We start from the raw sequence: 121,896 nt of genomic DNA, 5'->3' as shown, positions 1-121,896 counted from the left end.
GTCCTGTAGTACAGAGTGTCCTAGGGTACATTCACCACGCAGTGTTCTGTAGTACAGTGTCCTAGGGTACATTCACCATGCAGTGTCCTTTAGTACAGAGTGTCCAAGGGTACATTCACCACGCAGTTTCCTGTAGTACAGAGTGCCCTAGTATACATTCACCACGCAGTTTCCTGTAGTACAGAGTGTTCTAGGATACGTTCACCACGCAGTGTCTTGTAGTACAGAGTGTCCTAGGGTACATTCATCATGCAGTGTCCTTTAGTACAGTGTCCTAGGGTACATTCACCACGCAGTGTCCTGTAGTACAGAGTGTTCTAGGATACATTCACCACGTAGTATCCTGTAGTTCAGAGTGTTCTAGGATACATTCACCACGCAGTTTCCTGTAGTACAGAGTGTCCTAGGATACATTCACCACGTAGTATCCTGTAGTTCAGAGTGTCCTAGGATACATTCACCACGCAGTGTCCTGTAGTTCAGTGTGTCCTAGGATACATTCACCACGCAGTGTCCTGTAGTACAGAGTGTCCTAGGATACATTCACCACGCAGTGTCCTGTAGTACAGTGTCCTAGGGTACATTCACCATGCAGTGTCCTGTAGTTCAGAGTGTCCTAGGATACATTCACCACGCAGTGTCCTGTAGTTCAGTGTGTCCTAGGATACATTCACCACGCAGTGTCCTGTAGTACAGTGTCCTAGGGTACATTCACCACGCAGTGTCCTGTAGTACAGTGTCCTAGGGTACATTCACCATGCAGTGTCCTGTAGTACAGAGTGTTCTAGGGTACATTCACCACGCAGTGTCCTGTAGTACAGATTGTTCTAGGATACATTCACCGAGCAGTGCCCTGTAGTACAGAATGTCCTAAGATACATTCACCATGCAGTGTCCTGTAGTACAGTGTCCTAGGGTACATTCACCACGCAGTGTCCTGTAGTACAGATTGTTCTAGGATACATTCACCACGCAGTGTCCTGTAGTACAGAATGTCCTAGGATACATTCACCACGCAGTGTCCTGTAGTACAGAGTGTCCTAGGGTACACTCACCACGCAGTGAAGGCCTCAATGTTTAATTTATACCTAGTAGCCATATGGCTATAAGCATTTTATTCCAGGTAGCCACTGGTAAAATCAGTGTAAGTGTACTTATGGTAACTTCATGGCTGAAACAGGCGTCGTCGTATAGCATGAAGGTAAAAATAAATACAAAAGATATACAGGTTTATTTCATTTATATGCAAGTACGCATAAAGTAAACATTAAGAGCAAATTGGGTTTAAAATAAAATCACATTATGTACAATTGATCTCTTTTCTTGTATAAAAGTCTTATGAAAGTATGTGGACATTTCCATCTCGACACACATCTACAACTCCCCCTCCTCCTCTTCCTCCTCCTCCTCAATCACATCGACTCCCCAAACAGTGACACGTGACCATTTGGTCAGAAACTGGGTTTGGTGCATTCGGTTGCAGCATTTGAGTGTCCATAATATCAGGAATGTCTACACATCCAAACTCAGCGTCCACGGACCGAGAGAGGCGACGGTTGCTTCTCCGCCATGCACGGTTGTGTGTTTTGCCGAACGTCTTCCACAGGTAGTAGACACTGGCCAATACAGCTGAAATAGAAACATGGGGTGACTACAGCTGAACTAAAACAATATGTCTTTGAGGAAAACAGATTGATAAGCTGTCAACATCAGATATATATTTCAGATAAATGTAACAATCTGTGGTTATTTCTATTCATCATATGATTTCATATAAGACGTTTTATGATAAAGCATACATACAGAACTATTTTTGATATGGAGAGTGGGTAAGAGGATGGTTATATTTATGAAATATAATACGTAAGACGGGAAGATTAAACAAAATCAGCCTACCGATTGCTGCCATTATTGTGAGAGCGACAACATAGATCTTGCCAGGGCAAAACCACGAGATATCTGCAAAATAAAAGTGACCTATTACTTCAGTAGTCCTACAATGGCGCACTGGTTCATCGTAGATGATGGTTAACAGTAATTTTAGTCATATTTGATTTCGATATTTGACATAGACATATATCAAATAGCTTTAGACTAACATCAGTTGTTTGCTTGTGGTATATAAAGAGGATATACTCACCACGGAAAGAAACATAGGAGGTGACACCAGCTGACGAGGCTGTTGTGCTGAAACTGAGGACGGATTTTCATGAAAAAGGTCAAGTTGATTGTTGAGTATGTATATTGTTATAAGAATGTCAATTAACATTTTAGGTGCAAATGATTAGTCATGACAAGCTGTTGTGTTGACATTATTGGAACAAAAGATGTCGATTTGATTCTGTCACAACAAATTTACAACATCGTCTCCCTTCTCACAAAGCTGTGACGTTTAGTTGTGACTAAGAGTCAAGAGACAATTAAAGGTTCCTAATGATAATTTGCATACATTGTTCGATTCCATGTAAAGATAAGGTTATCTCACCTGGGATGCCCTGGTACAGTCCAGATGGGAGACATGTTGATGGACAAAATGACGGAGAAAACGAAGAGCGTGAAAATTTAGCACCAAGTGATAGAAAGTGATTGTCATGATTATGACGTCATTGAACTTAGTTACCATTGTGACGTAAAATACAACAAAAGTGACGTCATATGTTTATGTGTCTATGACGTGACTGATAATTGCCATTTTTGAGAGAGTTCCTTGTGGTCAGTGATACAGCAGACGCCATCCTATCTGCCTTAGCGATAAGATTGTCGTATTTCAAAGGTGTCGCGGCGCAAAATCTAGACTTAGTCCCCAAAATACAGTTATCTCATTTAAGAACATATATCCACAAACTACAAAGTAATATTCAAATAGAGCCCAGAAAAATGGTACATTTCAGGAGCTGATGCATGCAAGATTTGCCTTATCTTTCTGGACTGAGTTGGATTCCATATTTAATATATTCTCTCTGGGTTATCTTAGTTCACCACAAACATTAAAACAGTCGGACCTTATATCTCTGTGTTCAGGTCGTAGAGTGTTTACAATTCACGTCTACTTCACTGCCTCGGGTATTTTCCATCAGAGAAAAAAATATAGTGGTTGGTATTTGATATAAAAATAATCTTATATGGTTCTTCTTATTCTGTCCTTGGCGGAGAAAGATTTATATATTTTTTTCACCAGGCAGATATGGACCAGACAATCTAGGGATTAATATCATGAGCATCGATTCACGCAATTTGGATCGATGACATGCATCAACCAAGTCAGCGAGCCTGACCACCCGATCCCGTTAGTTGCCTCTTACGACATGCATAGTCGCCTTTTACGGTGAGCATGGGTTGCTGAAGACCTATTCTACCCCGGATCTTCACGGGTCGTCTTGATAGGTGTGGTATATAGACCATGGTTCGGGTATGATCCTTCACAAGCACAGCCAGGCTATGGCTAGGTATAATGCTACACAACGGCAGCCAGGCTATGGTTCGGGTATGATGCAATACCAGTACAGCCAGGCTGTGGTTCGGGTAGGATGCTACACCAGGGCAGCCAGACCAGTTTATTCTACGTCAGGTAAAGAAAAGGCACAATTCCGGAACATAACGTAAACATGTGCAAACATACCAGTAAATGTGCTGAAAGTACCTTTTGTTATTTATAGGTTTCTTAAAGATTACTTTTTGCGTTTCCAAGGCATTAGGTTGGACACCAAGGCTGGGTTGATTTCGAGTCAAAGTTAATTTTAAAACTTTGCCTAAAAAAACAGACAAACTATGCTATTCGCATGTTTAATTGATCGTGTGTGAACACATGTTAAAGTCTTAGTTTTCACTTCTTTTCGACCTCTCACAGTTGTACAAATGCCGTTGAATCCTACGTGAGTTTGGTTGAACGCCGCTCTGAACAGTATGTCTGTTAAGTCACGGTGTGTCAGCTTGATGTGGGAGGAAAATGCATGTCTTTGACGTTTACCGGGCCACTTTGGTAAAACCCACGAGCTCTCGCATTGTGCTGACAAACGTGGAACCATGGATTTCAAACTATGATCACAGGACTCTGCGACGCCTAAAGAATTGCACAGCGGATCGCTGCCCCTCAGACAGCTGGGCCGGCGATGCCCCCGGACGCCGTGGCAATAACAGCTGCATGGAAGAGTCGGAACAGGGCACAGACATCAGCAACGACTACCTCATTTTGTTTGTTTGTTGTCCAAGACTGCACTCAGCAATACTCCATCTATATGACAGCGGTCTGTAAATAATCGAATCTGGGACAGACAATCCGGTGATTGACATCATGCACCCATGTCCTATTATAGTGTAATATTATACTGCTCAACAGTAGTTAAGTACCACTCTATTCTTTCATATCCGTGCTGTATGCGGTCGAGCGTTGTCCTGCTGAAATACACCGTTGCCGTTGGCTGCAATTGGGAGGACGTGTGGTAGGAGAATTTTGTTGATGTATCGCTGAACCGTAAGATGAGAGATTGCCATGATGAGAGATAGCCGCCCACATCATCGCTACCCCAACCAAACCTGTCAACTTCCTCTACGCAATTTCTGGCTTAACGTTCTTCCCGACGTCCGTAGACCCGTGCTCTTCCATCCCCTCGATTCGTCGCTGAACCAGACATCTCTCAATCGCAGTTGAGGCCATACCCAGTGTTGATGACACCAATGTAGTCGTTGTTGACGATGTTCTCGACTCAATATGACGCGTCGAACAGGACGCTCGTAGACCTGCTTTTCTTAAACGGTTTCGTACGGTCTGGTCGGAGATTATGCGCAGTCCGGGTATTTGGGATGCGGTTGAGGTGGCTGTGACCATCCTTGACGCAGGTGGCGCAGTCGGATGTAGCGATCTTGAGCGGGGGGGTCGGTTACTCTTTGTCGTCCCGACCTTGGCCGATCACGTGTTGACCCATGCTGTTGAAACCGATCCCATAGTCTTGTGATGGTGCTGGGCGCTAAATTGAAAATCCTGGCTACAGCTGATCGGGATTCCCCTGCCTGCAAGCGGCGTTGTTTCTTTGCACTTCTGATAATCTTGGCATGTGTTGAACTGTCACTGATCGATTGACGCATATGCCACGCAATCAAAAACCCTGCACTTTAATACCGTGCATAGTGCTGCTGCACGTGCAGTACGTGCAGCTCCATGGCCCTTTTGTTAATGCACTGGGTGCGTTTTTACGAATCGTACGTTTTTCCCGACTAATGGTTTGCATGTCCTTGTTGTGATCACTTTGATCCCGGAAATTTGTCACTGACACTGTAGCACATTAAACCTCTTCATTTTGCACATCTTGGTCCGCTAATTTTGCTTTTATGGCCAAGAGAATCCGTATTGCATTTCTTTTTTGAAGATTATATTTCTATAGATTGTGTCATATTACTGTAGTTGGTCTAACTGTAGTAATATGAAAGAATTATTACATTATACATGCAAAACTAAATCCCTTGTTATATTCAACCTTGTGTCTTACTTTCAAGCACTATATGTTTCAGCTGGGCCTTCTGAAATAGCATATACTTTGCATAAAAAGAAACGCAAATGTAGTAAAATCGTAAATATCTGACAGTGTTGCTGACATCCATACAAAATTTATACCAAAAATGAATTGGTCATTTCTGCATGGATTGGGCTTAATTTGTGTTGAAAGAATGAAGTACTGCAGAAATTTGGTGAAAAGATGAAAAAATCTCAAAAACACAACCACGTGAGAACCTGGCGCCGAAACACCCCAACATGACATGCACATGTACCTTGGTGGGCTGTAAAAACATTGGATTTTCATTTGCATGCCATCACAATCTTACAGCAAGTAAACAGCAAAAATGTCAAGACTGACGGAAGCCAAACTCAACATCGGCCGACTGCAAACAGGAGATCCCCCTCCAGCTGTAGCCCAGGGTTTCCACGCAGCACCAACACCATTACAAGACTGTGGAACCGTTAGCAGTTATCAGACTCCCCAGATCTCTTTACCGTGTAATCACAACTAGAGAACAGAACAGATTCATACGGCTACGTCGCTTACATGATAGAACCACCACGGCCACCTCTACAACTACGGCAATACAAGGATTGCGTAGAATATCCGCCCAGGCAGTGAGGGTGCATTTACGTGCTGATGTTTTCTCGCTAGACGACCAGTTCAAGGTGTCATGTCCACAACTGCGATTGAGACAAGTTTGGTTTAGTTTGGTCCCGTTTCATGCTTCGCTGTGTGATGGTAGACGTCATGCACGAAACTGCATGCAGGCAGTGGACAGATTTGGTGGTGGCAATGTGATGATATGGGCAACTATCTCCTACACTGATAGAACAGACTTGGTGCAAGTTCTGGGGAATTTAACAGCACAATGTTACATGGATAGATTCTTCCGCCACGCGTCCTTCCCATTAAGCAACAAGTGAACATCATTTTCCAACAAGACAACGTCCGACCTCACATGGCAAGACTGACAACAGCATTTTTGAGGAATCACAACATCTTTGTCCTGCAATGCCATCTTTGTCCTGCCATTTATGGGATACACTCGATCAACGACTGCGAGCACGTCAGCAACATCCACAGAACCTCCGACCGTTGGCACAATCACTTCAGGCAGAGTGGGTGAACATTCCCCGGGCCACAATTCGTGACTTGATTGCTTCCACAGGACGACGATGCCAGTCAGTTTTGGGCTCTAATGGTGGCCATACAACATGTTGAGAACAGATGACCTTCATCTTGAAAATCTACTGTTCCATGTGTGCCATATGAGACTGGGTCAATGACAATGTGTGCCAATTTTGAACAATCGATTACCATCTGTTGACTATTTAAATAAAAAATAAATATACATCTAAAATCACTTTTGAGTATCTTTTTTAGCAGATTATATTTACACTTACAAGCAAAACCTTAGGTCTTCCGGCTTTCCTTGGTCTATGGCTTCATCCGTTCTGAAAATTTAGCTACAGACAAAACAGTACAACTACCTGGTCACAACTTGTCCCATCTACTTTGCTACTATATACACCAGAATTACACTCAATCAGTCTGTTGTACCGGTGCTATCTCACAAAACACACCACTTTTATATTTATCTTTTTGTAAACTGTAATGAGTTCTGTTTTTAGCCTACGTGCATACCCTTGCCTCAAACCTAACACAAAAGCAACATAGATTTTGAGGTACAACAGTGACAAGTAGGAGGTGAGGTTCTGAGACAACAGTGGACAGGTCAAACTGTCAGGCCTCTGTACAAGACCACTTTTCATGGAATCTCTCCGTCACTTTATCCTTCTGTTATGGTGGGACTAACATTCAGGACTCGGGACTTGCTTGTAAGACAAAATACTGATTTACCATGTCAATAGTGTTCCTTACTCTCACAGGCCATCCCACATTTTATACTAGTGAGTGAGTATGGATGTACGTCACTTTTAGCAATATTCCAGCAATAACACAGCAGGGGACACCAGAAATCGGCGTCAACCTAGCAAGTGACTTAGTTCAAATGAGCCTTTGTTCGTCCAGCAGAGAATGGGTACCCGAAATGTGAGATGGATGTGAAAACCCTCTAGCGCCCATAGGCAGCTTGCGTGAAATACTACCCAGGGAGTTGAAAATGATGACTGGAATGGATATGGATCCATGGGTTGGGTACAAATAAACCACATTTGAGCAGATAAGTGTATCTAGATAGTTTGGTTGGTTGGTTGTTTTTTGTTGTTGTTTAGTGCCGCACTCAGCAATATTCCAGCTTTATGACGGCGATCTGTAAATAATCAATTCTGGACCAGACAATCCAGTGATTGATATCATGAGCATCAAGCCATGCAATTGGGATACGATGACATGTTTCAATCAAGTCAGCAAGTCTGACCACCCGATTCCGCTAGTCGCCTCTTACGACAAGCATGGGTTGCTGAAGACCTATTCTACCCCAGTTCTTCATGGGTCGTATCTGGATAGGTGTGGTATATACATGTATAATATAATTCAACACTTCCGTGACCAATCAAGTACACTCTGCAGTCTTGCTTCAACTCTGGTTTATTACAGTACTTTATAATTACAATAAACATTTTAGACATTGTGACATATCTATTAAAAGACATGGTCTAATCATGGCCAGATTGGTCCAAAAATGTTATATTATTTAAGGCAGGTCCTCTGTATACATGTATACTGACCCAATAAAGTTTTGAACAGTTGTGTGACTGTTCCTTACTGTATGACGCCATTGTCTGCATGTCGAAGTCACGACTGTCCTCATATAGTCCTTGACACCAACAAATAAACACACACACACTCACAGCCACACACACTCTCACCTCTCCCATACCCACAATCAGTTTGCTAGTACCCCTGTGTGAGGACAAACACACTCACTCACACTCATTCTATGTATGCTGGTGTCTGGGTCCGATGCAAAGCATCTTTTTTCTGTGTGGAATATTGAGGTCATGTCCCAGCGTGTTGGTCATCATTACCTGTGAAGACAACATCAGGAAGAGTGATGAACTGATAAACCATAAGGCATGAACGCCTGAACTGACAAAAAACACAGACAAATATTGCACAAGAGCTGAGATTATTAACCAATTTGAGAAGCTATCAGCAAAGTGTAATTCAAAATTACTACGACAAGTATACTGTCTTGGTAAATCATGTTACATATCACCAAGTAAAACTATAGTGTTGTGATATGTTTACACTTCGCATACACAACCAGCAGTAAACAGCATGGGATTAGTCGGCTTCAAAGAATTTATGTATATGGCTGGTACATGTATATCGACGTGTATGATTGTCTTGTTTGTTGGTTTACTTGTTTAACGCCGCACTCGGCACTATTCCAGCTGTATGATGGCGGTCTGAAACATAATCGAGTCAGGACCAGACAATCCAGTGATCATGAGCATCTATCCACACAATTGGGATATGATGACATGCATCAACCAAGTCAGTGAGCCTGACCACCCGATCCCGTTAGTCGCCTCTTACGACAAGCATAGTCGCCTTTCAGCATGGGTTGCTGAAGACCTATTGTCCCACGGATCTTCTTGAGGTGTATGAATGATTCAATGATGTGTGTGGCTGTGGATGAAACAATGAGCATATTGTTGTATTCAGGAGTGAATGCCATATGCCTCATGTATGTTCCTGGATTAGATCTTCATCACCATGCACCTGACACGTACCACTGAAGATCATGTGCAGCTGATGTTTTGTCTGTAATGACTAGCTGTCAGACACTACTTACTGTATGAAGACACTTTCTGGGCACACTTGTTGAACTGGTCAAACTGAGGCCGGCAGTGCTCACTATGTATTGGGTTGGCCACCACACATGACTCATACTTCTCAAACTGAGAGGCACAGACTGTCTTGATCTTCTTAATGGTAGGCCTGTAACATAGTCACAGGTGTTAGCCTGTTATAGTCACAGGTGTTAGCCTGTAACATAGTCACAGGTGTTAGCCTGTAACATAGTCACAGGTGTTAGCCTGTAATAGTCACAGGTGTTAGCCTGTAACATAGTCACAGGTGTTAGCCTGTAATAGTCACAGGTGTTAGCCTGTAACATAGTCACAGGTGTTAGCCTGTAACATAGTCATAGGTGTTAGCCTGTAATAGTCACAGGTGTTAGCCTGTAACATAGTCACAGGTGTTAGCCTGTAATAGTCACAGGTGTTAGCCTTTAACATAGTCACAGGTGTTAGCCTGTAACATAGTCACAGGTGTTAGCCTGTAATAGTCACAGGTGTTAGCCTTTAACATAGTCACAGGTGTTAGCCTGTAACATAGTCACAGGTGTTAGCCTGTAATAGTCAGAGGTGTTATAGTCTGTAACAGTCACCGGAGTTATAGCCTGTAACACAGTCACAGGTGTTAGCCTGTAACAGTCACAGGTGTTAGTTTGTAACAGTCACAGGTGTTGGTCTGTATCACAGGCACAGGTGGTAGTCTTTAATAGTCATCGGTGTTAGTCTGTAACACAGGCACAGGTGTAAGTTAGTGTGCAAGACATTTTGTCCCTGATTACGAGTGACTGACTACAAAACCATAGTGCCAGTAGGGAAAATCCGGCTACACATTGTAACCATCTGATCCTCATTCAAATGGCTCTTAAGGCTAGCACTGGGAATCTGTTCTGCCATGCAATCCTGACAGAATCTGTCCTTTTTCACTTTTGTCCAAATGTAATCACATAGTTTTTAACCGAAGTGATGCAGGTCTCAGACGTTTACCACTTCGGTGAAACCCACAAGCACCGGTATGGTGCTGACAAAACTAGAAACATAATCGGGGCGAACCTGGGTTCGAACTCACAATCATAGGTTTCTGGCGTGCCCAAGGGACACAACTCTGCACAGCAAATCGCGGCGCCTTAGACGACTGGGCCACCCATGCCCCCAGCCCAATAATTGCCCTTAATCTGTGTGTGAATGTCACTTCTCCTTGGAAGTCAATACAAGAATAGCGCCGACAACGTACTCAGTCTCAGCACAGCTGGCTAGTTTCAGCTTTTGCTTGTTGCAGTCCAGGTGCCAGGTGTCGGGGAAGTTGCTGATGCAGGTGGCGTAGGTGTTGAGGTAGCGGCCACACTGGCGCTCCACCAGTTGCATGGAGGCATTCCTGGTCAAAACAGTATACAAACTTAGTAACATTCAAAGCCACTTTTCTATATTAAAGACAAATATATTTTTAATGAAGCGCTATCAACATAATCAACAATTCAGAGTCGTGTCACCCTGATCATGGTGACAGGCATCATTCTTGGTTCAGGCTCATTCCTTCTGCTGGTTTGGAGAAGCTGAAAGTATCAGACAGAGGATGACAGATGATGTACAACATGCCATGCCGTAACCTCACTTGGACAGTCAATCCTGATGAGCTAAATAGAATGGCTAAAGACCCTGCAAATCTACAGTTCAGCTCCCTATTCGGCCACACAATCTAGGTCCACAGTAATAACATGATACCTGTAAGCCGACCCTGTCACTGAGGATATGATACTACAAGTTGTCAACTGATCTTGAGTCATATATGGTGTGATGTACCCTGTGTGTGAGCCTATGTAACCTGTGTGTGAGCCCATGTACCCTGTGTGTGAGCCTAAGTACCCTGTGTGTGAGCCCATGTACCCTGTGTGTGAGCCTATGTACCCTGTGTGTGAGCCCATGTACCCTGTGTGAGCCCATGTACCCTGTGTGTGAGCCTATGTACCCTGTGTGTGAGCCTAAGTACCCTGTGTGTGAGCCCATGTACCCTGTGTGTGAGCCTAAGTACCCTGTGTGTGAGCCCATGTACCCTGTGTGTGAGCCCATGTACCCTGTGTGTGAGCCTATGTACCCTGTGTGTGAGCCCATGTACCGTGTGTGAGTGAGTGAGTGAGTGAGTGAGTGAGTGAGTGAGTATGGTTTTACGCCACTTTTAGCAATATTCCAGCAATATCACAGCGGGGGACACCAGAAATGGGCTTCACACATTGTACCCATGTCGGGAATCGAACCCTGGTCTTTGGCGTGACAAGCGAATGCTTTAACCACTAGGCTACCCGACCATCCCCCTGTGTGTGAGCCTATGTACCCTGTGTGTGAGCCTATGTACCCTGTGTGAGCCTATGTACCCTGTGTGTGAGCCCATGTACCCTGTGTGTGAGCCCATGTACCCTGTGTGTGAGCCTATGTACCCTGTGTGTGAGCCCATGTACCCTGTGTGTGAGACCATGTACCCTGTGTGAGCCTATGTATCATGCGTGAGCCTATGTACCCTGTGTGTGAGCCTATTTACCCTGTGTGTGAGCCTATGTACCGTGTGTGAGCCCATGTACCCTGTGTGTGAGCCCATGTACCCTGTGTGTGAGCCCATGTACCCTGTGTGTGAGCCTATGTACCCTGTGTGTGAGCCCATGTACCCTGTGTGTGAGCCTATGTACCCTGTGTGAGCCTGTGTACCCTGTGTGAGAGCCTATGTACCCTGTGTGAGCCTATGTACCCTGTGTGTGAGCCTATTTACCCTGTGTGTGAGCCTATTTACCCTGTGTGTGAGCCTATGTACCGTGTGTGAGCCCATGTACCCTGTGTATGAGCCTATGTACCCTGTGTGTGAGCCCATGTACCCTGTGTGAGCCTATGTACCCTGTGTGTGAGCCTATGTACCCTGTGTGAGTCCATGTACCCTGTGTGTGAGCCCATGTACCCTGTGTGTGAGCCCATGTACCCTGTGTGTGAGCCCATGTACCCTGTGTGTGAACCCATGTACCCTGTGTGTGAGCCCATGTACCCTGTGTATGAGACCATGTACCCTGTGTGTGAGCCTATGTACCCTGTGTATGAGCCTATGTACCCTGTGTGAGCCTGTGTACCCTGTGTGATAGCCTATGTACCCTGTGTGAGCCCATGTACCCTGTGTGAGCCTATTTACCCTGTGTGTGAGCCTATGTACCGTGTGTGAGCCCATGTACCCTGTGTATGAGCCTATGTACCCTGTGTGTGAGCCCATGTACCCTGTGTGAGCCTATGTACCCTGTGTGTGAGCCTATGTACCCTGTGTGAGTCCATGTACCCTGTGTGTGAGCCCATGTACCCTGTGTGTGAGCCCATGTACCCTGTGTGTGAGCCCATGTACCCTGTGTGTGAACCCATGTACCCTGTGTGTGAGCCCATGTACCCTGTGTATGAGACCATGTACCCTGTGTGTTAGACTATGTACCCTGTGTGTGAGCCTATGTACCCTGTGTGTGAGCCTATGTAGCCTGTGTGAGCCTATGTATCATGCGTGAGCCTATGTACCCTGTGTGTGAGCCCATGTACCCTGTGTGTGAGCCTATGTACCCTGTGTGTGAGCCTATGTTCCCTGTGTGGAACACAGGTACACTACACCTTATGCCCCTAGGGATAGGTTGACAACAAATTTATCTCACCAACATTTATTCCTACAGATCCGGAATATGTCCAAAGTTTCACTGAGTAAAACACTTTGAATCAGACATTTTGACACCTAGCAGACGAAGGAAACAAACTGAGTTACTTCCCTTAACCAATGCATTTGGATAAACATCAGTTTATTTCAGCTCAACGATACTTATGAGAGATAAGCAAGTTACCTAAGGTGCGTTATGATTGATTTCTCAGCGGGGTACATTGGGCTACATGAAAAATAATTACCCAAATAATTAACTAATCAGAAGCTAGTATTTAAATGTAAGGTGAGATAAATCCTGTTGTACATGAAACCAAACAAGAAATGATCACCATAATCACCTACATTTTGTCCAAGTCCAGTTCCTTCAGCTGAATACACGAGCTGTCACATTTCAACTCTGCATCCTTGTACCTGCATACATGGATTGAAAGATGATAATCAGCATAATGATGATACAGGTCAGAGACTTTCACAATATTTTGGTGAATCCAAAAATCAAGGGTCATCAGGGTGATAACCAGTGCAGGTCTCTGAATTGAACCCACAATCAGCTGATCCTGGCAGGACTAAGACATGTAACTTTCTTCATCATATTCCTGAGCCTTGAGTAAATAAAACTAACTAAAGTGCGGAATATGTTTTGTTTCTACCGACTTTCAAAAATACATGTATACTGCAACTGCAATAATAAAGTATGCGATTCTACACTGTCAAATATTCAAGACATGAATTTCAGAAATAATAAATTCTGTAAAAAATAATCAGCTTGGTCTTTTTATTATGCATCAAACTGGACAAAATGTGTAATGAATATTTGGGCTGGGAAGGGTAACTCGGGAACTCGGATCAGGTGGGTACCGAGCAGGACCCAGGTACCAACAGGACTACCCGGACATGTGGTTAATCACGTGATATATTGTTTAATGGCAAAAATTATCTAGAACTCTATGGTTACACTATAAGTGACTAATGTTTGCATTTCTTTCTGACTATGTGCCGCTCCTTTGGACTTTATATGTTTGAATAAAGATAAAACTTCTCTCAACTTCAGTTTATGCATGGCCAAATCGTTTTAAACGAGTATCTAAATATATTTTGCCAGGGCTACGGTCAAACTATCCCCAAAAGGACATTTGAACCTATCTCTGAGACCTACAGCGGGTACCCGGGTAGGGTCGGGTAAAAGGGTGGTGGGTACCCGGGTAGTAAATTTGGACTCGTCCAAGCCCTAATGAATATCACATCTAGTTCTCTATAATGCAGCATGTATCATATCATAATACATGTTGAAGAAGCTGCCTTTAGAAGCATGTCTCTGACGCTCAGCTTCATCTGTTCAAAGTAAACATAACTGATAACTGACGCTGCTGGCTGTTATGTAAAAGCATGCAATTGTGTAATGTCATCATCAACTGACCGCCGTGTTTTGCCTTACACTTTCTGAACTCAAGATTCCTTATCCACAACAGAAACACATGTTTTGCACGTCGGAGAAAATTACATGAAACAGCCGAGTTGTTGATCACTTCAATGATAAAAATATATAAATTAGAATAATAACATTTTACTAAATAGTCAATGATGCAATCATTCAAGTCCCAAATTAGACGTGATTTTGAATTCATTATCAACTTTCATGGAATTGTAACCGGGGAAAACATTTGCTGCGGAATATGAGACTTCAAGATGGCTGCGCCCTTAAATGACGAGATCCAATCTGTTTCCTACTATAATATTCGACATGTATCATTGCATGGCTATGTTGCGCCCTTTATTTTCATTTATATAGCTTGGTTTTATACGTGGGCTAATGTCTATGGAATTCAGGATTACTACGAGGGCGGTTTGATAGCTTTGGCAATTATCGGCTTGGTGCAGATTCTGACGGCGTTGTTTTGTTTGTGGTCGATTCATGTGAGATGTGCACTCACATGTTCTAAAGTAAGACATGATACTGATTTACAGTAATACTCGTTCAGTTTCTATCGGTATATTTTCTAACCTCAGAGATATATCAGATAGCTCAATTAATGTGACATTTAAAGATTTGATTTTGCACCTTCATGAAATTAATGGGATACCATATGGTGAGGGGTCGATCGTTAGTCATTGATTACCATTGGTTTTGGGTTGGTCCTCCTCAGGGTGACAATGTGTTCATTTTGAGTAATATCAAACTGAAATATTAAATCATGAAAATTTAAAATTCTTTCGAAATTAAAGTGTATGGCAAATATCCTAAGAAGTATGTTACTTGTGCCTTAGGGCAGTTTTCGAATCATTGGTTCCAAATTTGTCCCACACTTTCTTAAGAGGTGCAGTTTGAGGCTGGATATGTATGTCCAAGATTCAGTCACTGCTACTTGCTTGTTGCATTTTGTCAGTTATCAAGCATGTCAAACCTGTTAAATGGTCTTTCACCATGATCATTTTCATCATATGTTTCTGGCGGTAGTTTGACTGAAAGAAAATACAACTGACCTCCAATTGGAAATGATTAAACTTGTATGTACCTGTATGGAACATCCAGCCTCAGCATTTAACTGACCATTTCAATAATTAAACATCAGACCTCTTGTACTAACCTATTCTTACTCGTGTTAATGTACTTAATCAACGTGATCAATGTTTTGACAGGAAACCAGTCCGTTCAAGGCGTCCTGGGTGAAGGTTGTGCCAACACCAAACAATGGATCTACAGAACTTATTCGACTGCATCACCAAAAGGTAAAGAAGGATGATTTTACAAACAAAGTCTTTGAACTTAGTCAGATGTTGAATAATAAACTGGTATGTCATGTCTCTGTGTGGGTAGCTTTTGTACGTGATTGATGTGGAGCCATGGGCATGATGAACAATGATGAGTATTAAGTACTTGAACATGTTGAATGGAAATCTATCTGTTAAGATCATATTCACTTGAAGGTCTGATTTCAGCTTTCCTTATTCTTTCCGAGGAACTACACCATGCTACACTTTGAACACTTGTTGAAAGGATAAGGAAGTTGATATCTGAATGGCAACTCTGTCTTCATTGATACTAAAGCTTCTAAAGTGCCACTTAAATTAAAAGGCTAGTTCTCACCTGCGATTCTCATAGAGATTGATAATCGTTAACTAAATATCGATCAATTATCGATAAATATCGGACAATGAATGTGCAAAAAAATCCGAAAGAAATCAACATACTTCATGCTACTGGTGGGTGGTGACACATATATGCACGGATTACTTTGTGGACATTAAGCTATGACAAAAACAGTTGCTTTCTGTCTTTGTCAATTGACATGATTGACAATAACAAGTCTGTATTGGTAAATTTAAATTTTATTTCAACATATTTGTTTTTCTAAGATTTTATCGAAGACACAATTTTCATATCAATAATCGTTAATATTTATTCCCATCAGCAATAATTCTGATTATCAATCTTTTAAGCCAAACATGGCAAGTAAGTTGATTGATTGTCATTATGGACATTGTACTGTTATTGAATTGATTCCAAGCCCTTGATCAAGTCCTTGCTAAACATGCTAAATGTGTGTGAAAATGCATAAATATTCCAAGAAACCCCTTTTGATATTTTGAGCTGCATTGGACGTAATATTATCCCTCATGTTAAGATTGATGCTGTGCTGCAAGTATTCTGTCTCAGTATCCCTCATGTTAAGATTGATACTGTGCTGCAAGTATTCTGTCTCAGTATCCGTCATGTAAAGATTGATACTGTGCTGCAAGTATTCTGTCTCAGTATCCCTCATGTTAAGATTGATACTGTGCTGCAAGTATTCTGTCTCAGTATCCGTCATGTTAAGATTGATACTGTGCTGCAAGTATTCTGTCTCGGTATCCATCATGTTAAGATTGATTCTGTGCTGCCAGTATTCTGTCTCAGTATCCGTCATGTTAAGATTGATACTGTGCTGCAAGTATTCTGTCTCAGTATCCGTCATGTTAAGATTGATACTGTGCTGCCAGTATTCTGTCTCAGTATCCGTCATGTTAAGATTGATACTGTGCTGCCAGTATTCTGTCTCAGTATCCGTCATGTTAAGATTGATACTGTGCTGCCAGTATTCTGTCTCAGTATCCGTCATGTTAAGATTGATACTGTGCTGCCAGTATTCTGTCTCAGTATCCGTCATGTTAAGATTGATACTGTGCTGCCAGTATTCTGTCTCAGTATCCCTCATGTTAAGATTGATACTGTGCTGCCAGTATTCTGTCTCAGTATCCATCATGTTAAGATTGATACTGTGCTGCCAGTATTCTGTCTCAGTATCACTCATGTTAAGATTGATACTGTGCTGCAAGTATTCTGTCTCAGTATCCATCATGTTAAGATTGATACTGTGCTGCAAGTATTCTGTCTAGGTATCCATCATGTTAAGATTGATACTGTGCTGCAAGTATTCTGTCTCAGTATCCATCATGTTAAGATTGATACTGTGCTGCAAGTATTCTGTCTAGGTATCCATCATGTTAAGATTGATACTGTGCTGCAAGTATTCTGTCTCAGTATCCATCATGTTAAGATTGATACTGTGCTGCCAGTATTCTGTCTCAGTATCCGTCATGTTAAGATTGATACTGTGCTGCAAGTATTCTGTCTCAGTATCCGTCATGTTAAGATTGATACTGTGCTGCAAGTATTCTGTCTAGGTATCCATCATGTTAAGATTGATACTGTGCTGCAAGTATTCTGTCTCAGTATCCATCATGTTAAGATTGATACTGTGCTGCCAGTATTCTGTCTCAGTATCCCTCATGTTAAGATTGATACTGTGCTGCCAGTATTCTGTCTCAGTATCCCTCATGTTAAGATTGATACTGTGCTGCAAGTATTCTGTCTAGGTATCCATCATGCATGTCATTGCAAGTAGACAGGGTAGAGGTGTTCAGTAATACAGGTATACCACGATTTGAAAAAATCATGCAAAAGTCCATCTGCTTGGAAAAGTTTACATAAGTGACAACAATGGATTTAATGATTTGAAATGATGAAATTAGCAACTGTTTTCTCTTATCGAAAAAGTGTTTTGAGACCAGTTTCCTGTATAGAATCTGTCTATAACAGATCTGTTGTGACCATATCCACAATAACAAGATGCGAAGTTGTCAAAAATATGCAGGGAAGTTCATAAATTACAGATGGAAGAATGCATGCATACATTGTAGTACGTATCCCTGTACATGAATCATTATTGTAATAAATTGCAATAAGAAATTGTAAGTATTGACTAATTGTAAGTATTAAATAGAATCATGTTGCACTACACTTAATTTGCCTTCAAACAATGAACATGATGCAGCCGATTAAACGAGTAGTAAGTAATTTATTTTAGCAAGTGCCTTGTCCTGGATCAATATTGAAAAAAATATACTACTCAAAAGAAGTTAAGGAACACACAATTCTTACATGTGGCTATCGAGTTAATCTGTCATGGCATGAGAGATTAGCTGTAGCCATTTGAAAGAATTGGATGTTCCTTAACTTCTTTTGAGTAGTATATATCGACGCATGAAAACTCATGATGCACAGGTGCACCGATGTAGCGTTTCACCCTCTTTCTGCTAGGGACACTGTGGTTTGTGAATTGCTGGCAAAACTAAAACATGATTAGGGAAAATGCAGTTTTGACATGTATTATATATTATCATCCTAATGTAGAAATCATAGATCACATATTTCACAGTGGACTGATAGTAGCCTGCTGCTTTTATCACTCTCTCATCATTCTTAAGGACGAATCCCTACATGGGCACCCATTTCTTGTACCCTCCCATCATGATATTGCTAAAAGAGGTGTAAAACCATACTTCCTCGAAGAACGGTATGCATCCCTCCCACATCCATCCTGTCATACTTCAGTGAAAAAATGATTGCAGTCGGTATTTATATGGCCATACTGTCCACCACTACATTAAACCTTGCCTCCTGTATCATGTATACATGCCACCACTACATTAAACCTTGCCTCCTGTATCATGTATACATGTCACCACTACATTAAACCTTGCCTCTTGTATCATGTATACAAGCCACCACTACATTAAACCTTGCCTCCTGTATCATGTATACATGCCACCACTACATTAAACCTTGCCTCCTGTATCATGTATACATGCCACCACTACATTAAACCTTGCCTCCTGTATCATGTATACAAGCCACCACTACATTAAACCTTGCCTCCTGTATCATGTATACATGCCACCACTACATTAAACCTTGCCTCCTGTATCATGTATACATGCCACCACTACATTAAACCTTGCCTCCTGTATCATGTATACATGTCGGTTGTGCATGTTTCATGAATTCCATTGCTCTTGTTAACACATGGTTAAGCATGACAGCTTCATGATAGACTAAGCTTCTTGAGTTAGTTGGGGGCACGGGTGGCCCAGTCGTCTTAGGCGCCGCGATTCGCTGTTCAGAGTCGCGTCCCTTGGGCACGCCAGAAACCTATGATTGTGGGTTCGAATCCCGGTTTGCCCCGATTATGTTTCTAGGTTTGTCAGCACCATACCCGTGCTCGTGGGTTTCACCGAAGTGGTAAACCTCTGAGACCTGCATCACTTCGGGCTTTCCTCCCACATTAAGCTGACACGCCGCGATATAACTGGAATACTGTTAAAAGCAGCGTTAAACCCAACCCACTCACTCACTCACTGTTCAGACTGTGTTGCATGCTACAAGTTGTTACTACAAATCGCACCGTGAGAACGCACCTTAAGCTTCTTGAGTTAGTTGATGGCTTGATGCTGGTAACTGTCTCCATGATGAAGGTGTACAGTATCTTTAAGTGGCAAATTAGGAGCTGTGTTGAAGACATCTTGTTGATCTTGCTTCATAAACGATGCTGAGTGTTGCTGTGCCTAGATGTAAAGCAGGTGTGGCAGTATATTTCAGACATACTGACTGTAGTGAAAACTCTATGGACAACATGGCATGGTGCTACTTGATCATGTTTATCATGTACTGGAATGATTTCTCTTTGATGACAGTATACTTGGATCTACTGTATGTAGAACATTATGACGTTATCATAATGAGCAACCCATGCTTGTCGTAAAAGGCGACAATGCTTGTTGAAATAGGCGACTAACGGGATCAGGTGGTCAGACTCGCTGACTTGGTTGATGCATGTCATCATCTCAAGTGCGTGGATTGATGCTCATGATCTCAATCACTGGATTGTCTGGTCCAGACTTAATTATTTACTGACCGCCGTCATATAGCTGGAATATTGCTGAGTGTGGCGTTAAACAACAAACAAACAACAACCAAACAACAACATTATTATGATGGGGTAGTTCTTTATCCATACAATGTTAATTTTGTCTTTAGAAGGAGAAAGGGGAGGAGATATGGTTCAACTTCCAGAAGACCAAGTACCTGTATGATGCGGACGAGCGGAAACAGTTCTACACGTTGTCCTTCCCCGACAACCACAGCATCAAGTACTACATGGAGTGGAAGGGCTACCAGGATGAGGTGGAGATGAAGGCGGCAGAGTCCAAGTTCGGACTCAACAAGTAAGTGTTTCAATCAACCTATGCTTGCCGTGACTCATTGATAAGGTGTTGTCAGGGTGACTTGGTTGATGGCGTGTCAGCATACACTGACCCCATTATGTAATTGGTAGGTCTGTGATATGTGAGGGTGAGGGTCCACAGTGAATTTTGAAATTCTTAGATATAACATGGTATAATTAAGACTGTAATAATCATGATAATAAACTCTGTGTTTATTATCCCTTGCCACAAAGTGGAAGGGGGATATAGGAATGGGTGCTCTCCATCCGTCCTTCCTTCCTTCCTTCCTTCCTTCCTTCCTTCCTTCTGTCACGTTTCGTTTCTGGAGCAGAACTAAAAAACCATGAGAGATACCTGAACCAAACTTGGCACATAGGTACAGTGGTGAACTGGTGCCGTTTGATTGTTTGGGTTTTTTTGAAAATTTATTTTTTGAGTTTCCATCGCAACGACTTTGACTTAGACTGAAAATGGCGGTAGTGCTCCTTTCCGGAGTAGATCTTGAAAACCGTACAGTATTTCTTGCCTTGGGCACAACCAGACATGTCATATTGGCGGGGATATGAGTATTTCATACTTGTTAATTGGCTTGGAACTGGTGTGTCAGCATAGCCCGACCCCATTATCTTGTTTGTTAGTGATGGCATAGATATGTGAGGGTCGACAGTGAATTTTGAAATTCTTACATATGACGTAGTATAATTTAAACAGTAATATCAGTAATAATAATAATAATAATCATAATAATAAACTGTGTGTTTATTAAGAAACTGGAAGTTTTCAAACCACTGATCAAATATATGAATATCATTATAATGTTTGTGTGTTTATTGGGTCCCTCAACATGCTTAATATACAGTTTAAATATTTTCTGTGAGGAAACCATGCTCCAGTTTGTGACACCAACCGTGTTACTGCTCCATCTTTGTAGCATGACCATGGACATCCCCGCGTTCATGGAGCTGTTCAGTGAGAGGGCCACCGCACCATTCTTCGTGTTCCAAGTGTTCTGCGTGGGTCTGTGGTGCCTGGACGAGTACTGGTACTACAGTGTGTTTACACTGTTCATGTTGATAGCGTTCGAGGCCACGCTCGTACAACAGCAGCTTCGCAACATGTCGGAGATCAGGAAGATGGGGAATAAACCCTATGTGATGCAGGTGATGTAGTTGACAGACAGACAATTTAGTCATGAGACATTGTACTGATAGAAGTGTCCACAATGAAGTGTGAAAGGAGTCATTGTCCCAGCACTAAGGATAAAACTTAAATATATTGGGGTCCCTGGATTGAAGAATTATAGGAGCAACCCTGAAGGACCCCAGGTTCCCCTTATATTCAAACACTAGGTTAGGCAGACTAGTTGTTCATATTTCCAGGTTCAGTTTCCCACATGGGTACTTTGTGTAAAGAACATTCCCAGTGCCCCCTCATGTTATTGCTGGAATATTGCTAAAAGTAATGTGAAATCATATTTATGGTTTCACACAATAATTATCCTGATATTCATAAAGGAAAAAACTTCCCAAGCACATTGTTGTGATGGAGCTAACATAAAAAATATAATATATTTCGCAGGCAATGTCTTTGGAAAAATGGTGCAGCTGGCTAGTGTGATGAAATGTGTTACTTCTTCATCAGAATTGTCATACTTGTCTCAGAAATGTTTAAGCTTTGATGCAGAAGGATTTTGGTGAACTTACACGGATGATTAAGATCTAACCCAACCCAACTGCGTGTTAATTTCTTTGCCAAATTTCAATTATGTTTGTACTCTTGGTTTATTTGTATATGAACATGTAAAAAATGCCTCAAAAGAAATTAACAGTCATGTGATGATGTGATTACCATATTCGACGTAATAAGCGCCCAGGGTGCTCTCAAAATTAGAAATAGGGGGCTCTTATTAGAATATTATGTTGGTAAAAAAAATAGAGTTGAAAGTTAAATTTTGTGGTTTATGCTGACAGCCTGAAATGTTTATGAACGGCAGTTATATTTTTCCAGAATTTTATTGTCAATAATAAAGGGTGCATATAACACACGAGTGCGTATTATACGCGAAAAGGGGAAGGAAACGGTGCGTATTATATGGGGGTCGGAAGGGGTGCTAATTGAATTTGTTCACTAGCCAATGTATTAGCAAATCTCGACGTGGGCGCTTATTAGATCGGGGCGCTTATTACGTTGAATACGGTAAGTTCAATGCAGAGACAGGAGTTGGTCAACTCTTTCCATGTTTCAGGCCTATCGGAACCGGAAGTGGCTGCGAATTTTATCTGATGAAATAGTCCCAGGGGACATAATCTCAATAGGTGAGACGAAGGATATATCCATGTGTCTATGTTGTTCACACAGTTATGTCCCTTTGGTATGATTGTGGATTCAAATCCAAGATTCCCACTGGTCATGGTTCCAGGTTTGTCAGCACCATACCAGTGCTTGTGGGTTTCACCAAAGTGGAAAACATCGAGACAATCACAACTCCGGGCTTTCCTCCCACTTCAAGGATACATTATGCAGCGATAGAAATTGGCACTAGTCCTGTAGTCCTTGCCAAACTGCCCAATAGTTAAGGTATCATAAGGACTAGTAGAAATTTGTCATTTTTAAGGGATTTCCTAAATGTTATCATTATAAGGTATGTAGACTAAACTGTTAGTTTCTACCGCTGAGTCATTATATAACTAAAATTCTGTTCATAGTGGACCACCTGTGTGGCTGCGTCATACCTAAAGATGGTACTTGTTGTTTCCCTGCCTGGCATTAAGGGGCTAAAACAAGGACTGGTTGGTTGGGAGTCTGTATACTGTGTCTGAGTGGGGTATTCATGTTAAACTGCGGCATCATATCTCAGTGGGCTAGCACTATTAAATCGACATAGTCCGACTAGAAAATGTAGCCACACACAAACACACACACACATGCATGCATGTCGCTATATAAGTGAAATAATCTTGATCACGACATTGAACCCCATTTCACCTCACCTCTGTTCATAGCAGTGTTAAACCTGACTGTCTCCAATTGGGAATCTCTGATGCACCTGAAAATAATTGCCCCTGCTTCATGATACTGGAATATGGAAACTAGTAACATATCACAGAAGGTGGAGGTATTTTAATCAGTCGGGCGACAACATGATTTGTGGAGATTGGTTCCAAGAGGAATGACAATTAAATTTCGTTGTAAAAAATATTAGGTTGAGTTTCCCACATGATTCTTTTGCACCTTGCAGGGCGATCTCAGGACGACCGCCTCGTACCATGTGACATGCTGCTACTGAGGGGCCCCTGTATAGTAGATGAGTCCATGCTGACAGGGGAGTCGGTGCCCGTCATGAAGGTCCGTGGTGCACACAGACAACTGGTGGCAAACTGATAATGCAATCATGGTTATTTGACCATCCTCAGATACGAATGCTAAGAGAAACTAACTGTATAAACCTGTTGACATGACATTTAGGGGTGACTTTTTGCATAACTTGATTTTGAGTGGGAAATAAAATGAATTAGTAAACAAATTATTTTTTAGATAATTACCGCCTGAAGTTCCAATCTTTTTTACTCTGCCCTGATCATGCTAAAACATGTTTTAATTTTAGAAACCTGACTTATTAATCATTTATGGTTCCGTGGTCTGTGATGAGAAAAGGTGTAAATTGCTGGTGGACTGTTTGCATTTCAATTCTCCATTTTGCTGTCAATTGTTCGAGTCACTGACTGTTGCTATGTGCAGGAGCCGGTGGAGTGCCTGGATCTGGATCACATGTTCGACCTGGAGCATGACGGCAAGCTGCACGTGCTGTATGGTGGTACAAAGGTAGTGCAGCACTCGCCCCCCAGCAAGACCGGACCGGGACTCAAATGTGAGTATTTCGTCAGTCAACTCTTGTTATCTAACCTGACAAAAGGTCCAATGAGCTCATGTAGTGACTTCTTGATTGTCCGTCATAAGTCGTGTGTCTTCTCAAGAACCACTGGACCAGTGAAACTGAAACATCAATGTGCTTATTCCCAGCAACTATGACATCTCAGTTCATCCAAGTGGTTTGAATCTGATTCTCAACATGGCCCCACAAAAACCTATTGAAGGCCATTACAGTCATGCCCCGCTTATACGGACTTCAGATATCCTGAAACCTCGGTTCCCGGACGATTTTCATTCAAAACGAAATAATTACTATATAAATTTACCCGTATATCCGGAAATTCAGTTTCAGGAACCGGACGGTCATTTTCATACACAAAACACTGAAATGCACAAAAAATTGTCTCACTTATCTGGACACTTCCGCTGGTGGTAATCCTTTGATTCGTGAGAAGTCAATTAACCAAGTGACACTGAGTTACATTTGAGACGAGCTTGTTTATTGTACATGTAATCCCGTTCGATAAATATGGTGTCTGTGGAGGTCAGAGGTCAAAGTTACAGCACGCGAAAAAAGGGAAATTTGTCTGTTTAAAGAAAAACACCCGTCAGCAAGTTTAGAAACCATCAGTAAGCATTATGGCACTGAATTTGGACATACCATAGGAAAATCGTCAATTGGTGACAGTTCAAACTTACATGACAGACTTTTTGAAACGGTTATGAATAAAGATTGAGTGGATGTATCTGTTTGCTCTGTCATCTGTCATGAGTTGCATAATAGAAGGGAAGTAACTCTTCCAGTAAGAAGCTGGTTTCAGTTATACGGAAATTTGTTTATACGGACGAATTGTGAAATGACGCAAGTGTCCGTATAAACGAGGCACGACTGTACCATGATACTGTCATTTTTGTTAAAAATGTACTGAAGTTATATATATGTTTAGTTAGTAGTAGGATGCAACACATTAGTTCTGTTTTAGCATTTTATATTTTGAGATTGTCATGACTTTGTTTTGTACCTTGTCATGACCTATTCTTGACCTTGTTATGACCTTGTTATGACTTTGTGTTGAATCTGTAAACTACTTCTCTGAAGATATTTTAAGTCCTCAGTATTTATTCAGAAAATATGGGAATATCACTACTGCAGCACCTCTTGATAAGTGACTGTCTTTGTTGACAGTTTAAACTGTTGACTTCATACCGTGGTGAGCTGCTGATGATGTACAGTTTTGCCCTGACCTGCATCCCTGGCATCAAGCTAATCTGCTGTGATATAACTGAAATGCTGCTCAAAGCAGCACTAAACCAATCTCTGTAACTCACCTTTTAGATAGTCTCCTTATGACTAGAGATACTGGATGACCAGGTTATTGATAACAAGAGTCATAATCTCCCTCACCCTCTTTCAGCCAGTGACAATGGGTGTATAGCATTCGTATTGCGGCACAGTTTCAACACGTCTCAGGGCAAGCTGCTGCGCACCATCTTGTACGGTGTGAAGAGAGTGACGGCCAACAACCTCGAGACGTTCTGCTTCATCCTCTTTCTCCTCATCTTCGCCGTCACTGCGGCCAGCTATGTCTGGATAGAAGGTGCTTTGTTATGCAAAATTTATTTAAAGTCTAGCCTTATTATTCTATTACTAGTGCCCACTGGCCAAAGGCTGCTGTATTTTTCTGTGCCAAACTTTTGCCCTTTAGCTGATATATCTGATGATTGTTGGCTTGAACCCTAGATTTGTCCTGATTGTAACAACCCCAGACCTGTGGTGTTCAACATAGGCATCTTGACATTGGAATTTCCTTTCACATTTACCTGTGAAGATCCGGGTTAGAATTGATCTTCAGCAACCCATTCTTGTCATAAGAGGCAACTAACGGGATTAGGTGGTAAGACTTGCTTACTTGGTTTGATGCATGTCATTGTATCCCAATTGCGTGGATCTAAACTCCTGTGGTCAATCACTGGATTGTCTGGTCCAAACTCGATTATGGACAGACCGCCATCATATAGCTGGAATATAGCTGAGTGCAGCGTTAAACAACAAACAACAAATCCATTCACATTTAGCAGACACCTTGTGATATTACATAAATACTGGATTAAGAAGCATAGACTATTTGCATTGCAGGAAATATACCCTCAAGCTAAGGCATGAGACTAAAAAAAAGACACTACACAAGCAGATTTATTCAAATCATGAGCATGATTAAGCAGCTGCCAACTTTTACAAATAATTGAAAACGAGAAGGTTTAAATTTTCAATAGGGATGTCACTATAGATGTGCATTTCACCTCATTACGTTGGTGTATTTTCAGGCACCAAGAATCCTGACCGAAACCGCTACAAGCTGTTCTTGGAGTGTACTCTCATCCTGACTTCAGTGGTGCCACCGGAGCTGCCCATAGAACTGTCTCTGGCTGTCAACACATCGCTACTGGCTCTCACCAAGCTGTGTATGTAGACTCAGGGCAACACTTTTATCAGCAAGGCCACAAAATACCTGTTTCACTACCAAAAGTGTACATGTGTTTGTGGTAGATGATAGTTTGTTATTGGATCTACATGTGTGGTTGAGTTGGAATCTGCTACCCTGGAAATCAAAATGCTAACTATCAAAATCTTTGCAAGTCAAGATTGTAACATACATGTTAATTTTGCCATTCAGCTTTAATTTGCCTTCACGTGCATTACATTCATTTGTTGAATTTACCTTTAAAATATCTATGAATACTCGTTCATTCTTTCCATATTTGAATTTTGTTTTTTATCGAACTTGTTAAAAAGTGATTCAGGTTCAAACAGGAAATTAATTGTGTACAGCATGTTCTGTGCTGTTTGTTTGCAAGTGTCTAAAGGGAGATAATTGTTTTCGAAAGGGTTGTCTCCCTTTGATCATACTCGGATGAGAAGTGGTTCTTTCATGTCTACACGTCTCAGGTCCTAGGGGCTATTGACCTTTGTTTGATGTATGTTGTAGATGTGTACTGCACCGAGCCCTTCCGTATACCCTTTGCTGGTAAAGTAGACATCTGCTGTTTTGACAAGACAGGCACGCTCACAAGTGACAACCTGGTGGTGGAGGGTGTTGCTGGTCTCAAGTAAGTACTTATAGGATGCTGTTGAAGTACTTACGCCCTGCATGTCAGCAGTGGTTAACTAAGACTTGTTGTCATTGCATAGTGCTAGTGCAGTTTTCTTAATTAAACATGAAAGCCAAGAGGTCCTTGCCATTGCTCTTATGCTGAAAGATTTTGGGGTCCCAAGATCTCCACTATTACTTGTTTTCAGTTATTGCTAGTGGGGCTCACATGATCTCCGCTAACGCTTTTTCTTTGATTTCGCTAGTGGGTCCGAGATCATCTCAGCACAAGATGCCCCACTGGAGACGGCACAGGTGATGGCAACGTGTCACTCTTTGGTTCAGCTGGATGATGAGATGGTAGGCGACCCGCTGGAGAAAGCCACTCTCAATGCCGTGGAGTGGACACTCACTAAAGGTAGGAACTGTGACACTCACTGAAGGTAGGAACAGTGATTACTTAATCTGTTAGGAAAATACGCTCTCAAACCTGTAGAGGAGACTTTTGTCTAACTGACTTCCTCCTCCTCATCAGGTGAGGCTGTGGTTCCGCAGAAGAAGAAGACACATGGCATGAAGATCTTCCACAGATTCCACTTCTCCAGTGCCCTGAAGAGAATGTCCGTGATTGCTGGTCACACAATGCCTGGCTCCATGGAAACAGACTACATGGCCACAGTAAAGGGAGCACCAGAGACACTTAAACCCATGGTGAGCCACTAAAACCCTTGTTGAGACATTTAAACCCATGGTGAGCCACTAAAACCCTTGGTGAGACATTTAAAACCTTGGTGAGACATTTAAAACCCTTGGTGAGACATTTAAAACCTTGGTGAGACACTTAAACCCATGGTGAGACACTTAAACTCATGGTGAGACATTTAAACCCATGGTGAGACATTTAAACCCATGGTGAGACATTTAAAACCTTGGTGAGACACTTAAACTCACGGTGAGACACTTACACCCATAAGGAGACATTTAAACCCACAGTGAGACATTTAAACCCACAGTGAGACATTTAAACCCACAGTGAGACACTTACACCCATGGTGAGACATTTAAACCCATGGTGAGACACTTACACCCACATTGAGAAATTTATACCCACAGTGTGACACTTACACCCATGGTGAGACATTTAAACCCATGGTGAGACACTTTCACCCACGGTGAGACACTAACACCCACGGTGAGACAGTTAAACCCATGGTGAGACATTTAAACCCATGATGAGACACTTACACCTATGGTGAGACACTAAGATCCACAGTGTGACACTTACAACCATGGTGAGACACTTACAACCATGGTGAGACACTTAAACCCATGGTGAGACACTTACACCCATGGTGAGACACTTACATCTATGGTGAGACACTTACACCAATGGTGAGGCACTTAAACCCATGGTGAGACACTTACACCCACGGTGAGACACTTACACCCATGGTGAGACACTTACAACCATGGTGAGACACTTACACCCATGGTGAGGCACTTAAACCCATGGTGAGACACTTACACCCACGGTGAGACACTTACAACCATGGTGAGACACTTACATCCATGGTGAGACACTTACACCCACGGTGAGACACTTACACCCATGGTGAGACACTTACACCCACGGTGAGACACTTACACCCATGGTGAGACACTTACAACCATGGTGAGACACTTACACCCATGGTGAGGCACTTAAACCCATGGTGAGACACTTACACCCACGGTGAGACACTTACAACCATGGTGAGACACTTACATCCATGGTGAGACACTTACACCCACGGTGAGACACTTACACCCACGGTGAGACACTTACAACCATGGTGAGACACTTACACCCATGGTGAGACTTACAACCATGGTGAGACACTTACACCCATGGTGAGGCACTTACATCCATGGTGAGACACTTACACCAATGGTGAGACACTTAAACCCATGGTGAGACACTTAAACCCATGGTGAGACATTTAAACCCATGGTGAGACACTTACACCCATGGTAAGACACTTACACCCATGGTGAGACACTTACACCCATGGTGAGACACTTACACCCATGGTGAGACACTTACAACCATGGTGAGACACTTACACCCACGGTGAGACACTTAAACCCACGGTGAGACACTTTAACCCATGGTGAGACACTTACACCCATGGTGAGACACTTACAACCATGGTGAGACACTTACACCCACGGTGAGACACTTATACCCATGGTCAGACACTTACACTCACAGTGAGACACATGCACTGTGATATGCAGTAAGCATGGTGAGCATGTATTGTGGTATGTCTATTTACTCATGAAATATGATGCATCTTTCCCAGTTCAAGAACCCGCCAGCGGACTATGATGACGTGTACCTGACCATGGCCAGGAGAGGTGCTAGAGTGCTGGCCCTTGGATACAAACGCATGGGAAGCCTTTCACATCAAGAGGTCAGTAAGAGCAGGTGTCATGACATGCTCTTTTTGTTGCTAGCATATTTCTGTGTCACACTCTCCCAAAGGCACATCAAATGCAGTAACTAAGATGAAGATCAAATGGTCACAGTATGCGTTCTCACTATTGATCACTGGTTTGTCTGGACAAGACTTGATAGCTTCAATTCCCCAATCTACCAGGTCATGTGACATTGCCTACCCTCATCAATACCGGTGGAGATCCGGGGTAGAATAGATCTTCAGCAACCCACGCTTGCCGTAAGAGGCAACTATGCTTCATCGTAAGAGGCGACTAACGGGATCGGGTGGTCAGGCTCGCTGACTTGGTTGATGCTTGTCATTGTATCCCAATTGCATGGATCTAAGCTCATGATATCAATCACTGGATTGTCTGGTCCAAACTTGATTATGGACAGAGCGCTGTCATATAGCTGGAATATTGCTGAGTGCGGCATTAAACAACAAACCGCCATCAAGGACCACCACTAGTTTTGCCAGATCCCTGGTGTTCCCCCTGATTATTTACAGCCTGGAGAGTGTACTGTAAAACAACATTCCCTTCGCTGTGATATTATTGCTGGTGTTTACCAGGGTTGAGACTCGTCCACCAACAGGCATGTGCATGCTGTTGCAGGTGCGGGAGATGACGCGGGAGGAGGCGGAGTGTCAGCTGGAGTTTGCAGGCTTCATCATCATCTCTTGTCCCCTCAAGGCCGACTCCAAGGCCTCTGTCAAGGAAATCTACAACGCCTCCCATGTGGTAGGTACACAAACTCACGGTGTCATGTACAAGTATTGTTAAGCCATATCTTACTTTAGACTGTTCAATCTCTCATACCTGTGTGGAATCAGGTCCGAATGGGTCCCCAGTACTTCGTATTATACTAACATATAAATAACATGCCCTCTCTTGTAACTCTGTATGGAGTGCATTGTGTATTCATTATACTGTGTAGTTGATGGTGTTGTGTTTTTTATGTACACAGTGCAAGACCTCAATAAGCAATCTGTCTGTCTGACTAATTATTGGGATTTGGTGCTTAGACTTGCTGACTTCATCTTCCAAACTGACTAAAAAAATCCAGTTTCCACCTTTGACAAACTAGGCTGGAATTATGGACTTATATTGTGGCTAGGACTAATGAGTCTGTGCATAGTCCAATCAAAATCTTGTAATGAACTCAATATCCTGTTTGTAAAATGCCATGCAGATGTCAGTCGATTGTAGGATTTGCAAAGCATGTGTACTGTCAATTTAGCGTCAACTTATATATTCCAAATCTTTTCATGTTGTTAATCAAGGTTCTCATGTGATTTGATACACTTTGCGATGTAAGACCCGTTTTATTACAATAAAGATCTTGATTATCGATCAAATCGTCTTCACTTGGTGCTGCCATTTTGTTTGATGCAAATGCAAGCTATATGAGAGGTGGAATCTGATGGGTCAAGGGGAGGGACATAGAATGGACATAACTCTTAAGAGCCGCTTGTGGTGCTACATTTGAGCCCGGAAATTCCAGCCAAGTTCAGCAAGGGTGGAAACTGAACTTTTACAGTCAGTTAAATCCCTTGCCATGGGAAGATGGCTGACTGGTGTGTTGCACTTTACCCACGTGGCTATTGTGGGTTCGAGGCCCAGGTTCAGCCTGGTTATGTTCCTCTGTGTGTCGGCACCATACACACGTTCGGGCTTTGACCAAAGTGGTAAAGACCTATGTCATTTCTGGTTTTCCTCTTACGTCAAGATGATGCACTATAATATAACATGATATTCCAAACTCATTAACTCACTAATGGTGTGGGATATTGATCATTAACCAGATCTGTCTTTCAGAAATCTAAGGATTGGTGTTTTCATGGTTATTTGAGATTTTACAGCCACTGTTGACGACAACAAGTAGGAGCATGTAGGGTCTGGTCCGCACTGTTACATGTGATGATTCTTGAGATTATCTGCATGTTATATGAGATGAAGATGTGAATTAGTTGTTGTTCTTCAGGTTGCCATGATTACTGGAGACAACCCACTGACAGCCTGCCATGTTGCCAAGGAGCTGAGAATCACCCGGCGAGAGACTGTCATCCTGCAAGGGCCAAATGATAAAGGTGGGTACAAGGAGTACACTGGGTGTGATTGTCCACATGTCAGTAGCGTGATATAGTTACATTTCCACTTAAGGCTGGGTTGGTTTTGTGGTCAAGTGTTCACATCCTGCAGCAGATCCAGGGCCCACTTGCACAAAGCGGTCTTAGCACTAAGATAATCTAACTCCCATACTTTAACATAGGCTTACAATAGTCTTAGCTCTAAGATCGTTTTGTGCAAGTGGGCCCTGGTTTGAATCGCCAATGGAAACGATTTGTCCTGTCAGTTTTTGGTGCTCCCTGTCTACAACTTCATTCTGCATGCCTGCCAACAATTACAAATTAACAGACTTTAGTTTAAAGTAATAAATTAACTGCAGAGACAAGTGTGGATTTAATTTTGTTCAGACTGGGATACTTGGCTTTGACAAAACAATGATAAGTGATTGCACATTCACTCAAAGCTGATATCTACATTATGTTTAATATCATGTTGCCACTCTCTTCACGATAACCACCTATTATGATAATACCAATGATCATAGCAATAACCAGCATGTTCATGATAACCCTCAGTTAGTTATATCCACCTAGTACAGGATTGCTACTTCCAGTATGATAATTCCTCTGCGTGTGATAACACATGAGAAGTACCAAGTTCCTGGAAGCCGCCCAGTTCATGCTAACCAACTTGCCTCTTGTATTCCTGCAGCCCGAGGCTGGCACTGGCAGTCAATCGATGATCGTGTTGTCATCCCAGCCATACCAATGGACATGAAGAAAGAGCTTCTAGCTGCATACGACCTGTGTCTCACGGGAGAGGTATGATTTATCCTGTGTAGAATGTTGCCAGTCTCAGTTTCCTCGGGCCTGGGGAGGTAAGAGAGTAGACAAGGTGGCACAGTTTTCTTTGTAACAAAAAGGATAAGCCCATCAGAAGCTTGGATTTAATATATATTATGAAACATGGCAGGTTCCTACGTACCATGCTATATGTCAATTGATCTATTTAATTTACATATTGATCAAGTGAAAGGTGGGTTGTCAACATTTCTTTTTTTTTTAATATGAACATGATGAATGATTGTTTTTTATCATCCAAAACTGGCTCCCACAGGAGATATCGCTTGGATGAAATCAAGCGATATCTACATTGTAGATATCGCTGCAATGAAATTACATCACAATGCTTTGCTGACCATTATGACGTCACTGGTTACCACGACGTCACAATCATATGACATCACTAATGGCTCTGCTACTGAAGCTGTTAGCAGTACTTTTTACACTGAAGACACTGCTAATTACTGTCTACAAATTGAAAAAGCTGGAAGAATGATGTTGGATGATAAATAAAATCTCACCCTTGTGTCGTTGATAAAAGTGACAAAATCTTCGGCAAGCTACAGAATTTTTCCACTTTTATCATCTCGTGTTGATATATTTGATATCAAAAGACACTCGGATGAGATTCTCTATTTCTGCTACCAGCTGTTTGTGAGAATTGACTCATAGACTGAGACTAGACAAATGTACTCATCACTCCCTGCTTGTGGTTAGAACCGACTATTATCAGGAGTTTGTTGTGACCTGGCTGATTGTGTATTACACAACAGGGATTATACTTGGTTGTCATGGACCCATGAAGAACTGTGTTAGAATAGGTTTTCAGCAACTCATGCTTGCTGTAAGAGGCGACTATGCTTGTCGTAAGAGGCAACTATTGGGATCAGGTGGTCTTGCTCACTGACTTGGTTGATGCATGTCATCATATCCTGATTGCGGAGATCGATGCTCATGATGTCAGTCACTGGATTGTCTGGTCCAGACTTGATTATTTACTGACTGCCGTCATATAGCTGGAATATTGCTGAGTACGGCATTAAACAAACAAACTTGGTTGTCATGGAGTCGATATTTGACCACTGGCCTGCCTGGCCAAATTGCAGAGATGTGGCTAGAACATTGCGGATGAAAGCAACATTCACTCGTTCAATCACATACCAAGTGTCTAACAGCTCTGACCACTGATCTCTTCTCCTAGGCCCTCACTTGGCTGCAGACAGAACACTACAAGCTCCTGAGAATCGTGCTGCCAAATACTAAAGTCTTTGCCAGGGTAGCCCCAAAACAAAAGGTAGGTACATCTCACCAGTTTGATCACATCCTACATGGCTTCACAGGACTTAGGAATTCTTCATAGTTGACACAAATTTTTGCCTAAAAACAGTAACATTTATTCTGCAATGGTTTTGCTTTGTAAACAACAAATGACCTCATTCACTTACTGTAAACAATGAATGACCTCATCCACATGCTGTAAACAATGAAGGACCTCACACAAGCTCTAAACAATGAAGGACCTCATCCATACACTGTAAACAATGAATGACCTCATCCACATGCTGTAAACAATGAAGGACCTCACACAAGCTCTAAACAATGAAGGACCTCATCCATACACTGTAAACAATGAATGACCTCATCCATATGCTGTAAACAATGAACAACCTCATCCATACGCTGTAAACAATGAAGGACCTCATCCATATGCTGTAAACAATGAAGGACCTCATCCATACGCTGTAAACCTAATAGACTTCAATTGTCTGAAACATCCTGTAATTATAAGTTGATTGACTCATGTTGTGATTGACTCATGTTGTGATTGCTTCATGTTGTGATTGACACTGTATCATGTGTTATCTGCCTTGCAGGAGTTCATAGTTACAGCCCTGAAGGGCATGGGCTACACCATTCTCATGTGTGGAGATGGAACTAATGATGTTGGGGCTCTCAAACACGCTCATGTTGGTGAGGAGATTTGTCCCTTAAAAATATGCTGAACCCCAAAAAGTCGGGGATCATGAATATTTTTGGAGATATTGTTTGTAGTGAAGATTGAGCACACAATTTCATTAACCTATCCCCAAAAATATTGATGATCCTTAACATTTATGTGAATTGTACAATGTAACTATAATATACCAACTATCACCACTGATTAATTATTTGAAGTCCTTGGTTACCATCAGTGTTGCTGCAGGAATTACCAGTGACATAGACCTCAGGCTGCTACAGGCCTCCAGGGTGAACTATGTAATGAGTCTGTGAGACAAGGATTTGTTGTAAGTTTGAAGGTGTTACTGGGTATTTATGTCACACCAAAAGAGTTTAAAGCCCCATCTGCGGTAGTAACTACTGCACTCTAGTGGGCGGAGCTTATACAAATGATCTGACAGGTTAATATGACGTCATGATAACACATACATTTCATTGGTTAATGCGTAAACGGGTGACGTCATGTAAACACCCACCCACATGGGACGTTTGACAACAAGGACGTAAGTTTTAATGGAAATATAAATGTCTACCAAACGATTCCAAGACTTTTCGACAAACGCGTACATCTTTGGTTTCAAAATGTACCTTCAATGTCGTCTTCACATCTTCATTTATAGCGCAACCGTAAATAAGCTCCGCCCACTGTGATTGATGCAGACGCCAAACACGATCGATTCGATTTCTTTATGATAAAACTACAGAAGATTTATTGACTTATATCTAGATATGGAGCCATTTGTGGTATCCAGGGTTGGTCATTCAAGTTGATACGAAGTTTGACGGTCAATGGTGATCTTGTTCCCGTATGGTTTTCAAAAATCTTCTCCCGACACTCAGTTGTGTTTACATTGTCAGTCATTGTTCGAAACTGAAACACCACCACCTTGCGGGCTATTTATAGTCAGGGTGGGGCTTTAAGCATTAGCATTGCTAGCAAAGGTTTCGAATTTATGTGTAAATATTGCTGGGATCCCTTTCTGCTTATGTTGCAGTGTAGGTTGTGTTGTGTTTCAGGTGTTGCACTACTGGCCAACGCTCCAGAGAGGCTGCCCGACAAGAAGAGGAGAAGAGATGAGGTATGTAGACAAGTTGGCAGTGAGGGACTACTAATGCTGAGTCAGGTTATTCAGTTACTCGTAACTCTTGTTATGATTACAGATGCCTAATGATTCTAGCAAGAGGCCCACAGCTTATTATTAATGTGCACATTTTACAACATTGGGATAATTGATGTGAAATCGAGTTGTGAAAATTCTCAAGTGCAATTTCATGCAGCAATAACACCAAATTGTCAGACTGGGTGACAAGGCTCATTGTGTGCCACCATACCCTGATAGCATTACACATTACTCATGATATCAATCACTGGGTTGCCTGGCCCATACTGATATATTTACAATCTGCTTTTATGGCTGGAATAATTCTGTCTGTGGCTCTTTACTCGACAGTTTCATCCTTGTATAACCAACGTATTATATGTGGATTCTGTTTTGATGTATACACAGGATCCATTTGCCATCGTACCTTTGTATTGTTTGTTTGTTTATTTGTTGTTTAACACCACACTCAGCAATGTTCCAGCTATATGACGGCGGTCTGTAAATAATCAAATTAGGAGCAACTTTCTACACAATTGGGATACGATGACATGCATCAACCACGTCAGCGAGCCAGACCACCTGATCCCAATAGTTGCCTCTTACGACAAGCATGGGTTGCTGAAGACCTATTCTAACCTGGATCTTCAGATCTAACCTTTGTATTGAGTCTGGTTTTAATGTCCAAATGAAATATGTCTGATTTTGAAAGTAGATCCCTACTATACTCACGTTCTGAAGAGGTATTTTGACCATGGTGATTGGCTCTAGATTTCAAGCTCATAGTGATAAGAGAGCAGTAGATACTGATGCATGTATCAGGGTATTTCTCGGAATAGAACAGAGATATAAGAGCTGGATAATCAAACTCTGTTTTTCTTATGAGGTATCTCATACTTGACATGACGCCATACATTGCTGTAGTCCAACAGATTTCTGTGTTTGTGTTCAGAACAGCAGCAGTGTAGATGGCGAGACCCCCAATGACAAGCTGCAGATGATGAGTCAGCGCGGTGGGGGCAAGGTGTCAGGACGGGCTGCCAAGCAGAGAGCCATTGCAAGGGGAGATAACCTCGCTCCTGCACAGGTAGGTACCTTAGAAATGTCATGTACAATGTTACGTCAGTTAGAAGGTGTTCAAGGGCATTAGTACATTCACTGTGATTGATGGCTGGAAAAAGCATCACAAAATGTTAGTTTTGGGCTAAAATTGTATGATTCATTGATTAAATGCTGTGATTTATGGTTTAGTGTATATAATTTTGTATTACATATATTACAGACTATTTCTATTCAGTTGAAGGACTAAATATAAATATGACACAACAGAATCCTTTTACATACTGGTGGGCTAGATATTAAATAAATACTTCTGAGGGATTGTTGGGCTGGTTGCTTTTCGCTACAGCTTGAAGTGCCGCTCCTGATGTCATGTATAAGAAATTGTATAGGTACTCGACCATGGAACGTAACTCTGCATGATGTGACTAGTGATACAGGATTAATGCAGAGGGCGCTGAATCCAGACTATTCCAGCGCTGGTTACAATAGCGCAAGCATTGCATTGTGTTGTGTCAGGATAAGAATCAATTTACATGACGTTGGATATTAATTATATTAGTCTACTTATCCTGACACAAGTCTCAGGCCTGCCCTTCCTTTGCCCATCTGGATAACAAGCTGTGTGCTGATGGCTGATCAAGGACAGATAACTCTGATTGGTAACCAAAGGGCAAGGCAGGCCCTGGGGTTAGAAGAGGCATGTTTTATGTTCTGTGTGATATGATCGAAGTGGAAAAGGAAATTGCAGGGTGTCGTGTCAGGATAATAATATGCATAATGCATAATATATATGCAACATCGAGGCTTCACCCTATCTCATGTACTGGCATGAGCCAATCACACTCCTTCCTCTGAAGGGACTAGCGCCTTAACAGACATCACCCATGGCAATTTACAGGAGTTTAATATGCCATTTGTCGTTACAGAAAAAGCTTGCTGCCATGTTGAAAGAACTTGAAGAAGAGGAAAAATCACAGATTGTTAGACTTGGAGATGCCAGCATAGCATCCCCTTTCACATCCAAACTATCCACAGTGGCTAGTGGTGAGTGACTTTCTACCAGTATAGCATTAACCAAAGCAGTGTTAAGATAAGCACCACTGTATATATTCTGTTGTGTAAACTCCAGATGTATCAATGTATAACATGCCAATTTTCTCCTATTTCAGTGTGTCACATCATCAAACAAGGGCGATGTACTCTTGTGACAACCCTGCAGATGTTTAAGATCCTGGCCCTGAATGCCCTGATCCTGGCTTACAGCCAGAGCGTGCTGTACCTGGACGGCATCAAGTTCAGTGACGGCCAGGCCACCATGCAGGGTCTGCTGCTGGCTGGCTGCTTCCTGTTCATCTCTCGGTCCAAGGTAACACCATAGAGCTGCGTGTCACATCTGGCTCCCGGGCGGCCCATGTTGTAAGGTGCCGCTATTTGAGTTCATCTTTTACAGGTGCTAGAAACCTTTGATTGTTGGTTGATTGCCATAATCACCTTGATCATGTTTCTAGGTTGGCCAGCACCATACACATGCACATGGGTTTCACCTAAGTGATAAACGTCTGAGGGACTAACCATTTGATATTTGGGAGTGGCCTGGGATTTTGTATTGAGACCAGATATTTTTTCCAGCTAGAACTGCAAAACCAGACATTTAAAAAAAATTAAAACTCTGAGCCAAAATATTTTTTTCTAAGTTTTGTGGCAGAATATCAAATGAGTTGCAACACTGTGTGCTTTCCACCAACATCAAGCTGACACACCCTGCTTGAACTGAGATACTGTTCAAATAAGCGTGTAAGAAAACTCACTCACTGTTAATATAGACAGACACAGGTTCTTTATTTACCCTTGTATTCATCAGCTAACACAATACACCTGCTTCACTCAAACATGTCACCCAACTGCCAGCCTAGAGCAAATCAAGATGGCTGCCGTAAAGTCATTCCCAATACATAGAGGGCAGTTTCGTAATTTGGGGGAAAGTTTCGTATCCACATATTAACACTCACTCAATGTTGTATTATCCCAACAACAACATGATAATAATTACAGCAATAGCTAGTAATAGTAATAATAGTAAGAAAAAGAATTGAAGTTGTTTTCTCTGCTGTAACAAGTTGTTAAGCAAGTGGTTACACTTGCCTACAACCCATATCTGTTGTACTGCTACTCATTCAGTGCCTTAGTTTAGTCAATATCTTTCTGTCTAATACCCTTTGTATAAATCAGCTTATATAAAAGTGCCTGAAAATGACACTGAGGGCAATGTTCCAGTCAGCAGACACTGTAGTATTGTTCACAGCCTGATGTTTTGTCATCTTGTTTCAGCCACTGAAGACACTGTCGAAGGAGCGTCCACTGCCAAACATCTTCAACCTGTACACAATACTTACAGTGCTGTCTCAGTTTGCTGTACATTTTAGTAGTTTAGTCTATTTAGTCGGGGAGGCGCATCGACACGATGCAGCAAGGTAAGTCCCTCAATGTCTGTTAATATCCTCAACCGTGCGATGCATGGTGGGCCCTGAGAGTGTGTCCCTGAGTGTGTGTCCCTGGGTGTGTTTCCCTGGGTGTGTGGCCCTGAGAGTGTGTCCCTGAGTGTGTGGCCCTGAGTGTGTGGCCCTGAGAGTGTGTCCCTGAGTGTGTGTCCCTGGGTGTGTGTCCCTGGGTGTGTGTCCCTGAGTGTGAGGCCCTGAGTGTGAGGCCCTGAGTGTGTGTCCCAGAGTGTGTGTCCCTGGGTGTGTGTCCCTGAGAGTGTGTCCCTGAGTGTGTGTCCCTGAGTGTGTGTCCCTGAGAGTGTGTCCCTGAGTGTGTGTCCCTGGGTGTGTGTCCCTGAGAGTGTGTCCCTGAGTGTGTGTCCCTGGGTGTGTGTCCCTGGGTGTGTGTCCCTGGGTGTGTGGCCCTGAGTGTGAGGCCCTGAGTGTGTGTCCCAGAGTGTGTGTCCCTGGGTGTGTGTCCCTGGGTGTGTGTCTCTGGGTGTGTGTCCCTGGGTGTGTTTCCCTGAGAGTGTGTCCCTGAGTGTGTGTCCCAGAGTGTGTGTCCCTGGGTGTGTGTCCCTGGGTGTGTTTCCCTGGGTGTGTTTCCCTGAGAGTGTGTCCCTGAGTGTGTGTGTCCCTGAGTGTGTGTCCCTGAGTGTGAGGCTCTGAGTGTGTGTCCCTGAGTGTGTGTCCCTGAGTGTGTTTCCCTGAGTGTGCGGCCTTGAGTGTGCGTCCCTGAGTGTGCGTCCTTGAATGTGTGTCCTTGAATGTGTGTCCCTGAGTGTGTGTCCCTGAGTGTGAAGCCCAGAGTGTGCGGCCTTGAGTGTGCGTCCCAGAGTGTGCGTCCTTGAATGTGTGTCCTTGAATGTGTGTCCTTGAGTGTGTGTCCCTGAGTGTGTGTCCTTGAGTGTGTGTCCTTGAGTGTGTGTCCCTGAGTGTGTGCCCCAGGGTGTGTGTCCCAGAGCGTGTGTCCCTGAGTGTGTGCCCCTGGGTGTGAAGCCCAGGGTGTGTGTCACAGAGTGTGTGTCCCTGAGTGTGAGGCCCTGAGTGAGAGGCTCTGAGTGAGAGGCCCTGAGTGTGTGTCCCAGAGTGTGTGTCCCTGAGTGTGAGGCCCTGAGTGTGAGGCCCTGAGTGTGTGTCCCAGAGCGTGTGTCCCTGAGTGTGAGGCCCTGAGTGAGAGGCCCTGAGTGTGTGTCCCAGAGCGTGTGTCCCTGAGTGTGAGGCCCTGAGTGTGAGGCCCTGAGTGTGTGTCCCAGAGTGTGTGTCCTTCAATGTGTGGCTCTGAGTGTGTGTCCCAGAGTGTGAGGCCCTGAGTGTGTGGTGCATAGTATGAGAATCTGAGTGTGTGGCTCTGAGTATGTGGTGCTTAGTGTGTGGTTCTGAGTGTGTGGTGCTTAGTGTGTGTCCCTGGGTGTGTTATGCTTAGTGTGTGGTGCTTAGTGTGTGTCCCTGGGTGTGTGGTGCTTAGTGTGAGGCCCTTAGTGTGAGGCCCTGAGTTTGTGGTGCATATTATGAGGCTCTGAGTGTGTGGTGCTTAGTGTGTGGCTCTGAGTATGTGGTGCTTAGTGTGTGGTTCTGAGTGTGTGTGGCTCTGAGTGTGTGGTGCTTAGTGTGTGTCCCTGGGTGTGTGTGGCTCTGAGTGTGTGGTGCTTAGTGTGTGGCTCTGAGTGTGTGGTGCTTAGTGTGTGTCCCTCGGTGTGTGTGGCTCTGAGTGTGTGGTGCTTAGTGTGTGGCTCTGAGTGTGTGGTGCTTAGTGTGTGGCCCTGAGTGTGTGGTGCTTAGTGTGTGGCTCTGAGTGTGTGGTGCTTTGTAAGTTATATGTGACAAGAAGAAGAAAACTTTTGACCGTCACAAAAGTATCTAAATGTCAGTACCAGTATATCCAGTCAGCACGGTCAGACGAGTAAGAAACATAACAGCTTTTGCTTTTTTATCCAGAAAAGAAGAGTTTCCAGATTTAGAAGCAGAGTTCAAGCCAACCATCTTAAACACAACTGTATATATCATGTCCATGGCTTTACAAGTCTCAACATTTGCTGTCAACTATAGGGTGAGTCATGTCAACTATAGGGTGAGTCATGTCAACTGTAGGGTGAGTCATGTCAACTATAGGGTGAGACATGTTAACTGGAGGGTGAGTCATGTCAACTGGAGGGTGAGACATGTCAACTATAGGGTGAGTCATGTCAACTGGAGGGTGAGTCATGTCAACTGGAGGGTGAGTCATGTCAACTGGAGGGTGAGTCATGTCAACTGGAGGGTGAGACATGTAAACTGTAGGGTGAGACATGTAAACTGAAGGGTGAGTCATGTCAACTGGAGGATGAGTCATGTCAACTGGAGGGTGAGTCATGTCAACTGGAGGGTGAGACATGTCAACTGGAGGGTGAGAAATGTCAACTATAGGGTGAGACATGTCAACTGTAGGGTGAGTCATGTCAACTATAGGGTGAGACATGTCAACTGGAGCTGAGTCATGTCAACTGGAGCATGTTTGAGCATGTATTTCTGGTATTAATCATCCAGTCGAGGTGAGTTTCTCTGTTTGTGGTTCTTTGATTACGATATTGAACACAGTAAAGACTGCCTCCATAGTCTAGAAGATAGAGCGTGTGCCTAGGTATTAGAAGCTCTGTGTTTCAATCCCCAGCAGGTCATGCCAAAAGTCGTTAAAAGATGGTACTTGTTGTTACCCTGTCTGGTGCACTGCATTTAAGGGATAAAACAAGGACTGGTCAGCTTGGAGTCAGTACACTGTGCCTCAGTGGGGTATCCATGTTAGACTGTGGCGTGATATCTCAGTGGGCCAGCACTATAAAACCATCATAAATCTGGACTAGCACAAGCGGACACACTGACAGGTGCATACACATCACTATATAAGTGCAATATTCTTGAATGCAACATTAAACCCCTTTTCACCTCACTTATCTCAACAGTTAGGGTTGCTGTAACCACTGAAGATGACACATGTCTGAGTGGTTATCATAGTTAACTAGCTCAAAAGCCATCATTACAGACATATCATGAAGAGTTATTTTGTAACGTATATCTGTTACAGGGAGAACCATTTATGGAGAGTTTAAAGGACAATAAACCCCTCCTGTACAGTTTGATGTTCTCGGGCGGCGCCATCTTTGCACTGGCAAGTGGACTGCTTCCTGACCTTGCAGACCAGTTTCAACTGGTGGCCTTGCCAGATGAGGTAAGTATAGCAACAAGTCCAAATACCCCCTTGAATCCATGAGGTTGGAACAACATCCTCCAGTGTCTAATTATCAAAATGGGTGAACCAATTCTTTTTTAAAACTCTCACCTCATTTACTGCTGATCCAGCAGTGTGTTTTCTTCACAACCCTCTTGTGAGGTGCACCAAGCAGATAGTTACTCTCCAGACAAAGCTGATAACATGTCTATGCCTGATGTGATCGACCCAAAATGCAGCATGCTCATTGTGCTGTTGTGCTACTGTCCTACAATTCCTGATTTCTTTGTATCTAAATAATCTAATTGAAGATAGTTATATATATGTGCAAGTAGTTAAGTTTGCAAGGTTGATAGGGAAAAACATTTGTTCTTAAACAGAAGAGGTAATGTTAGGAAGGTGTTTGACCGGAACTGAAGAACGCGATTAAATCCCATCATTATGATATCTAGTAATAAAAAAAATTGTTCACTGTTTATCTGGACAAGAGTTTGCAATATATTTGATTAATATTATGCAATATTTCATTCAATAATTCTGATAATGTTTACAATAATTTTGCCGAAATCGTATGCGAAGTGATCGGTAGATCGCACAACTCACCGTTTTTACAGCAGCCACGGTCAGATTACCGCTATTGACGCCTTGAACTGAACTTTAGTTGCAAGAGAATGGATACACATATCATGTATGCAGTACCATGACTCGCTAAAAGTCATATTTGAGGCAGTATGACTATAAAATGTCAATATAACGTTTTCGAAATCGAAATACATGTAGCGTGGGAAGTCCCTACGGTGACTGGTCAAAATCGTGCCATCTGTACCAAAGTGCTACACTTATGGTTATTATGATTTTAAGTATATATGGTGGAAACTAAAATAAAACAATATTGGAATATATTATTCCTGATAAAATAATAATTTCAGATACAATTTCTTCCCACCATTGCATCAAAATTCTTTGAAGTTCTTTCATTGGGTACATTTTAACTGAATCATCGGTAGATTGGGAGGAAACGTGTGCACAGCTGATTGCTATTTCCGGCTTAGTTTATGAGAAAATACACACGGTAATCTTAATCTCTGCATATAAAACAATGCCTTTGAGAGCAGGAAATACATTTTAAATGGTAAAATCATCATGTCTAGTGATGTTTTATATCAAATTTCATACTTTTATTGACCAAGTTTGTTGTCAACTGAAGTCGTTGAAGGGATATGATAACGCTCATCAATTATTTGGACCCCGAAGGTCCCAATCGGACATGTCTGGCGCATATGACTGTTTCCGGACCCCTGTGTTTGACGGTCTTATATCTTCCACTGTTTGCTTACCCCCTTCTTTTTCTCTGTTTCAGTTTCGCAACACAGTTCTTGGTGTCATATCGGCCGACATTGTTTTAGCATTTGTAGTCGACAGAGTTATACGATTTTGCCTAGGAACGGGGAAGTTAAAATCTACATATTAATTTATTTTTATATAACATTGCCTTTCACATGCTTTTATTAACATGGCTGTGTCTCAAATACAGGATTTCCCCCTAGCCCCTTGAGGTACTGTTTCTCAGTCACACATCATTCCTACATTGACTTTCATCCTATGGTTTACAATGGGGCCAGTTGGTGTTGGAGGTGCACCCGCTCTTCAGATGCTAATGTGCTGTCATGTGGCGTCTCCATGTGTGTCTGGTGCACTGCACTAAGGAACATCACATGAAGCAGTATACATTAACTCAATCATGCCTCTCTTATAGAATATTATCCTTAGACTGAGCTGCTTTTGTTGTGCTATGAAATCCTGAATAAGTATTATCTGATACCAGTATATTTGATAATTCTGTGACGTAACATGGATCCCATGTCAGCTGGATGACATCCCATGTTTGCAAGGTGATGTCCCATGTTTGCAAGGTGATGTCCCATGTTTGCAAGGTGATGTCCCATGTTGCAAGGTGATGTCCCATGTTTGATTGGATGAAATCCCATGTTTGCAAGGTGGTGTCCCATGTTTGATTGGATGACATCCCATGTTTGCAAGCTGACATCCCATGTTTGCAAGGTGATGTCCCATGTTTGCTAGGTGATGTCCCATGTTTGCAAGGTGGTGTCCCATGTTTGATTGGATGACATCCCATGTTTGCAAGCTGACGTCCCATGTTTGCAAGCTGACATCCCATGTTTGATTGGATGACATCCCATGTTTGCAAGGTGATGTCCCATGTTTGATTGGATGACATCCCATGTTTGCAAGCTGACGTCCCATGTTTGCAAGGTGGTGTCCCATGTTTGATTGGATGACATCCCATGTTTGCAAGCTGACGTCCCATGTTTGCAAGCTGACATCCCATGTTTGATTGGATGACATCCCATGTTTGCAAGGTGATGTCCCATGTTTGATTGGATGACATCCCATGTTTGCAAGCTGACGTCCCATGTTTGCAAGGTGATGTCCCATGTTTGATTGGATGACATCCCATGTTTGCAAGGTAATTTCCCATGTTTGCAAGGTGATGTCCCAGGTTTGACTGGATGACATGTCTGCTAGGTGATGTCCCATATTTGATTGGATGGCAATCTGTTGAGATCTACTACATGTACATGTATATGCACATTCAATTTCAAATGCAAAAATCTGTTTGGAAATTTTTTGTTTGTTTGTATGACATATAGCAAAATTTGCAGCAGATTAAACATCAATCAACACCTATGCATTTCATATTTCATGTGTTATTTGTAGTTGAGTAGGTGTGGGAATTAAGAATCAGTGTCCCTATTACTGTGGTATTGTTTGTTAACAAAGCAAATGTACTGTTCCTGTTAGCCTCAACGGAGATATGGGCTTAGTGCTATCCAAGGGGAGATAACTTAATAGGTACCCTGACAGTGGGGAGGAAGCCTGTATTCGAGACAAAGCTTTCTCCAGTCACCTCAGTGAGAGCCAGAGTTTTGTAACACTATTTTTGATTGGGCGGAGATGTGGATCTCAAGCAGACCAATTGATAGTATAAGTAACCATGTGATTATGTCATAATTGTGATTGGATGACAGGCTTGTATATTATAGACCCAGGGACAAATTCTGACTATGAAGCAACTGTTTGATGTCTATAATGAGACTTTTGATGAGGAGCAGGCAACTGTTGATAGATGTGATGCTCTAATTGTGTATTCCTGTACCAATATGGAATCACTCTTGATTTGGCTTTGTTATTCATGGAGCTTGATCTACCATGTCTCTTATGTTGAGTTGTTTCCCTTAGACATGCCAGAATCCTGTGATTGAGGGTTGAAATTCGCACATCTGCCTGATTATGATTCTTGGTATCACCATACACGTCACTGTATTGGAAATATCTTAAGACCTGCATCATTTTGAGCTTTCTTATACAATAACCTGACGTGCCGTGATGTAACTGAAATACTGATCAAAGTGGGGTCAAATCAAATTCACTCACTCTCGATTACTGTATCTGTACTATTCACACAAGGGGTTTCCCAGAAATGTGGAAGTAGTGGGTCACTGTCTACATCACTTTCAAGTGAAAGTGTGCTGTTTGCACGTTATGAACATCAGTTTTGTTGTCATGTGCCCATTATCTCACTGACAAAGCATATGTCGCATAAACATTACATTAATACATTATGCCCTGATTAGTTCAACTCTGTTCTAATGTGATAACATGTTTGAATTTGTCTCGTGGGTGACAGTTGAGTGAGTGTATTGTGTCGTTCCTCGTGTTCACACGTGCGTCCTATTGATGTCCACATGGAGATAAGGCCCTGCTAGATGTTAGCAAGAAATAAGGCTGCATTGACGCAGAAGTCACAGTAAGAAACGCATCTTGTTATATGACCAGTGGGGACATTAGCATTGTCAAAATAAATATTGCCTTGAATACTCTGACAGTTTATCCAGTAAAACTGCATTTCAGGAAAAGAAGTTTTCTTATCAAAATATATATAAGCATTGGAAAAAAGTTCAGAACCATGTGTCGTATCAATATCTACATATGACACATATCTCATTTTTGTAAAGTACCTGTTGAAAAATTGGTACGAGAGCAGTAAGATTGTCACTTTGTAAACACGCACAAATGTGTTTCATTATAATGTTAATACAGGAAACAATTTTTTAAATAGCTACTTTATGTGCAAGTACGTTGTGACCCATGTTTAACCTGTTCCCATGTTTAAGCATTTTAACCAGTGACTAAATATGAGCAACTACACATGTCTAGGACGTGTTGGGGAAGTTGTTAACGCCATAGCTATTTGCAAAACCGACTTTTGTAATACATAGTACATGGTCACATTGATGAGTTCTGCATGATGAGGTAACAAGCATCGAGTATTGTCGTCCCAGGGTCAAGTCTCAGGATGTGCAGATGAATCATTGACCCATGTATAGTGTACTGTGTATATGTTTAAGGGATGACCGAGGGTTGTGTTGGGTGCCTTTGTTCTGGTATTGTCAGTTGGATAACTTGACCTGAATAAACCACTGAACTGGACAAGATGGAGACCTTTGTTTTCTTTAGACACGCCTAAATTATGTCTTACGATGAAAGTGTGAACTGGACAACCGAACATGCACCAGCAACATCGGTGAAGTCTTCACTGACTTGAATTTGGAGATAAACATCTTGTGTTTTCAATGAAGAGCTGGGTTATCTGTAGATTTAACCGTACTAAAGTAGATCTGAAACCAAAAATTGCAGTGTGTTTATCACAATTCTACCATGACAAACATCAAAGTGATCACCTTGGTGTTAGCTGAGATAGAGTGAAGAGACAATGGTTGAGTCCAATGTTTGCAGTGGGTTGTGGGTTGTAGGTGTCAATATGATGCATCAAACAACGATTGGTTCTGTACACAGTAAGTAACACATCTTGTTATATGACCAGTGGGGACATTAGCATTGTCAAAATGAATATTACCTTGAATGCTCTGACAGTTTATCCAGTAAAACTGCACTTCAGAAAAAGAAGTTTTGTCCTCCAATTATATATAAGCGTTGGAAAAACGTTCAGAACCATGTGTCGTATCAATATCTACATATGACACTGACCTCATGTTTGTAAAGTACCTGGTGAGAGCCGTAAGATTGTCACTTTGTAAACGCACACAAATGTGTGTACACATATGAGTGTATATGATTGTATATGATTGACCATGATTGTATATGATTGTACATGAACTCAAACGTTTATGGCAGTGACTGCACCAATCAGGAAGATTGCAGCGTAGAGTTGCTTCCCTTATGTGTGGTAGAAACCAATGGTTTTTCGGCACCATGGCCGAGCATCGTGGAAGAAGAAAGTCAGAAGCGATGCCGGTCTTACATGGTTCCCACTTCTATGAAGCTAAATATAGAGTAGTGCTGCCTTAATAATATCTAGTCTCTGAAATTAAAATAGTTTACAGAGAAAAAAAGTTGCAAATTATAGTTACATGTATAAAATATAATGAAAAGGAGCCCAGAGATTTTCTTATATAGTAATCTAGACTTGCCAAATAGTAAAGACTCCCAGGGGCTGCATTGGATATATTTGTTTCAGGGTCTGTATGACAGACAAAACCCACTGTCAAATCTAAAACATTACCAGGGCTACCAGAAGTTTACATTTGTGACATTTGTTCATGATAATAACTTTTAGCCAAAATTGGATATGAACCAAATTTGATAATTTTCCTTGTAATCCCAAACAGAGGCAGAGGGGTGTTATTTGTAAACATCATCACATGGGTCAAGTTGGATAGCCAAACCAGACATTTGCTTGTTGTATAGTAAAAAAAGACATTTTCTATGAGTCTTGATACGAAAGAGAGCAGAGGCCATATCTATAGAGAGTAAGTCGTGATGGATAACTCGTCACGATATGGCTGCAATATTGCCGATGTGACGTTATATATTAACTCACTCACTCACTCGTGATGGATAATTACCTGGGTAATATTTGGTATTTGCACACTAATTTAAAATACTGCCTGCTCAGTTTAGACATAAACGTATTCACGGTGTATTCGTGTAGAAGTGCGGTTTCTTGTCATATCCTGGATTTGACAGGTCGTTGTCACGTGCTGCACGGACTGTCCGTGCGTTAGCGCCTCGCTATAACAACTTAAACTGTAAAAGAGTTTTATTGCCGTTTCAAGGCGGCTGCTAACTTTTCAAGCACTCTAGAAAACAGAAAATGGATTCAAAAATGGGATGGGATGGTGACATCAGAAACATACTGAGGAGAATTTACATCAATCGCCTTACAAAGGGGTACATGGCATTTCCTGCACCTTCCAACATTTCATTGAACGCGATCGAGCGATAGTTAATAGAACTGACAAGACTCGCTGCTTTCAAATATTTATCGTAAGCTGATTATGTAACATGTATAAAATACCATTTGTTTGATGGAACCCGTGAATGTCCGGGTTAGAATTGATCTTCAGCAACCCACGCTTGTAAGAGGCGACCAACGGGATCGGGTTGTCATGCTCGCTGACTTGGTTGATGCATGTCATCGTATCCCAATTGCTTAGATAAATGCTCATATGTAAATCACTGGATTGCTGGTCCATTTGTTAATAGAAATACAGTCCCTACAGCGTGTCATTTTCTCACACTTTAATGACTGCTTGCACTTTAATGACTGTTTGCATTAAACAATTTTAGAAATCGAAGATGGCCCACAGTTTACGTTTACTTTTTATACTATAACTTTGAAAGTATTCAGCACACAACTACAAGTCCAAAGATGCAATTGCTTTTTTTTCAACTTGAACATTCCTGGTTTCAATAAAATATCTTGCAATCACTATAAAAAAGTTATGATACCAGGTATTCGCGAAAAGATGGTTAAATACAGTGTATTGTGATTTGATACCTCTGAATAACCAAATCCGAATCGAGTATTTCCCAAATTCTTAGAAGTATCAATAATTAATATGATCAAATGATCATATCTGGTTGCACATGGAAATAAAGTGTAAAACTTCAAATACTGTTTATGAATATATATCTATATAATACAACGAACATTTTCAGAATACAGCCTTGACAACTTGAACTGTTATACTGTCGGTATTCCTCTAGGATTTGTCAGATCCTTCATCGTCACGATCCACTCATTATTTACTTTATACCCGTATTTGAATAAATTGCATCAACGAAAACCTCTTTCCTACTAAACAAGGATAAGGGCCATTTTTGCATGAGCTAAGAAATGTGGGACACTTCCATATAAATATTCAAGATGCCTTCTCATGAATGAGAATTAAATATATTTTCACAAAATGCAGAGATAAGGCCTCGTCTGGATTTAGAGGTTCTCGGGACATGTTTTCTGATATTCTGACGCGGTCAAGTCCTTTGCCCGAACCGACGTTTTATAGGCTGTAATTAAATATATAAGCGACAATACCGTTTCAATTTTCATAGTTATAGTTCCAATAATGTTCATCGTTAAATTACTACCATTTGCATTTACTATTTCCAGTTATGTCACATCACAACCAAAGGAAAACATATTTTTAACTCGAAACAGATTGGGTTTAATGAGCCACATTAACAACGTATTCTATGTGACTTGAATAATGTCTACATCGCGCTACAAATAGTGTAATTCTCGAAGCACTGAACACTCGGACATGGACATTTCTGGCGTGGACACTGTCATAAATTAATGATCATGAGAGCATATGGGATTTATTAAATGAGGCGGTAGGTGGTAACAAATATTACCTACATGACTTGTTTGTTTAACGACTCCGCAATACACCAGCTTTGTGTCAGCGGACTGTGTTCAATCTCGAGTCTGGACCAGACAATCCAGTGATCGTCACCATGAACATCTATCTACGCCATTGGGATATGACACGCAATCAACCAAGCCCGATTACCCGATCTATTTAGCCGCCTTTTACGACAAGCATAGGTTGCTGGGGACTTATAAACTTTCCAGAATCCAAACAGGTCTTGAGGAACGTAATATGTTTACGAAATTAAACCTGCCAGGTCGAGATGGAACCTGCCATGTACCTTGTGTCGTGCAAACTACATACCCGGATTGTGTGTATCAATTCCATAAACAAGCCTCAGTTGTTTATTGTTGCTAGGCAACGTCACACTTAAATATCCGCGAGGACCATTTGCATTAACGTTACAAATACATTCCATACACCATCAACAGTTTAATGTAAAATACAGCATATATAACATTGTGTATTCATTACTAAAATAATACATACAACAATCAAGTGATTTGCGAAATTACTATATTGATGTCCACTCCCAATCAAATATAGCTTTGTTATCATGGCCCCAATACGAGCTTGTTTTTATAAATCGTTCAGGTTCCATACACATGACAGAAATAGTTTTATACATTGTTCCAGTGAGACCATTAATAGCGGCCTATACTTGTGAAACGCGGTCATATTAAGTCTGCTGTTTACAATCCACGCGGGACCACAATCCGATCAACTATGAATTAATTTATTGTACCTCAGACCCTGTTCTGATTCAAAAGGTGTAGCGAAAGTACACAGCAATCTCATGGCAATCATTCAGTATTCTTTCCATTTGTGAGAACATGACGAACGACCGCCGTCAATTCTGGATGCACTGCCGAATATCTATTGAAGTGAGATTCAATATAGGAGTTAAATAGATTGACATATGAATAGCTCTTCTATTGAATCTTGGATGTGTGAAGTGAAGATCAGAGAGTTGTGATCGTCTGTGGAACCCCAGCGGGCAGTCGGCTACCCGTGACAGTGAGTATATAAGACTTATTCCGTAGTTTTTGTCAATTATTATTATTGTTATTTTACATAAAGTTTTCATTAAACAAACGTCTGAAACAGAAACCAGACCGTGTTCTCTGTGATATTCTTTATAATAGCTTAAAACAACCAGACGTGTGTGAGGCTTACTGACTTGCGTTTCCTTCACACGACATGTTAAACAGGTAGTCATAGTCTACCGTTTCACCAAGATTCTTCTCCTGACCTCCGATTATAGTATACCAGCTGCACCCGTGGTGATTCCGGTGTAGGAGGACCAGGTCACTCCCCAGGATCATATCACTCCCCTTAGGATCATAACACCACCCCTTTGCAGGATGAAAACACTCCCCAGGATCATATCACTCCCCAGGATCATATCACTCCTCTTAGGATCATAACACCACCCCTTTGCAGGATGAAAACACTCCCCAGGATCATATCACTCCCCTTAGGATCATAACACCACCCCTTTGCAGGATGAAAACACTCCCCAGGATCATATCACTCCCCAGGATCATATCACTCCCCTTAGGATCATAACACCACCCCTTTGCAGGATGAAAACACTCCCCAGGATCATATCACTCCCCTTAGGATCATAACACCACCCCTTTGCAGGATGAAAACACTCCCCAGGATCATATCACTCCCCTTAGGATCATAACACCACCCCTTTGCAGGATGAAAACACTCCCCAGGATCATATCACTCCCCTTAGGATCATAACACCACCCCTTTGCAGGATGAAAACACTCCCCAGGATCATATCACTCCCCAGGATCATATCACTCCCCTTAGGATCATAACACCACCCCTTTGCAGGATGAAAACACTCCCCAGGATCATATCACTCCCCTTAGGATCATAACACCACCCCTTTGCAGGATGAAAACACTCCCCAGGATCATATCACTCCCCTTAGGATCATAACACCACCCCTTTGCAGGATGAAAACACTCCCCAGGATCATATCACTCCCCAGGATCATATCACTCCCCTTAGGATCATAACACCACCCCTTTGCAGGATGAAAACACTCCCCAGGATCATATCTCTCCCCTTAGGATCATAACACCACCCCTTTGCAGGATGAAAACACTCCCCAGGATCATATCACTCCCCTTAGGATCATAACACCACCCCTTTGCAGGATGAAAACACTCCCCAGGATCATATCACTCCCCTTAGGATCATAACACCACCCCTTTGCAGGATGAAAACACTCCCCAGGATCATATCACTCCCCTTAGGATCATAACACCACCCCTTTGCAGGATGAAAACACTCCCCAGGATCATATCACTCCCCAGGATCATATCACTCCCCTTAGGATCATAACACCACCCCTTTGCAGGATGAAAACACTCCCCAGGATCATATCACTCCCCTTAGGATCATAACACCACCCCTTTGCAGGATGAAAACACTCCCCAGGATCATATCACTCCCCTGAGGATCATAACACCACCCCTTTGCAGGATGAAAACATTTCCCAGGATAAAACACTCACTCCCCTTATGCTTCCTGCCTACAGTATTGGCGATAAGCATCACCTATCCCAATTAAATATACGTACCTACCCAAACCTTTAAGTTCGCTATATAGATACAGTTTAAATATTTCATTAATACGTCAAGAGTTATTATAAAACATCCTAACTTGAAATCTCTATTTAATATTATGCTCTGTAAAATAAGCATTGAACGATATTTATTAATGAAAGGTAAAAATAACAATTCCTTGAAAGAATGAACATTTTATATGCGCTTTTTGCTTGTTATCTTATCTATATTCGTATACAATTTATGTTTCAAATGTATATTCCAGTCTTTAATAAAACATTGTTCAAATTAAATCAGCCAGTCGATTAGATTAACACTGTGGTAATTGATGGTATACTTTAAATCCTTTCTATCAAAGGTCACTACTCCGAACTGTTTTTCCAACTCTCCCAACGTTGCTAATGTTAGACATTACATGTTACACACTACTGCTTATTGTAGCAATTGTAAGATGAGTAAAGAGAGACCCAAAGCTGACTTGTCAATATACTACCAGGATCACTGAATATTATTATAAAATGTATTTAATCAATACGTAAGTATATATTAATCATAAACTTCTATTTGTTATAATGCTTTTTATGTAATTAGTAAAGATTGACTGAAATATTTATCCCTGGCTTTACCCCCAATGTTAGAATAAATTGATAAACTTTTCATTTCTGTACCAGCATTTCAATATAACAAATATAAAATACACAAAATATATAAAACCGTTTTGACAAAGTCCAAAGTTTTAGCACAAATATATCACACCACACGAACATTTCCCAACACGGACATTACCCACACAGACATGTCCCCATGGACTATACCCCACGCACTATATTACATTGTATATAAATAACAAAACATGACATGTATTACATATTTATTATGGCCTTTTTACATCAGTCTCCCAAATATTCACATAAGTCATAGTATAACGTATAACGGTAAAATAAAGCAATAAACACACATAAACTGTTCTTGATGGTATGTTACCTATGACCTTTTAACTATAACCTTCCATGCAAGTCGGATCTTCTTTGTCCGACGACTGTAATTTATTGTCCATAATTTGTCCATAACTTTTAACTCCTACCAAGTGGTGTGATACTTTGATAAAGGATGTATATAACTTCATGGTTTAAAGTTATATGTAGACATCTGCTTAAATCTGTGTGTATGTGTAAATATTTTAGATGAGTTATTTTTTAAATATTTTTAAAGAATGTTCCATTAATTAAATATATATATGATAAATATGGATTTTAAAACGGCAATATTTATTTCCACTTGGTACAGTGAAAGGGGATTAATAAACTGGCAAAGCCTATATAAATATCTCCCCATCAACGTTCGAACAAGCAGCAGTAGTATATAAGTTATTCCTTAGTATAAACTTGATATAATGTCACATGTGGTACATCAAAGGTAAACAGTTGTTATTGAGAGATATATATAAGAGTGCATGTTTATATAAATCTTTTGCTCATAGTGAACAAATGTTGTACAGAATCAATGATATTAAGAAGTATTTCTTTGTCAACGTTGACGTGGCCATACAGGACGGTTCGACGGTCATATCCAAAAGCATAATATAGCTTTCAGATCTAACCTCAGTGTAAGTTGGACAAGTGAATAGGCAGTGTAACAATCTCATCAAAATCAGATCTTAGTTCTCGCTGCCGCTAAACAAAGAGCTGAGGACATCCCATAACGGGTCACGTCAGACCGACCTTTCGCTAACTCTGACCGACCAATGGAATTACTGACAAGAAGTTAACATTAGCCAATCAGAAGGCAGCTTTCTCGTGCTTTACGGCACTAATTTCAAATTGGCGACTACGCTTCGAAACATATTTTGACAAATTCTCGCTTAAAATTTGAAACCTGAACAAAAGAACATTCTCGAATGGCTAATATATGGTCTAGATTGTATAGATCCAGTCGTTAAGCCCGTAATTATCGTTCGGAATACCCCGTTTTAAAGTTTTCGAGGTTGCATAATTAGAAATCACATTCCGACTGTCACTTTCATGATCTTTCTCTGATTGGTCGGATGAAAGGTCATTCTGACGTGACCCCTAATGGGATGTCCTCAGATCTTTGTTTAGCGGTAGCAAGAACTAAGGTCTGATTTTAATGAGATTGGTAGTGTAAAAAACTTTCACTGAAACAACCACATGAACATTATCGCTAATAAATCTTTCAAATATGTGACCGTTCAAACCACTGCATCCTTGTCTTAACTTGCAGTGATTTGCAGTGAAAATATACAGTTTTCCTAAAATACATTATTTATTACAACTTAACTGGGAAAACATGTGATTCATGGTTTTCGTTTTCTCGGGGCGATTGCATTAAGTATCTGCGGTTAGTTTGAAAATCAGAAGTTAAAAACTTGACTTACGATGTAATGAAATAACGACCTATCTATGCCTTCATTCATGCCTTCCTGTAGTAATGTTTTGGCTATCAAATACTTCTCTACAGATATGGTTAATAACATTCTGTGGGTTGGTTAGGTTCCCCCTGCCATCCAAATAATTGTAGGCACTGACGTTGTGATCGAGGCTAAGGAACCCAATAATCCATCTTCAGCATGGAGGAAATATTAACTTTGATAGTCATGTAAATCCGACATTTGACTTTGTTTGCAATGTAGTTTCCGGGCGATACTACTTACATTACGTTAATTCATGTTTGTAAAAAAGTTGAGAAACCAATTGGGCCATTTAAAACTGCTATGGCCTTTTAAGGCGACACTTTTTTATTTCTTAGTTTACGGATTACAAAATCATTTCAAAAGTGAGGCAGACCAATTGAAAAAGCCTCTCATATTTTTTTACTTGAATTTTGTCCTAAAAAGTTAGGTAGGTATGAAAAAAATATCCTAGAGTAACAAAAGTAAAATAACTCAATTCTTCAAGAACATTTTATTATATCCCTGGCACTTAGCTTGTGCACAAATGGCAATATAACAATATTCATGTCATGGGTGGAAATGCATGAAAGCTATTTTGGCAGCATGGGCAACGTTTAATTCTTTCAACACCATCCGACCAGAAGATTATTGCTGTGACACCAAGTTCCCAGAGACTCTTGTGTGATAGATGAAGCCAAAATTTATCAAGGAAATTATCTGCTTGTAAAACATCTTTGCCACTACATGTTTGGCCATACACTATTTGAAAGGTCTAATTAATCCTATTGTTTATTAATATGAAAGTTATATGTATTACATTATTTAAATAATTCATTAACAACTTAATAAAGTTCGTTTTATATAAACATAATGTAAGCTTTAACATTCATAACGTCCAGATTAAGGACCAATGAAGCGAAAATGTAACGATTTTCGGCAAATGTAAGATTTCATAAAATCCACTTACCTATTTCTTTTTTATTTTCATTTCTTTACGAAGTCGGAACATTATTTTAAAAAGAATTACAAATAATATCTTTCATCACCCATTTCCCGATGATAGTGGCTGTCCGCTCACTAACATGAGGATATACCTCCGTTTTCAAAGCTTCGTATGAATAACACATACGTCGAAGGCTGCCATGTCAGTAAACATTAAAATAACTATACAGTATACATAAAAAAAGATTGTTTCACCGACATAATCTGCTACAAGGTTCGTGATTGGTCACACGTCTCACTACATCGCGTTTACGTTACCTATAACTGATACTTTTAGAAAAATATTATGTCAACAATATCAAACTGGTGCTCTGTTGTTCGACCATCTTTATCAAAGGAAGGGCGGGGAATCACCACGTGGTGAACTGTGAGCCAACGGTGATATAACATAGTTTCCCCGACACGCAAGTGATATTTGATGGCGTGGATTAATGATTCATAGTGGTGAGGTGAGGTGAAATGGGGTTTAACGCTGCGTCCAAGATTATTTCACTTATATAGCGACGTGCATGCACGTGTGTGTGTGCCTGCTTGTACTAGTCCGGACTGATGCCGATTTATAGTGTAAGCCCACTGAGATACCACGCCTCAGTTTAACATGAATACCACTCAGACACAGTATACTGACTCTGAGCCGACCAGTCCTTGTTTTAGCCCCTTAATGCCGAGCGCCAAGACAGGGCAACAACAAGTACCATCTTTTAACGTCTTTTGATAAAACGCGGCCGGGGATCGAACCCCGGACCTTCTGATTCGTAGTGAAGTAATTGGACGTACACAGGAACAAAATACTTTCAAAGTCTGACATGAGGTCATTTTCTTAACCTGACTTGTTATGTAATGAAATAACGACCTTGTATGCTTCGTATTACATTCATTCCTTCTTGTAGTAATGTTATGGTTATTAACTACTATGCTACAGATATGTTTAATAATATTCTGTGGGTTGGTTAGCTTCACCCTGCTTTCGAAATTAATGACGGAAGCTAATGTTGTTTTTGTCTAGCCTTTCTTTTATTACTTCATTTGTAGAATCACTTTGTTTCTTGTTTCAGCCATTTTTTCTAAAAAAAGGTTGGGACAGATTTATTACCCCACTCCAGTTTTCGCAACAAGCTAGACACTATGAAAAGACCAAATTATGTGAAACTACATCAAATATCAGAAAATGACAGACAAAAGTAAGATTTTTTCTCCGAACTGTCAAAGGTTACACAATGAAAAGAAAAGAAAAGATGTTTCTGTAAACTTAAAAAAGAACAGGGAAATGTTTATTGCATTCAAGCTACGCTTTTTACGAAAGATATATAACAGAAAATATAATGTCACCATTTTATTTGAAAATACCAGATATTAAAAAGGATTTAGTGATAAAGAAAATAGAAATTATTTGATAATTAAGAAAAACCAACAAAGTATTTTCTATCACTTGAAAAACAGATGTTCATAAAAAGGCTATAATTGAACTTGAAAAGGGATAACGAACTCTTGACAGATACCAAAGATAATATTGATCATGTTCAGAAATACTATCACAGTTTATATACAACTAAAGACACAACAGATGTTAATCTTGAAGATTTGTTCAAAGAATCAACAAATCAGACACAGACTCTCAATCGAGAGAAGGTGAATTACAATATGAAGAAGTGCTTTGGGCTTTGAAAAATATGAGAAATGACAAAAGTCCCGGCCCATCCGGAATTCTTTAATTTCTTTTGGAAAGATATTTACAATTCCTAAATTATTCTATAAATTTTGCCTACCGAAGAGGTGAACTTTCTATCAGTCAAAAGCAAGGTCTTATAACATGTATTCCTAAGAAAGATAAATCAAGAGAGTAAATTGTTTTACCGACCTTTGTCCCAACTGAACATAGCATCAGCAACTCGAATTAAAAAAAGTACTTCCGACTATCATTAGTGACGATCAAAGTTTTTATGAAAGAAAGATACATCGGTGAATGCACCAGACTTATATACGACATAATGGATTTTACAGAATACAAGAACATACAAGACTTACCTATATTGATTGAGTTAAAAAAAGGCTTTGATTCAGTTGAATGGAAATTTGTAGAATCTTGCTTTGATTTCTATAGGTTTGGTCCTTCAATCAAAACATGGATAAAGACATTCTACAATAATTTAATGTTTTGGTTAATGGATTTTTTGTCAGATTTCTTTACAGTTCCGAGAGGATGCAGACAAGGTGACATATTCTTATATGTGCAGAAATTCTTGCACATATGCTGCGAGATAATGAAAAAGTAAAAGGCTTAAAACTGCTCAATACAGAAAAAAACTCTTGATACAATTTGCAGACGATACAACAATCATACTTGACGGATCACACCTTTCAGGCAACTATAGACTATAGAAATTCTGTAAAAAATACGTATATTTTTCTGAACTGAAAATAAACATAAAAGAAACTAAAACGATATGGATAGGCTCGAAACAATTTTCAGGCACACAGTACGATAAATCACTAACACAACAAGGCAGAAATGGTTGAACAGAACTATAAAGACAAACTACAAGAAATTAATAGAATAATGAGACTGTGGTCCCTACGAGACCTAACACGGTTGGGTAGAATTATTGTCCTCAAAAGTCTAATTTTACCATCTTTACATCACCTTTTTACAACACTTCCTAATCCCAGAATGGACACTATAACTAATCTGAAAAATATGTTTTAAATATATTTGGAAGGACAAACCTGATAAGATAGAACGTGCCACTATTATTCAAACACATAAAGATGGAGGACTGAAGGTACCACCTATATTTCGAAACAAAACAAGCTCAAAATATAACTTGGATACGAAGAACCTTTGCCTAAAATACAAAGCTAAGCAAACTCATTGAACTAAAAAACCCATCATGCAACTTGCATCCAACAGAAATGAGATCGAAATACTTAAAAAAGATGTCTTACCTAAAATCAAAAATCGTTTTTGAAGATGTCTATGAAGCATGGTCTAAAATACAGTCACGGAAAACAAACTACAACGCAGAATTACCAAAACGGTACATATGGGGAAACGATAACATCCTGATTTGACATGAACCAATTATATCATCCAAAACTGGCTCCCACAGGAGATATCGCTTGGGTGAGATCAAGCGATATCTACATTGGTGATATCGCTGCAATGAAATTGCATCACAATGCTTTGCAGACCATTGTGACGTCATTCGTTACCATGGCATCACAATCAAATGACATCACCAATGGCTCTGCTACTGAATCTGTTAGCAGTACTTTTTACACTTAAGACACTGCTTATTACTGTCTACAAATTGAAAATGTTTGAAGAATGATGTTGGATGATAAATAAAATCTAAAACTCGTGTCTTTTGATATCAAATATATCAACACGAGTTGATAAAATTGGAAAAAGTACTCGGCAAGCCTCGGGTTTTTTCCACATTTATCAACTCGTGTTGATATATTTGATATCAAAAGACACTCGGGTGAGATTATCTCTATATATAAACACTACCTAAACGCAAATATATAAGTCATCAATGATCTGATAAAAGATGACGGTACATTCTTTACATTAAAGAAATTACAGAGGAATATACTTTAAAATTAAAAATCTGAGAATACGCAGTTCTTATTAAATCCAAAAAAAACATATATGGGTTCCAAATCTGTATCATTAGATAGGAAAATTAAACAACAATTCATTCCATGTAATTTCACGTTATAAAACGAATATGTATTAAAAGAAAAAACCCGGAGTCAATTAAAATAGGAAATATATATTAACACAGAAATAACACATGACATGGGACGACTTTCAACTATTTACCCTTTAGAACAACAAACAACACAAAGCTAAGATGGTTCCAATACCGTATTATTCACAGAAAGCTGACAACAAATAAAGATTTGTACAAAAATAAATTTATCCCTTTTGTTCTTTTTGCACTACTGAAACTGAAAAACAAGACAAGATGTGAATACCACTAGGACCTTACACCACCTACACACACGATACAGGAGTAACCTCCCTGGTGGTAATCACTGTGGCATTCGGTATCCCTTTTAAATTATATTATTCCAAATACAACGTGTATTTCGCATTGGGGGTTGGGTTGATCCTAAGGAAATTGAATATATCCTGAAGGAAGTGTTTTGATCCTGAGAGGGGAGTGATCCGAGGATAATTTCACTCAAGAGTGTATCGGGTCTAGGATCAGGCCACTCCAGAGTAAAATAAAGGGGAGTGATTTCATCACCGGGATAGAACTGGTCCCCTGTAACTTATGTTGATCATAATAGGCGGCTAAATGGAGGTTTGTGACTTTTGACTTCTTGAAAACGAACATTGCTTTTTACATATGGCTTCGGTTTCATTTGGCTGTCCCAGACAATTAGTAACGCAAATGTTTTCATTAAGTACTTTCGCATGCGTGCCATTGATATGTTTCATCAGAAATGGCATTCAGATATTTACGAAAGTTCAAGATATGATACTTATCGCCATTTCAAGTCATTGCTTAGACCAAAATCTTATTTATCAAACTTACGGTACAGGAATTTTCGTAACATCATTATTCGTTTTAGACTTGGCCTGAATGATCTAAAAATTAACACATTGAAAAATCCCTAAGGATATGCCCATTCAGTGACAGTGTTGTCGAAGATGAATACCATTTTATGTTTATTTACCCAATATACGAAAATCTAAGAAACTTACCGCAGTGGTCTTTATCTCATTTTAATGCTGTAACATTGTCTTCATTACTGTCCTGCAAGGATCTTCTAACACAAAATCAACTCGCTTTGTACATACATCATGTGTTTTTGTTACGAAGGGAATTGTTACCTTGATTTTGTATCTTATAAAATATGTTATGTAACTCCGTTGTATACTTTTATTCTTTGTCACGACGTTTCAGAGCTACTTTTTGCTCCTTCATCAGGTGAATGCTGAGTAAGAACGTAGAGTTAACATATAATGTGGGAAGGTGTGATTCTTTGCGTGCCTCATCCCCTCCTGTACATTGGAGATGGATGGAGAAGAAATGGATGTCGTGTAAGGCGCGGTGGGCGGTTGAGCTGGTATTTTCGAAACACAGCAAGGGCGCATTTAGTAATTTTAAAAGTGAGGGATCCAAAATATACAAACTCTGTCTGTCAATTATATTGCCTAAAAAAAACTACAAGTTGTTCCTCGTTACACCTATCTGGGATTATGTATTAACAATAGGCTTAATTGGTCTAAAACGGCTGACAATATAACTCTGCAGGCCAAGAAGGCATGGGTAAATAGTTTGAGCAGTTCACACTCGTTACAACCGTTTTCACCAGATTTCTTTAAAAAAACGTTGAGATAATGCCCCCAATATGGTGAGGACGTTTGGGGGTTCGAAAAGGTAGAAAGTTTGGATAACGTACAAGTGGATGCATGTAAACGCTTTTGCATGCAACACCGCAGTGTCAGGTGAGTGTGATAGATACTCCAGGCCAGTTCTTCACATCCTGTTAGGATGGTACATCACCAATGCAATTACCTGGATCAATTCGGTGACTTTTGTTGATTTGGGGTCATTCTACACTGATGATTTGGTTTGTCTCGTCCAGATTCGTACCGCCTCCGTGGTCTAGTGGTAAAAGGTCCGCCCGGAGAGCGGAAGGCCCGGGGCTCGATCCCAAAAGACGAAGTACTTGATGTTACCCTGCCTGGCGCTTGACATTAAGGGGCTAACACAAGGATTGGTTGGCTCGGAGTCTGTATACTGTGTCTATGTCGGATATTCATGTGAAGAATGGTATCTCAGTGGACTAGGTGTATAAAATCTGCATTAGTCCGGAGTAGTTCACACACACACACACACACACACACGCACGCACGCACGCACGCACGCACGCACGCACACACACACAAATATACGTGAATACACGTTACTGAAGTGCAATAACTTTGGACGCGACATTACACCCCATTTCACCTGACCTCGTCCAGATTGGATTATTTACAGACCGACGTATATTCCTTGACTTTACACAAAAACAAAATACGTTTTGGTTTAAGCATTACAATAATACAATAATTCATTCCTCAATATGTATTACAATGCCCATTTCAAATTCGAATGAAATAATGTCCCAATACTTTATAAGTTTACAGTGCTGATTGATACGATGAAGGGAAATGACGTCACATTGAGCATTTGATAACCCATTGCTTCGGACGTCACCTTACGTAGTCAGAACAATAATGTTGTTGTTTGTTGTTTAACGCCGAGCTTCGCAAAGTTTCCAGTTCTATAACGGCAGATTGTAAATAATTGAGTCTGGACCTGACAGTCCAGTGATTGACATCATGAGCATCGATCTACGCATTTGGGATACGATGACAATCATCAACAAATTCAGCGAACCTGACCACCCAGTCCCGTCAGTTTGAAGTTTTAAAGATATATTGTCAGCAGGCTTTTATCATAGTATTTTAAATAATTTGTGTATATTGATAGCGAAAGTAAATGATCTAAAAAACCATTTAACTTCTGGTTGGCGGAATAATAAACCCCACTGCATTTCATTTTGTATTTTTTTTTTAAGATTTCATTTTTTTAATCGGCGGAATTCGTAACTCTGGCCCAACATGACAAATGTACCGTTAAGGTGTAGCTATTTAGAACCTTTATGATAGGAAATCTCTTAGGGTCTGTAATATCGAGTATACAGAGAGAAAACATTATCTATTGAGGCTGCCGTCTTGATAATTTGGTCTTAAAAAGTAGGTTCTCTTTGACACATTTCCAATTGACTACTTTTCGAGCACACTCGTTGGTATAGTTGGTCAATATGTCGTTATTTGAAATGACAACACAGGTTGAATGAAAGACACCTGTCTGTTATCCAGTATGACATAACTGTAACCATGCACGGGGTGACAGGCTTCTTGTTCAGTTATATCCGCTGTATAACCACACGGCATCATTAACAAGACAGTGTTGTGTGATCGACCAGTAAGCTAGTTATCTTGACTTACATCAAAGCGATATTAATAAACTCCATTGTCAGTTTACTGTAATTACCAAAGTCTCGAACCACTTGCTTTTTTCAAGACATATAACATGTTTTGCAGACAGGTATTATTAAGCATGAGCCCAACTATATCAACAAATATATGCTTCTGTAATCAGTTACCTTTAAAACTTGCATCAGAGACCTACGGCTAATTTTAATGTTAATTAAATGTTAATATTTGCTCGAAATCGTATGAGCGGTCGGGTAGCCTCGTGGTTAAAGCGTTCTCTTGTCACGCCGAAGACCCGGGTTCGATTCCCGACATGGGTACAATGTGTGAAGCCCATTTCTGGTGTCCCCCGCCGTGATATTGCTGGTATATAGCTAACAGCGGCGTAAAACCATAATCACTCACTCGGAATCGGTATACATGTACTATGCTTGAGTGGGGTATCCATGTTAAACTGTGGCATTGTATCTCATATACACATGATGGTTAAGCTTTGCTTGAGTGTGGCAGTTCTTGTTTGTCTTGGGGTTGAAGTCAGGATGAAAGTGGTTAATGTATTCAAGCTTCATGCTTGTGGCAATATTCTGCCCGTTGGTAGCTTTTGCCACAATACAAGCAGACACGTGTGTTCGACGTGTGACCATATGTGGCCAGCTCCGGTTCAGGGTATTCGTATCAAGATTTCACATGAGGTATTTAAGCTACGTTATGTTCAGACAACTGGACTAACGTATTGCACAGTTACACTCTTTCAATGAATAGGGTTAATGTGTACCCACAGTTGCTTTGATTCATCATTCTATCTATATAGATATAAAATTGTCAGATATTAACACTTGACATAAATCTGGTGATGAGTAACGCAATATAGGAATTATGAAACAGATGCTTAATTAAAGATAATAAAGACAACAAGAGCGTTTCACCGTTATGTGTATGTTCACTTATTTTTTTATCATATCTAGAAACAAATATTTGGAAATAAAACAACTGAGAATAATTAAGTTAGATTAGATTTTCAAAACATAATTTTAACATTGTTTTGATATATCAAAGAAGTTTAATTCTTTGCAAAAGTGTTACTGTAACGGTTATCGTTCTTGTTTGAAGTAGTTCTGATGAAATCCTTCGAGAGGGACACGAGTCGACATTCGGATTGTCCCGGAATGAGTGGGGCACGAATGAAATACTCTAAAGCGTATGTTTACGAATCAGGCATTATATCGATGTTGGGTTGGACGAATTATGTTAAGTTCAGTAAACACAACTTAATTGTTTAATATCTTTTGTTTAAGATGTCTTCAAACCCTTTTTTGACAATTATTTAGTTACACAGCATGGTTGAGTACTCAACGTTGATGATGATGATGATGGAGATTTAAAGAGCGCTTTCAGAGGATCAGATTTCGCACTCAAGAGTGTATTCGACCAATTAATGTGGTGGGACCTTTTTATTTCTATTTCTTTAATATGTTTCTTTAGGGCTGAAGGTAGTATATGTATTTTCTTCTAAACGAGAGGAGCTGTCAGACGAGTTCTGTTTAATCCATCGTGTAAACAACTTTAAATGTCAGATTTCTCTTGGTTGATATCTTCACCGTGTATGTAGTGTCTCGCGCCTGAAGCCCAATAGTCTATGTCGCATCACGCCTCTCTGGTTGTGTCAGGATCCGCTGGTCTTGTGACCGAATCCCAGTTTACCCCGAGCCTGAGTCTGCCTGTACCACATCGGTGCCCCCGGGATCCCTGAAGTGGTTCACGCCTTTCCCCTGCGCCACCTTCCGCCACGTTAAGCCGAGACACAGCCACACCACTACGTTACTGTTCAAAGCCAACTCACTGTATTGAAAATATATTTTATAACCTGAGCTAGATTTGTAATTGTTTTATTTCATTCAATCGTTAACAACACAGTTTTAAAGACTACTGACTGTCAATAATGCTACAGTTATTATTGATTACTTATGTTTTTAAAGTAATTATTTTTACATTGAAATGAGTGACAAAGGGTTGTGTAAATATTTAATTGTGTGATAAGATTGAATTACGGCGCTACCGCAAGCAGTGTTGTACAGAGGATTATAACTTACAATAAACCGTGAACGAAACATTTTTTATGAGTTATTGATTCATTCCGTGTTTGTTTCTGATCAATAGTGTCACTGTTTACTTTTCAGACTCGTTCAAACTAAGGATGAAGATGGCCTACCTCCTACATCTGACTTTGGCGATTCTTCTCCTTGGTAGGATATTTGATACATTTCTCTTTCTGATATCACAAACGTCTGATATATCGAACACGGTGTTGTGAAACAAGGATGTTTTAGCTGTTCCCACGGAGTGAGTGAGTGAGCTAGTGCGTTGTGTTTAACGCTGCTTAGAACAGTGTTCCAGTTATAGCTCGGTGTGTCAGCTAAGGTGGGGGAACGCCCGAAGTGATGCAGGTGTAAGACATTTCTCCTTCTGATATCACGAACGTCTGATATATCGAACACGATGTCGTGAAACAAGGATGTTCAAGCTGTTACCACAGAGTGAGTGAGGGAGTTGGGTTTAACGCCGCTTAGAACAGTGTTCCAGTTGTGTAACGGAGCCTGACCCCCCGATCCATTTGGTCGTTTCTTACCACAACTTTAGGTTGCTGCGGATCTATTCTATTCCGCAATCCCACGGGGGATTGATATTATGAGCCACGATCCGCTCCGTCGGAGTATGATGTCACGCTGTCCATTAAGTCCACTCGTACGACAAGGCAGCCTCCGTGGACAGTGTTTGCCCGGAGAACGGAAGGTCGGTGGTTCGATCCCCGGCCGCGTCATACCAAAAAGACTTGTAAAAAGTTTTTAAAAGGCTTATAAATGGTACTTGTTGTTACCTTGCATGAAATATCACAAATGAACCTTCCAGTTATATAAATGAACTTGTTCTCATAGATATTGGGCGTCTGTGATGGGCGGATTGACCATTTGATATACGGGGGTACTTCGAAAATACTGGCCAAAGTATATTCGGCTTTTTAAATGAAAAAATGCCTGTTCACCGGTGATGTCCTGAAAACACCCGTGATGGTATCTTCTACTTTCAGACGTACAAATTGTAAAGTAATTTTTTTCCTCTTTTCAAAATCATCCCATCGCGTGATCCCAGCGCCCCCCCCCCCCCCCCCCCACACACACACACTACAATTGAATAGTCAATTCTAAATATCTTGTAGCCACAGCAACAAGGGGAGACTACTCGAGTGATGAAATTGCTCTTCTGGCAGCCATTCGAGCCAACACCAGCGTGGACGTCAGACCGATACAGAACACTGTCGTCAAGTCCACCATCTTGCTGTTTGCTCTCAATGATGTGGTAAGTGTATCCTACACACCTGCGGCCTGTGAAACCTCGATAGTAGGAAACCTCGATAGTAGGAAACCTCGGTAGTCCGGAAACCTCATTAGTCCGGAAACCTCGTTAGTCCTCGGAAACCTTGTGGTACGGACTACTTATGGGAACGTCTGTGTATGACGAAACTACGTACTATGATTCATTAATCCGTACTATCAAACTGTACTGTCTGGATAAACGGGGTTTCACTGAACTAGCGTGGGCGTCTCTAGTTTGTTTTCACCTTAGTTTGTTTTCAACATATTTCACGAGTCGACAAAACGTTAACTCCATTTGTAAATGTATTGTCCCCGTACGATTCTGTATCACACCAAGATTTGAGATAAAACATCCTCAATATGTGTATGGTTCACGTACAGTTGTGAAAATTTAAACGCTTCATAAAATCAGTTTGTTATCATACTAACGATACAGTGATTATTTCACACACATATTCTTATGGGACAAAAAAAAGAGATCGCATGAAAAGTTAGGAACAGTTCGTAGGGGATTATATTCAATGATAACTGCAAAGTGTTATTCCAAAGTATGTATCCAGACGCTTCCATGTCGCGGAAAAGCTAGCACCCATGGATTGCCTTGTATGGTAAGAGATTGATGGACAATTGCTGCTGCGTAAAGGAAATCATCATTACGAGACAATACATGACAGTAGCGAACAAATGGCAAGAGGTAGTCATGATTAGATCGGGGAACTCACCCCAACAGGCTGCTAATGATCTCAACAAAAACATGAAAAAACATGAAACATCCTCGTGAGGTTGTAGAGATAAGTAGTGGAACCCTTTGCGCGTAGGATTGGTCGTCAGTAGAAGTTGGAACACACCCGCCAACACATAGGTCTTGTGCAATTGGATCTTGTTAGGAATAGGAATATACCAGAAATGTTTTGGCCAGCTGAAAGACCTGACATTATAAAAAAACCCATCTGAATGATCAACTTGGACGTCTTGTGCCGCAATGTCATGTGGCGTCTTACAGTCTTTGCAGTTCTGCAAGAGGAGTGGCTCCAAACTCCACTGACTGCCACCAGACCAGTGGGGTCACATTCGTTAAAACTATGATGTTACATAGCTGTCAAGTATATACTGAACAACAAAAGTTCCTGTAACATAGAATAGGATTTAATGCAAAGTTATGTTTTTTACCAAATCTGAAACAATTTCGGTTCGCAACAGATACAAGACAAGTGTTCAAATGGTTTAATTTGCCATACTGACTTCAGAAAATGCGTGATTTCATAAAAAAAACCCTGAACATGCCAAAATGTCAATTTACAATTCAATAGCGTGTGTGTCCACCTCTGGTTGCGATGCAAACAACACATCTTCGTCTCATGGAATGGACCAGGCGTCGCACAAAGTCCCTTGGGATATCTGTCCATAGCTGCTGGAGCATGTTTCGAAGTTCCTGGAGTGTCTGTGGAACACGTGGTTGAGGTCGAAGGCGCCGATCCATCTTATCCCACATGTGCTCGATTGGTGAGAGATCAGGGGATCGAGCCGGCCAGGGGATGACATTCACGTTGTTTTGTTGAAGAGAATCCTGAACAAGTCGAGCAATATGAGGCCGGGCGTTGTCATTTTGAAAGGTAATGCCTGGGCCATGACGACGCAAAAACGGTAGAACAACAGGGCCGATGATCTCGTCGCGGTAGCGCTGTCCATTTCCCTCTACCACTATCAAATGGGTCCTCTGTCTTGCTGTAATCCCGACCCATACCATAACGCTGCCGTCCCCAAACCGATCTTCTTCCATGACACAATGATTGACGTAAGGTTCACCTCGACGTCGGTACACTCGAATCCGTCCATCGCTGTGCATGAGGTGAAAACGAGACTCGTCAGTGAATAGAACTTGTCTCTACTGCATGGCCGTCAAGCGTAGATGCTGTCTGCACCACTGTAGACGTGCTTGACGTTGGTTTCCTGTCAAAATGGGACGTCTGGCGGGTCTTCTGGCGACAATCCCTGCACATCTGAGGCGGCGACGTACGGTTTGTGAAGATATTCGTCGAAGGCCAGGGATGCTTCTTGCAGTCACTGTTGTTGGCTGGAATCGATTTCGTATATGTGTTGTTCGAATCCAGTTGTCTTGTCGATTATTGGTTACGCGTGGCCTGCCACTCCGAGGATGGTCTCTGACTGCATTCGTCTGTTGCCAACGTTGCTAAAACACCAAATGGTGTTTCTGTGGACGTTAAAATGTCTTGCAACATCACGTTGACACGATCCTGCTTCAAGCATACCAATAGCTCGCAGACGCTCATTTTCGGACAAGCGTGGCATTTCGTAATGTTGAATAATTGCGTAATTTTGTTGTTTTTCTGAGTGGTTGTTGCCAGCACGATGCTAAACAATGCATATGGAAACCCGTTAACGCACATGTTTTTATACCCATTCTTGGGTAGTGAAATGCATGGGGCTTGCATAAAAGTCAACTTTTGCATGGAATGCATGCTTTTCTGTAGCAGTTGCGTTTTTGTGACTTGATTCCATACATGTACTACAATATTGAAAACCAAACTTTACTTGTTTGAAAAATACACTCAAATATTGGTGTCACAGGAACTTTTGTTGTTGGGTATACAAGACACGACCATTGGTTCAGGTCATGCAATCCCTTATTTTAAGTCCACCAGGACGCGATGCAGAACAACAGAGATGAAAGGTAACCCTTTTAATGAATCCAACCTACGCTGTATTACTGATACACCATTTATCCTTTGCAGAACATCGGCTCGGAAACCATGTCATTGTCCGGGGTTTTGGTGGTTGTGAGTATATTAATGATTGCGAACACAGTAAAATATGTCTTAGTTTGCTAGGTTTTGAGTTTAAATCACAATATGGTCACATGTACAGTATTTACACATTGACATGATCACGTGTACAGTATTGACCCTCGACATGATCACATGTACAGTATTGACATGATCACGTGTACAGAATAGACATGATCACGTGTACAGTATTGACCCTTGACGTGATCACGTGTACAGTATTGACCCTCGACATGATCACATGTATAGTATTGACCCTTGATGTGATCACATGTACAGTATTGACCCTTGACATGATCACATGTACAGTATTGACCCTCAACATGATCACATGTACAGCATTTGCCATCGACATGATCACAAGTCATCAGCAAATAGAAATGAAATTATATTAAACATGTGTTCAGATATGAATATGCAGTCATCAAATTTACCATCTAGATATGCTAAGTTCATTAATAAAAAGAGAAAATAACACGGGGCTTAAGGTACACCCTTGTTTCACACCACAAGCACTCACAAAATACTCTGCTAATCTCTTACCGTAGTTATATGTTACAGTAGCTTTTACATTTTCAAACATACTTTTGATGATTGTGACAAATTTACCATGAATACCATTTTTAAGCACAACATACAAAAGCTTTCATCTGCGACCAACGTGATCACATGTACAGTATTGAAATGATCACATGTACAGTTTTGACACATGTCGACAGTTTTGGAATGACCCTCGACTGACGTGGGACCCGGCATCTGCGGGAGGAATACAGAGGATGGTTTCCTCCTCAACGTGAACACATGTACAGTATTGACCCTTGACGTGATCACATGCACAGTATTGACATGACCACATGTACAGTATTGACATGACCACATGTACAGTATTGACCCTCAACGTGATCACATGTACAGTATTGACCCTCGACATGACCACATGTACAGTATTGAAATGATCACATCTACAGTATTGACCCTCAGCATGATAACTTGTACAGTATTGACCCTCAACGTGATCACATGTACAGTATTGACCCTCAACGTGATCACATGTACAGTATTGACCCTCAACGTGATCACATGTACAGTATTGACCCTGAACGTGATCACATGTACAGTATTGACCCTCAACGTGATCACATGTACAGTATTGACCCTCAACGTGATCACATGTACAGTATTGACCCTGAACGTGATCACATGTACAGTATTGACCCTGAACGTGATCACATGTACAGTATTGACCCTCAACGTGATCACATGTACAGTATTGACCCTCGACGTGATCACATGTACAGTACTGACCCTCAACGTGATCACATGTACAGTATTGACCCTCAACGTGATCACATGTACAGTATTGACCCTTGACGTGATCACATGTACAGTATTGACCCTCAACATGATCACATGTACAGTACTGACCCTCAACGTGATCACATGTACAGTATTGACCCTTGACGTGATCACATGTACAGTATTGACCCTCAACGTGATCACATGTACAGTACTGACCCTCAACGTGATCACATGTACAGTATTGACCCTTGACGTGATCACATGTACAGTATTGACCCTCAACGTGATCACATGTACAGTACTGACCCTCAACGTGATCACATGTACAGTACTGACCCTCAACGTGATCACATGTACAGTATTGACCCTCAACGTGATCACATGTACAGTATTGACCCTTGACGTGATCTCATGTACAGTATTGACATGACCACATGTACAGTATTGACATGACCACATGTACAGTATTGACCCTCGACATGACCACATGTACAGTATTGAAATGATCACATGTACAGTTTTGACACATGTCGACAGTTTTGGAATGACCCTCGACTGACGTGGGACCCGGCATCTGCGGGAGGAATACAGAGGATGGTTGTCAACACCAAATACATCTGGAAGCCACCACTGGTCATTGAAAATGAGTATGTATACATGAGCGAACTGTGGCATTTACTACACCAAGTACGTGAGTAATATTATGCTTAATTTGGTTTGTAAGTAATACTGTGTTCAAATTAAAACACTCGTTGTTACATAAAGTACTACCCTTGCTCCTCAAAGCAGAATGTGAGGGGACGTGGTATGACAAGAGACCCACCCCCCCCACACACACACACCTTTTGTTTTTGCGCCCAATGGAATCTTCTGTGGCCAGGTTTTGTTCTGAGAATAAGATTGTATCTCTTGAAACAGTGATGGAAAATATTCTCTGTCTTTTGCGCATCCTTGGCCTCCCTTTTGTGTCATGTTCCCTGTTCAGCGCCCAATGGAACCTTCTGTTACGGCAGGTGCTCGGGACTGGTTGTCATGTGGCGTTGACGATTTGAATTTACATAAACCTGAATCACTCACACCAATCTCTTCCCTCCCCAGCATCAACTCTGCGGTCGTTCTAGGAAGCGACGGCACCCCTCTCCGAGTGTATTCCAACGGCGAAGTATTATGGTCTCCCCCCATCTCCACGACCTCCAGCTGCTCTGCAGACATAACGTACTACCCCTATGACAAGCAGACATGTTCTCTGACGCTGGTTGGCTGGAGTTACACCACGGATGAGGTAGATCTCCTCACTGACCCAAACAGTCCGTTCGACATGAAGTATTTCACCAATAATGGAGAGTGGCAAATGTTGGGCACTGGATATGAATACACTAACGTGACCCAGGGCTTTATGACATTCCGGAAACTGGTGTTCAAGGTAACTGTCCGTCGACAATGGCAGTTCTATGGCCTGAACATCATGCTGCCCCTTATCCTCAACTCCATCTTGATGATGGTGGTGTTTGCCTTGCCCATAGAGTCTGGGGAGAAGATGGGGTACTGTCTGACTGTCCTCCTGTCCTACATCGTCCTGCTGACTATGATAGCTACCAACCTGCCGCCCATATCCAGTCAGACGTCCATCATCCGTGAGTGGCTTAGTGAAGTAGTGGCGGATGTGATGGTAGACGTTACATCATCAATAGTTACATCAGATGTACAGTTAGTAGTTGTAGATGTGTTAGAGTGAGATTTTAGGGTGCCTTCATCAGTATGTCAGCCAACCACAAATTGGCTTCACAAACTGAACCCAATGGGCTTTGTGAGGCAACAATTTTAACTGTTCGGCTACTCCATCGCTTTATCTTGATCGTAGAAGCATTAGTGATTGAGTGAGGAAGTGAGTGAGTGAGATGGGTTTAACGCCGCTATGAACAGTATTCCAGTTATATCATGGCGTGTCAACTGACTTTCTTAATGTGGGGAAACCCACGAGCATGGATACTGACAAAGCTAGAAACGTAATCGGGGCTAACCGTGATACGAACCAACGATCATAGGTTTCTGGCGCGCCCAAGGGATGCAACTCTGCACAGCGAGCAGCATTAGTACCCAAGACGGAAACGAGTAAGTCACGAAAATATACGTGTATTCTTACTTTCCATTTTTATTCGATTCGACACGTTCTCATTGCTCGATACAAACTTTGCTGAAGAACAGAATTTAAAAAGTGGAAAAGCTCGTTAATTTCATGAAATAAGTAGCAGCTGTATGCTATGGACCAGACGAAACAGTAGCAGCTGTATTATATAGACCAGAAGAAACAATAGCAGCTGTATGATATAGACCAGAAGAAAAAGTAACAGTTGCATGATATAAAGTAGAAAGATAGTAGCAGGTGTATGATATGGTCTGGAAGAAAAGGTATCTGTATGGTATAAAGTAGAAAAATAGTAGAAGCTGTATGATATAGACCAGAAGAAAAAGTAGCAGCTGTTTGATATAGACCAGAATAAAAAGTAGCAGTTGTATGATAATGACCAGTAGAAAACGTAGAAACTGTATGATATGGACCAGAGTGAGTGAGTGTATTTGATTTTACGCCGCTTTCAGCAATATTCGAGCAATATCACGGCGGGGGACAGAAATGGACATCACACATTGTACCCATGTCAGGAATCGAACCCGGGTTTTTGCCGTGACGAGCGAACGCTTTAACCACTAGGCCACCCGACCGCCCCATATGGACCAGAAGAAAATGTAGCAGGTGTATGATATAAAGTAGAAAAATAATAGAAGCGGTATGATATAACGTAGAGGAATAGTATCAGCTGTACGGTATAGACGGGACGATAAAGTAGCAGCCTATGACCGCGTCAATGACGTCACTTAATCAAGTTATACTCAGGAATATTCGACTTCTAGGGTGTTGGACTTGAATACATATACTGTCCAGCAAATAAGCCTAATATAATAATATACACGTATACATCACCCATCACTTAATGTAGATACTCACTATTTGTCCTTTTCAGAGGTGTACCTGTCCGTGGTCATGTGTGTAGGCACTGCGGGCACACTCTGCACTATCGTCGTTCTCCGCCTGTATCACCAGGATGAGGCCAAACCAGTTCCAGCGTGGCTGCAGAAGGTCACCCAGTCCTTCCTGTCTCCCCTGGCGTGCATCACCTGCACGTCAAACAGAGTGGTGTCCCCTCTCGGAAAGGACTTGCCCGAAGGTACAGAAGAGAAAACATCTCCCCAGTGTGGCTACAGTGCAAAAGAGATTGCGCATATACTGGACAAAGTTCTCTTCCGTATTTTCGGAATCTTCATGTCTGTCACGACGATTGCTTTCGTTTTCATCCTTATGACTCATTATATTTAACATGATGATGGACCACTCTCTGTACAGCGACACTTCTTGTGGATGTGGAACTGTTCCGTTCCGATCAAAAAGAAGTGTGCACCAGTGCATGTCGTAATCCGTCTGAAACAGTCGACTGTACTCCAGGAACAAATTATTGATGACACAGACCCCTAACCCCCCCCCCCCCCCACCGCCATTGTCAGCCAACCTTAAACTAACTTTAGTTGAACACTACTCCCAAATATCGACGTAGGTGGTTACGTGTATTTGATTTAGTGGTTTATTACGAGTGTTTATTTGTTTACGCACCTCAATTCACCTCAGTGCGTGATCTTGTCTCTAAAACACATGAAATAAAAACAATTGTTCTGCATGTCGATTTCAGTTTTGTCTTTTTCACCTGAAACACTTCCGGTAACACACAGACCAGATATCGGTAACAATCAACCACCTGTCTTAACTTTAATCCATGCGAAGCTGAAGAACTTGATGTTACACAAATCTAATACTGGAGCACATGCTACATGTGGAGTTTCCTTAGGAAGTGACTTTGTTCCATATGTGCCCGTGTTCACCCAGCTATGAATGGGAACCCAGTAGGATGAGATGGCAATGTGACAGTGAACCTTCTAGCGCCTAACAGGCAGCTCAGGCTGTATACTCCCCAGGGAGATTATTATTAGAATTATTACAGATTAAAATAAAAAATGCAGCAAAGAGGGTTTGGGTGATCCAGGCACAGTCATGTTGGTTAGGATCAGTCCTTGCCCCTCTACACGCAGCCCAGACAGCGAATGAGCTTCCTAGTCAAACCCACCAAGAACGTTTCGGAGAATGAGATGACTCCCCAACAATGCAGCATTCTGCGTTACCCTGATTATCAGAATGGCTGCATTCCTGGCATCAAACCTGGTTACTCTCCAAATGTCACTCAACAGATTGGAAGGTACCAAACCTAAGGCACCGAGAACAATGGTGAGTCAGACAACTTGGTAGTTTGGATGCAAGGGAGACTTTTCGAAATCGAGGTCTGCCATGTTTTTCATTAAAAAAACACCTCTGTAAATGATTTCATTGGATTTATTAAAAGGGACAAGATCAGGGGTTTTGGCCTGGATAGGTCTGTGGCTGTCAGTCTTAAGTTCAGCCTGAACATGATTGTATGTGGTTGTTGATTGTATACAGACTTTGAAACCCTTCTTGAAAGGGACATTTCGAATGTGAACATTGTTGTGTCAGAGGAAGATGGCTTTGACCCAAAACATTCTTCTGATGAACAAGTAGTACATGCTACCCAAAAGTGCGAGAACATCATTCTTCCTAAAAAGGTCCTAAATCAAGAATCCGAGTCCCGATTCGGTACACTTCTAATTGTGGAGGAAAGCTACAGCTTGGAAGGTTTGGCTAAAAGAGGCACACAGAAAAGAAAAGTCACTGGGCTGAACGGTTGTTTGATTCATGGTATCTGGAAAGGAAATGTGCCAGCGATTATCTTGGACAGTGTCTCCTCAATCTCAGTGATGACGTTTTATGTTGTCATCTGGTTTCTTTTATAACGGAAGCAAAGAATCGGAAAGGGGAGAAGTACCATGGGAACACCATCACTGAAATTCTGAGCTCAATGCAATTCTTCCTCGGACAAAACGGCAAAGACATAAACATTTGAGTGATTATGGGGCGTATGGTGGGGTTGAGGGCTACTATACCAATCATTCACTGCGACCAACCAATTCGATTGTATGGGAGCGGGCTTCATGAGCAGCTAATTGCCGACAGGTCATCTGCTATCCGAGGGTAAGTAGGTGTTTTCAATGTTAAATTATGAAGTACAAACCCAAACAAGATAAAGACACTTGCACTACATTCTCTAGCTATTGATCTGTACGAACGATTTTGTGAAAGTCATTACTTTACGTTACAGGAAACAATATAATAGCGTAAACCTGATGGTAAGTGTGTCCATCTCAATAATCGCTGCCAATGTCAGATAGACACGTCACAGGCGTAATCTTGGTCTTTCCATTTCCCATAACAATATTTAGGATAGCATTCATTTTAGGATGTGATGACGTCATATAACAACCAAGGGCGCCATCGTATGTCCTATGTCCGCTGACGTTAAACCAGTTATAACTTATGGACAGAACAGCCTCACTATTATTATATTTAAATACAGGATAAGTACACCATAAATTGTAGAGAACCAATAAAGAACGAAGAGTGATTTATTTCACGATAAAACATTGTCCTATCATGACGTCATTTCTTGAAATTTCGAATATGCGCTCTCAACTTGATAACGTAAATTAGACAACGTTATTTTTGAGAGGGAAGTGTCAAGCGAGGTTGTTCCTGATAGACGTAACTGGGCCTCGCAGATGTACGCTGTGGCCGAACGATCGCGTCCAGAAGTGGGCGAGGTACGACAATCGGGATTGGGAGATAAGGTACAGGTAATCGACGCGAAAATTAAGAGAATACCAGACTTAACCCCCCCCCCCCCCCCCAATGTCTCCACAGTTGGTAGAGCAACGGAAAGTAACTTTGGCGACGTCTCAAACGCTCCCATTAGCTTTACCGTGGAGAGGAGCAGAGCTGAAGTCACATTCCAAATGTAAACATCAGTGTTTTGTGAAGGGATCGATTATTAACTGAAATAAAATCATTGTGTTTTTCAAGTTCGAGGGCATTCCGCCTCACCAATATCAACAATCAATTAGTCTTATCGTATATCGATATTATAAATATCATAATGTACAAAATCATGCACATATACGTACTTGTACTTGAACCCCCGTTTAGTGGATCATTTGCATAAAGCGAGTAGATTCACATGGACTCCCGTATGTCCTTCGTCAAAGGTAGTCGGCCAATAGTTGCAAACTATGGAATGGTTAAGAAACTATTGAAGATCTTTGGGCAACCAACGAGGATACACTGATCACCAACTAATGAAACCTGATTTGGTTTAAGGTTGTATAAGACTGTAAGGCCAAGGACTTAACTTCGTGGTCAACTTTTGACGTGTCTGAGGAGTCTAACAGAATGAAATATAATGAAAAGGAACCAAGAGATTTTCTTATACTCCAGTAATGTAAACTTGCCAAATATAAAGACTTACATGGGCTGCATTGGATATATTTGTTTCAGCGTCAGTATGACAGATCTACGGCGCTGTCAAACCTAAAACACTGTCAGATTTATTCATGATAATCATTTTTGGCCAAAATGTTGGATGTGAACCAAATTTGATAATTTTCGTGTTTCTTTAATACCAAACAGAGGCAGAGGGGCGTTTTCTGTAAACATGAGTAAGGTTTGATAGTCACATCAGACGTTTTCTAGTTTTCTAGTTAGAGATATGTCTGATTTGACTATCAATCTGCATATGGTCAGTAGTATATAGTGAGGGCGCAGACGCTGGTTTTGGTTGAGGGAGGTTGAGTGAAAATAGGGAAGGTGATTAGCTGATCCAAGTCACGTGATCGGATAGGATGACTCATGTATCAACAGCGCGTCGGGAAAGGGCGGGGAATGAAAGGTGTGTGTTTATAAGACAGAAAAGAATTCGTAAGTAAACAAAAGTAAAGGGTATTCAATAGAGCTATGTGTATGGCGTGCTGTCCTGAATAGACAAGCAGCCCAGTTTGAATTGAGCGCGCTTGACAACTCACGTGACCACGTCGTTTCAAATTGTTTATTGGTCATAATGGTTTCGTTTATTTCAGGCGTTAGCAGAAATTACAATTAGTGTACAACTCACGTTGTCGTTTCAAATTGACCGCGCTCGCGAGAGTGTGCGACCTGGTTTGATGAATGCAGGGTGTGTGTTGAAAGTACGACCATACCGCAATAGAGGGTTATGTCAACACCATATACGCCGGGTAATGTAAGGAAAAAAATGTACGTCTAGCTGGATCAAATTCATCTTATACGGTCTACACGTTGTACACCACGAACGTTAGACAACCTGTATAGAAAAAAAATATATATAGACAAAATAGATAAGACTTCACAATCGGCAAGCTAGCGGTGTCGTTTAATTACATTTAGCGCGCAACAACGAGGTAGTCACGTCACCCTGCATTGACTATAACGCTGAAGGCAGCCGGATTTCGAATCACCCGCGCTGCGTACTATTGTGAACCATTTGTAAAGAATTATTCAGCCCTGTCCCGACTTGCATAGTTGATGTTTCAATGCCAGCGTTTCCATTTAACGCGATGACAAATAAGCCCTACGGTTTGAGTTTTAACCGTGTAACATGATGTGCACAGTTTTACTTCAGAACGTGCTATTTTGAAAATAGATAGAAAACTGATAAGTACATGTACCCGTGTGACGGCACGAAGCTAGGTTTGTTGGGAAAGTGATGGAAGCAATCTATAGGACAGTTTCATGTTTACAATACTCACCCTTAAATCGAAGAGAGAACAGAGTTTATCATGGAAAATTGTTTGATGAACTCGCCCGCACACATGTCTATAGGGTTATGTTCGCCCGAACTGTAAACAGTGACACATTGGATAACAGGAAGGGTGTGCGGAATGCGCTCGTCCTTGTAAGGGTAAAATACGCGTTTAAACTCACCATTTAAACGATGACATTACTTTTTAGATGTATTGGTATCAGTGAGTGAGTGAATTTAGTTTTACGCCACACTCGGCATTATTCCAGCTCTAGGACGGTGGTCTGTCAATAAACGAGCTTGGACCAGACAATCCAGTGATCAACAGCATGAGCAGCGATCTGTGCAACTAGGAACCGATGGCATCCGAGTCGGCGAGACTGACCAACCGATCCCCGTCAGTTCATTCGTATCATTTATTGATTCGAGTCAATCGGTTCCATACAAAGCCGTGATATACGAATGGACAATAGTATTCACTCTGGAACATTATTTAGTCACTCATATACACATGCTGCTGCTGCTCGAAGGCCCTATTGTTTAAATAGCGAGTCCATGTTTTGAAACACATTTCGCACTGTTGAAAGTTTCCTTTCCTACGCTGTTTTAAGGTTGAATGGTTGTCTATAGTCTATGCTTTATCCATTGCTTGTAACGATTTCCGTCCAGGAGGTCCCAGTTTCACCATTCCTCTCACGTAGAGGGAAATTCGGCGTTTCTTATCGTTCAAACGCCTCAGTTTACGAGGTGTTTTCAAAATATGAATCAAACTAGACGCGTGGCGTTGACTCGGCATTCTCTTCTGACTGTTAGACTGATATAGTAGTGATGGGTATTTATGCCTAATCGTTGTACTCACGATCACCATCCTCCTCGTCATCACCGTCGTTATCCTCTGCAACGCTATCAGATTCAGTCTCACTTTCTATTTCCGGCATATCCATCAAAGGCAGGATCTCTTTCATCTTGGGTTTTAGGAGGAGTTTGATTTTATTTTTGAGAACGGATTGTTCCGTGGAAGGATTCATGTCGCCCAGGTTGTATAGCATGTTTTGAAACAGAGGTGCCTCTTTAAAGTACGTGGTATATTCCATCGCATAGTTGAGAGTACTACGCACTAGATCCTCCCACCTCAGTTTCAATCTTCTCTCAATCCATTCTTGCGTTCGTCCCTGTCGCTCGTACTGTTTTTTTCTGCAGTTTCATCTTGTCATGAAACGTATCGTACACCTGCTTCCAGATGCGTTGTAAGCCTACATTTTGCCACTCCTCGGCTTCCATATTAGTGAATGTTGACTTCCCACGTGGAGGTTTGACGGCAAGACCACTGCCTTTCTGGGAAGAGGCTAGGTCGTCAAAGTCACTGTCATCGTCATCACTCTCGAGTCTGGCACGCTTTCTCTTAGGTTGAAGGCTATTGGCCGGACACCAGTGTTTGATATGTCGCTGTAGATCGTGCATGTTATCTATCAGCACCCCGCAATCTGCGCAAGCCGTGGCCATAGTCAATGATGTCTCACTACTCGTGTCTGAATCGGTTTCAATTGGAGTGAGCTGATGTTGGGGCAATCTCTCTTCTTGTGTCAGAGGACTATCCAGAGATTCTGTTGTAGTCAACTTCTCCCTACGCAGATCAGGTTCAGACTGTGCTGTTGTTCTCCTGTTTTCCTCATTTATGAGGTTAACATGCAGTCGATCCTTATCTTTGGTGGTAGGTTTTAGATCGATGGTGAGTTGTCCATAGGGTGTTTCAGCAACCTTTTCATACATAGCCATAAAGTGATCCATATGTTCGGTGAAAATTCTACGAGCGAAGAGTTTGATTTGCTGTTTATCTATGGGGGAATGAAACAGGGTGACATAATGCGCGTTCAAAGCAATGTCTCTCGATTCCTTACCTCTCGGAAACAGATTTTGTATCAAGAGAAAGATCAATACATTCTTGTGATGTGAGGTTTGAGTAAACAGCCGCGAAATACGCTTGTCGTGCTTTGCTTCGGCCAGGAAATCATCCAGGACCAACACATTCTGTTGACGAGCATCAAAGTAATCCTCGTCCAAGATATTGTAGGGAATTCCTTTTACAAAGGTCAGCTGAGGCAGCTGCTCACCGAGGTCCTGATATAATGGCTGCCATTGAGTATAACACCAAACGATGCGGGTAGGTTGGGGTTGGATCAGGCCATGCCGGAGTACATGAGAGGTAAACACAGACTTTCCACAACCACTGGGTCCCACAACGAGCGCATTTGAGGGAATCAGGAACTTGAATTATTCTCGAAGATCAGATATACATGGTAAATGAGGCAGCCACGAGTGGATTTGCGATGGCGGCGGCGGCGGCGGATGTGCTTGTAACGGCGGGTTGGCTTGACGCAGCGTCGGCGGTGGGTGGACTTGCGGCGGCAGCGGCGTTAGCGGGTGGGCTTGTAATGGCGAGTGGACTTGCGGCGGCGGGTGGGCTTGTAACGGCGGCGGCGGTATGCTATGTTTATTTCTCCTGTGTCGTAACATGACATCTCTACTTGAAAACATTTTTTCACAGACCGGACAGGTGGCAACCCCCATGGTGATCCAATACGGTGTGCGATTAGAGGGTATGAAGCTTTCTTTTATACCCTTGACTCTGTTGACGCTTCAAGGCAGCAAGTGCCCGTTCCACCACAGCCTTCACCTCCGACACATGTTGTATTTTCACGGGTTGGGGTGTTGTCTTCGATCCCTGTTTGGTTGTCATCGTTTTCATTTTAGGTGTTACCTGTCTCTTCTTTGTCTTCAGCGTCGACTTCTTGGCTGCGTGTGGTTTCTTTCTCTGTTGTGATTTTCTCAACGTAGTCTTCCTAAATATATCTCTAGGGTCAAGTCTAATCTCTGATGCTTTCTTCATGTTGTTCACGTCCAATCCGTTTGCTGGCGAGAGTAAAACTGTTTGTCGGGCTACACTACTGTAGAGTTTATACTGTCTTACACGTGCAGGGAATCTTGGAAGACACTCTTTTCTTCACAGCACACATGTGAGTATGTAAAAAAAGCGATCATATTAGTATATAGTCTTCGTCATACTACACCCGTGAAGGTCCCGGGTTATAGAATCGACCTTCAGTAACCCATGCTTATCGGCGACTGACGGGGATCGGTTGGTCAGTCTCGCCGACTCGGATGCCATCGGTTCCTAGTTGCACAGATCGCTGCTCATGCTGTTGATCACTGGATTGTCTGGTCCAAGCTCGTTTATTGACAGACCACCGTCCGTGAAGGTCCCGGGTTATAGAATCGACCTTCAGTAACCAATGCTTATCGGCGACTGACGGGGATCGTATGGTCAGTCTCGCCGACTCGGATGCCATCGGTTCCTAGTTGCACAGATCGCTGCTCATGCTGTTGATCACTGGATTGTCTGGTCCAAGCTCGTTTATTGACAGACCACCGTCCTAGAGCTGGAATAATGCCGAGTGTGGCGTAAAACTAAATTCACTCACTCACTGATACCAATACATCTAAAAAGTAACGTCATCGTTTAAATGGTGAGTTTAAACGCGTATTTTACCCTTACAAGGACGAGTGCATTCCGCACACCCTTCCTGTTATCCAATGTGTCACTGTTTACAGTTCGGGCGAACATAACCCTATAGACATGTGTGCGGGCGAGTTCATCAAACAATTTTCCATGATAAACTCTGTTCTCTCTTCGAATTAAGGGTGAGTATTGTAAACATGAAACTGTCCTATAGATTGCTTCCATCACTTTCCCAACAAACCTAGCTTCGTGCCGTCACACGGGTACATGTACTTATCAGTTTTCTATCTATTTTCAAAATAGCACGTTCTGAAGTAAAACTGTGCACATCATGTTACACGGTTAAAACTCAAACCGTAGGGCTTATTTGTCATTGCGTTAAATGGAAACGCTGGCATTGAAACATCAACTATGCAAGTCGGGACAGGGCTGAATAATTCTTTACAAATGGTTCACAATAGTACGCAGCGCGGGTGATTCGAAATCCGGCTGCCTTCAGCGTTAAAGTCAATGCAGGGTGACGTGACTACCTCGTTGTTGCGCGCTAAATGTAATTAAACGACACCGCTAGCTTGCCGATTGTGAAGTCTTATCTATTTTGTCTATATATGTTTTTTTTTTCTATACAGGTTGTCTAACGTTCGTGGTGTACAACGTGTAGACCGTATAAGATGAATTTGATCCAGCTAGACGTACATTTTTTTCCTTACATTACCCGGCGTATATCGTGTTGACATAACCCTCTATTGCGGTATGGTCGTACTTTCAACACACACCCTGCATTCATCAAACCAGGTCGCACACTCTCGCGAGCGCGGTCAATTTGAAACGACTACGTGAGTTGTACACTAATTGTAATTTCTACTAACGCCTGAAATAAACGAAACCATTATGACCAATAAACAATTTGAAACGACGTGGTCACGTGAGTTGTCAAGCGCGCTCAATTCAAACTGGGCTGCTTGTCTATTCAGGACAGCACGCCATACACATTGCTCTATTGAATACCCTTTACTTTTGTTTACTTACGAATTCTTTTCTGCCTTATAAACACACACCTTTCATTCCCCGCCCTTTCCCGACGCGCTGTTGATGCATGAGTCATCCTATCCGATCACGTGACTTGGATCAGCCAATCACCTTCCCTATTTTCACTCAACCTCCCTCAACCAAAACCAGCGTCTGCGCCCTCACTATATACTACTATGGTCTTTGTAGAGAGTAAGTCGAGATGTTTCGTTTTGTAAGAATGTTAAATGTACACACGGGTCAAATTCAATACCTTGGCAATATGTGGTATTTCCACACTAAATTAAGATACTGACGGCTAACTTCAGCCATGAACGTATTCACTGTGTACTCGTGAAAAAGTGCGGTTTCTTGTCATATCCTGGATTTGACAGGTCGTTGGTTGTCACGTGCTGCACGGACTGGTCGTGCGTTAGCGCCTCGCTATAACAACTAAACCTGTAGACGATTTTTATTGCTGTTTCAAAGCGGCTGCTAATTGTCCAAGCACTATAGCAAACAGAAAATAGATTCAAAAATGGGATGGTGACATCAGTAATCTACTGAGGAGAAATTACATCAATCGCCTTACAAAGGGGTACATGGCATTTTCTTTCAACATTTCATTGAACGTGACCGAGCGATAGTTAATTGAACTGACAAGACTCGCTGCTTTTAAATATTTGTCGTAAGCTGAATATGTAACGTATTAAATACCATTTGTTTGATGGAACCCGTGAATGTCCGGGTTAGAATTGATCTTCAGCAACCCACGCTTGTAAGAGGCGACCAACGGTATTGGGTTGTCAAGCTCGCTGACTTGGTTGATGCATGTCATCGTATCCGAAAAGCGTGGTTCGATGCTCATGATGCAGTCACTGGATTGTCTGATCCATACCCATTTACCGACCGCCGTCACATAACTGGAATATTGCTGAGTGCGACATTAAACAACACAATTTTTTTTATGGAAATACAAACCCCACAATGTCACACGTTTTAACTGCCACTGACTTTCCCTGCCATTAATGACTGAGGTACCAGTAGGGCAACCTACATTTATACGTACACAAACACTGAACTTTATCTGAAGGCTTGCTGACATAGCCTGTTATGAATTAAACGTACCATTTGCTTCAGAAGATTAACTACACCTCAAAAGAAGAATGAGGCACCTAAATTATCGGTACAAATGAACGATGCGTTAAGACGAGCACTTATTTGTTTTCCGTATCTCGAAAACGAACGTTATCGGGGAGTTCTGAATGCAAATCCAAATGGGTTTCACAGGTTTTGGGGAGTCAAATCCAGTCATCTACGTGCCGAGTGAACGCTTTAACCCTTGGCACCCAACCTCGTCACGTTGATAAAACGCCCCTCTGTTAAAACTTTTGTTTATGTAAATGTATCCTGTTCTTCCATGGTTTCATAATTGGATTTTGACAGATGTAATCAGTAGCCACTCGCAGTGTGTATCAGCTTTGTGTGCAATGTCTAGTTCTGTGTTTGGTTACTCTCCTTGTATGAACAATACCCATATAGTTCGAATACACAAACACTGTTTACCCTATTAGTGGGCCCATTGTGGACATACAACTGATCAAAGCTCGGTCGAGTGGTTATAACATCGTCTCTACGTACGGCCGAAACAAGCCGCGTGAAATATGAAATAAAAGGGCCTTTACGTAATTATAAACCTCACACATACCAGGTATCCAACGGGGTATGGGTGGATGCAATTTTCAAAAGGGTATTATGTTTGTCATTTACTCAAACCTAAATGACACAGCACAGCATTTTCCCCCGTCGTGATTCCAGGTTAGAAAAGGTCCCCAGCAGCCCACGCTTATGGTAAGAGGCGACTAAATGGATCCCTCAATGGATCATTGCTCAAAGTATCGATCACTGGATTGTCTGGAGTGAGTGCGTGAGTTAACATTTAATGTCACATCGGCAATATTTCAGCCATATCGTGACGAGAAAATTAATAATACATAAACTTAGACGATTAAAAAACCTGCCGTCGACGGACAGTATAATAACTAGACTATCACAGTTAAAAGCGAACAATTAAAAGGATAATCTATGAATCAACAATACATGATAAAAACGGGTTATATATGACCAGCAACCAAAGTTAGGCCACCATACGAGGGACAGTGGGGACTTACCATACTTCTGCTACCTGCACGGTTCCCCAGCAGGATTTACAACATCGCTTCAGCTACTGGTAATTGTAGTCAATTTTAGACACGAATTAAAATTTCAAATATTCTACGATTAAAAATTACGATAGGAATAACAAACTGAATGAATTTGTCTTATGTTACCCTCTCAGGAGGACAATAATTTTACGCTACTTCAACCCCCTTCGAGGGCACAGCCACAAACAATCTAGGTTAATAATTATACACTACCATTTCGTAAAAAATAACTATGTACATCAAAATGTATCAATTAATTGTACTTCTTTTAAAAAAACTTATTATTAAATTATCCTTAAGCAATGAAACTTTGAAATATTGGTCCCTTGTAATGGCAAAATGAATACAGTCAAACAGTATGTGCTTCAAATCTGGACTGACAACCCAAGTAGGTGTAACAGATAGTTGGCTTAAGTTGATGTAATGCATTGATACCTACTTGGGTGTCCCACTTCTTTTGCATAAGATCTCGGATGTAACATCTGATCACAGGTTTATAATCACTGTATGGAATTAGAATTGGTGTCAAAGATTTGTTGAGTGCTGCTTTAGCAGCAGCAGCCAATGTGTTGCCTTTTATGCCCACATGACTGGGCAACCAACAAAAGACGATGTCGTATTGGCCAGTTGAAAGATCATTAAAAAGTTCTTGGATGTTTTGAAGAGACTTTTTCCAGTGCCTGAAGACAAGATAAAGAATCAGAAAAGATGATAAATTGTTTATATGCGTACTGCTTTTGAATGTATACCGAGGCTGTAAGGATAGCATTGGCGTCAGCAGTGAGAATAGAGCTATTGTCTGGTATTCTAGATGATAAATGTGTTGAGTGGCACATGCCACTTTGCCACCGTCCTTGGATCCATCAGTAAAGATAGAACGGTGTGTGTCGCATTTATTTCTTAATTGTTAAAAGTCCTGTTAAAAATAGTTGGTTTACGTCAGCTTTAATAAAACGGGTTAGAGAAACGTCTACTTCTGGCTTCACCAGCTGTCAGGGAGGAGGAGATAAGAGCCAATATGGAGCGATAATATCTACATCTATATTTGCAGCAACAATGTGTGATTTGATTCGAATTCCAAGTGGTGAACCAGCTTTGGTTTTCTCTGAAACAGTTCTTCATATAGGGGATGAAAAACGTCATAGGCAGGATTAGTACGGTTTGGGTGTAGTTTAGTGATATATTGAAGAGACAATTAAATACGGCGTTGCTTCAAAGAAGGTTCATCAGCCTCGACATAAAGGCGGTCAACTCGTGAAGTTCGGAAACCACCAAGGCATAGTCTTAGTCCTTGATGGTGGATTGAATCTAGCTGATTTAAATTACTCTTGCAAGTTCCAGCATACACAATGGAACCATAGTCCAATTTAGAGCGGATTAATGATTTATATAACTGAAGTAGTGTTGTTTGATCTCCTCCCCACTTTGAATTTGAGACGACTTTCAATAAATCTAGGGCATTCAGCATTTAGTCTTTAAATATTTAATATGTGGCAAAAACGTCAAATGGTGGTCGAAAATTAATCCCAAACATTTTGCTTCTTTTACAACCTTAATTGGAGTGTTATCTAAGAAGAGCTCTGGGTTTTTATGGGGTTTATATTTCCGACAGAAATGTAAACAATTGGTCTTAGTCTGTGAAAACCTAAAGCCATTCTCAAGACACCATTTATTAATTTTATTAAGACACCACTGTAACTGTCTTTCAATGGTATGCATATTTTTACCACGGCATGAACATTAAAATCATCCACAAACAATGACCCATCAATTGAGTCATTTAATACTTTTGATAGACTATTTATTTTTATACCAAACAATGTGACAGACAATATACTGCCCTATCGAACCCCCCGATAGTGACTATAATGATTAGACAGGGTTGATCCAACACGAACTTGAAATTGTCTGTGAAAAACTGCGATACAGATTGAGGCAAAGCGGCCTCTTAAACCAAAGTCATGTAAATCTTTTAAAATACCATGCTTCCAAGTGGTATCATAAGCTTTTTCAAGATCGAAAAGGATAGATACAGCATGTTGTTTATTGACAAAAGCATTTTTAAAAAATGATTCTAAACGAACCGAATGGTAAATTGTACTTCGCTTTTTACAGAAACCGCATTGGATATTACTGATAAGATTGTTGGTTTCTAAAAACCAAACTAATCGATAATTCACCATGCACTCCATGGTTTTACAAACACAGCTAGTTAATGAAAAAAGTCGATAATTTGATGGATCTGTATGATCTCTGCCAGGCTTTTGTATGGGTACAACTATGGTATTTCTCCACGAAGTCGGAAAATGTCCTGTTGTCCAAATATCATCAAAAATATTCAGTAGTGTTGTAAGATAAGATTCAGGCAAGTGTTTTAAGAGCTGATAATGGATCTCATCAGCACCAGTTGCATTATCATGAGCTTGTGCTAAAGCAGTGTGCAGCTCATGTAGTGAAAATACTTCGTCATAATCTTCGCCATTGTCAGAAGAAAATTAACTTCTTTCCTCTCTTGTTGTTGATACTTCTGAAACTTTGGATAATAATTTGACGAAGGAGAATGCTTGGCTGAAGCCTAATTTTTCAGTCAGTAAATTATTGTCATCTTTTAGACGATGAATACTAGATTTGGAACCTTTCCCTTTCATTTTTTGGATCATTCTCCACATCTTTGACAGTTTTTGGAAACATAATCCTTCCAAGCCTGACGTTTATTGTGTTTAAAAGTTCGTCGAGTCTTGGCATAATTATGAAACAGTAGGATGGCGTCGAAAATATTTCTCTGCCTTCTTCCTCCGCTTCCTAGCTTATTTGGACTCGTCAGTAAAATATGGTTTCCGAATATGTGGGTTCACAGAGGACCTAGGAATAGTTTCATCAGCTATTTGCTTTTGTCTCCAGAGAACAATTGAATTGGGTCAGGAACATCTGTAAAAAGGTTTGGTTTCAATTGGTCAGTACATATGGTCTGACATAATGGCCAATTTGCCTTAGAAAAATTCAATCTTGTAGTAGGTGGATCATCAGTGGGGTTTATAGCTGTAAGTACTGTCGGAAAATGATCACTTCCACAAAGGTCATCATGGACTGACCATTCAAATTCATTATATATATTAGAATCTGTGATTGACAGATCTAATGCAGTATACGTTGGTCTTCCATTACGTGGTCGGTCATCTGTAGTGTTGGTGGTCTGGTACCATTGCTGGAGCCTTTATATGATCCTTACGTGGACTTAAAAGGCATTGGCTACTTGCCGGGGGCTTTGTCCAGTTGCAATCGTCCAAGGGCTTTGTGTCACTGATTTCTTGTCAAGCTTGGCATGTAGTAGCAATTTAAAAAAAATGAATGTTATCCGTACTGGTTGGATTTTTACAGGGCAAAATTGGGAGAACACATATATGCATTTCAATCTGCACGGAACTCACGAGCATTGGGTTACCATGGCCGTTGCCGTGATGCGTTTGGGCGATCGGTTTTGTTTGTCATCTGCTTTGTTTTTTTATCATCAAATTTCATTTTTCCGGACAAGATAATGTTAGATAATAGAAACTTTGACAAAAAGTAACCAGATATTTAAATTACAACTTTTCATGCAATGTTACTTGGGGTGACGTTTCTTTTGCGGTTTAGTATACTTGTCAGATCAGTCATCTTTACGACCCACTTATTAATAACTTGCAACACATCTATATATTTCTCAGGTCCTTCATCGTCATGATCTACACATTAATAACTTGCAGATCATCTACATATGCCTAAACTGAAAACATGAATGAGAATGAATTAGATAAATTGTTGTTCGAAATGCAGAGGTAAGGCTAAAATGTGCCATCAGTCTGAATTTAGAGGTTCTCAGAAAGTGTCTTTGATATTCTGACGCGGTCAAATCCTTTTCCCAAAAAGAAGTTATTTTTAAGCGACAAAAACGTGTCAATTTCCAAAGTTACAGTTCAATATAAAAATGTTCAAAATTTATCACTACCGTTGACTTGTGTGCTTGTTGTTTAAATAATCTGCAATACCTAAGCTTTTTGTCAGCGGTTACTACACAATATCGACTATCGGACACCATGTCTATGCAATTGGAAAAGTCTTCAGCAACCCATTCCTGCCGTAAGAGGCGACTATGTTTGTTGTAAGATATTTGTTTTGTTTGTTGTTTAACGCCACACTGGGCAATATTGCGTCTATATGACGGCGGTCTGTAAATAACCAAGTCAGCGAGCCTGACCCCCCCCCCCCCCCCCCCGATCCCGTTAGTGCCCTCTCACGACAAGCATTGGTTGCTGAAAACCTATTCTTTCCGGGATCTTCACGGGTCTGTTAGGGGGCACGGGTGGCCTTGTCGTCTAAGGCGCTGCGATTTGCTGTGCAGAGTTGCGTCCCTTGGCCACGCCAGAAACCTATGATTGGGGGTTTGAATCCCGGTTCGCCCCGATTATATTTCTAGGTTTGTCAGCGCCATACCCGTACTCGTGGGTTTGACCGAAGTGGTAAACGTCTGAGACCTGCATCACTTCGGGCTTTTCTCCCACATTAAGCTGACATGCCGTGAAACACTGGAATAATGTTAAAAAGCGGCGTTAAACCCAACTCACTCACTCACGGGTCTGTTGTGAGATGAATCTAACGGGATCGGGTGGTCTCGCACACAAATATGCCCCATTACCTGATCAACTGAGCTGTTTTCACGACAAGCATAGGTTGCTGGGGACTTATAAACTTAACAGAATCCTACCAGGTCCTGAGGAATGTAATATGTTTACGAAATTTAACCTGCAAGATCGATTGGTAACTGCCATGTCACTTCTGTCTAACTATACACCCGGATTGTGTGTATCAATTCCATGTACATGCTGCAAATGTTTATTGTTGCTTGGCAACGTCACACTTAAAAAACGCGAGGACTATTAGCATTAAGGTTACAAACACATTCCAGTTTAATGATAACAGACGGCATATATAACATTGTGGATTCATTACCAAAATAATACATACAACAATCAAGTGATTTGCGAAATTACTATATTGATGTCCACTCCCAATCAAATATAGCTTTGTTATCATGGCCCAAATACGAGCTTGTTTTTTTTATAAATCGTTCAGGTTCCACACACATTACAGAAATCTTTTTATACATTGTTCCAGTAAGACCATTAGCAACCTGTACATGTCAAACGCGGCAATATTAACTCTGCTGTCAACATCCCCAGCCCGACCAGTTCGAATCGATTTTGGAATAAATTATTGAAACCTCGCACCCAGTTCTTATACTAAAGGTGTAGCGAATATAGACAGCCACCTCATGATCGTCAGTCAATATAACTTTCCCTATGTTTGACGAAAGACCTCCGTCAATTCTGAATGCACTGTCGATTATCTGTTCAAGTGAGCTTGTAAATAGGAATGAAATGGAATGAAATTTGAATAGCTCTGTTGACGTGTTAAGTGAAGATTAGAGAGTTGTGGGACATCAGTGGACAGTCAGCTTCCGTGACAGTGAGTATATAAGACCTATTCCGCTATACGTATTTTTGTCAATTATTATTATTATTATTCCTATTTTGTCATATAGTTATCACTAACCGAACTACTGAAATAGAAATTAGACCTTCTTCTCTGTAATAGTCTTTAGAAAAGCCACTAACGAAAGCAGACATGTATGTGAGGCATACTGACTGGCGTTTCTTCACACGACTGTTAAAACAGGTAATCAAAGACTACCATTTCACCAAAAGGTAATAGTGTGCCAACTGCACCCGTGGTTATTCCGAAATAGAATTGGTCCCGCAACCCTATGCTGGTCATAAGAGGCTAAATGGAGGTTCCCCGTGGGGCCCGGGGTAGATGAGAATGTGTCCTCAGCACCCCATTGCTGGTCGTAAAAGGCGACCGCATTGGGCAACCCATTTGCCGTGGGTTGCGCCCCTGTGTCGGCGGGACTTAGGCCCTGATTTTTAACACTGATGTCTTAGCTGAATTTCAAATGTATGTACTTCAAGTATGTAATTTGCCCAGAGTCCTATGTCCAGAAGGCGGAAGTGGCTCATTGGCCAATCTGGTGGATTATAGTTACTGTTTTGATTATTCTGCATGAGCATATCATCCGTGTATCCTTGGTGCGTCAAGCTGGAGATCCACGTGTTACTGGCATCGTCCTTATGACACTCCATGGTGGGTGGGGAGCTCGGGTGACGAAACATTGACAATTAAACATGGATTACAAAACCCCCTCCAAAATAAACAAAAAACGTCCACTTGAAATTGATGATGAACAGCGACCGTCGAAATCCACTGATTACTGGCCACGTTTCATAGTGAGTGAGTGAGTGAGTGAGTTGGGTTTAACGACGCTTTTAACATTATTCCAGTTATATCACGGCGTGTCAGCTTAATGTGGGAGGAAAGCCCGAAGTGATGCAGGTCTCAGACGTTTACCACTTTGGTGAAACCCACGAGCACGGGTATGGTGCTGACAAACCTGGAAACATAATCGGGGCGAACCGGGATTCGAACCCACAATCACAGGTTTCTGGCGTGTCCAGGGGACGCAACTCTGAACAGCGAATCGCGGCGCCTTAGACGACTGGGCCCCCCGTGACCATCTGAAACCACCACGAAACGCCCCACTTCGCCAGTCGCCACTCACTCAATGAACTGCCAAACAGATCTCATATGGGTGAACTCCACGGTTGTTTTCACTTGAACAATCAACTTCCCAACACGACTAATTTTAATGAATTGCAGCTATTAGTCCAGGGTCTGAGACCACCAGCATTCTGTCTGCAGGAAACTTATCTAGAATAGACAGATAATTTTAACTTACATCAGTTCAAAGCATATCATTATTTTTCTCCCCCGGGTGATAGGGCCACCACTGTGAGGCATGATGTTATCCGTAGCCCTGTTGCACTTACAGCTCATCTCCAGGCCATTGCAGTTGGAGTTACTATGAACGGTGCTTTTACCCTGTGCTGACTTCCGTCTTCATCAGCACTCGGGCTGTCAGATCCTACTTGACTGTATTCATTTTTCCATCACAAGGGATAAGTACTTCAAAGTTTCATCCATCAAGGATCTTTGTAATTAGATAAGTTCTCCTTTAGTTCTTGTTTTTTCAAAGGAAATTAAACTGATTAATAAATTATGATTGCTATATTTTGTAAATAAATAAATCAACTTTTAAAATAGTTAGTATAATTGTTAGTCCCCATTGTCCCTAGAGTGCTGATCTACCCTCAGTTGCTGGCGATCTACAGCCCGTTTATAATTAGTTTTACGAAAATCTGATATATTCCAGTTATTATACTGTCCTTCGTCGACAGGATTTTATACAGTTTAAATATGTATTATTGATGTCAAATGTTATCTTGTCAGTATATAGATGAAATAATGCCGACGAGACGTTAAACCTACTCACTCACTCACTAAATGAAGGTTGGGGGACTTTGGACTGCGTGTTGACCAGCGTGTTGACATCTGGTCTGAACAGACATATCTGTCTTAAACATCTCACAGGATCACGTCTTGAGGAACACAACGTTTCGCGTGATGCTTACTTCTTCTTCAGGTTAATAAATGCTTGGAAGCAGAGATCATAGACAAAAAAATTAATAAATTATCGAAGGTGGAAACTTTACAAGAAACGGTTAATTAGCGAAATAAATTAGGAGTTAAATTATCACCGATTGGTAATAGCAATGGACAAATGGGAGGGAGGGGGTAATTAGCACTGATTGGTAATAGCAATGGACAAATGGGAGGGAGGGGATAATTAGCTCTGATTGGTAATAGCAATGGACAAATGGGAGAGAGGGGACAATTAGCTCTGATTGGTAATAGCAATGGACAAATGAGAGGGAGGGGGTAATTAGCACTGATTGGTAATAGCAATGGACAAATGGGAGGGAGGGGATAATTAGCTCTGATTGGTAATAGCAATGGACAAATGGGAGGGAGGGGATAATTATCACTGATTGGTAATAGCAATGGACAAATGGGAGGGAGGGGATAATTAGCACTGATTGGTAATAGGAATGGACAAATGGGAGGGAGGGGATAATTAGCACTGATTGGTAATAGCAATGGACAAATGGGAGAGAGGGGATAATTAGCACTGATTGGAAATAGCAATGGACAAATGGGAGGGAGGGGGTAATTAGCACTGATTGGTAATAGCAATGGACAAATGGGAGGGAGGGGGTAATTAGCACTGATTGGTAATAGCAATGGACAAATGGGAGGGAGGGGGTAATTAGCACTGATTGGTAATAGCAATGGACAAATGGGAGGGAGGGGGTAATTAGCACTGATTGGTAATAGCAATGGACAAATGGGAGGGAGGGGACAATTATCACTGATTGGTTATAGCAATGGACAAATGGGAGGGAGGGGACAATTATCACTGATTGGTAATAGCAATGGTCAAATGGGAGGGAGGGGACAATTATCACTGATTGGTAATAGCAATGGACAAATGGGAGGGAGGGGGTAATTAGCACTGATTGGTAATAGCAATGGACAAATGGGAGGGAGGGGGTAATTAGCACTGATTGGTAATAGCAATGGACAAATGGGAGGGAGGGGATAATTATCACTGATTGGTAATAGCAATGGACAAATGGGAGGGAGGGGGTAATTAGCACTGATTGGTAATAGCAATGGACAAATGGGAGGGAGGGGATAATTAGCACTGATTGGTAATAGCAATGGACAAATGGGAGGGAGGGGATAATTATCATTGATTGGTAATAGCAATGGACAAATGGGAGGGAGGGGGTAATTAGCACTGATTGGTAATAGCAATGGACAAATGGAGGCCAGATGGATAATTAGCACAGACAATAAAATCAAATTAGGCGCCTTTTAGCGATAATTAATTGTTGGCTTCCCTTGTTAAGTTTCCACCTTTGTTATCTTATTACTTTGATCTTACACGTACACATATACGTTCTGTGCAGCCTAGCATACATTCATCCGATAAAGGGGTATAAGCGTGTACTTCGAAAGGTTGTGTTCCTCGTAATGGAATCTCGTTTTGCTTGAATTTGAAATATGACACCCGTTATATCTCTTCCTTCCTTATGAAGCCCATTTCTAGTTTTCCCTGCCGTGATATTGCTGGAATATTGCTAAAAGCGGCGTAAAACCAAACTCACTCACTCTAGAATGAATGACTGATCCATAAGTTGTAAATGTTGTAAAGTTTCATATTACCACATTCACAAAATGTTTGACTTCGGATAATGTAATAGTTACCTCAGTGACATGTTCTTCTCCTGAAGTCTGACTGGGCATCTGGTAGTAGTTTCTGTATTGGGTCCAACTATGATATACTTCCTAGGGACGTCTTGTGCTTTAATCCACCGTTGCTCGTCTCAGTTACACCTTCCAAATATCGCAAATGCTTGGCACCATTCTTCATAACGATTTCGAAATGACCAAATTCTCCTACCGATAAATCGTGATGCTAAGCACCTCCCCTCAAACAGAAACAGATGCAGAACACTGTGTCCAGCGGTTGTTGCAGTGTGTCTTCTCCTTGGATCCCCACCTCCCATAGCATTTCCTCCTGGCTACGCGACAACACACCAGCTTTCTGCTCCTGAATTCCAGCGACTCTTCGCGCAAGGGCTTTCATTTTTGCGTCCAAATTTCGACAAACAGCAGCAAATTCATTATCATTAAAATGTTTCGTACTTTGAAGTTTGGTATAGGAAACACGGCAGCCGGGTTAGGCGGGGTTTGCAGTTGAGCTGATATTTCCATAACGGAGTGAGCATATACAGCACAACTGGTTATCTGTCATATAGGACCTGTGTGTAAGACACCTACGATCATGCCTTGGGACATTGTAACATAGAGCTTGAGAACTGGAGGTTTTACAGGCTTTTTAGTGACGTGGCGTGAATTTGAAGAGATATGACCCAACGTCAACATGGTCACTCTTCAACGATTTCAAGTTTCGCATCACTGCAATGCACACCGTGTTTCTAATGAACCAGCAAGGTATGTGATGAATTGTATCATGGAATAATCTTCTCATTTTGTGTGAACGCCGTTCAAAAGAGTGCAGAATTTGCACGACTGGCGTCAGTTTGTCTGCAGTTACATTTAATCCACACTCTCCTTTGTCGATGATTCGATATTGTTTGGTGATACTGTTTTCAATCTCCCAAAACATTATATATTCTTGAGAATGTTCGTGAGACTTGGAAAGTGTCGGTCAATGTGTCTAAAACTAAAATTGTATTTTTCAAAAACGGTGGTGGGTTGTCTCGTTTTATGAAATTGTTTTATAAAGGCTTTATATACACACTGATTGTTGTCATCTCAGTTATCGGTACATAGGAAAAGCCCAAGGTGAAGGTCAGCTATCATAACGCGTATGTCCCCCGTTGGAATCGATAGCATCTCCTGCCCATGGAAGAGACGGGTATGCGAATCACATCCTGGGGAATGGTAGCCCACTCGGCCTGCAACGCAAAAGCCAACTGCTGCAACGTCTGGTGTTGTGGTTGACGTCGGCGTAGCCATCTGTCCAGTTCATCCCACAGGTGCTCTATCGGGTTCAAATCTGGGGATCTGGAGGCCCAGGAGAGAACATCAACGTTTTTGTTATGTAGACAGGCTCTTGTGGTCCGTGCTGTATGCGGTCGAGCGTTGTCCTGCTGGAATACACCGTTGCCGTTGGCTGCAATTGGGAGGACATGTGGTAGGAGAATTTCGTTGATGAATCGTTGAGCCGTAAGATTGCCCTGGATATGGATCAAAACTGTCCTGCCATGATGAGAGATAGCCGCCCAGATCATAACGCTACCCCTACCAAACCTGTCCACCTCCTGTACGCAGTCTCCGGTTTAAAGTTCTCCCCGACATCTGTAGACCCGTGCTCTTCCATCCCCTCGACGGAGGAGAAATCTTGATTCGTCGCTGAACCAGACATCTCTCCATTACAGTTGAGGCCATACCCTGTGTTGACGACACCAATGCAGTCGTTGTTTACGATGTTGTCGACTCAATATGACGCGTCGAACAGGACGTCTTGCTCGTAGACCTGCTGCTCTTAAACGGTTTCGTACGGTCTGGTCGGAGATTAAGATCAGTCCGGGTATTTGGGATGCGGTTGAGGTGGCTGTGGTCGTCCTTTCACGTAGGTGGGCAGTCGGATGTAGCGATCTTGGGCGGGGTTGGTAACTCTTGGTCGTCCCGACCTTGGCCGATCACTTGTTGACCGATGCTGTTGAAACAAATCACACAGCCTTGTGATGGTGCTGGGCGCTACATTGAAAACCCTGGCTACCCTGCACTTTAAAACCATTCATAGTGCTGCGGCACTGGGTGCGTTTTTTCCGAATCGTACTTGTTTCCCGACTAATGGTTTGCATGTCCTTGTTGTGATCATTTTGGTCCGGGAAATTTGTCACTGACACTACAACACATGAAACCTTCTTCATTTCGCACCTGGGGCGGTCGGGCAGCCTAGGGGTTAAAGCGTTCGCTCGTCACGCCGAAGACCCGGGTTCGATTCCCGACATGGGTACATTGTGTGAAGCCCATTTCTTGTGACCCCCGCCGTGATATTGCTGGAATATTTCTAAAAGCGGCGTAAAACCATACTCACTCACTCACTCACTCATTTCGCACCTCTTGGTCCGCTAGTTTTGCTTTTATGGCATTGCGTTTCTTTTTTGAAGAGTATACTTGAAGTTGTTACACCTATCTTGGTTTACGTATTGACTATAGGCTTAATTGGTTTAAACCAGGTGACAATGTAGCTCTGCGGGCCAAGAATGTATGGATACTGTATATAGTTTGAGAAGTTTACTCTCCTTTCCACTGTTTTCACCAGTTTCTACTTCAAAATCTTTGAGACAAACATAATGCCAGTTCTTCATTGTGAGGGCGTTTGGGGGTTCGAACAGGGAGAAAAGTTGGATAGGGTACAAGTGTATGCATGCATGCGGTTTAGCCTCGAACACCGCAGGTGAGTGTGGTAGATACTCCATTCATATATATATATATACTATGAGAAGATGTGTGACGTATTGGTTAAATATTTTGACAATGCCCCATGCCCAGAGACGTTTACCCCAAAGATGTTATGACATGCTTGTATGATAAGCAAGATCGGGGAAAGGAGATACATAGTTATTTCAAAAGATGGCATTTAAATAATGTATATCTCAGTATGTTTAAGCAACGTCCAAAAATGCCCTATTATGCAACACTTTTCTATTATTGTGAAAACCTATTTGAACAAAAAGCAAATTGTTCTTTCTCGTTTTCGCTCAAGTTCATGATCTAGAAAGTTAGAGTGGGCGTCACTTCGATATACCCTGAAATTTAAGACAATATAGTTTTTGCAACTCAACTGCGATGAAACTGAATCCCATTTTCTTTTAGTGTGTCCAGCATACGTAATGTTAAGATGATTATAAATTAACACGTAATTTCATAAATTTAACATTATTACTAAATTTTGCAAACTATTGGTATCTTGCACACATGGAAAGAAATGTACGGTTAGCTGTAACTCCGCCTGTGTCGTCGAGGTTATACACAAAGGCATACATTACGACTTGCATCATGTTCTTCACATCCTGTTCGGTTGGTACATCACCAATGCAACTAACTGGATAATTTCGGTGACTTTTGTTGATTTGGTGTCATTCTACACCAATGGTTTGATTTGTCTCGTCCAGATTCGGGCCGTCACCGTGGTCTGGTGGTAGAACGTTCGTCCGGGGAGCTGAAGGTCCGGGGTTCGTATTCCATACCGGCGTCGTACAAAAAGGTCTTAAAAGATAGTACTTGTTGTTACCTTGCCTCCGGCAAAAACAAGTTAGTATGCTGTGTCTGAGTGGGGTATTCGTGTTAAAATGGTTTCTCAGTGGGCTAGCACTATAAAATCGGCATTAGTCCGCACGGAGTAGCACAAACACAGGTTGCTATATAATATAGCAATAATCTTTGACGCGACGTTAAACGTCTCTCTCTCTCTCTCTCTCTCTCACACACACACACACACACGCACGCTAGCACGCACGCGCACACACACACACACACACACACACACACACACACACACACACACACACACACACACACACACACACACACACACACACACACGTGAATGCCTGTTGCTATATATCAATAATCTTGGACGCGACGTCAAACCAATTTCACCTCACCTCATCTCGTCCAGATTGGATTATTTACACACCAACGTCATATTGCTTGCCTATACATACATACAAAATACGCTTTGGTTTAAACATTACAATAATAATTCATTCCTGAATTACCCATAAACGTTGCAAATTCGAATGAAATAATTTTCCGATATTTTAACAGTTTTCAATGCTGATTGATGTGTTGAAGGTAAATGACGTCACATTGAACATTTGAGGTCACTCATTGCCTTTGACGTCACCTTACGTAATCAGAACAATATTGTTGTTCTTTGTTGTTTAACGCCGAACAATTTTCCATTTTTGTATCGGCAGTTTGTAAATAATCCAGTGATTGACACTGCGAGCATGGATCTACGGTAGTTTGACATTTGACAACAGGGTTTTATCATAGTATTTTAAATAATTTATTTATATTGATAGCGACAGTAAATGCTTGAAAAAACCCATTTTGTTTAATCCATCGTGTAAACAACTTTAAATGTCAGATTTCTCTTGGTTGATATCTTCACCGTGTATGTAGTGTCTCGCGCCAGAAGCCCAATAGTCTATGTCGCATCACGCCTCTCTGGTTGTGTCAGGATCCGCTGGTCTTGTGACCGAATCCCTGTTTACCCCGAGCCTGAGTCTACCTGCACCACATCGGTGCCCCCGGGATCCCTGAAGTGGTTCACGCCTTTCCCCTGCGCCACCTTCCGCCACGTTAAGCCGAGACACAGCCACACCACTACGTTACTGTTCAAAGCCAACTCACTGTATTGAAAATATATTTTATAACCTGAGCTAGATTTGCAATTGTTTTATTTCACTCAATCGTTAACAACACAGCGTTTGATATTTCTGACTGTCAGTAATGCTACAATTATTTGTAATAAAACTTATTTTCTAAAGTAATTATTTTTACACTGAAATGAGTGACAAAGGGTTGATGTATAAATACGGAACACTAAACCAGAACTATTCATATATTTTCTTAAATTGGTATTACACAGTAGCGAGGTTAGTATTTTATGTATTACTTGCCGTTTATATATTTATTATTAACTTCAATGTTGAGAAAAGGGATATTTTCACTGCAGTGAACTTAACACCTTGACGGAACTATTGTCAAGCAAATCGTCTCCTTTTATGGTAAGTGTCAAGTTCCACATTGATAAGGAAAATTATGACAGATGGCCATCTGTCAGTCGAGACTGGTCTTGTCACAAAGCGCATTTTTTGTTACTTGACCTGCGTGTTATCGAACGCTTCTAACTGCGGACTCGTAGCTTTCAAGAATATGTTTGAAGGCGATGTATTGTAAAGAATTTTAGTGACTGCAAACTCGGAACTACTTTTGAAGTCGCAATTACAAGTGGTGGTGAAACGTCCCTGACTATTAGGTTTGGAGAAATTACGTTTCAAGGTTTTACATTTGTAATGAAAAAAATAAATTACACTTCATAAAAAGTATATGAGAAATAGGATGAGCCTTTATATATTTTTTCAATTTCACTGTTGCGTGTGAATAGCCAGACAACTACATGATCCACAGCTTACTCCAATTGAGTTTAACAGAATAATACTTCAAACACGTCAAACGTTGATACTTATTAATTTAATACCATACAACGGTCCGCCTTCAAAATTCAGGGGTCTGTTCCACAAAGCAATCGTCGGGCTAAAGTTATCGTAACTCCATACTTTTACATTGACTTACGGCTGCCGTGGCGCTACGATCGGCTTGTGAAACGGGGCCCGCAGTTCATAAACACGCACTTTGGTATTACACAATATGTAATACAGATGAATATAAAGCGGGAGATCTCCTCCCGGGCGAGTAATAAGTGTAAATATTTAACTGTTACAGCATTGGATTGCGACGCTATCGTTGGCAGTGTTGTATAGCGGATGATAACTTCCAATGCACCGTAAATGAAAGATTTCTATATCAGGTATTGATTCATTCCATGTTTGTTTCTGATAAATAGTGTCACTGTTTACTTTTCAGACTTGTTCCAACTTGGGGTGAAGATGGCCTACCTCCTACTTCTTCTGGCGCTTCTTCTCCTTGGTAAGATATTTGACACATTTCTCCTTCTGATATCACGAACGTCTTATTTATCGAACACGTGTCGTGAAACAAGGATGTTCAAACTCTTCCTACAGGATGAGTGCGTGCAGGAGTTGTGTTTTAACGCTGCTTAGAACAGTGTTCCAGTTATAGCTAGGTGTGTCGGCTAAGGTAGGGGAACGCCCGAAGTGATGAAGGTGAAGTACGTTTACCACTTTGGTGAAACGCGCGAACACGGGTTTTTGTTGTTCCTACAGGAGTGCTATCTACCTTACGTGATCTTGTGAATAGTGTTTCTTTGGGTCGTTGTTTAACGCCGTACTCAGCAATGTGCCTGCTACATGACGACGGCTGTGAACAATCGGGTCTTGACAAGACAAAGCAGGTATTGATATTATGTGCAACGATCCACGCTGTCGGGGCATGATGTCACACTATCCATTAAGTCCACTCGTACGACAAGGCCATGTTACGACGTAAATTGTAATAAAAAGGTAAATTGTAATACTTGCAGCAAATTGTAATAATTTTGACGTAAATTGTAATAACAACGTAAATTGTAATAAAATTTGACGTAAATTGTAATACGCAAATTGTTATAAAAATTGACGTAAATTGTAATAATCTCAACTTGCGGTAAAATGTAATAACTTTTTACGTAAATTGTAATAACCTTATAAGTTTAGTGTCAAAGGCGTTAAATGACTAGAACCTATCCTTGTCAGGGTTGGTACAGGGTTTATCGTACAATCGTCTTCAAAGTATGGGTGTGGGGGAGGATTGAGGTCGTTATCGTACATTGTTGTATAATTATATGTATATATAAACGCATTGGAATTTCATTTCTATGGTTGTCCAGAAGAGGATTAATTACTAGAATGAACTTAGTTTTCTTATTTATTTGAGAAATACTCTGTGTGTTTTGTACTTAATTGTAATATATCCTATTGACGATTTTCATCATAATTGTTCATATTTAACCTAATGGAATCATATTTCAATTGGTAAAGTAGGTAGTAATATACACAATGGAATAATTATAACGTAACAAACTTACACAAATATATTGATGTGTAAATGTGGAAAGTATGACTTTTACTGACTGAAGCACATTTATTTATTTTGCAACTGTATATTTGTACATATTTTATGCGGAGAGGGGTTTACTAAGTTGCAACTTGTCCCCGATACAATTCTCATTTTGTTCTGTGAATAAAATATGTTTAAACTGAACTAAACTAGCAAATGGATGACATGTCATTCTGCAGTAGTCTGTGTGCAAGCTGATTTGTACATGTTCATATACATTATATCAATTTATTATTATTCAAGCTTCAATTTTTTTAACGTTGCTCGGAGTATGTAAAGCAAATAATGACAATGTCCTAGGCGATGTACATGTAGGTATGTGAACCCGCAAGGACTACCTTTATCAATTATTTTACGTGCAGCTTGCGTCATGTCTGTATTGTTAGAATAATACTCTAGCAACTGTACACATCGAAATTTATGACTGAAAGATCCATCCTCGGGTTAAAAATGATGGATTACATTAGGTACGTCTATTCGACAAATAGGTTAATTGATTTATCATCCAATAGTAGCTTAGCTAGGAGTCCATTGCAATAACATTGAGTTACGAGTTACCGAAGAGAGCTCTGTGCAACCGGACCCTGAAATTATGTCGATTTGCATTGGAGGTTTACTTAATTTGATAAGGAGCACATGACCGTTTCCTTGAAACAAACAAGACAATTCAATCGTATTTATACATTATATTTTGATGAAGAATTCAAATACAACAAATGAGTGACAGATCTCCTGTGCAATGTCAAAGGGAAAAAAACAGTCGTCAGCAAATGCAGCATAGATTTCCCATGCATGGGAAAGGATAATACTTAATACATAACATTATATACAATGTTTTTATTTATATCAAAAGAGGGGCGTGGATATTCTTTACCTACATTGCATATACTATTAGATATTGTGTATTCTCGATCTCTGTGAACTTCTCACAGTTAAATAAATAATAATAAATAAATGCAAACCATGTTAACTTATGCAATATTTGTAGCAATGTATGATTAACATATGGATCATTAATATAACATAAAATACTTCCTTTCATAGGAAGAAGTATATTTAATGAAATAAATGAATAAATCTAACTGTCTGGATTCCTCTCATATGTCATGAAGAACTAACAACAACTTACTGACAACTTTTGCTGGGATAATAACTCTTGCCCCAACAACCAAAACAGAATCAATCATGATCACGGCACGAAATCATAATTCAAAGCATACACTAATAATATCCTGTATCTTCGGGCATGTCTTGTTGAGTTTCAAAGAGCATCAGAATGTATAATAAATTTGTTGCAATCAATTATTGCTGAAATATATCTGTTTTGATCAAAATTGAAAGGATGAGAAATCTATAATAAAAAGGGTTTTGTCACTAACGTAAATATTCTCTTTTACCTTATACGAAGAGTATTCTAAGATCATTAAACTCGGCAATCGCTGGTGGATTGCGCCAAGCAACCTTGTTACCAAATTTAGGACCTCACGTACAATGCGGTACATAATTGTCGAAACAGATAATTACGGTTTTCATAAGTTATGACTAATTTGTGACATATATACGGACAAAAATTACCTCAGAGGATAATCTTCTCTGGGGGTTTAAGAGGATTAAAATAATTCCAGCTAACATCAAGCACTGTAATAAAATATTGAAATTATAGCATACCTTCTTAACATTCCAATGAAAAGAATAGTGACTATCTAAGAAATCAAATTATATTTATCTCCGACACTATGCCCTCATCAGTATACACACACACACACACACACACACACATACACACACACACACATACATACAAACACATACACACATAGGTATGTATGTATGTGTGTGTTTATGTATGTATGTATGTATGTATGTATGTATGTATTTATGTATGTATGTATGTATGTGTGTGTGTGCGCGTATGTAGGTGTGTATGTAATGACAGTAAATGTGAGCTCTATGTCATTGGTATCATTACTTTTCAAGGTCCCATTACATATCAATAGTTGTATAAGGATAACTGTTCACAAATATAATAACTGTGTGTGTCAAACATGCATGTTTTCTCACTGCATGACAAAAGTATCTGGAACTATATTCGTACCGAAAAATTATACATATAATTTTTCGGTACGAATATAGCTCGATATATATAATTTTTCGGTACGAATATAGCTCGATATATATAATGTTTAACTGTACTCCGAACAGTTAAATTACATATATATATACAAAGGTACAAAACTGTTTAGGGAAGTTTGGTAGAGCATTTATCGTACAATCGTCATTAAATATGACTTAGTGTGGGGTGGGAGAACTTTTTGAAACTTGATATATCGAACATTGTTGTATATATACTCTTCAAAAACAGAAACTTGACATAGATGTAAAACCACTTTTTGCCAAATATCTAAAATAATTACATTAAATGAGAACCAAATAAGTCAAACAGAAAGATGATGTGTCTATAATTCGCGAAAACACATGCAAAGCACGTATACGTAGCGTTTGGGGATCAATTTTACAGCTTCATCCAAATGCAACCGCCTGTAAAAACGTGCAGCACAGGATCCTGCATTTAGGCATGTAGGCCCCCCTGCTGAATGGGTATAAAAATCCACATCAACGGCTGTTCATACAGTCCTTATAACGGCAGTAGAGGCGGTGACAGAATGCCAAGGCTGAATGCAGCTCAACGGAACAACGCCATCCGGAGATTACAAGCTGGAGCAACTCAGCAAGAAGTGGCCAGGCACTTTGGCGTATCCAGACAGACAATCTCCGCACTGTGGACCCGATACAACAACACCAACAGAGTTGACGACAGACTGGACTTTTTCATGAAGACCTGTTCGACGTCATGTATTGACCCCAGGTCATCTGGCGGACCGTCTGCTTTGGTGCCAACAGAGGGTTAGATGGGCACGTGCAAGGTGGAGAAATGTACTGTTTACTGACGAGTCCCGTTTCCTACTCACACGTGCTGATGGGCGCGCACGTGTCTACAGACGTCGGGGTGAACGTTACGCCCCCAACTGTGTGCAGCAGGTTGTCCCATTTGGCGGCGGGAGTGTCATGGTATGGGCCGGAATTCATCACGGTGGTAGGACGCCTCTCGTGCATGTGGCAGGTGCATTGACAGGTGTGCGTTACAGAGACTTGATCCTACAGCCTTACGTTCTTCCTCACGTCAACGTTCATGGCGGACAGTTCCAGCAGGACAACGCTCGACCGCATATTGCACGTGTTTGTCAGGACATCTTACAGCACAACAACATCCAGACATTACCTTGACCAGCCCGGTCACCAGATTTGTCCCCGATTGAGCATCTGTGGGAAGAGTTGGATCGACGCGTTCGCAGAAGGAATCCACCGCCCCAAACACTTCCGGCGCTTCTTGATGCACTTCAGCATGAATGGCAGCACATCCAACAGCGTGTTATTGACACAACCGATACTGACATTTTCTGTACCCCTGTGACATAACTGTATCGTGTACGTGTGTCTGTCTAGGTGACACGATTAATGTTTTGAACATTGTGTACATTGATCTTCAAACAGTGTTTCAATTATGGTTTCTGTGTCCTATTTTGAAACAATCGCATTATATTACATTTTGAAAGTCAGTGTCAAGTTTCTTTTTTTGAAGAGTATATATAAACTCTCTTGAGTGTTCTTTCTTTAGGTTAAGTACGTGGTTATCAACACAATGTATTTATATATAAAAATATATGTTTGGGATGCTTTCCTTGCATTTAAAGTGTGTTAGCATTAGTTGAAAAGAGCGATTCAGCATGAAACCAAATTTGAAATGGGGTTAAACAGTTGTTACATAGTGTATGGAATACCCTCTGAAGACAAATATTGCAGTCTCAAATTTAGAAGTTTTAACTCAATTTCAGAAAAAAAGTAATATGGCTGGGCAATTAGAACTAGTTATATAATTTGACTTTTTGGTAAGTCACCAGTCATTTCATTGGAATTTTAAGAGAGTATGTTATTACAGTGCTTGATGTTAGCCCAAATTACTTTAATCCTCTTAATCTTTCAGAGGAGGTTATGGTTTCAGGGGATTATTGTACGTATAAAATTCGTATCAAGGTTTCTTGGCGCAATCCACCAACGATTGTCGAGTTTAATGATCTTCAAGTACGTTTCAACGTCAAAGAGAAAATTTACTTTAGTGACAAACATATTTCCATTATAAAATTTCAATTCCTTTCTATTTGGATACAAGCAGATATATTTCAGCAATTTACTGCAAGAATTTTATAATAATTCGTATACTCTTTGAAACTGTACAAGAGTTATCCGAAGATACCGGATGTTATTTGTGTATGCACGGGATCTGTCAACTCATTTGTTGTATTTGAATTCTTCGTCAAAATAAAATGAATTGTATAAATATGATTAAATTCCCTCGTTTGTTTCAAGAAAAGGATCATGTACTCCTTATCAACTCGTATAGCGTTTCCACTGCAAATCGACACACTGGTTGACCAGCCTGTGTTTGTACCCTTCGTCATCACTCGTTCAGTCGTGTCGAACGTACTGTTGAAGCAAGTCATGCAAAAAACATCTTGAATAGCCTTATAAGAGTATTGAACAATATGTCACAATTAAGTTATTTGTCGAATATACGGTTGTGTAACCCATCATTTTGAACCCGGGGATGGATCTTTCAGTCATTTAAATTTATTGATTTTGACACCACCCTTTAATGACGATTGTACGATAAAGCCTATACCAACCATCCCTAACTTAACAGTTTTGTACGTTAGTCATCATACAAAGAATTTTTCGAATTGTACATGTGAAACGCAAGCTCAACTGACAAAGATCATTTCTAGTCAATTGGGGTCTTGGACACTACGGTAGTAAGGTTATTACAATTTACGTAAGAATTTATTACATTTTGCCGCAAGTAGAGATTATTACAATTTACGTCAATTTTTATTACAATTTGCGTATTACAATTTACGTCAAATGTTATTACAATTTACGTTGTTATTACAATTTACGTCAAAATTATTACAATTTGCTGCAAGTATTACAATTTACCTTTTTATTACAATTTACGTCGTAACAGGCCATCTGCGTGGTCTCGTCGATAGGGTTTGCCCGGAGAACGGAAGGTCGGCGGTTCGATCCCCGGCCGCGTCATACCAAAACGACGTTTAAAGATGGTACTTGTTGTTATCTTGCCTGGTCCTCAGTATTATTGGGATAAAAAAAGGGCGGGTCGGCTCGGAGTCAGTATCCTGTGTCCGAGTGGTGTATGCGCGTTAAACTGCGGCGTGGTATCTCGGTGAGCTAGTACTATCCAGACGGCATTAGACCTGTCTGGTACAATCAGCTACTGAATTATCACATATGAAACTTTTAAAGTCAAGTCCCGTTAATACGACATGGTTGGTTGCATGTGATTATGTCGGATTAACGAGTTTGTTGGACAAACGAAATTAAGTAGTATCAACGTTCGTGATCGAAAATAGGACAACTACGCGATAGGTAACGATACAAACACGTAATAAAAAAATGAAAAATGAAATATTGATATTGTTATGTTACATTGTTAACGGAATGTTTTCTAATCATGCAAACTCTCAAGCTTAGCACAAAACAAATGTTACGGACTGTATGACTTATTCAAAATACTTTAAAAAGCATAGTCTGGAATGGAAGCCGTCAGTTTGAAACTGGTAACGCAAAACTTAAGAAAGTTGCTTTCTTAGTGGCTAACGTTGGCTTCCTGTTAGGCATTTCCTTTTAGTTCGCGAAAGGTTCTTCTGACATGACCTGTAATGTGATGTCCTCGGCGATAGCGAGAACTGGTATCTGATTTTAATGAGATTGAGGTAATCTAAGCATGTGATTAATCCTGGCTTTTTTATTTTAAGCATTAATTGTTTTTTAAGCAAATTTATATCTCCGTTGTAATATGCAGCTACCAACCCACTCGTCTCGCATCAAAACACGGGCTATGTACTCACGGGCAGATGACCACGGAGTATGCTGATCACTGTGTCGGATTAACGAGACTGATTAATGAGTGATTTCGGCAGTTCGTTGCAAATTAGGTGTGTCGAAGTCGGAATGCGAGACTGTCGGATTAACGGGTCTAATAGAACTGTTTTAAGCGGTTCCCATCATTAGTGTATTTATAAAAAAAATGAACTTATTCTCATAGATAATCGGCGACTGTTCAGTTTCTTTTTCTGAAGCGGACTGACCATTTACGGGGTTAGTTAAAAAATAATGGCCAAAAAAATTTCGTTTAAAATGAAAATTCTTGTTTACTGGAGATGTCCTGAAAAAAAACCGTGATGGTATCACCTACTTTCAGACGAACAAATTGTAGAAGTAATAATTTTCTCTTTTAAAAATCATCCCATCGTGTGATCCTAGCCTCTCTCGCCCTCAAAAATTGAATGGTAAATTTTTAAAAATGTTACAGTCACAGCAACGAGGGGAGACTACTCGAGTGATGAAATTGCTCTTCTGGCATCCATTCGAGCCAACACCAGCGTGGACGTCAGACCGATACAGTACACTGTCGTCACGTCCACCATCTTGCTGTTTGCTCTCAATGATGTGGTAAGTGTATCCTACATACCCGCCTGTGAACTGAAGTGAAATCTCGATAGTCGGAAACCTCGGTAGACGGAAACCTCAGTAGTCGGAAACCTCGATAGTCGGAAGCCTCGTAAGTGATAACAGCAAGGAGGTATTCCAAAATATCCAGAAGCAACGAAGTCCCGGGAAAGACATACTAACAGCAGGCTATCACCCATGGATTGCCTTGTATGGGTGAATAAATGCTATGAGGGAGAACACACACACACACACACACACACACACACACACACACATATATATATATTCTGAACAACAAAAGTTCCTTTGACATTGAATAAGATTTAATGCGAAGTTATGTTTTTTACCAAATCTGAAACAATTTCGGTTTCCAACAGATAAAAGACTCCTGTAAGTGTTCAAATGGTTTAATATGCCACACTGACTTCAAAAATACGTGGTTTCATAAAACAAACATTAACATACCAAAATGTCAATTTACAAATCAATAGCGTGTGTGTCCACTTCGGGTTGCGATGCAAACAACACATCTTCGTCTCATGGAATGGAATCAGGCGTCGCACAAATTCCTGTGGGATATCTGTCCATAGCTGCTGGAGCATGTTTCGAAGTTCCTGGAGTGTCTGTGGAACACGTGGTTGACGTCGAAGGCGCCGATCCATCTCATCCCACATGTGCTCGATTGGTGGGAGATGAGGGGAGCGACCCGGCTAGGGGATGATATTCACGTTGGTTTGTTGAAGGGAATCCTGAACAAGTCGCGCAATATGAGGCCGGGCGTTGTCATTTTGAAAGGTAATGCCTGGGCCATGACGACGCAAAAACGGTAGAACAACTGGGCCCGATGATCTCGTCGCAGTAGCGCTGTCCATTGAGATTTCCCTCTACCACTATCAAACGGGTCCCTGTCTTGCTGTAATCCCATACCATAACGCTGCCGCCCCCGAACCGATCTTCTTCCATGACACAATGATTGACGTAAGGTTCACCTCGACGTCGGTACACTCGAATCCGTCCATCGCTGTGGCCGAGGTGAAAACGAGACTCGACAGTGAATAGAACTTGTCCTCACTGCTTGGCCGTCCAGCGTAGACGCTGTCTGCACCACTGTAGACGTGCTTGACGGTGTTTTCCTGTCAAAATGGGACGTCTGGTGGGTCTTCTGGCGACAATCCCTGCACATCTGAGGCGACGACGTACGGTTTTTGAAGATATTCGTCGAAGGCCAGGGATGCTTCATGCAATCACTGTTGCTGGCTGGAATCGATTTCGTAGGTGTGTTGTTCGAATCCAGTTGTCTTGTGGATTATTGGTTACGCGTGGCCTGCCACTCCGAGGATGGTCTCTGACTGCATTCGTCTGTTGTCAACGTTTCTGTGGACGTTAAAATGTTTTGCAACATCACGTTGACTCGATCCTGCTTCAAGCATACCAATGGCTCGCAGACGCTCATTTTCGGACAGGCATGTCATTTCGTAGTGTTGAATAATTACGTAATTTTGTTGTTTTTCTGAGTGGTTGTTGTCAGCACGATGCTAAACAATTCAAATGGAATTCCGTTAACGCACATGTTTTTATACCCATTCTTGGGTAGTGAAATGCATGGGCTTGCATAAAAATCAACTGTTGCATGAAATGCATGCTATTCTATAGCAGCTGCGTTTTTGTGACCTGATTCCATACATTATTGGAAACCAAACTTTACTTGTTTGAAAAATACACTAAAATATTGGTGTCACAGGAACTTTTGTTGTTGAGTATATGTTCATGTAAGAACAACAAAAGTAATATAATCACAAAGGGGGAGACCTGACAAGGGAAAGCAACAGATAATTGGCGATGATAGAAGATTAGCAACAGACAAATGAAAGCCATCACTTTACAGTAAATTAGCGCTGATATTTGCTGGCGATGGACAACGGGAGGCCGTGGGTAATTAGCATTGATAGGTAATACAATGGAAATGGCAATGGACAAAAGGTTTACCTGTTGTTAAAACGAAACAACACAAGATGATTAATTAGTAGTAGGACAAGCCGGGATAAATGACATGGATTAACTAGACCTAAGATCCAACAGTGGTTAGTTATTTTAGCTGTAACAACTAAGGGATTGCATATGCATGTAAGTTAGAGAAGCAATTATAGAGAAAATAAGTTGGAGAAGGATATAGATACAAAATTAAGTGGAGAAGGGTAGAAAGAATATAATTTTGACTACAAGTACAGGTATATAATCTACAAGAACTTCAGCATGGGTTCTTTACCGTGCGCGAAATAGGCATATTAAATTCCCAATTTAAGTAAGTAAGTAAGCTTGGGTTAGACCTGAATGTATATACAGGCAATTTCAGGCACGTCTGCAGCTGGGGACACTCAGCCGGACCTCTATGAACCCTTAAAGCAAAAACCACAACATGGGTTATCACTAGGGATGGTTTGAGGAAGGTGAAGTTTGTCATGTCACAGAAGGGTGCCTTTCAAGTACAACAAGAATATTACTACACAGACTTGCATTCACTGTAGGACGATGTACCACTGCAGGCATTGTTTTCAGAAATGTCACTGAACATTCCAACACTCCAGAGGATAAAAAGCTCGAGTTTCTCAGCACCACCAGTAAGAGAGACGACGATGAAACCACCCAGATGTATGCTCTGTACAACGATTAAGTCACTATACAGGACCAGGATCTGATTCCATTCCGATCATCTTTACCAGTTTTGTTCAGCGCTATGTACAGACAAAGAAAGGAAGACTATATCCATTCTTCTCCGACAAGAGCTGAAGTGCAGCTGGAAGGAGAATGGACACAGATATCAGCCCTTTCTTCTCGTCAGTGATGGAGATGACAAGATCCTGGCCTTCTCAACTCAGCAACAACTTGAATCTCTACAGTCTGCTGAAACTATCTACAAGGATGGTACGCCTGCCCTGACATACGGAACAAAGTATATATCATACATGCGGGTACATGATCCATATCCTACCAATTTCCCTATGCCTTTTGCCAGGTCGTCAGAAAGAAACGTACAGCAGACTTTTCAGCCTCATCAGAGAGAAGTGCAACATAGACTCAACTGGCCCTTTGCTCCATCAAAGAGTCCAGACAAGATTTTGAATTTGCTGCAATCCATGCAATTGAAGATGGATTTCCAGGTGCCATAACGAAGCGCTGCTTCTTCTACTTTGGACAGGGGATATGGAGGAAAGCCTAAGATCTGAGCATTGCTGTCAAGTATAAAGAACATCCAGCTGTATGATAGTAGATTAGACATCTGGTGACGCTGCCCTTCTCGCGCACAGACATGGCTGGAGGTCATGGACTCCAGGCAAGAAGTTCAGAGAGCCACTGAATTCAGTGACTACATGGTTATTAACTAGGTGTTTGGATTTTTGAAAAAGTCTAAGCTTAACATTAAAGAGTCTTTGTTTCTATTTGATAGGATGGTTTCTCCAGTCTTATGTTATGCATCATGTGTTTGGGGATTTGAAAGTGTCCAAGTTATAGAAAATGTGCACTGCAAATTTCTTAGAAAAGTTCTCCATGTTAATTCAAACACTCCAGCAGCAGTCTTGTATGGGGAGCTAGGACGGTATCCATTACATGTAACAACCATGTTCAATTCAATTAAGTATTGGCTGAAAATATTAAACATGTCCACAAATAGGTATCCTAAGGCTTGCTATCTGATGTTATATCAGTTAGATGGGGCTGGTAGAGCCACATGGGCAACTAGAATAAAATATCTATTGAACAGACTTGGATTTGGTCTAGTTTGGTTTGAACAGGGTGTTGGTTTGTTGGAAACAAACATGGGCACTATCTATAAGTGAAACAAGTAAGCTTTATAATTATTCTATTATCAAATCAGTGTTGGAGCCTGAAAGGTATTTGCACAATATGAAGAGTAAAAATTTAAGAATTGTTCTTAGTCGATTCAGATGTGGTAACCACAAACTGGCTGTTGAAATTGGGCGGTGGGGAGGAGTTGCTAGAGAGGATAGAGTATGTAAATATTGTTTTGATAATCTCAGTGTATCAATTGTGGAGGATGAAGTTCATTTTATTACATCATGTTACTTGTATTACAAATTCAGAAATATGCTTTTGCCAAGTATTTGTACTAGTAATCTTTGTACTCTCGACAAATTTGAGAAAGTTATGACAGATAATTCTCTGTCAGAATCTTTAGCACTTTATATTGTTAAATGCACGCAGGCAAGGCAGGTTTATCTCATAAGTTAAAGGGAGACAACTCTATATACAATTTACGAATGCTTCACTTCCTCTTGATGATTATAGTAGATCTCTTCTTAATGATTGTAATTGTTGTTTGTAACTTAAAATTGTTGTGACTTGATTATATATACATGTACTCTGGGCTGGAGGCCTTTATTACAGAATAAAAGAGTCTTGAAGTCTTGAAGTCTAACTAGGTGAATGAAAATTCACGATTTTCATTGCCTCTGTGAAAGCACCATCTGACTGATGGACCTCGTACACTCACTTACAGGGGCCCCATAACCGTCTCAACAAAACCCTGCCTCATTCTCACCCAAACATTTGATTTGTTGAGGTCAAGAGGATTGATGAAAAGGTAAAGCAAACAAGATAAAGTTGGCCCAGACTGACTTTGGGAAGTTCCACCCAACTGGAAACGAGAAGCTGACAACAGACTTGTTCCTCTCCGGCACCAGGCCAGATAAGGACAGAAGACACCTATTGACATGGGAGTTCTTGGCCATGCACCTCTTGGCTATACTCTTGAAACTGGACTTAAAGAGATTTTGCTTTGTGGCATTTTATTGTGCTTTGACTATTGTGAAAAACAGATTTGCATTTTAATGGACAATATCTGCTTAAATGCATTTTTACATACATGTAATACATGTACCAAAATACTATATTTGTATACATATACTGGACCGCAAAAGAAACGTCACCCCAAGTAACATTGCATGAAAAGTTGTCATTTAAATATCTGGTTAATTTTTGTCAAAGTTTCTAAAATTTAACATTACCTTGACCGGAAATTGAAATGAAACAAAGCAGATAACAATAAATCCGATCGCCCAAACGCATCACAGCAACGGCCATAGTAACCCAATGCATGTTAGTACCATTCAAATTGAAATGCACATGCGTTCCACCATTTCTTGCCCTGTAAAAATCTACCCAGATCGGATAACATTCATTCGTTATTGAATTCCTACCACATGCCAAGATCAGCTGGAAGAAATCAGCGGCACCAAGCCCTTGGACGATTGCAAGCTGGACAAGGCGCCCGGCACGTAGCCAATGCATTTCAAGTCCAGGTGAGGACCATATACAGGCTCGAGCAACGGTACCAGGCAACCAACACTACAGATGACAGACCACAAAGTGGAAGACCAAGGGTCACCACCCGACGTCAGGATCGTCAGATTGTGCGACAGCATCTTCAAGATCGCTTTATTACTGCTGGGGAAACTGCTCGACAGACCATGGGGACACACCAGCAACACATTAGTGCGGAGATCGTGCGTCGACGATTGACGAGCAGACACCTCCACTGTCACAGGCCACGCCGAGGACCCATTCTGACACCACGTCATCGCCAGGTCTGTCTTCAGTGGGCAACACAGCACCAGCATTGGCGCCACCAGCAGTGGATAAGAGTCCTCTTCTCAGACGAGAGCCGTGGGGTGGTCTGAGCATCATGGTGTGGGGTGGAATTGGTCGTGCACAGAGGGTCAGCCCTGTGATTTTACAGAACATCGGTCCAGGGTGAGGCAATGGTGTCACAACAGCTTGGAACATATGTCAAGTCTTGAGACCACACGCCATACCTCATTTGGCACGTCGCCGCAACCACAAGTTTCAACATGATAACACCCGTGCACATACTGCTAGAGCAACAAGAGACTTACTCCAGCAAATTGGCATGAGAACCATGCAGTGGCCTGCCCTCAATCCTGATTTAAATCCCATTGAGCACCTGTGGGAAGAGATTCAAAGACGGCTGAATGACCAAGGCCGACAACTGCAGCTGAACTGCATTAGGCGTTCCTCAGAGTGTGGGCTCAAGTGCCTATGGCCTTCATCAACCGCCTCATCCATTCCATGTATCGACGTTGAACGGCAGTCATCAATGCACATGGCGGACACACAAGATGCTGACTTGTGGTGCCATTTTCTCAGAGACTAGTGTTGTGTTTCACAATAAGAAATTTGACACTTTAATTTCAACCTTGATGATCAGTTTTGCCAAGTTTCATCTTTTTGATATGTCTCAAAGTATGTTTACATTGTTTGGACAAATAAGGTTCCTCATACATCTATCCATGGTGACATTTTTTGCGGTTCAGTATATTGTGTACATTCTTATTGTTTCTTTTGGGCTGTTGCATTCCACTGATTGGTAATATGGAGTCATCACTACGTGCACTGGGCCATGCTAACCGTTGTTTAAGTCTGGAAGAGGAATATACCAGGATTGTCTTGGCCAGCTAAAAGGCCAACATCTGTGAAATCAACTTGGACGTTGTGTGTTGCAATGTCATGTGGTGTCTTTGCAGTTCTGCAAGAGAAGTGGCTCCAAACTCCATTGACTGCCATCAGACCATAGGGGTCACATTAAAAACTATGATGTTATATAGCTTATATAGCTGTCAAATATATAAGACACGACCATTGGTTCATTTCATGCAAACCCTTATTTTGATTCCACCAGGACGCCATGCAGAACAACAGAGATGGAAGGTAACCCTTTTAATGAATCCAACCTACGCTGTATTTCTGATACACCATTTATTCCTTGCAGAACATCGGTGCAGAAACCATGTCCTTGTCCGGGGCTTTGTTGGTTGTGAGTATATTAATGATGGCGATGATGATGATGCAATTGATGATGATAAAAAGCAAATCCAGTAAATAAAATAAACTAGTGTCCAAAAGAAACGATACCAACTTATTTTCAAAATTGTTTTTTACTAAGTGAATTGTCAAGTATGAAAACATGCCAATTCGTATTTCACATCCCAAACACAGCATAGTCGATAAAAAATACCGGGAACACGTGATCACTTCCGGGAAAAAACGTAAATTTCGTGAAAGTGACATTTCCCTCTCTAGCATGTTCTGCACGTGCAGAAAAACTGTATAAAACGGCTGATCAGACACGTTGATATCACATCAACACAAAAAGAACACAAGATATGCCACGTTTGACAGCCATCGAGAGAGAGAGCCGTTGGAATGGTCCAACAAGGAGCGTCACACGTCGACGTCGCCAGAAGGTTGGGCTGCGCACGCATCACTATCACCAGGTTGATGCAGCGGTTACGTCAGACAGGTCAGACGTCAGACAGGCCAAGGAGTGGAAGACCACGAGTAACCACGCCCCGTGAAGATCGTTACATCCGGGTATTACACCTGAGGAACCGCATCGTAGCAGCGACGTCCACGGCGGCTACAGAACTGGGACACAGGATCAGTCGACAGACCGTCTACAGGAGACTACGGCAGTATGGTATCCGGCCACGTCATCCCTACCGCGGACCGCTCCTGACGCCTCGACATCGGAACAACAGACTTATCTGGGCCAGGCGAGTTCGACGTTGGCAACGGCGGGACTGGGCACGTGTTATGTTCTCTGATGAGAGCAGATTCCTCATCTTCAGAAACGATGGACGGCAGCTTGTATACCGACGATTTGGTGAACGTTTGGCGCCTAACTGTATCCAACAGGTCCGGCCGTTTGGAGGTGGAGGGTTAATGGTTTGGGGTGGCATATGTGGTGACGTCAAAACGATGCTTGTCGTAATTCGTGGAAACCTGAATGCACAGCGTTATCTTGATGACATCCTACGGCCTGTTGTGGTGCCCTTTATTCAGCAACAGCCTCGTGGACTCCTTTTTCAACATGACAATGCAAGGCCACACACAGCAAGATTGACACAGAACCCCTTGCCAACGCCAACGTACAGGTTTTGCCATGGCCCGCATGTTCACCGGACATGATCCCATCGAGCACTTATGGGACAACCTCGATCGGCAAACCCGACGTCGCCGTGTGTCTCCAGTCAACGTCCAGGACTTGGAACGATGTCTCCTCGAGGAATGGCAACGCATCACTCCCAACGTCATCAGACGTTTGACGTCATCAGTCCGTAGGCGTGTTCTGGCATGTATTGATGCTCACGGTGGACATACCCGCTACTGACTTGACTTTGAGACGTGTGGTGTGACATTTCCCGTTGTTTCTGTGATCATTGCTCTAACGAAATGTTCATTTTTCGACCCCACCCATCTTTAAAGGCTTGTCATATTGGTTGTACAGATTTTATTGAATTGAAATTTTTGTACAGATGTTGTGAAAGGATTTCTCAAAAGCATAACACCAATCCTAAACTTCTGCATTGTTTAGTTTTTCTTTTATGTCGTTGCAAACAGGTGGTATCGTTTCTTTTGGACACTAGTTTATATACGATTAATACACATTCAATAAATATTGTTTTATACTTTTTAATGAATCTTATCTTTTGATCTCACATGAAGGATTGTTTTAACATTTTAATTGCATTGATTGTCCAGTAGTGTAGTTCATTGTACTTCGGATGCCTAATTAAGCAGTTCATGATCTTACTCATAAAACAAGAAATGCACGATAAACAAATCACGTAAATATGTTTCATATTATCAAAGTAGATCATATGAGGACACTGTAAGGTCACATTTTGCATGACAATCTATTCTGACAACTTCAAAATAAGTGTTTTATTACTAGTATAGCACATTCTCGCATATAAAAATAAATGAATAAAGATGAGATTCTATTCCTGTGGCACCCATAGTGTATAGTAAGTTAAAAAACCCACAGTAAAACATGTCGGATTTTGCATAGGTTTTGAGTTATCTATTATCTAAAAGAATCACAACATGATCACATGTACAATATCGACACATTGACATGATCACATGTACAATACTGACACATAGGCATGATCACACATACATTATTGACACAATTGCATGATCATGTGAACAGTATTGACCATCGACGTGATCATATTTACAAAATTGACCCTGGACATAATCACACATACAAGTATGTCCCTTGACATGATCACATGTACAGTATTGAAATGATCACATGTACAGTATTGACACATGTCGACAGCTCTGGAATGACCCTCGACTGACGTGGGACCCGGCATCTGCGGGAGGAATACAGAGGATGGTTGTCAACACCAAATACATCTGGAAGCCACCACTGGTCATTGAAAATGAGTATGTATACATGAGCGAACTGTGGCATTTACTACACCAAGGACGTGAGTAATATTATGCGTTATTTGGTTTGTGAGTAATACTGTGTTCAAATTAAAACACTCGTAGTTACATAAACTACTACCCATTCTCCTCAAAGCATAATCTCCATGCATTGTGAAAAATATTTTACATCTGTTCTCAGAATAAAATTGTATCTCTTGAAACAGTGACCAAAAACCGTTTCTTTTGCGCCGCCTTCACCCTTTAGCGCCCAATGGAACCTTCTGTTACGGCAGGTGCTCCGGGACTGGTTATCATGTGGCGTTGACGTTTTGAATTTACATAACCTGAATCACTGACACCAGTCTCTTCCCTCCCCAGCATCAACTCACCGGCTGTCCTAGGAAGCGACGGAACCCCTCTCCAAGTGTTCCCCAGCGGCGATGTAGTATGGTCTCCCCCCATCTCTACGACCTCCAGCTGCTCTGCAGACATAACGTACTACCCCTATGACAAGCAGACATGTTCTCTGACGCTGGTTGGCTGGAGTTACACCACGGATGAGGTAGACCTCCTCACTGACCCAAACAGTCCGTTCGACATGAAGTATTTCACCGGTAATGGAGAGTGGCAAATGTTGGGCACTGGATATGAATACACTAACGTGACCCAGGGCGTTATGACATTCCGGAAACTGGTGTTCAAGGTAACTGTCCGTCGAAAATGGCAGTTCTATGGCCTGAACATCATGCTGCCCCTTATCCTCAACTCCATCTTAATGATGGTGGTGTTTGCCTTGCCGATAGAGTCTGGGGAGAAGATGGGGTACTGTCTGACTGTCCTCCTGTCCTACATCGTCCTGCTGACTATGATAGCTGCCAACCTGCCGCCCATATCCAGTCAGACGTCTATCATCCGTGAGTGGCTTAGTGAAGTAGTGGCGGATGTGATGGTAGACGTTACATCATCAATAGTTCCATCAGATGTACAGTTAGTAGTTGTAGATGTGTTAGAGTGAGAGTTTAGGGTGCCTTCATCAGTATTTCAGCCAACCACAAACGGGCTTCACTAACTGAACCCAATGGGCTTTGTGAGGCAACAATTTGCACTGTTAAGTTACTCCCTTGATCGTAGCAACATTAGTGATTGAGTGAGGAAGTGAGTCAGTGAGTTGGGTTTAACGCCGCTATAAACAGTATTCCAGTTATATCACTGTATGTGAGATTACTGTGGATGGAAAGCCCGACCGAAGTGATGCAGGTCTCAGACGTTTCTTACTTTGATGAAACCCACGAGCAAGGGTGCTGACAAACCTAGAAACGTGGCCGGGGCTTAGCAGGATTCGAACCAACGATCATAGGTTTATGGCGCGCCCAAAGGCTGCAACTCTGCACAGGGAGCATCATCAGCACCCATCATACAAGACGGAAGCGAAGTAAGTCACGAAACAATACGCGTATTCTTACTTACTTTTTTTTATCCGATATGACACATTCTCATTTCTCAATATAAACAAAGAACAGACTGGTAAAAAGTGGAACAGATCGTCAGTGTTTTGGAATAAATAAGCAGCTGCATGCTATGGACCAGAAGAAAATGTAGCAGCTGCATGATATAGACAAGAAGAAACTGTAACAGCTTTATTAAATAGACCAGACGATATAGTAGCAGCTGCATGATATGGACAAGAAGAAACTGTAACAACTGTATGATATAGACCAGACGATATAGTAGCAGTTGTATGATCTGGACCAGAGGAAACAATAGCAGCTGTATGGTAGTGAGTGAGTGAGTGAGTGAATGAGTAGGTTTTTACGCCACCTTTAGCAATATTCCAGCAATATCACGGCGGGGGCATCAGAAATGGGCTTCACACATTGTACCCAAGTAGAGAATCGAACCCAGGTCTACTGCATGAATGCGAATGCTTTATCCACTTGGCTACCCCAACTGCCCGTATGATATAGAATATATAGTAGCAGCTAGCTGTGTGATATAAACCTGAAGAAAACAGCTGTATGATATAGAGTAGAATAATAGTACCAACTGTGCGATATAGACCAGAAGAAGACGTAGCAGCTGTATGATATGGAGAGGAAGAATTGTAGCAGCTATATGATATATAAGCTTGAAGATATAGATATAGTAGCAATCTCTTCAAGAATATTCGATTTCTAAACTGTTCAATGGGGTATGCGCTAGAATACACATACTGTTCAGTAAATAAACCTCCGATGTACACGTGTACATCACCCATGAGTAAATGTAGATACTCACTATTTGTCCTTTTCAGAGGTGTACCTGTCCGTGGTCATGTGTGTAGGCACTGCAGGCACACTCTGCACTATCGTCGTTCTCCGCCTGTATCACCAGGATGAGGCCAAACCAGTTCCAGCGTGGCTGCAGAAGGTCACCCAGTCCTTCCTGTCTCCCCTGGCGTGCATCACCTGCACGTCAAACAGAGTGGTGTCCCCTCTCGGAAAGGACTTGCCCGAATGTACAGAGAAGATAACATCTCCTCAACGAGGGTCTAGTGCAAAAGAGATTGCTCACATACTGGACAAATTTCTCTTCCGTATTTTCGGAACCTTCATGTCCGTCATAACGATTGGGTTCGTTTTGTCCCTTATGACAAATTATTTATGACATGGTAATGTGCCACTTTCTGTACACTTCTTGTGGATGTAGATCTGTTCCGTTCTGGTGAGAAAGAAGTGTGCACCAGTGCATGTGGCATTCCGCCTGAAACAGTGGACTCTACTCCAGGAACACATCAATGGTGGCATAGTCGTACCCCTCGCCACAGGCAGGTCTCACTATCGTCAGAACACGTTGAACTACAGGCAGTTGAACACTACTCAGAATGTTAACATAGTTGATTCTGTGTATTTGATTTATTGGTTTATTTGTTTCATTAATTCAACTCAATGCGTGGTCTTGTCTCTAGAACACATGAAATAAAAACAATTATTCTGCAGCAATAAACATATGTTGATTTTTGTTGTTGTCTTTTTAACCTGAAACACGTTCGGCAACACACAGACCAGATATCAGTAACAATCAACCACTTGTCTTAATTTTAATCCATGGCGATGGTGAAGAATGTGATTTCACACAAATCTAATACTGAAACACATGTTACATGTGGTGTTTCCTCAGGAAGTGACTTTGTTTGAAATGTGCCTCTGTTCACCCAGAAGTGAATGGGAACCCAGTAGGATCAGTTAGCAATGTGGCAGTTAACCTTCTAGAGCCACACAAGCAGCTTAGGCTGTATACTTCCCAGAGAGCTGAGGATTATTATTATTATTTACAGAAGGAAAAATGCAGCAAAGAGGGTTTATGTGATCCTGACACAGTCAGGCTGGTTAGGCTGACAGGAAGCGCTGACTAGTAAAACCCACCCAGAATCTTTCTGAGAATGTGAAGACTTCCAAATACTGCAGCCTTCTGCATTACCCAGATTGTCAGAAGGGCTGTATTCCTGGCAGCAAACCTGGTTAATCCCCCAATGTCAGACAACAGATTTAGGAGGTAGCAAAATCTAAGGCATTGAGAACAATGGGGAATCAGACAACTTGGTACTTTGATTCAAACTTGACATTTCGAAAGTGAAGTCATATTTGCCATGTTTTTCCTGAATCTTGTCAATCACATTAGTGTGAGTGAGTGAGTTAAGATTAAACGTTACATCATCAATATTTCAGCAATATCATGACGAGATAAAGTTTAACATTGCCAACAAGTATATTCAGATTGCATAAATCCTGTGTCCAAAGGACAGTACATAACTAGAGTAAAACTGTTTTGAGAAACAATAAACTATCATTATACAACCCAATATAAAAAAAGGGGCTTCAGATTGCCAGCAACCAAAGTTAGGCCACTATGCTAGGGAATGAAGAACTTGTAATACTTCTGCAACCTGCACGGTTCACCAGCAGGGTTTACATTATCCCTTCAACTGCTGGCGATTGTATGCAATTTTAGCCATCAATTAGAATAACAAATAAGCTGTGATTAAAACTGAGGTAGGAACAACAAACTTTGGTAGAGATGGTCTTACAATACCCTCTGAGGGGGATAATAATTTTACAATACTTCAACCCCTGTCAAGGGCACAGCCATCTTAGTTAATAATTATATAAAACCAATTAAAAGAAAAACCTATTTACATGCAAAATTATCAATAATTTCTATCTCTTTTTAAAAAAGATGATGAAATCAGAGCTGGCCCTTCAGTGATGAAACCTTGAAATATTTATCCCTTGTGATTGAAATATCAACACAGTCAAGCAGGACATGCATGACCGTGATTCTT

The 121,896-nt window shown here is 41.3% G+C and overlaps 5 protein-coding genes across 9 annotated transcripts; 3 read left to right on the top strand and 2 right to left on the bottom strand.

Annotated features, from left to right (window-relative positions):
• Window positions 1-1,299: 1,299 nt before the first annotated feature.
• On the bottom strand, window positions 1,300-2,690 carry LOC124149002. Its single transcript, XM_046520334.2, has 4 exons — window positions 2,486-2,690; window positions 2,141-2,193; window positions 1,897-1,959; window positions 1,300-1,629 (listed from the first exon to the last, which is right to left on the bottom strand). The coding sequence occupies exons 1-4, from the start codon at window positions 2,518-2,520 to the stop codon at window positions 1,409-1,411; spliced, it is 372 nt and encodes a 123-aa protein (XP_046376290.2). The 5' UTR covers window positions 2,521-2,690; the 3' UTR covers window positions 1,300-1,408.
• A 5,337-nt stretch (window positions 2,691-8,027) lies between these two features.
• LOC124149039 (coiled-coil-helix-coiled-coil-helix domain-containing protein 5-like) lies at window positions 8,028-14,458 on the bottom strand. Of its 2 annotated transcripts, none has more exons than XM_046520371.2 (5): window positions 14,344-14,458; window positions 13,269-13,337; window positions 10,494-10,634; window positions 9,259-9,404; window positions 8,028-8,485 (listed from the first exon to the last, which is right to left on the bottom strand). In XM_046520371.2, coding segments are annotated over exons 2-5 (318 nt in total). In that variant the 5' UTR covers window positions 13,271-13,337; window positions 14,344-14,458; the 3' UTR covers window positions 8,028-8,456. The 2 variants fall into 2 exon arrangements, with proteins under 2 accessions (XP_046376327.1, XP_046376326.1); XM_046520370.2 differs by having other exon boundaries at window positions 14,362-14,450.
• A 128-nt stretch (window positions 14,459-14,586) lies between these two features.
• On the top strand, window positions 14,587-47,171 carry LOC124149038 (endoplasmic reticulum transmembrane helix translocase-like). 4 transcript variants are annotated; one of them, XR_007219280.1, is made up of 27 exons: window positions 14,587-14,867; window positions 15,564-15,653; window positions 20,281-20,468; window positions 21,400-21,628; window positions 22,714-22,783; window positions 23,707-23,813; window positions 24,207-24,336; window positions 25,754-25,936; window positions 26,664-26,801; window positions 27,326-27,446; window positions 27,694-27,845; window positions 27,963-28,138; window positions 29,770-29,880; window positions 30,521-30,646; window positions 31,890-31,995; window positions 32,687-32,796; window positions 34,019-34,111; window positions 34,692-34,788; window positions 35,833-35,894; window positions 36,868-37,002; window positions 37,904-38,021; window positions 38,147-38,343; window positions 39,306-39,448; window positions 41,393-41,504; window positions 42,516-42,659; window positions 44,020-44,656; window positions 44,742-47,171. XR_007219280.1 is itself a non-coding variant. In XM_046520369.2 (26 exons), exons 1-26 carry the CDS (start codon window positions 14,613-14,615, stop codon window positions 44,128-44,130), a joined length of 3,504 nt encoding a protein of 1,167 aa, XP_046376325.1. In that variant the 5' UTR covers window positions 14,587-14,612; the 3' UTR covers window positions 44,131-47,171. The 4 variants fall into 4 exon arrangements, 1 of the variants encoding a protein (XP_046376325.1); XR_007219282.1 differs by having other exon boundaries at window positions 44,020-44,762; window positions 44,934-47,171; XR_007219281.1 differs by having other exon boundaries at window positions 44,020-44,933; window positions 45,105-47,171.
• A 4,083-nt stretch (window positions 47,172-51,254) lies between these two features.
• On the top strand, window positions 51,255-74,621 carry LOC124149036 (neuronal acetylcholine receptor subunit alpha-10-like). The gene is made up of 7 exons (XM_046520367.2): window positions 51,255-51,433; window positions 65,603-65,668; window positions 66,640-66,779; window positions 69,550-69,594; window positions 71,437-71,546; window positions 71,998-72,533; window positions 73,920-74,621. The coding sequence occupies exons 2-7, from the start codon at window positions 65,620-65,622 to the stop codon at window positions 74,270-74,272; spliced, it is 1,233 nt and encodes a 410-aa protein (XP_046376323.2). The 5' UTR covers window positions 51,255-51,433; window positions 65,603-65,619; the 3' UTR covers window positions 74,273-74,621.
• Window positions 74,622-90,702: 16,081 nt separating this feature from the next.
• LOC124149035 (neuronal acetylcholine receptor subunit alpha-10-like) lies at window positions 90,703-120,503 on the top strand. Its single transcript, XM_046520366.2, has 7 exons — window positions 90,703-90,893; window positions 100,581-100,643; window positions 108,181-108,320; window positions 115,126-115,170; window positions 117,484-117,593; window positions 117,957-118,492; window positions 119,869-120,503. The coding sequence occupies exons 2-7, from the start codon at window positions 100,604-100,606 to the stop codon at window positions 120,219-120,221; spliced, it is 1,224 nt and encodes a 407-aa protein (XP_046376322.1). The 5' UTR covers window positions 90,703-90,893; window positions 100,581-100,603; the 3' UTR covers window positions 120,222-120,503.
• The last annotated feature ends 1,393 nt before the right edge of the window (window positions 120,504-121,896 follow it).

This window comes from Haliotis rufescens, unplaced genomic scaffold, assembly GCF_023055435.1.
Source record: "Haliotis rufescens isolate VD_foot unplaced genomic scaffold, xgHalRufe1.0.p SCAF_8, whole genome shotgun sequence".
Taxonomy (NCBI): Eukaryota; Metazoa; Mollusca; class Gastropoda; order Lepetellida; family Haliotidae; genus Haliotis; species Haliotis rufescens.
This window is presented reverse-complemented; position numbering and strand designations above follow the sequence as displayed.

Coding starts and splice junctions, on each gene's coding strand:
- LOC124149039 (XM_046520371.2), bottom strand. Junction 9,405..10,493: donor GCCAGCTGTGCTGAGACTGA/GTACGTTGTCGG, acceptor ACTATGTTACAG/GCCTACCATTAAGAAGATCA. Junction 8,486..9,258: donor CCAGAAAGTGTCTTCATACA/GTAAGTAGTGTC, acceptor TTGTCTTCACAG/GTAATGATGACCAACACGCT.
- LOC124149035 (XM_046520366.2), top strand. CDS start 100,604: ATGGCCTACCTCCTACTTCTTCTGGCGCTTCTTCTCCTTG. Junction 100,644..108,180: donor TCTGGCGCTTCTTCTCCTTG/GTAAGATATTTG, acceptor AAAATGTTACAG/TCACAGCAACGAGGGGAGAC. Junction 117,594..117,956: donor CCACTGGTCATTGAAAATGA/GTATGTATACAT, acceptor TTCCCTCCCCAG/CATCAACTCACCGGCTGTCC.
- LOC124149002 (XM_046520334.2), bottom strand. CDS start 2,520: ATGTCTCCCATCTGGACTGTACCAGGGCATCCCAG. Junction 2,194..2,485: donor ACTGTACCAGGGCATCCCAG/GTGAGATAACCT, acceptor ATCCGTCCTCAG/TTTCAGCACAACAGCCTCGT. Junction 1,960..2,140: donor CTCCTATGTTTCTTTCCGTG/GTGAGTATATCC, acceptor TTTATTTTGCAG/ATATCTCGTGGTTTTGCCCT.
- LOC124149036 (XM_046520367.2), top strand. CDS start 65,620: ATGAAGATGGCCTACCTCCTACATCTGACTTTGGCGATTCTTCTCCTT. Junction 69,595..71,436: donor TGTCCGGGGTTTTGGTGGTT/GTGAGTATATTA, acceptor ACATGTCGACAG/TTTTGGAATGACCCTCGACT. Junction 71,547..71,997: donor CCACTGGTCATTGAAAATGA/GTATGTATACAT, acceptor TTCCCTCCCCAG/CATCAACTCTGCGGTCGTTC.
- LOC124149038 (XM_046520369.2), top strand. CDS start 14,613: ATGGCTGCGCCCTTAAATGACGAGATCCAATCTGTTTCCTACTATAAT. Junction 14,868..15,563: donor GTGCACTCACATGTTCTAAA/GTAAGACATGAT, acceptor ATGTTTTGACAG/GAAACCAGTCCGTTCAAGGC. Junction 38,344..39,305: donor TGTTCATCTCTCGGTCCAAG/GTAACACCATAG, acceptor ATCTTGTTTCAG/CCACTGAAGACACTGTCGAA.